Genomic DNA, 144179 nt, shown 5'->3' with positions numbered 1-144179 from the left:
GGCAGAACAGCATGGAAGTTTTTTTTGTGTCTCACATCCATGAAATACAGCCAGACCAATACTAAACCATCCTGCCCACCTAGAAAAGTGATCTGAGGATTAACACAACAATCTGCATGACCTGAGCCACAGAAATCAGCAGGTACACAGCGTGGAGAGGTGAACTGGGGGAGGGAGAAGATTGAAGGGCAGGGAGCCCTTTTTGCACATGGAGAGAGGACTGAGACAGGGTGGGGTGGGGGAGAGAATATGGGAAAAGCACTTCCCCCAAAAAAGCAGCTGGAGAGAAAGTAGAAAAGTGGAAACAGCCATAGGGACTGAAATAAAAAGGGAGAAAGGAGAAAGGAGAGGGTTTAAATTTCATTAAGACTGTATAAACAGGGGGAGCACAGAGTCTGAAATGCCACAGCTCGATACCTGGCAGTGCTTTGGTGAGAAGGGTGAATCCCCAGGAGCAGAGTGAAGTCGAGGGTTCTTCAGGCCACAGGGGAGAGGTGGTTCCCCTGCTGGGAGGACACCTGGGAGAGGCTGTGTGACTCCCCCAAATGCAAAGGCCCCAGTGGACCCAGGAGAACAACCACATTTGCTGGTACTAGAACAAGGTTGCTAGGGGTGCAGCCTGGTGCCAGATGTGTGTTGTGATTTTCCATAATCCCTGAAATGCTGCTGCTACACAATCACGCAAACTTTTTCTGGGGCGGGCTGGCACCCAGTTGCAGTCATGGCATTGGCAGCAGCACAAGCCACGAACATTCCGGGGTGCAGCCACAGCACCTGACCATTGCTCAGTGAGACCCTCCCACAGAGGGGCAGAGCAGGTCAAAGCCACAGTTCCTCAGAAATAAGGGGTCGAAAAAAATAGCTGCGTCCGAGACAAAACTCAGGAGGGAGGTTCTGCCTGGAGCTTGGTTGTGGACTGTGTAAAAGTGGGGAGTGGACAGAAACCAAAGACAAACGACAGGTGCTTGATTGCTTATCAGGGAGAGCAGAGTTCTGATACTAGAGACTGGGTAGTTGGGTGACACCATTATCACCACTCCCGCGAATGTGCATATGCACCTACAAGCACAACAACAATCCAACCAATAAGCTAAGCAGCACCATCTAGTGAAGAATGGAGCAATTACACTAAGTCCCACCCAAGTGGGCCAACCTCGCTCTTAGGACCTTGAGTTGCTCCGCCTGCTTATTTTATGGACTATAAAGCACTTCATAGTTTGATTCCAGGGGAAAACAAAGTCATTTCAGTCATATTTCAGTCTGTTCACTGGTCCATCTATTCAATTTTCTTTTTTTTTCTTTTTCTCTTTTTCGTTTCTTTTCTTTTTTTTCAATAAGGAGACAGAAAGATTTTATTTTTATTAAAAATATTTTTCTTTAATTTTTTTCACTATATTTTTCCTTTTGTGTAATTTTTTTCAAATTCTATTTTACTTCCATCACTTCATTTTATTCTACTTCAGTGTATTCATTTTTTCAAATTTTCAAATGATTTCCTCTTTTTTCCTTTCCCCTTTGTTCTCTAATCTGTCAAAACCCTTCCAACACCCAGACCAAAACACACCTAGAAGTCTAGCATCATTTATTCGATTTTGTGTCTGTGTGATTGCTTCTAATTTTTTAATTTTAATTTTTTTTAATTTTAATTTTTTTAACTTTAACTTTTATTTTTTTTTACCTTATTCATTCCTTTTCTCCCTTCAAAATGACAAAATGAAGGGGGAGCCTGGGTGGCTCAGTCGGTTGAGCGTCCAACTTGGGCTCAGGTCATGATCTCGTGGTCTGTGAGTTAGAGCCCCACATCGGGCTCTGTGCTGACAAGTCAGAGCCTGGAGCCTGCTGCGGATTCTGTGTCTCCCTCTCTCTCTGCCCCTCCCCCACTCATGCTCTGTCTCTCTCCCTGTGTCAAAAATAAATAAACATTAAAAATAAATTTAAAAAAAATTTTTAAAAATGACAAAATGAAGGAATTCACACCAAAAGAAAGAGCAGGAAGAAACGACAGACAGGGACTTACCCAACACAGATACAAGCAAGATGTCTGAACCAGAATTTAGAATCATGATAATAATAATACTACCTGGAGTCGAAAATAGATTAGAACCCCTTGCTGCAGAGATAAAAGAAAGAAAAGCTAGTCAGGATGAAAAAAAAAAATGTTATAACTGAGCTGCCATCTCCAGTGGATGCCACGGCAGCAAGGATGGATGAGACAGAACAATCAGTGATACAGAAGACAAACTTATGGAAAATAATGAAGCACAAAAAAGGAGGGAGACTAAGGCAAAAGAGCCATATTTAAGAATCAGAGAAATCAGTGACTCATTAAAAAGGAACAACATCAGAATCATAGGGGTCCCAGAAATGGAAGAGTGAGAAAAAGGAGTAGAAGGCTGATGTGAGCAAATCATAGCAGAAAACTTTCCTAACCTGGGGAAAGACACAGACATCAAAATCCAGGAAGCACAGAGGAATCCCAGTAGATTCAACAAAAACTGACCATCAACAAGGCATATCATAATCAAATTCACAAAAGACTCAGGCAAGGAAAGAATCATGAAAGCAGCAAGGGAAAAAAAAGTCCTTAACTTACAAGAGAAGACAGATCAGGTTTCCAGCAGATCTATCCACAGAAACTTGGCAGGCCAGAAAGGAGTGGCAGGATATATTCAATGTGCTGAATCAGAAACATATGCAGCCAAGAACTCTTTATCCAGCAAGACTGTCATTCAAACTAGAAGGAGAGATTAAAAGTTTCCCAGACAAACAAAAATTAAAGGAGTTTGTGACCACTAAACCAGCCCTGCAAGAAATGTTTAGGGGGACTCTCTGAGGGGAGAAAGATGAAAAAGTAAATACATACATACATACATACATACATAACAAAAGCGACAGAGACTAGAAAGGACCAGAAACACCACCAGAAACTCCAACTCTACAAGCAACATAATGGCAATAAATTCATATCTTTCAGTACTCACTCTAAATGTCAATGGACTAAATGCTCCAATCAAAAAACATAGGGTAAAAGAATGAATAAGAAAACAAGATCCATCTATCTGCTGTTTACAAGAGACCCACTTTAGACCTAAAGACACCTTCAGATTGAAAGTAAGGAGATGGAGAACCATCTATCATGCTAATGGTCAACAAAAGAAAACCAGAGTAGCCATACTTATATCAGACAATCTAGACTTTAAAATAAAGACTGTGGGGCGCCTGGGTGGCACAGTCGGTTAAGCGTCCGACTTCAGCCAGGTCACGATCTCACGGTCCAGGAGTTCGAGCCCCATGTCAGGCTCTGGGCTGATGGCTCAGAGCCTGGAGCCTGTTTCCGATTCTGTGTCTCCCTCTCTCTCTGCCCCTCCCCCCGTTCATGCTCTGTCTCTCTCTGTCCCAAAAATAAATAAACATTGAAAAAAAAATTAAAAAAAAATAATAATAAATAAATAAATAAAATAAAATAAAGACTGTATCAAGAGATGCAGAAGGGCATTATATCATAATTAAGGGGTCTATCCACCAAGAAGACCTAATAATTGTAAACATGTGTGCTCCAAATGTGGAAGAATGCAAATATATAAACCAATTAATCATATACATACATTATTATCATTGATAATAATACCATAATAGTAGGGGACTTCAACACTCTACTTACAACAATGGACAGATCATCTAATCAAAAAATCAACAAGGAAACAGTGGCTTTGAATGACACACTGGACCAGATGGACTTAACAGATATATTCAGAACATTTCATCCTAGAGCACCAGAATATACATTCTTCTCCAGTGCACATGGAATGTTCTCCAGAATAGACCACATACTGGGACACAAATCAGCCCTCAGCAAGTACAAAAAGATCAATATCATAACATGCATATTTTCAGACCACAATGCTTTGAAACTTGAAATCAACCACAAGAAAAAATTTGGAAAGGTAATACTTGGAGACTGAAAACATCCTACTAAAGAATGAATGGGCTAACCAAGAAGTTAAAGATAAAATTAGAGAGTACATGGAAGCCAATGAAATTGATAACACCACAACCCAAAACCTCTTGGATGCAGCAAAGGTGGTTATAAGAGGAAAGTATATAGCAATCCAGGACTTCTTAAAGAAGGAAGAAAGGTCTCAGATACACAACCTAACCTTACACCTTAAAGAGCTGGAAAAAGAACAGCAAATAAATCCCCAAACCAGCAGAAGACAGGAAATAATAAAGATTAGAGCAGAAATTAATGCTTTGAGGAAAAAAACACACAAAAAACAGTAGAACAAATCAATGAAACCAGAAGCTGGTTCTTTGAAAGAATTAACAAAATTGATAAACCAGTAGCCAGTTTGATCAAAAAGAAAAAGGAAAGGACCCAAATAAATAAAATCAAGAATGAAAGAGGAGAGATCACAACCAACACAGCAGAAACAAAAACAACAATAAAAGAACATTATAAGCAATTATATGCCAATGAAATGGGCAATCTGGAAGAAATGGACAAATACCTAGAAACATATATACTACCAAAACTGAAACAGGAAGAAAAAAAATTTGAACAAACCCATAACCAGTAAAGAAATCGAATGACTAATCAAAAATCTCCCAAAAAACGAGAGTCCAGGGCCAGCTGGCTTTCCAGGGGAATTCTATCAAACATTGAAGGAAGAGTTAACACCTATTCTCTTGAAGCTATTCCAAAATATAGAAATGGAAGGAAAACTTCCAAACTCCTTTTATGAATTCAGCATTACCTTGGTTCCAAAACCAGACAGAGACCCCACTAAAAAGGAGAGCTATAGACCAATTTCCCTGATGAACATGGATGCAAAAATCCTCAACAAGGTATTAGCCAACCGGATCCAACAATACATCAAAAAAATCATTCACCACGACTAAGGGGGATTTATACCTGGGATGCAGGGCTGGTTCAATATCTGCAAAACAATCAATATAACTCATCACATCAATAAAAGAAAGGACAAGAACCATATGATCCTCTCAATAGATGTAGAGAAAGCATTCAACAAAATACAGCATCCTTTCTTGATAAAAACCCTCAAGAAAGTAGGGATAGAAGCATCATACCTTGAGACCATAAAAGCTGTATACAAAAGACCCAATGTTAATATTATCCTCAATAGGGAAAAACTGAGAGTTTTCCCCTAAGGTCAGGAACAAGACAGGTTATGTCCACTCTCACCACTGTTATTCAACATAGTATTGGAAATCTTAGCCTCAGCAATCAGACAACACAAAGAAATAAAAGGCATCCAAATCGGCCAGAAGGAAGTCAAACTTTCACTCTTCGCAGATGACATGATACTCTATATGGAAAACCCAAAAGATTCCACCAGAAAGCTGCTAGAACTGATTCATGAATTCAGCAAAGTTGCAGGATATAAAATCAATGCACAGAAATCAGTTGCATTCCTATACACCAACAGTGATGCAACAGAAAAAGAAATCAAGGAATTGATCCCATTTACAATTGCACCAAAACCACAAAATACCTAGGAATAAATCTAACCAAAGAGGTGAAAAATTTATACACTGAAAACTATAGAAAGCTTATGAAAGAAATTGAAGAAGATACCAAAAAAAAGGAAAAATATTCCATGCTCCTGGATAGGAAGAACAAATGTTGTTAAAATTTCAATACTACAATGAATACTACAGATTGAATACTACTAGATTGCTTTGTAGTATACTGGATTGCTTTGTAATACTACAATGCAATCTACATATTCAATGCAATCCCTTTCAAAATAACACCAGCATTTTCCACAGAGCTAGAACAAACAACCCTAAACTTTGTATGGAACCAGAAAAGACCCCAAATAGCCAAAGCAATCTTGAAAAAGAAAACCAAAGCAGGAAGCATCACAATCCCAGACTTCAAGCTGTACTACAAAGCTGTAATCATCAAGACAGTATGGTACTGGCACAAAAACAGACACTCCGATCAATGGAACAGAATAGAGAACCCAGAAACAGTCCCACAAACATATGGCCAACTAATCTTTGACAAATCAGGAAAGAATATCCAATGGAATAAAGACAGTCTCTTCAGCAAGTGGTGCTGGGGAAACTGGACAGCGACATGCAGGAAAGTGAACCTGGACCATTTTCTTATACCATACACAAAAACAAACTCAAAATGGATGAAAGACCTAAATGTAAGACAGGAAGCCATCAAAATCCTCGAGGAGAAAGCAGGTAAAAACCTCTTTGACCTTGGCCACAGCAACTTCTTACTCAACCCGTCTCCAGAGGCAAGGGAAACAAAAGCAAAAATGAACTATTGGGACCTCATCAAAATAAAAAGCTTCTGCACAGCGAAGGAAACAATCAGCAAAACTAAAAGGCAACCGATGGAATGGGAGAAGATATCTGCAAATGACATATCAGATAAAAGGTTAGGGGGCGCCTGGGTGGCGCAGTGGGTTAAGCGCCCGACTTCAGCCAGGTCACGATCTCGCGGTCCGTGAGTTCGAGCCCCGTGTCAGGCTCTGGGCTGATGGCTCAGAGCCTGGAGCCTGTTTCCGATTCTGTGTCTCCCTCTCTCTCTGCCCCTCCCCCGTTCATGCTCTGTCTCTCTCTGTCCCAAAAATAAATAAACGTTGAAAAAAAAAATTTTTTTTAAAAGATAAAGGTTAGTATCCAAAAACTATAAAGAACTTATCAAACTCAACACCCAAAAAACAAATAATCCAGTGAAGAAATGGGCAAAAGACATGAATAGACACTTCTCCAAGGAAGACATCCAGATGGCCAACAGACACAGGAAAAAAATGCTCAACATCACTCATCATCAGAGAAATACAAATCAAAACCACAATGGATACCACCTCACACCTTTCAGAATGGCTAACATTAACAACTCAGGCAACAACAGATGTTGGTGAGGATGTGGAGAAAGAGGATCTCTTTTGCACTGTTAGTGGGAATGCAAACTGGGCAGCCACTCTGGAAAACAGTAGGGAGGTTCCTCAAAAAATTAAAAATAGAACTACCCTATGACCCAGCAACTGCACTAGTAGGTATTTATCCAAGGGATACAGGTATGCTGTTTTGAAGGGACATATGCACCCCAATGTTTGTAGCTCACTATCAACAATAGCCAAAGTATGGAAAGAGCCCAAATGTCCATCGATGAATGAGTGGATAAAGAAGATGTGGTGTGTGTGTATGTATGTATATGTGTATATATATATATATATATATATATATATATATATATATACACACACATTATATATACATATAATGGAGTATTACTTGGCAATCAAAAAGAATGAAATCTTGCCATTTGCAACTATGTGGATGGAACTAGAGGGTATTACAGCTAAGCGAAATTAGTCAGAAAGACAAATATCATATGACTTCACTCATATGAGGACTTTAAGACACAGAACAGATGAACACAAGAGAAGGGAAGCAAAAATAGTATAACAACAGGGAGGGGGATGAAACATAATAGACTCTTAAATATGAAGAACAAACAGAGGGTTACTGGAGGGGTTGTGGGAGGGCAGATGGGCTAAATGGGTAAGGGGAATTAAGGAATCTACTCCTGAAATCATTGTTGCACTATATGGTAACTAATTTGGATGTAAATTTTAAAATTTTTAAAAATTAAAAAAAAAATAGTGAAAAAAATCCCTACCCAGAAAAAAAAAGAACTTGAACTTTGAGATTTAAATTAACATATCATATGTGTAAAAAGGAGGCACTTTGGCCCTCTCTCTGCAAAGGACAGCTTAATAAACCTCTATCAAATCTGTAAAACAACAACAACAACAAAAAACCAACTATCACATTGGAGCACACAGCTCTAGAATATATCATATCTGCCTTGAATAAATCCTTCATGGAAGGTGGTGGCCAGAGCGTCTACAAAGAGAGAAAGCTGAGACTTCATTAAGGTGCCAAACAAGTTGTGGCACCTGGTTGGCTCAGCCAAGTGTCAGACTTTGGCTCAGGTCATGATTTCACGATTTGTTGAGTTCAAGCCCCACATCAGGCTCTGTGCTGATGGCTCATAGCCTAGAGTCTGCTTCACATCCTGTGTCACCCTCTCTCTCTGCCCCTCCACTGCTCACACTGTGTCTCCCTCTCCTTCAAAAATAAATAAACATTAAAATAATTTTAAGTATTTAAAAGGTGCCAAACAAATTGTACAAGCTGTGTTTATGGCACCTTGCTACCAAATATTTGTTTTATAGACTGAAAAGAAGTAAAAATAAAACCACTCCAACCAGATCTGTCCAGACCCTTTTCCTTCCCCTGTTTTTATTTTTTTATTTTATTTTTAAACAGAGGATCTGAAGTAGGCTCTGTGCTGACATTAGCAAGCCCACTACAGGGACTCAAACTCATGAACCATGAGATCATGACCTGAGCCAAAGTCGGGTGCTCAGCCAACTGAGCCACCCAGGCGCCCTTCTTCCCCTGTTTTTAGAAAGGGGCTCACTATTTATGTACCTGTTTCCATCCAGCCACATGCTACACCATAATCAGAATCTTGCAGAGAAGTTTTCTTACACAAAGAAAAATGGAACAAAAGAACAAGAGCATAGGATTTGGGGATCTGTTAGACCTATTACTGAGAGATGAATCCTCATCTTGCTTTTCTCTCATATTCATAATTTTTTCAGTTTGCATTTTATCTATTCATTATCTAGTCTTGCAAAAAGTCTGGACCCCAAAACAATAAAACTATGATCTGGCCTTTCATCTTTTATCAAAATAATCCTTCAGTATATTCAAATAACTACACCAGACAACTATAGGTATCAAACAGTGTCTAGATTGAGATTCTGACTCCTCCAGGAATAGAAACTGATGATTGGATATATTTGCAACAGTCATTCGGGAATTCTGAAACAACTAAGTATTCTAACGTGGGAAAGGAGGAAAGCCAATGGAATGAATCATGTCTAGATCGGAATTATGGCAATCCTCATATTGTGAATGAGGCAAAACTAAGGTCTAAAAAGGTTAAATGACTCGTCCAGGACCGGAAAATCACATCTGTAAAATGGACTTGAACTTGGGTCTTCTAACCCCATATCCAGTGTTGCTGATGCTTCTATCTTTAGGCATATTATGGAAACAAGAGAATTTATCTTTATGATTGGTTTTTAGAATGTGTCCTTCCTTCCATCCTTGATAACTGGACTGATATCACCAAATGACCTCATTTTAGAAATGGAATTATCATAACACCCAAACTATGAAAGGAGTACTTTATTGATTTTATTAAAACTAATCTATGAAAAAGTAATTTTTTAAAAAGATTTCTTCTTAATGTTTTTATTTATTTTATTTTTTTTTAAGTATTTTAACATTTATTTATTTTTGGGACAGAGAGAGACAGAGCATGAACGGGGGAGGGGCAGAGAGAGAGGGAGACACAGAATCAGAAACAGGCTCCAGGCTCTGAGCCATCAGCCCAGAGCCCGACGTGGGGCTCGAACTCACGGACCGCGAGATCGTGACCTGGCTGAAGTCGGACGCTTAACTGACTGCGCCACCCAGGCGCCCCTGTTTTTATTTATTTTTGAAAGAGAGAGTGCAAATGGGAGAGGAGCAGAGAGAGAGGGAGACACAGAATCAAAAGCAGGCTCTGAGCTCTAAGCAGTCAGCACAGAGCCCGAATCAGGGCTCGAACTCAGTGCGGAGCCCAACGCGGGGCTTGAACTCATGAACTGTGAGACCACGACCTGAGCTGAAGTCAAATGCTTAACCGACTGAGCCACCTAGGCACTCCTGAAAAAGTAGTTTTTAAATCCTAGCTAGTGCTAGGTTTCAAACTTTGGTCTATGCCAAAATCACTTGTGCCATTTATTTGAAACACAGTGGGACATGGGCACCTCCTGCCCCCATTCTGACTCCGAATGTGTATGGCAGAACCCAGTCATCTTTTTTTTTTCTTAGTTAACAAAAACATTTATATGATTCTGATGCAGGCTAAATTTGATAATTATTATTCATACAGAGCATAGGAGACAAAGAGCAGTGAGTTGGAAGGAAACCAAGAGAGTGTTGAGTCATAGAAACCAGAAGAAGGTGCTTCAAAAAGTGAAGTGGAAGTTGAGAGAGAGAGAAGAGATAAAATGTGAACTGACACTAAAAACAAAGGCAACAAGAGCAAAAAGAAACAAGTGGGGCTGTATCAAACAAAAAAGCTTCTGCAGAGCAAAATAAAAAATGAACAAAATGAAGAGGCAACCTAAGGAATGGGAGAAAATATCTGCAAATCATATTTCTGATAAGGGGGTAATATCTAAAATATATAAGAAACTCAGACAACTTTTTTTTAAAATCTGATTAAAAATGGGCAAAGGACTTAAATAGATATTTTTCCAAAGAAGACATACAAATAGCCAACAGGTACATGAAAAGGTGCGCAACATGACTCATCCTCAGGATAATGCAAATCAGAACCACAGTGAGATAGCACCTCACCTGTTAGCATGACTACTATCAAAAAGACAACAGATAACAAATGTTGGGGAGGATGTGGAGAAAAGGAAACTCTCATGCACTTTGGTGGGAATGTAAACTGGTGCAATCACTGTGGAAAACAGTATCTAGGCTCCTCAAAAAAATTAAAAATAGAACTACCATATAACCCAGTAATCCTACTGCTGGGTATGTGTCCAAAGGAAATGAAACCAATATCTTGAAGAGATACATCTGCACCCCCATGTTCACTGCAATATTATTCACAACAGCCAAGGCATGGAAACAACCTATGTGTCCTTCAACAGGTGAATGGTCAAATAAAATGTGGTGTATGTATACAATGGGATATTAGTCAGCTATTAAAAAAAAAAGGAAAAGAAGAAAATCCTGCCATTTGTGACAACATGAATGAAGCCCGAGGGCATTCTGCTAAGTTAAAGAAGCCAGAGAAAGACAAATAAAGTATGATATCACTTATGTGTGGAATCTAAAAACGTTGAACTCATAGAAGCAAAGAGTAGATTTCATGATTGCCAAGGCTGGGTGGGGGAAATGTGAGACATTGGTCAAAGTGTATAAATTTCCAGTTATAAGAGGAATACATTTTGGAGATTTAATGTACCTCATGGTGACCATAATTAACAACACCATATTGTATACTTGAAATTGGCAAAGAGATTAGATCTTAAATATTCTTAACACATACACACAAAACTCTATGAGGTGATAGATGTTGTTAACTAACTTTATCGTGGTAATATTTTCACAATATATACATATATCAAATCATCATGTAAACTTATACAATGTTATATGTCAATTATATCTCAAAAAAGCAGAGGTAAAAAGAATTTTAAAAGAATGATGAACAACCTTTCAGATCCTTAAAAACAAACAAACAAACAAACAAACAAACAAACAAAAAACAGATCTAGGGCTCAGGAGCCAGGTCTAAATTCAGACTAATATCCCTTCCCCTGGATAGACTATTTAACCTCTCCTGCCTCAATTTCATCTACTGCACAGGAGTAACAATAAAAGAGTTGCTGTAATAATTAAAAGTATAAATACTGAGGGTCTGTCACAGAGTAAGTGGCCATTGCTTCTACATTCCCAGCCTTAGAACACCTTGCTTACTATGTTGTTGGAGTTGACAAAAATGGATGGATGGATGGATGGATGGATGGATGGATGGATGGATGGATGAATACTGGGAATAGTCCAGTAGAGAAGAGTCTAAAATGTTGTTGTATACAGTAAATCCCAATTTACAATCACAGGATTACAAACAAGGCTCCCCCAGAGACATTTTCTTCTCTTGGCTTCTGGATTCTACCCTCTCTTGCCTCCTCTCCTACCTCACTGCCTGCACTTTCTCAGTCTCTTTTGAGCTCCTCCTTTGCTCAACCTCCAAATGTCAGAATTTCCCAGGTATTCGTCTTAAGAAACTTGTTCTTCTTTATTTATATGCTAGTTGGTTTCATTGTGTTCTGTGGCTTTAAATAGCAGTCAGGGGATCCATGAACTGGACGGGGAAAATATCCTATTTTCACTAATCCCTAATTGAAATTTAACATTTTTTTAATTCATGAATAAAGGAGCTGAGCACAGCAGTGTTACAATAACTGTGAATTTGTCACCAATAGAAATCACAAACATTTTCATATTACATTAGAGTTGTTCCAGATATCAAAGATATCACTTACTTTTTTAGTACCTTAAATTATGGTCATTAATTTCTCAGACCTTGGGTTGTTAATTTAACACATCATCCTACTAGATCTGTTATTTAATGTATTAATACAGGAGCACATTATATTACTGTATCATATTTTTTAAAAACTTGTTTGTATTTTAATATGGTTTCCTGTGTAATCTTACGCATTTTATTTTACACATTTAAAAACATCATTCTGATAAAAAGTCTAGTGGCTTCACTAGACTGCCAAAGGGGTCCAACAGCATAAAAAAAGTGAATCACTCTTGATTTAAGTAATAATCTTAAATTTCAATCTTCAGCTCTAACTTCGCACTAGTTGCAGCCTCATAAATTCAGTTGCCTCCTTGACCCCTTCACAATGGGCATCCAGTAGGCATCTCAATATGAGGACCAGGAAAAAACACTAGCTCCTCTCCCAGTCTCCCCCTCACATCGCCGGAAGTTCAGGACCACCTGCAGAACAGCACCTGAAAGTCTCTAGTCAATAAGCTTCAGGAAAAAATAACAAGCCAGATGTCCCCCAGAAAAGGCAAATTGACTTTTTACTTTTGAAAGGAGCACAAAAGTATTAGAATTGCTAGGGTGAGCCTCTACAGAGAATTTCCAGAACCAGAAACTTCCCTTAGTAATTACTAGGGATGAATGTCTACCCAGAGTCGAAAATTCATACTGCCCATCCTTTTGAGGTCTACCCTCAGGTGGGGCAATTCAGGATGTGTGGGGCAGACGGGAGGGTGAAAACAAACAGATCCTTTAAAATGGGCTTATCCACACCCAGCCAGCAGGACTCATAAAAGGCATTCTCAGAGGGTAGAAGTCATTATCACAGGTGAGCTGGGGAGCAAACCTGGCATCTGGCCTTCCAGGCAGACCCACCGGCGAGGAGGCTCCAGAAAGTGTAAAGACCTTCTGTGGCTCCAGTGGTGATACAGAGAACAGAACTTCCTTCCCTGAAATGGTTTTCTTTGTGTAACTCAACAAGTGTGTGATGGCTCATATTCTAAATCAGCCTCATGACCTTCTTTGCATGTTTATCCTTAAAGGTCAGCCTGGTTTGGGATTAATTGTTGACTATGGGCTCATTGAACAAATATTTCTTCAGGGAAGGGAAACTGACATTTACTGAGCATGTGCTCCACTCCAGGCCCTATGTTGGGGGTTTTTAATGTGTGGTATCATGTAATCCTCAATGAAATGACAGAGCTCTTGGGATTAATCCTGGACCATTGTCTCCTGTTCACTCGACGTGTCTACCTGCTGTGAATCCATGTTTCCATCTCCAGCTTGGCATCTAAGGGCAAGCCCGAACTAACTCAAACTTCCTTCTCTACTTCTCTGCTCAGATCCCCTGCGAGAACCCTAAATATTCCCAGGACTCTCCATGTCCTGCCCGGGCCACCTCATCAAACTGCTAATCTCTAAGATTAGTTATCTAAGTAAAAGATTTCCAGATGACCTTTAAAGGCTCCATATTTTTTCCACATTCGCACTACCCTTTGCCCCTGTCACCAAAATTGCTGGCCTCACAAAATCTTTCCGATTGGTATCCCAGCTTCCAGTCTGTCCCCTTCACCAGATCCATTCTCCTTCACTCAAAACCTCCCAGAATGACTCAGAACCATACTGCTTAGAGGTTTTAAGGGGACACCTCAGACTCTGGCTTTATTTTCTGCCGCTCTAGACACAAAGGCCTCGAAGGTTCCGGATTCCATCCTGTGTCAGGATCTTTATCTCCTCCACATCCATAGATATACAACATGAGACTAATCTTGAAAGTTTTTGCAATTTAATGTCATTTGTTTTTAGGCTCTGATATTCATTGTAGCTTTCAGCCTAGTTACAAAGACATTTTAATTTGGAAACCCTATTTAAAAACCCTAAAATGGGGTTTAAAATAAACCTTGATTTATATTTCTTTTTTTTTTAATGTTTATTTATTTTGAGAGAGAGAGCAGGGGAGGGGCAGAGATACAGGGAAAGAGAGAGAATCCCAACCAGGCTCCAAGTGCTGTCAGCATAGAGAGACTCGATCTCACAAACCGTGAGATCATAACCTGAGCCAAAATCAAGAGTCAGACACTTAACCCACTGAGCCACCCAGGCGCCCCTTGATTTATATTTCACACACATGCCTTCAAATACACCCACAAATGGGATCACAGTCCAAATACTGTTCTTCAACTTACTTTTTGCAGAATCCTTTTATGGTCTTTACAGATGTGCTTTATTCTTTCTGTAGCTTACTCTCTCCTGGTAGGAGTGTACCATAATTCACCATTTCCCCTATTAGCTGTTCTAATGTTTTTTCTTTTATTAATACTACGGTGCACATCTCTGTACATGTGTCCCTGAGAACTTAAGTATTTCTGTAAGATTCCACAAGTGGAATGCTGGAAAGTATATGAAAAGCGCATTTTAAATGTCCATCTGTTATTGGTCTAGCTGCCCTAACCTCAAGTATTAGAGAGCATGTGGTCCATTGTGCTTTGTAACCCGAGAAGAAAACTTTGGAACAAAAACGGCCAGGCAGAACTGGAGATCAAAACAGAGCTCGGAGGAGCCATTTGGAAAGCCCCCTGGTGGCGGAGGGACGGTTCGCCCTGAGAGAGACAACGTGAAGAGGAGCAGCGCCCTCCAGGGTCTGGAGGGGAAGAGGAGCTCTGCAGGGAATGAAGAGAACCCAGCCAAGAGCCGCGTCAGCAGAGGAGCCAGGAGCGGGAGAAGTTAAGAACAACACCTGACAAAAGACGCTTCCAAGTGGCCAGGAGGGTTTTCGGTAGAGTGGTCTCGTCTGAATTCTTCCCAAGGATGTGTCTGAGATCGCCAACGCAGAAACGGGTACGGTTTACTGGCTGTTTACCCCTCCAGCCCTCTCAGCCAGCCCGGAGACAGACAGGTCAGGACCCCCCCATCCATCACACAGCTGGTGAGAGCCTGAAGCCTCTTCTGAACCACAGTGTTCCCTCAACACAGGATGCCGCGTGTGTCCCCTGAACTAACTCAGAAGATCCCAACTCCAAAAGTGTTGAGTTGGCTATAGTCTTCCCCACCCTCTAGCAAGGGTGTAAGGTGGTATCCAGGACTTCCAGAGCGTTTCCACTTGCGGCTCGGGTCCCGCCCATCCCGGCCACCCACACAGACCACGCCCACCGGGCACACCCTCTCTGGGCCACGCCCACAACCTGCAGGGCTGAGGGGAGAGGAAAGTAATAGAACCGGCCTCAGGGTTATTGCGAGGATTACAGGTGTTAATATATGCGGTGAGCTTACGAGAACCCTGTTCATAGATGAACCAAAGCTGGAGGTGGTGGATACCGGGGACTGGAGGGAAAGGCAGCGTGGTGCAGGCGCTCAGAGCACAGACTCTGGATCATGTCTGTCTGGGTTTGAATCCCGCTCTAACAGAGAACAAGCAAGCAATCTAACCCGCCTGTACTTCAGCTGCCATGAAATGGGATAATGAACAGCACCGCCGACTATTGTAAGGATCCAGTAGGCGGTGGCATTTAGAGCCATGCCTGGCACACAGCACCACGAAAGTGTTTGCGGTCACCCGCCATTCTGTCTCCAGCTGTTAGGAGTGCCTGACGGGCTAGTGTCTGAGGGCACCCTACTTACTCAAAGGCATGATGAATTAATCATCTTTATACGACTTATTAGAAAATGTCTTCTTTTTGGTTCCTTATTTCGCACATTCATTCAAAAAATGTATTGAATTCTTTATGATGCTAAGTAAAATAAAACAGAGAAAGACAAATGCCATATGCTTTCACTTATATGTGGACTCTAAAAAATGAAACAAATACATCAACAAACAAAAAGCAGAAACAGACCCATACATACAGAAAACAAACGAGTAGTTGCCAGAGTTGGGGAGGGGTGGGGATGGGCAAAATGCCTGAAGGAGAGTAGGAGATGCAGGCTTCCAGTTGTTGAAAAAAGAAAAAATAAATAAAGTACTGAATTCTTAACAATAGAAAGGTATTACCTTGTTTGCCTGTTGTTAAGAATTCTTTCTTCACTGATGGAGAACTTCTGGAGTTTTCCTCCTAGTTAGTGCTGTGCTCTAAGGAAGATCTGGGTAGAAAACCACTTTGCTATCTTGTTTAATCCAGGAGATTAAACAAGCAACAAGGGATTCCAACATGTAACAAATAAATAAATCTCAATATGTAACAGTGTAATGGATGATACAGATGAAATTAAATGAGTGAATACCACCTGTGAATTGTAAATTTTGCCACACACCCCCTTCACTCCCTTTTAGCTTGGGACAATGTGGATGCCCAGACCTCTGCATTTCAGCTCTCTTTTTGATCCTTCTATTAATCTTGCTTCAGTTCTTTATACGTAGAGCCAGAGTGCTGCCCTATGTAAATCATTTAAGGATGTAGAGCCTCACTCCAGTATAAAAGGAAAATGCAGTATAAGAGGGGTGTGAAACTTGGAGTGGGTACCTAGGTAGGCCTACCTGGGAAGTGGGCAGATCCCAGGATCCTGGCTTAATTCACCTGGGAAAGCCAGGATGTATAACAGAAGACACATCCCTTGAAGGGGAGGCTTCAAAGGTGGGGGGGGGAACTTTGCCTGGATTGGATATAGAAAATGAAGGAGGAGGTAAGAAGATGGAGGTGATGTTCCCGACAGAAATTCCATGTGCAAAGCAGAGTAGGAAAGCTTAGCATGTTCTGGAGGCCACAAGGAGTTCAGCATTGCTGACCAAATCATGCTGGAGAATGGAAGATGATGGAAAGTGGTAGGCAAGGGCCAAGGCCTTCCTTAGCTGGCTCAAGTGTCTTTTTCTGTGAGCAATGGCAAGACCCTGAAGAATATTGGATATGAGAATGACAGGAATGAATGTCCATGTATGAAATACTTCTTGGGCAGCCACGTGAAGATAACTAGACAAATGAGAGGCAAGATGTTGGCAAAGAAACTCTGGCTATGGTTTAGGTGAGTATCTGAACTGGGCAGGTGCTGAAGAGTGGAAAGAAAACAGGGGACAGAGAGGGAAAACTGGTGATTGGTTGGGTATGAGATGTGAGAGCAAATTAACAAGCTAAACTCTCCCTCCAGGCTCTGACTTGGGAAGCAGGGTGAATGGCAATGCCAGGCACAGGTGAAAAAAAATAGGAACCCGAACCTGTTTGGGGGGTTGATTTCCGTTTTAGTCACATTGTTGGAGGTGCCTGTGGGATCATCAGGTGGAGATGTCCAAGGGGCAGTTTCCTAATATAGGTGTGGAGCGCCTGCCACCTGCAAATTTGGGTTCCACCTGTGTCCTTCCCTCATTTCCTCCCTCCCCACCCCACTTCTTATCGATTCCTAAGAATGATGAGAGTTCGAGACCCTTTCCCCAGGAAAACACATCAGTCAGACACATGCAGAAGAGACACCTGTTCTCTGCCTGTGCTTCCCCTTGACTCACAAAACTATCAGCTCACAACACTGCTGACACCAGATCTGGGGGCTTTTCCCCCACACCAAGCAATCCTGTGACACCAGCTGGGTGTCCTACAATTTAACTCAATTCTGACACCATCTACCTGGAGATAGTGTCAGATCCCACAGGTGAAGGGCTCAGTCCCACAAGACTGCCCCCCACAGACACACCTCAGATGACAGTCACAGGTCCAGTTTGTCATCTGTGCTTCTGACCAATAGACTCTAAACCAGAGGTTTCCACGACCCCCTCCCCAGGTTCAATTAATTTGCCAGAAGGTTCACAGAACTCGGGAAAACAGTTTACTTACTATTTGCCAGTTAATTAGGAAATGATATGATAATAGATACAGGTGAACATCCAGAAAGAAGAGAGGCATACAGCAAGGTATGTGGGAAGGGGTGCAATGCTTCCACGCCCTCCCCATGCACACCACTCTCCGTGTATGTCTATGTGTACACCAACCCAGAAGCCTTCTGAACCCCATAATATTGGTGTTTTTATGGAGGCATGATCTTATGCAGGACTGATGAATTACTCCATTTCCAGCCCCTCTCCCTCTCCGGAGAATGGGAGTTGGAGATGAAAATCCCAAGCTTCTAATCATGGCAGGTCTTTCTGGTGACTGGCCCCATCCAGGAGCCATCCAGGAGCCCACCCAGAGTCACCTCCATAGAACAAAAGATGGTCCTAGTGCCCTTATCACTTAGAGATTTACACAGGTTTCAAGAGCTCTGTGCCAAGAATAGGAACAAAGACCAGATGCATTTTTATTTTCATTTTTATCACAGCATGCATGCAAATGTTTGGATGATTTCAGGAGATACCATGCATTGATCTCATCTAAGAAACTGAGTCACACACCGATGGCAGAGTAAAAGGAACCCAGCCCTAGGGACACCCCAAGGGTGGGTAGGGGAAGGGGAGTCACAAACGCAACTAAGAGGGAGTGGTGAGGGAGGAGGACCGAGGGAAGGGTGGCCAAAGTGCAGGGCAACTGGGCCAGGGAGGGCAGAGAGCCAGTATCAGGCCGGGGAGGGCCAAGGCTTCACGGATTTGCAAGGAGAAGTCGCTGGTGACATTGGTAAAGATTCTGTAATGTGATGAGGCACAAAGAACTAAGAAGTGACCTGCAGATGAAGTGGGTTTAGTGAGTGTAGACTCTTCTCTCAGCTGGCGTCTGATTAGATCTGAGGTCAGTATTCACAGAACGGCACAGAGCACCCTGCACACTAACTGCTTCCACCGGCAACACATGACCGGTAACCAATGTTAATTTCAACAGTTCAAGCCTCTTAGGAAATGAAAGTCAGGTTTAAAGTGAGAATGCTTTGAAGAAATAGTGAGGAAACAGAGAGCAGTGAGTGGAGAAGAAAAACAAAAGGTACAAAGAGATATGAGTCACAGAGGGAATTATGACTCAGTCTATGTGCATTCATGAGTATTTTCCCTCTAAAGACTAAAAGCTGAGCTCTTTGCTTTCCTATTCTAAATGTGAAATCAGAAATGAATAAACATGCTTGGAGGTGTCATTGAACTTCAGAGACAATATACAAATAAGATGTAATTTCCTCTCAGCAAAGATAGTAGAAATGCATTTGGTTTACAAACTAATTGAAGGAGGAAAAAACAGCTTCAAGATACACACTTATTTAGAGGCACCTGGGTGGCTCAGTAGGTTAAGCATCTGACTTTGACTCAGGTCACGATCTCAGGGTTCATGAGCTCAAGCCCCGAATTGGGCTCTGTGCTGACAGCTCAGATCCTGGAGTTGGCTTGGGCTTCTCTCTCTCCCTCTCTCTCTCTGCCCCTCCCCTGCTCACACTCTGTCTCTCTCTCTCTCTCAAAAATAAATAAAAACATTAAAAAAAATTTGAAGATACACACTCATTTAAATAATCCACATCTGTAGTGAGGCTAATCCACTAATCATCCTTGCATACGTAGATGGCAAGGGTGATTACTGAAAGATGGATAAGGGCAGCAAGGAAACAATGAAAGAAAGAAAGAAAGAAAGAAAGAAAGAAAGAAAGAAAGAAAGAAAGAAAGAAAGAAAGAAAGAAAGAAAGAAAGAAAGAAAGAAAGAAAGAAAGAAAGAAAGAAAGAAAGAGAAAGAAAGAAAGAAAGAAAGAAAGAAAGAAAGAAAGAAAGAAAGAGAAAGAAAGAGAAAGAAAGAAAGAAAGAGAAAGAAAGAAAGAAAGAGAAAGAAAGAAAGAAAGAGAAAGAAAGAAAGAAAGAAAGAAAGAAAGAAAGAAAGAAGAAAGAAAGAAAAGAAAAAGAGAAAAAAGAGGAAGGAAGGAAGGAAGGAAACTTACTGCATAGAAAGGTGTGAAAAAGCCTGTGTCTTGCTTCCTAGAATTCAAGCTTCCCCCATATAAATTATTAATTCTTCCTAGAACCGCAAGGAAGGGCTCTTTTTTTTTCTGGGATGTCACTGAGGGAATCATGTGAACACTGTGCACATCCACACAGCAGGTCTCCCCTGTACTCCTTCTTGCTCATGGTCTCACAGTACACTCCACACATGGGCCCACGTTGAGGGAGTCTTGGGAACACAGCAGAACTCCTTTGATCAAGACTGCAAGATTTCTTTGCAATTATAAAATCCTATGAATCTTTTGTTGATTAATTTATAATGACTTATAACTATATTCTTTTTAAAAAATTTTTAATGTTTATTTTTGAGAAAGAGAGGAAGAGGGAATGAGAGTGTGCATGCGCAAGCAGGCAAGGGGCAGAGAGGGAGGGAGACAGAAGATCTGAAGCAGACTCCGATCTGACAGCGCAGAGCCAGCCCCATGCAGGGCTCCAACTCACAAACCCTGAGATCGAGACCTGAGCCCAAGTCAGACGCTTAACCGACTGAGCCACGGAGGGGCCCCTACTTATAACTACATTCTTAATTCTAGGAACAATAACAGCTAACACTTCAATAGCCCTTAGTTATGTGCCAAGCATTCATCCGGGCACTTTCCGTATAACCTCAGCCCAATCTTTATAACATGAAAAAAGAGAGACTGGCTGAGTCACTGGCCAAGGTCACACAGCTAATAAGTAACAGAACTGGAACTGAACCCAGGTAATCTGTTCTTAACCACTACCTCCTGTTCTAATCTATATGCTTACCACACAGAAAGTGCAAAAGTAAAATAATAAACACCCATGTTCCCACCAGCCAGAACTGGCTACTAACATTTAAGCCAGTTGGTACTATAACATTCCTTTTCTAAAGAATCCAAACAGTGGGGTGCCTGGGTGGCTCAGTCGGTTAAACGTCCAACTTTGGCGCAGGTCATGATCTCACAGTTTGTGAGTTCAAGCCTTGAACTGGGCTCTGTGCTGACAGCTCAGAGCCTGGAGCCTCCTTCGGATTCTGTGTGTCCCTCTCTCTCTCTCTGCCCCTCCCCCACTCATGCTGTCTCTCTCTCTCATAAATAAGCAAACAAACAAAAATAGAAAGGAAGGAAGAAAGGAAGAATTGAACACACAAACAATTCTGTTGTCAAGGACCCCTTGGCCACGGACCCATCCTTCCTTCTCGTGCTCTGCACTTATTGCCACAAATTTAATTCATATTCTTCCAATCTGATTGGTAGTGGTGCCACGGGCACTTACGGGTGAAATGGTCCCCTTTATTTTCACCTGACTGCTGCCTGTCTATTGCTTAAAGACCACTACACTGCAACCCCTCCCACTCAAAACTCCTGCACTTGGGATTGCATTTGAACCAACCAAAAATGAGAGCCATTCTTGAAGCAAAGTTTGAGATCGAACTGAAGTACAAGGACTGATAGATAAGGCTCCATCTGGAAAACAGCTTTTAATGCTGAGGCAGATTGTGTGGTAGAACATTCTGGTGGGACAGGGGAAAAGCAAGGAGTCCTTCTACAGATGTTTAAAGAGCTGGACTCCCGTCTCTGCCCTGAAGGCTGCCCGCCACAGACTTCCCCATGTCAGGCAACTGTGACTCCATTCAGGAGCTCAGGCAAAATTTTCTGCATGACCTTTCAGCTCTTTGTCTCAAAGTCCATGTCCCACAGTTCAGGTCAGAGATCTTTCTTTGTTTTGCTCGCTGATGACTGCCAGGGGTCTAGAATGGTGAGTAACTCATGATAAGTTCTGAGTAAATATTCGTTAGGGAGTTGGAGATGCCAAAGGGAACAGCAGGGAAAGCCCAAGTCTTCAAGGCAGACGGCCCGAGTTGGGTTGTTTGGGCAAAACCCAACCTGCTTTGCGGTGTGACACGTATTACACATACTTACATCAGGCCTCACCCACACTCTTAAACAGCTCTGTTGTTTCCCTGACTCAAAACAGTCTTGGGTGGAGACAAGTGAATATACCCATTTGACAGGCTGCAGACAAAAGCCTCATATGTGATAAGAGCAATCAATACCCATGCTAATAACTTAGTAAGATTTGTGAACAATTAAGATAATATACGCAAAGGATTACCTATACGCCAGGTACCGCTGTAGGTGTGGGGATGTATGAGCCAGCAAAATAAAGATCTCTGCCTTCATGGAGGTTACAGTGTAGTAGGGGAAGCAGGCAATCAATGTAGTCCTTGTACTGTTGTATAAGGGGATAAGGGCAAGGGAATTTTTATTCTGGAATAAGAATTATCATTAAACATTTAAAGGATTTTTCTAATGTTTATTTTATTATTGAAAGAGAGAGACACAGTGCGAGTCGGGGAGGGGCAGAGAGAGAGGGAGACACAGAATCCGAAGCAGGCTCCAAGCTGAGAGCACAGAGCCCGATGCGGGGCTCAAACCCACGAACTGTGAGATCATGACCCGAGCTGAAGTCAGACGACCAACCAACTGAGCCACCCAAGCGCCCCAAATTTAAAGAATTTAGTAAACAAATATTTGTTCACTCAATCCTGGAAGGGATAGAATCAAGGCAGCCCTCAGTTTTATTTTGGAAATTTTAAGAAAAGTAAGGTCAGTGTGCTGTCCCCTGAGTGGGGGAAACATTACATTTTATCTTATATACGTTGTCCCCTGGGTCCTGCTGAATAATACCTTCCTACCAGGTTTGCGTCATCTTTCTCCCTCACATGCCACACGCTCGACACATCGTCCACTCTGCCCACCTCTTTTCTAGGCTCATGATGAGGAAACTGAGTGACTCACTCAGGTTCTGCAGGTGGGTTAGTGATGAAAGAATATGGAGCCTGGGTTCTGACACATTCATAGGTTCTCAAAGTATCCCCTGCTAGAAGTCTAGAATCTCATGGGCTGGACTGGGTTGGGTGAAGGGAGAGGGGAGGTACATAGGTACATAGGTACATATGGCTACAGTATTCATTTATTCAGGAAATAATTATTTACAATAATAATAAAGCTAATTTATTGAGTGTTGTAGGGTCCAGCCCTAGTCCAACAATTCCACAAATATCCTTTTTTTTAAGTGTATTTATTTAATTTGAGAGAGAGGGAGAGAGATAGAGCACATGTGCCAGCAGGGGATGGGCAGAGAGAGAGAGGGAGAGAATCTCAAGCAGGCTCCGCCCTGTCAGCACAGAGCCCTATGCAGGGGTTGAACTCAAAAACCATGAGATCATGACCTGAGCCGAAATCAAGAGTTGGATGCTTAACTGACTGATCCACCCAGGCACTCCTTCACAAATATTCTTATTAGATCTTCACAAAACCCTATGAAGTCTAGGAAACTGAGGCTCTGAGATGTTGCATAAATTGCTCAAGATCCCAACCCAGAAGTGAGAGCATCAGGAGGAAAACCAGGCAGTCTCATTTCAGAGCTCTTGAGAAAAAAAGAAACCGTATGCAAATGCAAATGCAAAAAAATGCAAAAAAAAATACATATGCAAAAAGAGAAGTGATAATACACACTTCATACTATCCCACATCAAAGGCTCATAATAGCTGGCAGACCCACTTAAAAAAGTGATAGACCTATTTGCATCAAAACTGGCCTGAGCTCGGGGCACCTGGGTGGCTCAGTCAGTTAGGTGTCTGACTTCGACTCAGGTCATGATCTCATGGTTCATGTGCTGACAGCTCAGAGCCTGGAGCTTGCTTCAGATTCTGTGTCTCCCTCTCTCTGACCCTCTCCTGCTCATGCTCTGTCTCTCTCTGCCTCTCAAAAATAAATAAACATTGATTTAAAAAAAACTGGCCTGAGCTCTATTCTGCTACTTCATGGTCCCCTGTGCCACTATGTCACCTGCACGTCGAGACTTTGGCTCCATACAATGTCCAGCACTTCACCAACTATCCACCAAATAATTTAATGCCAACTGATTATCCTTACTCAAGGAGTCTCCAAATCACACCTTTTGAATCTTACCATTCCTCTTATATATGATGCCTGCATTGTTATGTAAAGTATAGCTCAACTGGGCATTTGGTTACTTACCTTGAAATGCAATTCTTACCAGACAATATAAAGCCTTCCTTTTCCCCTTAACTACTTTCACAGTAAGGAATTAATCCCGCTTAAGTCACAGCAAATATGAGAGGTGTTTTCTAGAGTTTTCTTTTTAAAGAATCATTATGGACTCATGAATTTTCATGTATTTGATGTCTTTCCACTATAAACATTGCTCTTTTTGGTGTTAAAATCACCTTGACTTGACTTTTTTGGAACCCTTTGCAGATCACTCCTTTAGCCACACCATCAGCCAGGCTTAAAAGCTTCCTTGTTTCCAGCACAAGTTTTAGGTGCACCTGTCAGGTTCCTTTCAGGGGGATAACATAAGGAGTCAAGATCCAGGCCTTCAGAGCTGCTATATAGCTCCTCTCTGCTGCCCCCAGGCTGGGTGCCCGGACAGGGGATTCTATAGTGCAAAAGACGGTCTGAGTCCTCAACTAGAGGTGGGCTACCTAGAGGACTCAGAGGTCTAAGACAGCCCACTGGGGAGCTGAGGACCCAGCAATGTGAAAGAACCAGTCCAAGTTCAGGTGAAAATGCTCCGAGACCAGAACAGAGTCCAGAGGGCCTGGAAGATTTGTAAGCAAGGATGAGAATAGAACAAGGACGAGTCAAGGCCCAGGCGTTTCTGCCCTGTTCCTCCACCAGCGGAAAACAGTGGTGAACAATATCTCAGTGTGTGCAATCCTCAGAAGAGGAAGCAGGGAATAGGATTACTTTTGTTTCAGTTTAGTCATTAAAATCTGCACCAAATGAATGAGTAAAAGTTACCTGGAATTTCTGATAAGTTCTGGATCCTGCTAATGAATGTTAACAAAGCACATGATAAGTAACAGACTAAAGTTAACAGAAAAACTCAGAAACTGAGGTTTTCTCGCCTGAGTTTACATAGTTCTGGCGATTTGTGATTGTGATGGTTTCAATGCATATGTAGAATATAGTCCTTTTCTGCTCATACGTTGTTTCTAGCACAGCAGGTCAAATAGAATAAAATATCAATATTTCACAGTGTCCCCAAATAATAATACAACTTCCGATGTTCTACTACCTGGTTTAAGAGCTCCAATACTATCTCAAGCTTCGCCAATACATGAAATAATTGGGTAGTGATAGGTATGGCTGAAAATGTAATTGAGCTCAAGATGTGATTTAAACATTTACTTTTACACTGAGAGAAAATGTTAGAACAACTTGCATTTGGGCTACCCCCTTAAGTTCTTTAAATTCAATGCCACCAATTTGAAATTTAATGTCACTGTTGGCATTTCTAGAATTATGAGCCATACTACTTGACCAAGTAATGACAAATATTACCATTTCAGGGATACGTTATGTAAGAGGAAACCCCATACCAAAAATCTTAACCTCCATTAATAACTGAATTTTTGATGTTGTCATTAATATGTCTATCCCAACTCTGAACTAGAATGATAAAATTTGCATGGAATCTGCATTTAACCACATAGGAAGAAATATGCAGGATAATGTATAGATTCAAAGTCTTAAAATATATAGATCAGGGCTTCTAGGTGTGGTGAGCAGCTAGTCAGTAGCTGAACATGTCAAGTCTCCTTGGTGTTTCCTTATTTTTTTTTAGTAATCTCTACCCACAACGTGGGGCCCAAACTCATGACCTGGAGATCAAGTGTGGTATGCTCTGCTGACTGAGCCAGCCAGGCACCCCATCCTGTAGCTGAATATGCCAGGCAGCACTGAACTCCAACCACCGGCTGCAGCACTGAAGACTTCCTCAAAGTGGGATGTGAGACCTTTTACTCAGAATAGCCTCAGTGTTATGTGGATGTCCAACCCATTTCACAAGAGAAGATTGCAATAAGAGAGGCCTCATCAGCCAGTGTGGTCAACATCAGCTGAAGGGCAGCCTACTTGCACTCTTGCCTTTTCCTCAACCTCAAAAGTACCTACCAATGCATCCAAGGGCAAGGTCCTCACCAACCTGCTTAGCATGCAACCAAGTACAAGGTCCACACTAACCTGACTACCATGCCTCCAAGTGCAAGGTCCACACCATACCCCACATCACAGTCTTACTGAATGTCTCACAACAGAGCCCTGAGGCCAGCATGGTCCACCTACACTACAAATGGATCCCTGAGGAAGACAGCTATGTGGCTGACATTAGTTCTCACTTTTAAGAAGCATAGACTTCACTGGACAGTGTTTGGGGAAAGGGAGGCAAGGTTCTTGTCCATTGCAATGCCAAGATCTCCTGTTCACCCAACTCTGCATGGGTAATCTCCTGAAGACCAAGTAACTTGCCTGAAGGAGGCCTTACATTATATCAAGCAGAGAAGTATGATCTTACCCAACTTTGGCCTCATGGGCCAGGTCCTGCAGTATGAATCTGGGATCCTGCCTTCCACAGCCACCCCAGGCTCCCTCCAGCCAAGGGGAAAGAGCTGGCTCTTCATTTACAGACCGTTTGCAGTCACTGAGCCCTGACGTGCAGAGTTCCTACCGCACACACCCTACCTTGGTGCTCCACCAGTGCCCACCCACTCAATGGGAGTCCATGGGCACAGACACATCCTGCTAAAGCTAGGATGGGGGGACCAGCCCAGCCTCAAGAGCAACTGTGGTTTTCTTTCTCACTCATGTACATTTCATACCTGTGCAATACTAAAGACCTCACTCTGTTCCCCTGCCCCAGTGGGAAAGTGAGCAGTCACCAGGCTTGCAGTCAAACTTCAGACTAACCTCAGGGATAGGTCCTCAAGGCTGAAGGAAGGGCCAAATCGCTATAAGAGCACAGTGAGCACTGACTCCTGTTCTTCCAGCCCCCTGCATTCTCAGGGCTGCCCAATCTCTGCACCTAAAGTTACCTTCTCACTCCAAGCATAAGGTAGCAAATACCTGCAGCAACAGGGAAGAAAGCAGTTGCTAGACCGGGAGAAAAAAACAGTCACAAGAACAATTCATTCTGAAGGAAGCATAATTTCAATGTTAGTTTTTAAATTTGGCAGCCTCGGTATCAGTCTCTGTTGCTTCAGGACATAACATGATCACCATCCAAGAAAGTAATCCTACAGGGTTTATAGGGACATCATATATATGCTGATTTGACCCCTCAAATTTTTTGAGATTCCCTCTTGAGTCCAACAGAGGCAGTTGGTTGAAGTAGCAAGACATTGACATGCCGAGTTTCCTTTTCCTTAGAGGCTCTTTCCTGATCTTGAACTTTGGCATAATTCTTATGCACATTTGGGCATTTCTCTTTGCACGACTCCTCAAAGACACTCTTGTGTCATTTGAAAAGCATTCTTCAGACCATAGACCGAAAACGATCCCTTTGAGGTGGCGGCGGTGGATGCCAAGAGCAAAAGGGTACCTACTGTGTATTCCGGGTCAGTGGTGTTGAAGACAGAAATGACAGGTTTCCCCAGCTTATGGTCCTGATGTGCTTGTCCCATCTCCTGTGACACACTTGCTTTCTTCCCTGCCCCTGGGGGTCATCTTCAAGCTACTGACTCCGGCACTCACAGATCTCACAGTGTGGTGCTACTTTTTTGTCTGTGGGCTATTTCTCCAGGGGAAAAGGCAGTCATTTCCTAAAATCCATATGAATGGGAAGAAAAGCACTGTTATTGGTTTTTGTTTTCCATATGCAAAATAAAACTAGTAAAAGAGGAAATATATATATATATATATACATATATATATAATTAACCATTTCACTGTCTACATACATAACTGAGGCTAAATTTATACATTTGTATGTATGAATAATTCATAAAACATCTATTTTTATAACTTTTTACTACTCATCTCAAACTTACAGAAAAGTTGCAAGAATAACAAAAACTCCCATAACTTAATCAGATTCAGCATTAACACATTGTCTAATTTGCTTTTTTAAATTTTCTCATATACTCATATACATTTACCGGTCATTGGTTTTTTTCCTAAGCCCATTCAGGAATAAATTACAGACATTATGCCCTTCTATTCCTAAAGACCCAATGTCTACCTAAAGACATTCTCTTACATGACACAATATAGTTATGAAGATGAAGAAATTTAACACTGACACATGCTGTGACCAAAATTCAAACATGGTCAATTTGTCCCTGTATTGTCCTTTCTAACACTGGTCTAGGACCCCCTCTAGGATGATATGTTGCATTTATTCACCCTGTATCTTTGGTATCCTATAATGTGAAATGGCCTCTCTGCCTTCGTTGCCTCCCAAGACCTTAACAATTTTTAAAAATACAGGCCAGTTATTTTGTAAAATATCCTGTGATTGATTATAACATCCTTATTATTAGATTCAAGTTATACATTTGGGGCAGAAGTATCACAGAAGTGATGTGATCGGTCTTCTGTGCAGCCTATCAGGAGGCACGTGATGTAGCTTTGTCCCATTCTTCTTTTTTTTTTTTTTTTTTTTTTTTTGCTTTGTCCCATTCTTGATGACCATTTGGTTAAGATGGCATCTTTCAGGTGTCACAATTATTAAATTTCAACATTATAAATGCTCTTCTCATCAAAATTTTCCAGCTAGGTTTAACACCTGTTCATGATTCTTGCCATCATGGTTACAAAATGATAAAGAAAACACTTTTGAGTGTTTTCTTTTCCAGAAATTGCAATGTTCCCCCCCCCCCCCCCATAACAGCCTTGTTTAGCTAACCATCCCAAACCACCCACCATTCCCTCATGAACTGTGTCTTGTTTTCTCATCTGTGAAAAGGGACAGTGAGTGTTTCCCACAAGAGAATGACCAGCACTGTGGCCCTTAGAGAGTGATACCTAAGTGTTCAAACCTTGGGCTGGGTCCATGGACCTTTAAATCACACAAGATCAACTCACCTGATCACATCAAAAGAATGCAGCTGGCACTACCGCCAACCACTCTTATGGGTGAGAACTGGGGAAATTTTACACACAGACCCAGCCCAGTATGAAGCTTTTCTGCAGACCACTCACACAGCTGTCTTTCTCTGAACAAACAGAATAAAGGGGAAGATATTTATCTCTGGAAATCTCAAGACTCAAGAATCCTAGACTCAAGAATGGGCTTCCTGGAGAGCCGTTGGTCATCCACAAGGGCTACATTGCCATTACCATAACCCAGGCAAAAATCACTGCTTCTTCGTCACTCTCTTAGTTAACCTTATTTAACCACTTACCCTACTAGACACTTAGCAGGCTCTAGAGGTCCACTCTGAGTTGCTTTCTGGGAAGCGACTGGCAAGTTTTCCTTGGAATCTTGAGAATGTACACTCTTACTCTCTAATGTGAACCACTTTCCACAGCAGGCCTGTTGTAAGATAGATAGAACTATAAACCTCATTTTTTAGGTAACCACAGACGTTTAGAGAGATTACTGGTAAGTAACTTGCCTGAACTTCTAGCTAGTTAGTATTAGTAAGAGTCAAAGCCTTGATTGGAAGCTGAACTGAGTCCGGAGTCTGCACTCTATTTTTTTTTAATGTTGTATTATTATTATTTTGAGAGACAGAGAGACACAGAGCACAAGTGGGGAGGGGAAGAGAGAGAGACACACACACAGAATCCAAAGCAGGCTCCAGGCTCTGAGCTGTCAGCACAGAGCCTGATGCAGAGCTCGAAGTCATGAGCCATGAGATCATGACCTCAGCCAAAGTCAGATGCTTAACCGACTGAGCCACCCAGGCACACCCAGAGTCTGTACCCTTAACTCCTATGTTATACTAGTCCAAAATAAACTCATAGATTGTTCTTGGCGGGGCCAGAAGCAGGGTGAGCTGAGCAAGGTGCCTAGGATGCCAAATTTAAGAAGGCTGTCACTACTCTCAGGTGCTGATCCTACACTTGCAAGGCACTGAGAGGAGTGCCTTGTTAAACTTTGTACCCTAGGCTCTTTGTTTACCTCACCCCCCTCCCAGCCCTGGTTCTTGGGGAGAGCTGGCCAGTGTGAACTCATCTCGCTAACAACTCATTGTGCAACTCACAAGTATCTCTGGGCTACACGGAATGTAAAGATTTCAGTTTTCTTCCTTTGAGCAATGGACAAGCTATTTAGCCTTGAGCTTATTCTGTCCCAGAGCACTGAAGAGAGAGCAGGGACTAAGATGGCTAAAGCCCTCCCATAGCTTGTAGCCCAAACATTCATTTCCAGTGGAATCAATATGGCAGGCCAATACTTGGGCCTTCTAACAAATCTCCTCAACTAAGCATTGGCACATTTTTTGAGGATTTCAAAGTACACAGACGGATGAAACTCTGCTATCATGACAACTGTATCATTTTTCCATTTTATTCACTTTTTTGCATTTAGCATGGTTGTGGTTTGCTTTCCCCACTGATAGAATGAGTACTTTTGGGTATTAACTCAGTTGTGCTTCCCCTGAGTTTTATTTCTTTACAGAACTTAGAACTCTCAATAGAGGCATGGGCTCAAATTAGACTTTGCCACTTATTAATGTTCTTGGAAAAATCAATTTGTGTCCCTGAGCCTCAGGTGTTTCATCTGTGAAATGGGGATGTTAATACCTCATTTGCAGAGTTGTTCTGAAGACAAAATGGAAAAAACATAAGTACTTAAAAGGCACATGGCAGTGCTCCACAGACACTAGTTCTCTCCCTTTCTTTATTGGTCTGCGCTTGGGCCAAGGTCATCCTTCCCAGGATTTTAACTAAAGTGGTACAGACATGGGCACCTGGCTCAGGAGACCATGTGACTCTGATCTTGGGGTCATGAGTTTGAGCCCCTCGTTGGGCATAGAGGTTAGTTAAAAAAATAAAAATAGGGTGCCTGGTTGGGTGACTCAATCAGTTGAGCCTCCTACTTTTGGCTCAGGTCATGATCTCATGCTTCGTGAGTTCAAGCCCCACATGGGCTCGCTACTGTCAGTAGCCCACTTCAGATCCTCTGTCCCCCTCTCGGTGTGCCTCTCCCCCATTCATGCTCTCTATGTCTCTCTTCCTGTCTCTCTTTCTCTCAAGAATAAACATTAAAAAATAAAATACAAATACAAATATAAATTAAAAAATAAAGTGATATAGACAGCCAAACAATCTTAAGTCACAGGTATTACTCAGGTTGCATATCTTCTGACCGATCTCTGACTACTATAAATGCTATGGCTGGCCTCTTCTAGTACCCTGAACAGTGGGAGTGTTGAAAAGCAAAAGGGATTTTTTTGTTGGAAAACGTCCCGAAGTATTTCTAATCTCAAATATACATTATTGTTTTGGGTTTTTTTCTCATGAATGATCTGAATAGTTAGAGTTGGTTAATTAGGTTAAGCTTTGTAAGCATCCCAGGATTACATTTTTGGTTTATTAAACTATAAAATGTATAAACAAATGTTAATCTGTAATACATGAAATGTTCCTTGGGGGAGAACAGCAGGGAGCAGATAAAACTCATGCTATAACATATTATACATCATTATTAACATGGGACAAATGTTACACACGATTTTTTTTTCAACGTTTATTTATTTTTGGGACAGAGAGAGACAGAGCATGAACGGGGGAGGGGCAGAGAGAGAGGGAGACACAGAATCGGAAACAGGCTCCAGGCTCTGAGCCATCAGCCCAGAGCCCGACGCGGGGCTCGAACTCACGAACCGTGAGATCGTGACCTGGCTGAAGTCGGACGCTTAACCGACTGCGCCACCCAGGCGCCCCAACACACGATTTTTAACAATTAATTTTACTCCTTTTGGAAGCACTGTCACCAAAAGAGTGACCTTAGTATAGAATTTCATGCACAAGGCAAGATACATTGTCATGTATTTCATTTTCTTTTTACTTTCATTTTTTTTTAATTTTTAAAAAATATTTATTCATTTTTGAGAGAGAGAGACAGAGCATGAGCAGAGGAGGGGCGAAGAGAGTGGGAGAATCAGAATCTGAAGCAGGCTCCAGGCTCTGAGCTGTCAGCATAGAGCCCAACGTAAGGCTCGAAACGCACAGACTGTGAGATCATGACCTGAGCTGAAGTCGGACACTTAACCAACTGAGCCACCCAGGCACCCCATTTTACTTTCATATTTTTAATAAATTTGGAGGAGCTTGAGGTTATTTTCATTTGCTTTTCTTGAATGAGCTTGTCCACACAACCCATGGGTTTTCAGTCTTCAGAAGCCAACTCTTGGGGAATGGAATATAGAAATTATTTGATTAAAAATCCCAGTAATTTGGTCGCTACACAATGATTTCAAAGTTTAAAATTGAGCTTGAGGGACACTACGAAAACAGCTGAGACTCAGAAGAGTTAAGGTATCATTCCTTTGGCCTTTGGCACAACTTATTCCTTACAAATAATGATTCTGCATGACTAGGGAATGATTTAAAATGTAGTCTTGTAAAGTTGAAAGGGTCCTTCACCTCATTTTCTGATCATGATTTCTATGTCCAAATTGGGAAAAATGAGCCATCACTTCTACCAAGGTAGCAATCATTTTAAGCGATAGCCCCATAACTCAAGTTAATTCTTAGGCTGCAAAGAAAGTCTGAATTTTCATTAGTTCTTAAAGATCTAAACTATAGGTTTCAGATAGATAGCATTTTAAGTCCAAACTTCCCTGTAACTGACCATCATTTTTATGTTTTAGCATCACAGTTGTATGTATAATTTATTCTAAGTAGGTCTCCATGTTTCCTTTTCACTGGTGTAGATGGAGTATGGAAGGGGCAGGTCACTGTGTCTTTTAATCAACACTATACAGTGGTCTTGCTTGCACAGTGACGTGTTCTCAAATACTCTTGCACTCTTCAAACTAACGGGCTTAACAGCCTAGGGACAGAGAAAACACTCGTTTGTGCATTTTAAAAGGTTCATAAAAGCGTATCGGCAGGAATTTCAGGTATTTGAGCCAAGCTTCTGCACTTATAACCGTAAGTGACAATAAACGGGTGTTTTTTTTCCCCCCTCCAGAGAGTAAAAATCTTCTGTAAACCTGAACCAGATTGAGTCTTTGAGTTCATGACAGTTCTTGATATCTAACTGCAGCAACTGGCTTTTTCCAACAACTTTACAATGAAAGTTTCCCATATCGGGGCACCTGGATGGCTCAGTCGGATAAGCATCCAACCTCAGCTCAGGTCATGATCTTGCAGTCCATGGGTCCGAGACCCACATCAGGCTCTGTGCTGACAGCTCGGAGCCTGGAGCCTGCTTCAGATTCTCTGTCTCCCTCTATCTCTGCCCTTCCCCTGCTCTCTCTCCCTTTCTCTCAAAAATAAATAAACATTAAAAAAGAATTTTTAAAGAAAGCTTCCCATATTATCTACTTTCTGTTTATCTGCACCCCTCTTGATCACTTCCAATGGGACTTTTTGCATTGGGTTACATGGCAACAACTTATTATGGCATATCACAATTATGGGGGAGAACTGGTAAAAATTCCTAAGTCTCCATTTATCAGTGAGAATCATTAAAGAAGGAAAGCATAAAGAAAGCTCCGATGGTGTTGATAAATGGTGAGGACTTCGACCAGGGTTCCACAAGCACACAGTGAGAAGTCAGAGATCACCTTTTCCATGCTGCCAATATGGTGGGGATTTGGGGAGAGACTGACCTGCCCACCAGTCTGGTGGGGGTGCTATGCCTTCCTATGTAGGGTGCAATATATCACCTGCTCAACGACAGGTGTACCTGGCCTCAGGGAGAAAGCCTGTCCCTAAAGCACATGCCCACTACTGTTCAGAGATCATTGTGCCTTTTCTTTTTAACGTTTTAAGATAAGCATTACCTTATCACAATTTTATTATGTGCCAGGCACCATTCCATGTGTTTTTAAGTCTATTATCCCATTTTTGTCATCTCAGTAATATACAGTGTGAAACAGAACTATTATGTCCATTTTATAGATGAGGTATTGAGGCACAGAGAACACAGTACCTTGCCCAAATTCAACGTGGTTAGTAAGTCAGGGATCCACACAGATTTTCTGTAAAGAGCCAGGTAGTGAATATCTTGGGCTTCCAGCCATGCAGTCTCTGTAACAATCACCCAGCTCTACTCTTGTGGGGCAACAGCAGCCATAAATGATACACAAGGGGATGGGCATGTTCGTGTTCCAACAAAATTTTATTTCTGGGGCTTGCAATTTGCATGTGTTGTATAGTTTGCATGTGTCATGAAATATTTGTTCTTTTGAATTTTCCCAACCACTTAAAAATCTAAAAGCCATTCTTAGCTCTTGGGCTTTATGTTTAAAAATACGTCACTGGCGGGGCACCTGGTGGTTCAGTCGATTAAGCGTCCGACTTCGGCTCAGGTCATGATCTCCTGGTTCATGAGTTCTGGCCCCGCTGTGCCGGGGCTCTGTGCTGACAGCTCAGAGCCTGAAGCCTGCTACGGATTCTGTGTCTGCCTCTGCCTCTGCCCTCCCCCCGCTTGTGCTCTGTCTCTGTCTCTGTCTCTCTCTCTCTCTCAAAAAATAAATATTAAAAAAAATTTTTTTAAATAAAAACTAAAAATAAACAGCTGGCTGGGTTTAGCTCTTGAGCTGTGGTAAGTTGTAGAGCCAGGATTTGAACCCAGGCAATGTGGTTCCAGTGAGCTTTTAATTATTATATAGTCTATATCATGATAATAATAATAAATCATGGTCTTTATAGAAAACTCAGCAAAGAAAGAGCAAATAAAAACCAGGCATAAAAACCACAACCCAGAAATAATCATAATTACATTTGGTATTTTCTTCTATTCTTTTATCTACTGTATGCAGTATTCCATTTATTAATTCTAGCTTTTCACTTATCATTAGCATTTTTCACATTTCCTCAGAGGCCACACAACTATATTCATTTTAAATGTACTAGGGGAAACTGCTATTTGAAAGAATCTTATAGCTAATAATTTCCTAAAGTGAAGAATCCTTTTATTAAGTGAGCAGTTGGTCACGTTCCATTTATCTGCTGCATATTTGCATTTCTAGGAATTGGTTTTTTAAAAGCAAACCGATCTGTAGACAGGGATGTAGTAAAAAGACTTTGACTTCTCACTTAGCCAAATGACCCTGAGCAAATTGTTGACTTTACTTTATCACATCTCAGTTTTTGCTTGTCCTGAAGATAAACCAAAACAACCGTACACAAAGTACTGAGCACGGACCTAGCAGAGAATAGTGGTCAATTGGTAGCAGCCAGCCCTTATGTTCCTTGCCACCCCACACCATTCCTAGTCCCCAATACCACCCACAGGAAGTAGATTATTTGACTCGTGACTGTTGAGAAAGTGTCTTTTTCTGCTCTGTGTACTGAGTTTTCCAAAGTAAAAATGGGCCAGCAATCCTAAACGCGAAGATTAATGAGGTGGGTGGACCTGAACTGGAGGCCACACCCCACCCACCTATCACTCCTGCTCCGCCCCACAGATTCTTAACTTTTCAAATGTAAGCCGTGCCCAGGTTCCTACAACAGCAGGTGGCATTCTGACATCAGCAGAGGCTGATGTTCCTTCAGGTACGGAGGAAACTCTAGACCAGACACCTGAAAAGAATTCAGAGCCCAACCAATGCCATGAGCAGCGAAGACTTCGTGGAGCTGAAGAGTAGGACGGCCGCCAGGGCGGAGGGCTACAGCAACACTGGCTTCCAGGTGAGCGGAAGTTTTATCTTGTGTTTGAAACCAAGTAAATGGACACAGTGCTCATTTCTCGCAACCTTGGCGAATTCCCAGACAAAACCAGTGGGGTTCTTGGAACACAATAAGTTTTTCATGACACTCTTTAAACCTATGATTTTTTCCTTTTGGGCTGACAAACCTGAAAAGTCTCTTTTAGTACAACTTGTTTTGATCCCTAACTTGCCCTGTCACTTAGAAACAAGATTGTCTTCTCAGGCTTTTGTTTCAGGTTCACAAGCCCTGCCAATATTTTCCAAAGAGCTGGTAAGAAGGAAAGAATGGAGAGACTCCAGATCCTGGATGTAGGGAGCACTTCAGGCTTTCTTTCTCTTACACCACCTCCCAAAGCACCTGTCAGATGGGAGCCTGGGTGCCCGCCCCAGTGCAGCCGGGTTATGCAAACCAGTCTCATGTCATCAACCAAAACTCACTGAGTGATTAATGCTGCTTAACTTGGAACTGGGTGCTGCAGAGGCCTAGAAAGAGTCCTGTCACAGGGAAACACCAGCCTGTTCTGACTGGCTCTGGGATGAGAGTTTTTCAGGGATGTCCCTAGCTGTGCTTCCTTTCCTAAGCTGACTTGGGAGCCCACACAAACAGGTGTCAGCAATCTGTTGGGATTCAGAATCACCAAAAAGGCAAAACAAACTTTTAGGCACTAACAAAGGAGGGAACAAGGAAGGTAAAAGAGCTTTGGCACAAGTCCTAAATCTTTTACCCACATGTGACTGTAACTTCCTTGAGCTTCAGTTCAGTTGTCTACACAGTGGTCACACTGAACTTCATCTCATAGATCATAAGTGTAAGGGAGGAGAAGTCTTTTCCTCTACCCTCTTGGATTCAGCACCTGAGATCTGCAAATTAAACTGAGAAATGGCAGATTAACCAGAGAAAGCTATACAAATTTTATTAATATTCTTCATTTTATATTCATGCAGCCTCACAGAAAATAAATGAAAAATTCAAAGAAACATTAAGACTCAGGGTCTTATGTACCATTTTAACAAAGGACAAAAAATGGTGGAGCAGTGATTAGACCAAAAAAAGAGAGGTTAAGCTCTTAGGGCCAAGAAATTATGGAAAAGTGATGAGGAAAGACATGGGGGCAGCTAATGGGAGATAAGGTTTGGCAGTGAGGTTTATGCAATCTTAGCACCATCTCTGTTTCCAGTGACAAGTGTTGTTCTCCTCTGCCTGTTATGGGACATCTACACAAGAGAAAGTTCGTCCCTGCTCTAGACAGAGAGAGGAAAAATGAAGAGCTCTTTTTGTGTTTGTTTTTTCTCAGTTGCCTTCAGCTCAAGATAATTCTCATGCCAAAGTGGTAGATTGGGGGGCAGCATGTCCTGATTCCCCTCATAAGGGTTAAATGAGAAAAAAGCATAAAGCAGAGGGCCTTTTATGGCTCAAAAGAATAGAAGGGCTAGAATGGAATAGAGTCAAAGTGAGTATGACAGCAAGACAAAGATGTCTGCAAGGGAGGCGGGTCCACGTCACCAGCAACTGGTAGCCCAGTCAGTGAGGAGGACACACATCCACCAAAGATAGTCCTCTTTTCTATCCCTCATTCTCTTCCATGAAAAGAAAAGGAAAAGAAAGGAAAGGAAAGGAAAGGAAAGGAAAGGAAAGGAAAGGAAAGGAAAGGAAAGGGAAAAGAAAAGAAAAGAAAAGGAAAAGAAAAGAAAAGAAAAGAAAAGAAAAGAAAAGAAAAGAAAAGAAAAGAAAAGAAAAGAAGAGAAAAGGAAAGAAAAAAGTACCTCTAGGTCTCAGGGTGCAGAACACGGCATCTCAAACCCAGCAGAATACCACATACCACCACCAACGAGCAGAAACAAGGTTATTTCTTCCAATGCCTGCTGCTTGACAAGAATTTCCAGAGACACATATTTACTCAGCAAAACCATTAACTGCCCCCTAGATAAGACCACTGCTGGAAAGGGATACCAATTCAAGAAGGAATAATACACTATTCTTGCCCTCCAGGAACAAGGCAGGCAGAAACCAATAAGCAATTACGTGTGATGTAAAACAAAAACAAAAAACAATGCTGGAAGTTGGCACCAAGTACATTATAAATAAATAAGCAGGTGGAGCTGGGTTGACTGGGGAGTCTCTGAGGTGGGCAGGGATTTCCTGGTTGAACAGGGAGGGGTGTCAGTAGAGCACTGCAAGCAAAGAGAAGTGTCTGCACAGGCCCAGGGGCCTGAAAGAATATGTATGCTGGGGATAGAGGAGATGAGGAGCAGGGGCTCCAGGGAAGGTACAGGGGACAGGCTGGCCCCAGATCACGGGGCCTCCAAATGGCTAAGGCATCAGGAAAGAATAGATCAGAATTCACACTATCAAGGGGTGCCTGGGTGGTTCAGTCGGTTAAGCATCGGGCTCTTGATCTCAGCTCAGGTCTTGATCCCAGGGTCGTGAGTTGAAGCCCAAGATGGGCATGGGGCCCAACACGGAACCTACTTAAAAAAAAATAATAAAAAGAATTTACACTATCAAATTATTGATACCCCCATTGAAGGTGGACAAAATGGAAAGAGATTTATGTGTGGTTGGGACACCATTTAGGAGGTTGGTATGATAATCAGATTGTAGCTTAGAGGTGGTAACAACCAGCACTGGACAGAAGTACCAATACTCGTAGGAGGCCCCTTGGCCATGCAATTAGCATTGAGTCAGGGTGAGTTAAGAGCTGCTCTGGCAATGCATATTTCCATTTTCTCCTCTCTAAAGTAGGATAATAATACCATATCCTGGTGTTGAGAGAATTAAGTGAGTTAATACATTTTTTTAAGTATGTAATATATGTTTTAAAAAACTACTGTTCGTTCAGGCTGCTATGACAAAATACCACAGACTGAGTGGCTTATAAACAGAAATTTGTTTCTCATTATTCTGGAGCCTGGAAATCCAAGATTGTGACACCAGCAGAACAGTGTCTGGCAAGGGCACACTTCCTCATGGACAGCCATCTTCTTGCTGGGTCCTCACATGGCAGAAGGTGCAAGGGACATCTCTGGAGTCTCTTTTATAAGGGCACTGATCCCATTCATGAGGGCTCTGCCCTCATGACCTAATCACCTCAAAGGCCCCACCACCTAATACTGTCACATTGTGCATCAGATTTTCCAAACAGGAATTTGGCAGGGGGTGGGAGGGTAGGTAAGGGGACACATTCAGACCATAGCAAGTGCCTAGCATGCAGTGTGAACATAAATAATAGTATGTCTCAGTGCTGGGGCAGATTAAAGAGAGTCAACATTTCTAGCCTGAGATCTCAACTTAGAAGTGATTTTCTTTATGTAGACTGGAAAGACAGAAATAGGGCTGGAGCAAGGAAGACCATGAGTTCATTTTGAGGTTGTTGGTTGAAATTAGGGTGATTTCATACCCCTAGAAGAAAATGGAGAGGAGGCAGGAAGCTCTAGGGATAAAGGCACCTGGAGTCTAGAAGGGAACATCATGCATTTGGGGGCTGATCACACAACAGTGAGCCAGTGGCATGGATGACACCAGGAGGAAGGAAACCCAGGAAGCCCCGGTACTTCAGGAGCTGGAAAGTTAGAGCAGTCAGAGGTTGGAGCAGAGAGGCCACAAGGAGAAAGGGGAGCAGCACCAGGAGAGGGAAGGGTCTGGGGAAGCCAAGGGAAAAGAGAACTACAAGGTTAGCAGCAAAGACAGTTCATGTGATTTTTCAGCCAGGAGGTCACTGGTGACCAGGGGTGGGATGGGGGGCAGTTTGTGTGATGAGTGGGAGCGGGGAAACTGGGGAAAATGAAGTCAGAGAGGAAGTTCCCCTGGTGGAGAGAAGAGCAGGGAAGAGAGGCTCAGAAGAGGCAAGATTGGGGCTGCAGGCAGGGGGCTTTTTTATTTTTTAAAAATTCATTGTGAAATATAACATGCAGAAAAACACACAAAGCCAACTAGACAGCTTATTATAAAGTGCCATCCAGATCAAGAAATAGGACATTGCCATCCCTCAGCTCTGACACACCAATCCTGCACGTCTGTCACCACTGCCCCTGCCCACAGGGGTGACAATGACCCCAACCTTATGGTAATTACTACCCTGCTTTGCTTTATACCTTAACGTATAGTTACGAATCCCCAAGCACTGTTTTTGCCTATTTTTGAACTTTATATAAATAGAAAGTTACAGGAAAATTCTTTGCTTATTTCAAAACATTTATATAGAACTAGGCAAGACAAATCATTTTGTACCTGACTTCTTTTGCTCAGTTTTGTATTGTTGAGACTCAGCCATACTGTTGCATGTAAGTGGAGTTCATCCAATTTCACTGATATACAGTGTTCTCCATAAACATTACACAATTTATCTGTTTTCCTGTTGGTGGACATTTGTGCCATTATCCTTGGAGCTTTTAGGAGCTTCTAGAAACAAATGCAACTATGAATACTCTTAGACATGTCTCCTGGCGCATATGTAACAAATTTATTTGGGGTTACATTTAGGAGTGGAATTGCTAGGTCATGGAGAATGCATATACATTTTCAACTTCAGTAATAATGCCAAACTGGTTTCTTAAGTGGTTTTGCTAATTTATATTTCCATCCACAGAGTGTGAGTGCCTATTACTCTATAGCCTCACCAATAGTTATCTGGCTTCTTAATTTCAGTGATTCTGGTAGATGTGTAGTGAGTAGTGTAACATTGAGGTTTCATTTTAATTTTCCTATGTTATTGGCCACTAGATGCCAACTTTGTGAAATGCTTGTTCATGTCTCTTGCCCATTTTCTCTACTGGATTCTGTCTTTTTCCTACTGATTTGAAAGAGTTCTTTAAATGTTCTGAATATAAGCCCTTTTCCAATTATATGGTTTACAAATGCCTTCAACCACTGAAACTGTCTTTCACTCTTTAATATTTAGATGCACAAAAGCTAATTATTTGGGATCCATTTATCAGGTGTGTCTGTTTTATATATCCTGTTTAAGACATCTTTTTCTACTCTGCAAGATCATAAGGATACCCTCCCATATTTTCCAAAAGCTTGTTATTTTCCTTCTACATTGAGGACTCTACTCTCCGTGAAGTTAGTTTTTATGCATAGTGTGAGGCAGGCATCAAGTTTTTGTTTTTGGGGGTGCCTAGCTGGCTCACTCAGTAGTGCATGTGACTCTTGATCTTGGAGTTATGAGTTCAAGCCCCACACTGGGTATAGAGATTACTTAAAAAAATGAAATCTTTAAAAGCAAAAAAAAGTTTGTTTTCTCTACGTGGGTATCCAATTATTTCAGTGTTGCTTTAAAAAATATATATTTTCCCCACTTGACAAATACCACATTTATCGAGTGTCCATATTTAGGGTAAGTCTTTATAGAATAGGACAACCAAAAGATTTTTGCAAAGTCAAAGGAAGAAGGATCCGGAGAAGAGGAAAAGAGGAAAGCAAGAGAGTCCAAATAAAGCTCAGAATTTCTAAGGGTGAAAATTCAGGCAATTTTTGAAAGAATACTTTTACTAAATGATGTTTCTTAGAATCCCAAATGAAGTTTCCTTCTGCCTATGAGTAAGTATCGATTCTACCAATGTGGCCCTCAGAGCCACAGAACCCATGCTCACTCTTAAGCCAGCTGGGTGTGGACCCACTTACGAAAGTTCAAGACAGGACTAGATGGGAAATACGTCTCCACTCTGCACACACACACAGAGAAAAGCTGACCTATTCCAGGAAATGCCTAGTGAGTCAGTGGTGTTTAAAGAGTTTGTTAAATGGAGGTCAAAATTTGGGAGGTCATTTAAGTCCGAGAATGTTTGGCCTAATAATTTGAATAGAGAAATTCAAGGTTGGTGGCGATTATGCAAAGTAAAGAGGAAGAGCATTGTTTCTCTCTAATCCCCTGAGGGAGGTCAACATGAATCACACCAGGTGGATGAGGGGTTTCCACTAATTCAGGACAAGTTTGGCTACAACTATCTAGATGTGTTTCTTCCACAGGTGAGTTAAAACACAGAAAACACATGACAATAATTGTCATGTCATGTCATGTCATGTCATGTCATGTCATGTCATGAAGAAGGTTAAAAAAAAATTCTCTCCTCTATCCTCAAATCAGGTCATACCTAGACTTATTTCTAACAGCCTAGATGACTAAGAACTCAAGGCACTTCCATGACATCTTAGAGGGGAAAGATTTAGGGATTTGGTTTCTTCCACAGTCCCTGAATTTATTATTTTTCACGGTGTCTTAACTTAAAATGAAGGTGGTGGCACCAACTGACCCATCTCATCTAGACATTGTTGATGTTGATGAGAAGCTGGCCCTGGACGCGAGCTGAACTGTCATGTGTCAAACTGAAAAAAAAATCAGAAGTGGGATTATTTGGACTTTTATAGAGAACAGATTATTGTGAGCAGGAGCACCAAGTTTCTATCATGCTACAGAAGTTTAGAACTGTGTCTTCAGATTGTAGATTTAGGCAGATGTAGTATATGATTTTCACTCAAAGCCGGGATCTAGATTTGGAGGCATCTAATTCTACTCCACACGTGGGCAAAGGTATTTGACCCAGAAGACACTTACAGCCTTGGCGTGCCCAATTGTTCCTTCTTTTTTCTGGAAAGGAAAAAAAGTTAAAAAAGAAAGAAAGAAAGAAAAGAAAAAGATGACATGCATGCCTTGTGTCTTCTGGAAGTAAATAAAGACAAGTTTCTTAGGAAAACACTATGAGTCACACGGTTAGAGAGCCTCCTGTGGGTGTTCAGGAACAAAGTAGATGATTACCAGGAATGGTTCGGTTGAGAAACAGGGAAATGTAACTGAAGACTTCTCAATGTTCCTTTCAGTCCCCTAGTTCTGTGATTTCAAGGCTTTGCTTGCTTTTCCTCCAAGAGCCAAAACCCATTGACATAAAGCATGACATTTATTGACTCAACGAAAATTTATTGACAGTGTGCCAGGCATTATGCAAAAAGCAGGAAATAGCTACCATTTGGTTAAAATCAGTTCACAATGGCAAATCAGCACAACACAGTTTATAAAAAGTGTTACTCATGACACAAGATGGTGGTCTCATCTAGACAGGGAGTTGGGGAATATTTCCCAAATGTTCCCAGTGAACACTTCCAGGCTTTAATTCATTAATTCATTCAACAAATATATAGTGAGCACCAACTCAATGGGCACTAGGCATAAGGAAAATAACCAGTAAGACACAAATAATTCCACAAGCTACCATATCAAAAATTACTTTTTTCCATATGGCACTATGTGGAGAAGTCAAGGCCCCAGACGAGAAGGTATGCAACACATGTACAGGGAAACAGAAAAGTAGTAAAGAGAGACAGACAGGAATAGAGGCCAGTTCTGATTCACCTCAAGACTCTTCACTGATTTCAAAATCTTGGTCCCAAGAATCCGAAACCAATGATAAGTTTAGGTTTAAAACTGAATTTCTATTCTCTGCAGATTCGGGAACATTCTACAGTAAACTAGCCAGACAGATGATAAGGGGTTGTAAGCAAAGTAATGGTATAAATTCCTCCATGAAACATGGTCAGAAAATAGCCCATTAATGTGAGGTGAGGCTTTTTGCACCATAAGAAAGTGTCAGTCATAGTTAAACAGAAGCCAGGATAGGTATACCTTCTTCCCTGTGGACTCTCCAGCTGCCTTACTCCCTCCACCTGCTCAACTGTGGGAACATAACATAGTTCCAAACAGCACAATCTATAAAGTTGTGCAGCTGTCCCCCAGTGGGTCCTACTTGCCTCTCAGTGTCCCTCCCTTTGGATTATATCACTTCTTACAACATTTCTAGCTTTTAAAGTTTTTATTTTTCTATTTTCAAATTACTGTGTCCTAGTTTCTCATACACCTGAATCCGTTGCTTCAGAAAACATTTTGCAAGGAGGAAGCTGATTAGAAGGCACTGGCCTAACTTGTGCAGTAGGAGGATTTGAAATGTAAATTACTTAATTAAGGACCAGACCCTTGCAGATAGAGCAGGTGGGAGCAAAGGTCTTGTTACATGGTATGCTGGATCCAGCAAGGAAGGGAAAAAAGAGACAAAGACACACACAAAGCCAACAGAGACATTTCCAGGAGCCAGCAAACATTAGGCTTCCTGTTGACCCAGATGGCTACTTCCTTGTTTCCCTGTAGAACATGAGGTCTTGAGGTCAGAGAAGAGGGAAGAAAGAAGTAAGAGTGGAAGCATTTTGAAAGCACACGTGGAAGAAGACGTGGTCTATCATGGTCCAAGAACTGACTGTACTGCATGTGACTTTGAGCTTGGCTGAAGATAACAAGGGGCCCCTTCTTAAGGAGGAAGTGGAGAGGAAAGAGAGAGGTGAGCTTCTGAGAAAAGTCAGACTGGGAAGGGGTGGGGGTTAGCAGGGCACAGGTTAAAAGTCACATAGTGAATCATTATGAGGAGAGTAAAACATAAATTCTTTGGGTGAAGAGTTGAGGCTTCAGAACCAGACTGCCATTAGGCAGTTACCTAACTTCTGCATCTACTTTCCCATTCAAAAATAGGTCCATAACACCCTGCATCAAAGGAGTAAGGGGAGATTAGTGGAAAGCACTAGCACCTAGCAAATGCTCAAGTATCAGCAACCATTAACCAAACCATTTAGTTGGGGATGCTATTTTGGTGCAGGGGCCAAACCAAAATTTGAAACCCATCTATGAAGTCCACCTCTTTGTATAGTAGATACTGGGATCTACTGATGGATAACTATGGAAGACACCAACAGGCAACTCTGAATTGTTTTAATGGCCGTCAAATGTAAACGTCAAGCCCCTTGGGTTCCTGCCAGACAGAGAGACCTTGGCTCCCTCCCAGCATCTGTGTCTCTTCCAAAGGACTTTTATAAAGTTATTTTTCAAATACTTTGGTTCATTATGATCCATCTCTTACTTACTCAAATGCATCTCAAAAAAAATTTTATGGGCTCTATCCATGTATTTATAATTAATTTATATTTATTTAGTCAGTGCTCTTTGGGAAAAGGTGCTTGATGAACAAGGTGATTTTAGGAGTCGCTAAGAAGCAATGTTTTTCCAAACATAAGCAAATTCAAATGTCCATGGTGCATGTATCCTCTTTCATGCCTCACTATTAACTATTGTGGCATGAAACAGTCTGGTAAGTCTGATAATGGTCTGATGAGACCAATACTTAGGAAGTGACCATGACTTCCCAAAATAACACAAGAATAAGGCAGGCCCGAGCAAATAAGACTTCATCCTGCAGGTGATTTAGGCTTTGGCATGAAATGCATTTTCATTTAAAAAAAAATCTATAATAACCTTTGATCCCTTTAGGCAGACTGGTGATTTACCTATGAAAAACAAATCAGAGAAGGAAATGAGAATAAGAAGAATTTTAGTTTCAATTGACAGAGTCAAAGAGATTATATCTTTATTTTTTTTCTCAACTATAGGAAGATGTTTTGCTGTTAAGAGCGTTTCTGTTTCCCTCATGCATCTTTGGAATTTCAGACACAGACAAGTTCATTCTAATCAATCTGTAAAAGCATTATAAGGTGCAGGACTTGAACTTTTTAAGTCTTTATCATGACTGTAAGAAAATAATTAATTGTGTTATTATTATGGCTGTCATCTTCTAAATTCCCTGAGAACAGAGACCAGCAACCAGCATAGGAACCATTGCCTAGTCCATAGTAGGTACACAAAAAATATTTGTTAGAGGAGTGAATGAGAATGCCTAAGACAGAGCCCCAAGGAACTATATGTAACATTAAGGGTTGAGTTGAAAGGCTGATATGGTACAGGAAATAGAGAAGAAGTCTGGGTGACAAGAGGAAACTAGCAATGTGTGATATCACAAGTTGGACAAGAGTGTTTTAAGGAGGAAACAATCCCTTGTGAATGATGAAAACTGGATTTAAGCACATGAAAGCCATCAAAGACTTGGGCAAGGGTGATTTCCATGGAGTGGTAGGAATGGAATACATATTGGAATGAGTGGGAGACAAAATGTGGCAAGAAAATGGAACTAGTGCCTTTATCTGGGCTGCTATAACAAAATACCACAAGCTGGGAAGCTTATAAACAACAAACATTTATTTCTCACAGTTCTGAAGGCTAGAAGTCCAAGATCAAGGCACCAGCATGGGCTCATTCTAGTGAGGCCCCTCTTCCCAGTTCATAACCAATGCCTTCTCACAGTGTCCTCATATGGTAGAAGGGGTCAGGGATCTCTGTGAGACCTCATTTCTAAGGGCACTACTCCCATTCATGAAGGCTTCACCCTCATGACTTAAACACCATCTCCTAGCCCCGACAGGCATCATCTCCTAATACCATCATCTTTGGAGGTTAGAATTTCAACATGGTGAATTTTAGGGGCACACAAACATTGACCATAGCAGCCAGCAAGTGCAGATGGAAGACTGGTTTTTAGTAGAAGGAGAAAGGATGCTTATCTATAAATTGATAGAGATGCAAATACCAGAGAAGCAAGGGTTAAGTATGGCAGTGTGTGAGGAAGTGCAGAGCACTGTGCCTGGCCCAGTAAGGAAGGAGTCCAGGCATTGTTATATTATTGCTCTAAGAACAGCTTGTCCGGGCTGAAATCACACATTTACCAAACACAAATTATCAACACAAATATCAAAGCTACAATAAGAGTGAAAGGCAACCAGGCAGGAGGTGAGTGGTGTCTTGGAATGTACAGTTCTATCTTTATATGACTTTTAGGTAGCTTCAGCTCTGGAAATACTGCATGTAAAAAAAGAAATTAAAAATATACATAATGCATTTGTAGAAATTTAACTCCACTGTTGTGGTGATGACCTGGTTAGGATGGTGATGAGCACAGCACTCCATTACCAAGGCATGTTTCCCTCTTTATTAATTAGTAAGTAATCTGTTGGTGGGGGGTAGGGGGGCGGGATGACATTTAAGGCTATGTGAATATCCAGGTTCCCAACACATTTCACCCAATGGTTTTCGCATCCATGGATGACCCTTTCCTGAATCAACTAGTACTAGGGAATTGCAAAATGGGGGTTTTCATTTCTTCAATATTCCTTCCCTGACATTCTTCTGAAAAGAATAGACTTATCTTTGATCATATTTGTCTATCTGGATTAACATTCCCTTTCCTTTATTAAATATTTTATAATCAATTACCAACATTTTTTGCTTCTTGCAACATTATATAATGAAGATTTTTAAACATATAGGAAAGTTGAAGTGATTTCATAGCGAACACCTATATATCCGCCAACTACAGTCCATAATTAATATTTTACCATACTTGCTTTCTCATGTATTTTTTTCATCTACCCTATAACCCCCCATTAGTCCATCTTATTTTTTGACACATGTAAGTTGCAGACATTATTCATATTTTCCACTTTTTAGTGCTCAACTTGTCCTAAACTTGGCCAGTGATCACAGAATGCTTTTTGATAAGGATTCAATTTATTTATTACATACAACCATTCTAGACAATATATGAAGTAAACATTTGTAGTATATAAAATTGTGGCCATGTTTTATCATATTAATGCTTTTAACAGATGGCCAGAATTAGAAGTGAGGCCAAGCGTTGGCCTTCATGGTACCTGTATCTTACAGCCTTAAGTGGCTCCACCCAGTGGACATTTCATGCAGCAACTGCTAGTGTCTGGCCTACATGAACGTGTCTGGTCTGACACCAGAATTACATTGGAAGCTAATCTGCGTTTCATCTTCTAAACATAACCCAAGACTCTAATGAATTCTGATAGAAAAACGACTACTTTTAGAAAAGCATATGACATCAGCCCCGGTTAAGCAGGATACTTAAACATCATTCATTTGCTGCTTATTTCAAAGCAAAGCTTATTTCAAGCCTTTATTCCTGGCTATTATTTGATTTCCCCCACTGGTAGATTTTCTGGACGATAATAGGGACAGACCCAGAAGTAAAACCAAGATACCCAAGTGCAAGTAAGAATAAAGGTCCATATTCTCCCAGATGTACTTATGGTTGCTTCATAACTAAGAGATCCACAAGGTGGAAGATGAGTGGGGATGCCTTCTCCGTGGTTCTGACAGAGAAGAATATGCTCCATCACACAGACCAAGAGGAGGTAGAACCGCTTGTTTGAAATGAATGCGAAAGGTGCGAAAGAACCGTCACTACATTGAGTTAATATATACAAGTAGAAAAAAAGAATTGATATCTGTTTCAAATATCTCCAAATATAATTTACATCCATGGCATTGCAATTAAGGCAGTCATTCACACTTGCCACAGGACCTTGTTGGGTTTTTTTTCTTGTTTTTTAAAGTGTTGAAAAAGATGTATATACACTATCACAAATTAATTTTAATACTTTAATAACTAGATTTCATTAAAGTATTTCCTTTTTAATATTATATTTAATTAATATAATAAAGGAGTCCACAGGCTCCATCAACTGTCCTGCTTTGGGACACTTCTGAGAAGCTGCATGTAGCTTCAATCACAGTGGCAGAATTCAACCAGAGCCACAGGGAGGTCAGAAATGTACCTCTATTCTGTGAAATCTCAGGCCCAGCTAAAATTCAGAGCCCTATATTTAAAGGAAATAGAGAAAGATAGATATCAGGGACACCTAGCAGTCTTGGCCACAATATATTTTCTATTGGAGTTATATAATTCAATAGATGCTAATCAGATTCATATTATTTATTGTCATCTTGGTCTTCCTTATTCTTACTTTTGCCCATTTGATCTGTCATAGACTGAAAGAGTTCTATCAACCTCTTTCGAAATGTGTTTCTAGATATTTCTTCCTTGGTTCCCTTTACATTAATCTACACCATTTGTACACAGATAGCCAGGCTTCTCAGAGCATTAGATTGTACTCTGACCATTGTTTCTTTTGGAACACCTGAATTGCTTTTTTTAATCCTGTATTCAGCCTTGGTCAATTACAATCCTGACCACTCCACGTTTTATCTTTCTGAGTCCCTGAGTCATTTCCAGGACAGAATCTCCTCAGTTTATGATGGGATTATGTCCCAATAAATCCCCATAAATTGAAAATATTGTATGTCATGAACGCATTTAATACACCTCATCCACCAAACATAGCTTAGCCTACCTTAAATGTGCTCAGAATCCTTATGTTAGCCCAGAGTTGGGCAAAATCATCTAATACGAAGCCTATTTTATAACAAAGTGTTGAATATCTCCTGTAATGCATTGGATACTGTGAAGTGAGAAACAGTGGTTGAATGGGCACAGAATTGATTGTGGACGCTAGTGATCTCATGGCTGACTAGGCAATGCCCAGCATCACGTGTGAGGATCATACTGCATATTGCTAGCCCCAGAGGAGGTCAAAATTTAAAGTTCAATGTACAGTTTGTACTGTAGTAAATGCATGTCTCTTACGCACCATCATAAAACTCAAAGACATCAGAAGGTGTCTGTGTGTGGTTACGTGTCCTTATTACCCCCTCTGACTCCATCGAATCCATTGATCTGCCAGATGGGTGTATTTGTTCTTAGCTCCTCTCATCATATTTTATGTTGTGCTTTGTAAAAAATCTTTTCACATATGGTTTGCATATTCTTTATTTTTGTTCATTTTCTTCTGAAGATGTATTTTTTTTGTTGTTATCTTAATGGTTCCTTTTATAATGAGCTTAAGATTATAAGTAATCACAAAATTAGTATATTTTTCTAATTTCTGGGGGTTTTTTCCTTCTCTTCTACCACTTGATTTTAGCGGAATATATATATTTTAGCATTTACCTTTCCAAAACACTGCTGCTTATAATGTCGTTCAGCTCTCAGAAATTAAAAGATAAGAAGATTGGCCTGTTCACCCTATCTTCTACCTTTTCTTTTATTTTCTTTCTTCAGCTAAGTGTTCTGAGTATCTTTTCTACACTGTGAGGGGTTAAAATGTATATAATTTCTTCTGGAATCTTAATCCCTGGATTAAGGTTTTAATTCATTAAATAGATTCACAACATACTGTCACTCCTTTTGCCATAATTTTTCATTAATCTTTTGTTTGGCTGAAGTTTCTCCCCTAGACGTTTCTCTAAGAAAACCGTGGAAGCCATTTCTAGGAGTACTTGCAGGCTTAAATTTATTTTTATAAATCTCATCATTCTAAACCTTCCCCTAATTTTTCTCATTTGGGTACAGAGCCCTGCTTTTCCCTACTTTCCTGTACTCAGGGGTTTCACTAGCTCCTGGTTCACAAAGATCACAAAGGGAGAATGTTATCAATGTTTTGTGGTCCTGCTTCCTTGCACCCAATTCAAAGCTCCCTTCAGATCATTCAGAAGTGACAGAGAATTATGCCAGGGAAATGTGATGACAAACTACAGGCTGAGCAGGCATTTCCCCTCTCGCTGTACTGCTGCTCCTTAATCCAGTCCATAAATCCACACAGGCTGGTGAGAAAAACAGGAACATCTCAGGAAGGAATGCTCTAGCTAGTGCCCATGAACTACATTAAGGATTCTGTAAACCAGAGACTTGAGGCACAAGGCTACCTGAGCCAAAAGGGTCACATGCCATACAATAAGATCAAAGACTTCTGGAATACCACCTTTGAAAATGCCATCATTCCAAGGCAAAGCCCATGCAATTTAGAGGGAACATTATAGAGTAAATGGCCTTAAAATGTTTGACATTAAGTAAAACATAAATAAATAAAGGGGGAGCTATATTCCCAAACAATGCGAAGAGATTAGATTCATGAAACAGATGTTGACTTTTATATGCCAAATTTCAACCATAGAGAGCAAAGTGACTATAAATGCCCCAGAGAAGCAAGTAGGTAGCAAACTCAACAGTAAAACTAATATAAAAGTCAATTGACAAAAGTCAATTGCCATATATGGCACTAGGTAGGTAATGAATGTTACACTCTTATATGGTGATGAATATGGCTTCAAGACATTAAGCTTGGAGTTGAACCCAGAAATGGCGATGGAACCCAAGCCTTTATCACAATGCAGCACCAATTAGTATAGATAATTTGTCAATATTCCTGAAAGCAGTCGTCTTCAGGTTTTTGGTGAGCCGCTTCCTATGATCTATTTATGTTGCATTTTGGAATTTTAAGTTACTATTTGAAACACTTGCTCCAGCTAGTCCCATTCCATGTTCATAGAAATGGAGACAGAAAAGTTAAATCAGTCACTTGAAACTCAAAAAAAAAAAAAATTGGAGGTGTATTTCTGGTACCTTCATTCAGGCATCTCAGGCATAGAATATTAGAACATACAGTAACCTTCTTGGAGAAGTAGAGAAAGCAGTCCCATACCATTTTGTCTCTACTTAGTTGTAGAGACACAATTATAGCTTCACTATAATAAGCCTGTAGGAATATCTTTCCACTGAAAAACAGTCACCAAGCACTTCTGTGCTGCCATTGTGTTATATACATGGTATTCGGCAGAGAACAGGGGACAGAGAATCCGGCTTCTCAGCTTAAAGTCCAATGGGTATAATATAGATTTTTACATATTTACACAGTTCCAAGTTTTCCAAATGACATCCATAGCAATATTTTAAGGCATCACTCCTCAGAAAGTATCACATTGACTGTTTCTTAGGAAGATTGCTTTAAAGATGTACAGATATGGGGAGATAGGTAGGATGGATGGATAGATGATAGGTAGGTAGATAGATAGGCACACACACATACACACATAACAAAATAAGCAAATCTGATCACCAACCTAAATCTGTTCTGATAGTATAAAGCCTTCCAACCAAGGTATTTTAGCAAACACTTTACAAAAATTGCTGTGAAGTGTCAAGCTCTAGAACCAGTTAAGGCTCTTCATAGTGGGGTGCCTGGGTGGCTCAGTAGGTTAAGCATCCAACTCTTGATTTCAGCTCAGATCATGATCTCACAGAGCCCTGAGTCAGGCTCTGTGCTGACGAGTGCAGAGCCTGCTTGTGATTCTCTCTTTCTCTCTCTCTCTCTGCACCCCAACTCAAAATAAATAAATAAACTTAAAAATATATATATCTTCCTAGTGACTCCTCAGGGTCCTTATCAACATCATATTTGCCTGATGAGCCATTACCATCTGTCATTAACCAACATGATGTGTGTCCCACTAGAACTCAGGATGAAAGTCTCTCCAGGGATGAAGGTGTCTGTTCTTGCCCCAGGCTCAAGCCCATCAGTGCCCCCCTCAGCAAGACCAATCATGCTGTCAGAGCACACCAGGCCAGAGTAGTTTCTGGAAAGAAGGTTGAAGAAAGTCTCCCCTGGCAGTGATGTTCAGTCTGCAGCAGAGAAATCCCCGCCACAAAAACTGAGAAATGGAAGCCACGTTGTGCAATCAGGGCCACAGTGGGAGGGAGAGACCAAGTAAGCAAAGCAGACACGGTTGCAAGAGAAAGCGTCAGACTAATCACGGAGACAGACATGTCCACAAATGCAGAAGTGCCCACTTGCATATTTAAAGAATAACATCTACTTAAAACCAGTCTATAGGGTGAGAGGCCCACTATCCTGGGTTGGGAAATGACCACCAAAGCCTAAATATAGTTTAAAAGTGGCCACGAGCATTTCAGGAATCTTTCAGCACCTCTGTCAAGTCTACCTGGTCTTTTCTTTTCTTTTCTTTTCTTTTCTTTTTTTTTTTTTTTTTTGAGTATACACAATGTTACACAATGATACACAATGTTACATTAGTTTCAGGTATACAAGTTTCTATATTATGCTATGCTCACAATTGTAACTACCATCTGTCACCATTCAATGCTATTATACTACCATTGACTATATGCTGTACCATTTATGCACATGACTTATTCATTCCATAACTGGAAGCCTGCGTCTCCCATTCCTCTTCACCCATTTTGCCCAACCCCCGACTCCGGTCCCCTCTGGCAACCATCAGTTTGTTCTCTGTATTTATGGGTTTGATTCTGCTTTTTGTTTATTTACTTATTCATTTGTTTTGTTTTTTAGAGTCCACATATAGTGAAATCATACAGTGTTTCTCTTTCTCTGTCTGGCTTATCTCACTTAGCATACTACCCTGTAGGTCCATTCATGTTGTCCCAAATGGCATGATCTCATCCCTTTTATGGCTGCATAATATTCTGTTGGCTATAGATATAGATGACGTCTTCCTTATCCATTTGTCTATCGATGGATCTTAGATTGCTTCCATGTCTTGACTATTGTAAATAATGCTGCAATAAACATAAGGGTGCATATATCTTTTTGAGTTAGTGTTTTTGTTTTCTTCAGATAAATATCCAGAAGTGGAATTGCTAGATCTTAAGATAGTTCTGCTTTTAATTTTTTGAGGAACTTCTATTTTTCATAGTGGCTGCACCAACTTATATTTCCACCAACAGTGCACAAGGATTCCTTTTTCTCCACATCCTCACCAACACTTGTTATTTCTTATCTTTTCATTCTAGCCATTCTGACTGCTCTTTTGATATCTAGAGTTCAAATCAGGACTTCTTCGTGGAAGGGTACTTTCATCTATAGGTACACCACTATCTCTCTTTTTTTTTTAATATGAAATTTATTGTCAAATTGGTTTCCATACAACACCCAGTGCTCATCCCAACAGGTCCCCCCCTCAATACCCATCACCCACCCTCCCCTACCTCCCACTCCCCATCAACCCTCAGTTTGTTCTGTTTTTAAGAGTCTCTTATCCTTTGGCTCCCTCCCTCTCTAACCTCTTTTTTTTTTTCTTCCCCTCCCCCATGGACTTCTGTTAAGTTTCTCAGGATCCACATAAGAGTGAAAACATATGGTATCTGTCTTTCTCTGTATGACTTATTTCACTTAGCATCACACTCTCCTGTTCCATCCGCATTGCTACAAAAGGCCATATTTCATTCTTTCTCATTGCCGTGTAGTATTCCATTGTGTATATAAACCACAATTTCTTTATCCATTCATCAGTTGATGGACATTTAGACTCTTTCCATAATTTGGCTATTGTTGAGAGTGCTGCTATAAACATTGGGGTACAAGTGCCCCTATGCATCAGCACTCCTGTATCCCTTGGGTAAATTCCTAGCAGTGCTATTGCTGCATCATAGGGGAGATCTATTTTTAATTTTTTGAGGAACCTCCACACCATTTTCCAGAGTGGCTGCACCAGTTTGCATTCCCACCAACAGTGCAAGAGGGTTCCCATTTCTCCACATCCTCTCCAGCATCTATAGTCTCCTGATTTGTTCACTCTGACTGGCGTGAGGTGATATCTGAGTGTGGTTTTGATTTGTATTTCCCTGATGAGGAGTGACATTGATCATCTTTTCATGTGCCTGTTGGCCATCTGGATGTCTTCTTTAGAGAAGTGTCTATTCATGTTTTCTGCCCATTTCTTCACTGGATTATTTGTTTTTCGGGTGTGGAGTTTGATGAGTTCTTTATAGATTTTGGATACTAGCCTTTTGTCTGATATGTCATTTGCAAATATCTTTTCCCATTCCATCGGTTGCCTTTTAGTTTTGTTTATTGTTTCCTTTGCAGTGCAGAAGCTTTTTATCTTCATGAGGTCCCAGTAGTTCATTTTTGCTTTTAATTCCCTTGCCTTTGGGGATGTGTCAAGTAAGAAATTGCTGCAGCTGAGGTCAGAGAGGTTTTTTCCTGCTTTCTCCTCTAGGGTTTACCACTATCTCTTTAGACATTCCCAAGACCAAAGGGTCCTGCCCTGAGGTCTAAACTCTACAGGCATGATAGTCTGGGGTTGGATGGTCTGAGTTCAGATCCCATCTTGGCTATCCTGGTTATATAACCTGAGTCATGCAATGCACTTACGTTTGCCTTAGTTTCTTCATCTGTAAAAATGGAGATCATTGGATCACAGGACTTCAAAGAGTTTAACTTTGTGTCGTGTACCTACTATGTATTATATCAATCCAGGTGCAAATAAAAGCAAAACCAAAAGTAACAAGGGATAAGCTTGTATCCTGCAGATAAAGGTCGGGAAGTAGGTAGTATAGAGCTGGAGTGGAAGCACTACTCTGGGTTTTAGGAACCCAAGAGCCCTACAACTCACTCACTGCTCTAACATCCCCAGGATGGGGCTCTTGTGTTCATGTTCATGGCCTGGCTGGAGCCATCCACACACAAGGCAGCATGATGTAGGAAAAAATGTAAGGGACAAAGAGCACCTGCCAGCCATCTCTTAAGGCATATTCCTGAGCTGCCCCACTCAGGGCACCACATCTATTTGTACTTCATTGGCCAGAATCTAATTATAAGTGGAAATGTCACCATTTTTCTGGGTGGCTACATGTTCAGCTATAATTTTATAGAAGGGAAATACCTTAAGTAGATGGGGAGGAAATGGTTTCAGTGATTTCTCATGTTTTAGAGGTTGAATGGTTTAGAAACTGAAAGGAATAAATAAATAAATAAATAAATAAATAAATAAATAAATAAATAATTTTAAACACCTCTGTCCATCTGTATTCACTGCACCACCCACTGTGGACCTATAGTTGTTCGAACAGCATGGAAAGTTCAGGATGGAACCCCGGGCTCAAGGATCTGCCATTCAGAGCATCTCAAGCCAGAACGGAGTACACCCAACTAACACTAACAAGAGAAATTACATGGCATGCTGTAAGCTGCTTACAAATACTCATACACAACACCACAATATTGTCACCCATTCAGTGGAGTGACAAGCTTGCATTTAGAACACAATATTCATTGTAGTTCAGTGTACTAAGATATCTAGTAATCTATACTAATGTATCTAGTAATCTAAATTGCTAAGTAGATGGTCAAAAACAACAGGCCAAGAAGTAATTATGGACCGACCACCCATTCAGGCCCTATGACTCCAATTTGACAAGAAGCAATAAGACAAAGCAAAGCAATGTCTTAAGGATTATTTTTCTAGCTCCAATCAACACCCACAACACCCCCATCGTTTCTGTTGGAAATCCTCAAATGATAGACATTGTTCTTCCTGAAAACGTTAAAAAGCCAAGGCGCACACTCTACCAGAGGTAAAACAATCCATTACATGTTACAGAATACGTCCACAGGTGCCCTTCTCAACACTTACATCTACTCTACCCCACCCCCAAACACAACACACACACACACACACACACACACACACACACACACACACACACCACTTCCTATTTCATCCTTGAGTTCCACAAGTTTCAGATCCCGCCACCAGGTGGCAGGAGTAATCAAGAATTAGCAGGAATTACCAAGAAGGTCCCAGAAAATGTCACGATTCTGGAAGGGATCATAAGAACACTGAGTCAAAACTGTGGTATAGATGGGTAAACTGAGGCTGCAAAGCATCACACATGGAATTAGGGACCCCAAGGACCAACACCCTCTGTTACCTGTGCCCTGTATTTCCACCAACTTACACTGGGTTTTATAGCAAAACCTTGGATTGTGAGTAGCTTTTTTCGTGGGTGTTCCACAAATGAGCAAATATTTCTAATAAATTTTACCTTGATAAACGAGTGATGTCTTGCAATAAAAGTAGTATGTGATGCCAAACGTCACATGATCACAACTGAGCCAATGGTTCTTGAAATTTGCTTTGATATACAACTGCTTTGGATTACAAGCATGTTTCCAGAAAGAATTATGCTCACAAACCAAGGTTTTGCTGTACTTGTAACTTTTCAGCTTTATTTATGTATTCATTTTTATTTTAAAATTTTCAGCATCCATGAAAGTGAGAATAGTAAAATGAGTCCCTGAGTGCCCACCAGCCCACCCCAATCAGCAAGCTTTGTCATCTTTCCATACCATACCCAGAGCCCCCTACTATATTTTTTACCAAATACTCAGATGTATTATGCCATACCAGTTAATGCAACATCAAAATTTCTGTGGCTCATTCATTCAACAACTAATCATTAGCAACAGCAACTAATGATGTGTGGGAGGCACTGTGCTAAAGTAAGATATGCAGCTGTGACACAAAAAGGCACTGTGGCAACCAGGCTTTTATGCATAAATCACATGTACGCTGCAAGTTAGATTTTATCCACATTTTATACACTCTTGTATTTTAATAGGTGGAAAATGCAACACGAGTTGGAATTGTAATTTTTATAGATCCTTGGGGCCAGACAGATCTAAAGTTAATATCAAAGTCATACACTTGTTCTTCTTTCAAAGACAAGGTCACAGCCGACAGGCCAAGCAGGATACATTTCCTGAAAAGCTATGGGGACCTACCTGACACGGTTTATCTACCTTGTTGCCTTACGTGGAATGAATTACCTTATGAAGGCAAGTTGGGATGAGATGGGAGAAAGATTGGACCCCCTCAAAACAGGTAAAAGAGCAATGAGCCAGGGGGTGTCAGTCATATGTCAAAACAGCAGCTCAGGGATAAGGACACTCCTCCAAGAGAACAGCTGACTCCCATCCAAAATTTAAAATCAAGACAGCTTGACAAAAGAAGGCATTTTCTGATTCTCATTACTAGGAGAGATTCCTTTAAGCTAAACAAAACACATTTTAGCATTTCAAAAATCTAACATCTAAGAAGAAAACTACATGGCCTACATTTTTCTTTATTTTATAAGTTGGAAACCTGTGGTATGTGAAGCCCCCAGCCTCTTCTCTGCTTATTATAAAGTTACATGACTTAGATGGAGGCACCTGGTCCTCCTTTCTCTCTTCCTCAAGCTGGACCACATCATTCCTTCCATCAGAACAGAACAGAGATCATCTGTTTCTTTATAAGCCTGAGATCCACTGGTCCTTTCTTTTTTCAGCTGACTCATCTAAACACCTCCTCTTTGCTGTCCCATCCCTCAAAATTCTTTTGGTACCATTTTATAAAAAGAACATTTGAGTTTCTTGATTCTGAAATTGTATTTTTGCAATCTGTACTTTTTCCTTAGAATGAAGATGACTTCGATGAAAAACAGAACACATCAGGAAACAACAACTCACTAAGGTGTAGAGCTGTGCAAAACACCCAGCAGGTAGGGTGGCGATGGTTGAGTGAATCTATTACCATAGTAACTGCTGTGCAACAGGGACGGACAGCTGTGGGGACAGAATGCGTGTGCTCAGCTGGCACTCGGAGGAATGAATTAACTGGTAATTAGAATGTGTAAGGCAGAGTCGTGAAGAAAACACACGTGCTCAAACAAAGAGATTTTGTGTTTGTACACCTGTCCCCAGAGTTTTCTGCTGGAGAGAGTACATAGGCTTTCTCGGACACGTCACTATTACAGATGCCAAACTCCCATCGCAAAGCAAAAAGCACTGGCTTAAGCCAAAGCATCTCGATTTTAAAGTAAGTGAGGCAGATGAAGAAGGTTCTAAGATGTGGTTCTAACACTATCCATCGAGTTCCTCACTGATGCCTAAGCTTACAGCAGGCTGAGGCACTCTGTCGCAAGGCTACTTTTATTTCTTTTATATATTGAATTCTGGGTAGGCTCTCATTTGGAGAAAGGCTTCTGTTGCTAAAAATCAAGCAGATTATTCATGTAGATCATCCTTTTTTGGGTAATTCTGGGTGCCTAATATCAAGCCATCTATTGGAGGGAGTTATTCTCATGATAAAAAGAATAACTTGTTTAAAGTAGAATATGTGGGAAATTATTGTGGCAAAATTTGGAAGACAGAAAAAGTGACCTGTATAATTCCAGGAAAAAATCAGTGCCTAACATCTTAAAATGTGGCCTTTTAGTGCAAATATACACTGCCATGCACATGTCACTTATACTGGGATCATGCTATCCATATTCTTACTGTCTATTTTACTTAATATATTATAAAAAAGTGTCCATTTCCCTATTTATGCAACAAAACAAGAGAAAACAATACTTCTGTCCATATAAAACCTGCACATAGAAGTTTATAGTAACATTATTCACAATTGCCAAAACTTGGAAGCAGTCAAGATGTTCTTCAGCAGGTGAATAGATAAATGAACTGTGGTTCATCCAGACAATGGAATATTCTTCAGCACTAAAAAGATATGATGAACCCCCAAGCCATGAAAAGACATGGAGGAACATTAAATATGTATTACTCATTAAAAGAGACAGTCTGAAATGACTACATACTGTATGATCCCAAATATATGACAAAGGAAAAGGGAAGACTGTGGAGACAGTAAAAAGACCAGTGTTTACCAAGAGGAGAGGGTGGGATACATGGGCAAAGCACAGAGGATTTGGGGGGCAGTGAAACTACTCTATATGATACTATTATGGTGGATACATGTCATTATGCATTTGTCCAAACCCATACGATGGACAACACCAAGAGGGATCCCTAATGTAAACTATACATTTTGGGTGATAATGTGTCACTGTAGGTTCATCAACTGCAACAAGAGGCAGTGATCATGGGGGAGGCTATGCATGAGTGGGGGCACAGGTGTATGGGGAACTTCTCCTTATCATTCAATTTTGCTGTGAACCTGAAACTGCTCTTTAAAAAAATGAAGTCTTTTTTTATTGTTTCACAAAACAATCAAAAACAAAAAAATTTAGATAATTTACTGTTATACACAAGAACATAAAGACTGAGGAGGATCCGCCACATTGGGCACCAATGGTCCTTGGGTGATCTTGGCAGAGGCCATCTCAATAGAAGCCTGATCACAATGGACTGAGTGAGTAGGATGTGAGGGTCACTAAAAGTAAAGGCAACTCTCTCCAGCAGTTTGGCTGTGAAGAGAAGGAGGGAGGGTAGATGTCCTATGACCATGGGGTCAAGGAGATTTTGTTGTTGTTGTTTTCAGTTTGTTTTAAAGATGAGGACGGGTGCTCACTGTGGCAGCACACATATAAAATTGGAATGACAGGAAGAAGACCGGCAGGCCCCTGCACAAGGATGACATGCAAATTCATGAAGCTCCCATATTTTTAACACACACAAACACACACACACACACACAAATCCCACAAAAAAAAAAACTAAAAAATGGGCAGAAGACATGAACAGACATTTCTCTAAAGACACAGATGGCCAATGAACATATGAAAAGACACTCAACATCACTCACCATCAGGGAAATGCAAATAAAACCACAATGAGATATCACCTCACACCTGTCAGAATGGCTAAAATTAAAAACACAAAAAACAACAAGTGTTGGCGAGGATGTGGAGATAAAGGAACCCTCATGCACTGTTGGTAGGAATGGAAACTGGTGCAGCCACTCTGGAAAACAGTATGGAGTCTCCTCAAACACTTAAAAATAGAATTACCATATGATCCAGTAATTACACTACTGGGTATTTGCCCAAAGAATATGAAAACACTAAATCAAAGGGATACATACATCTCTATGTTTATTGCAGCATTATTTACAAAGCCAAACTATGGAAGCAGCCCACGTGTCCACTGATAGAAGAATGGTTGAAGAAGAGGTGAGATAGATAGATACACAGATACATAGATAGATAATGGAATATTACTCAGCCATAAAAAGAATGAAATCTTGTCATTTGCAGCAACATGGATGGATCTAGAGAGTATAATGCCAACTGAAATAAGTCAGCCAGAGAAAGACAAATACCATATGATTTCACTCACATGTGAAATTTAGCAAGCAAAAGAAATGAACAAGGAAAAAAAGAGACAAGCCAAAAAACATGCTCTTAACTATAGAGAACTGGTAGTTACCAGAGGGGAGGTGGGTGAGGCATGGGTGAAATAGGTGAAGGGAATTAAGACTACACTTATCATGATGAGCACTGGAATTGTTGAATCACTATATTATACACCTGAAATTAATATAACACTGTGTGTTAATTATACTGGAATTACGATTTTTGAAAAAGAAAAAATCTTTACCAATCTGATAGGTAAACATTAATTAAACAAACAAATAAAGATGGGAATGGGTGTGGGAATAAAAGAGAATAGTTAATGCCAGGCATTCCATTGATAGTAGGTAACTGGAGACAATTTCACTGTAAGAAAATAATAATCATGATTATTTAAGTCAAATAATTGTCAAACTTTAACTACTGGCTAAGCTAGGTGTTAGATGGGAATGAAATGAATAAGGCTTATCTCTACCCCTATCCTCAGCAGCTGCAGCTTGGACCCCACTGGTCTCTCCTTCTGTTATCCTTCACCAGAAAATGAAGTTAGTCTAAATGTAAAGTATAATGGAGTTTGGCAGCAAAGGACTCTATGATCTTTGAGAATCCTTTCAGCTCAGAGATATGCTTGTGACTTATTTCGAGGAATTCTCTTACAGTCCAGATCAATCAATGGCCACCTGGGCTATGACAGAAAATAAAAGCTGAGATATGACTTTATCTGTCTTACAGCACATTGAAACCACTCTGCATTTGCATACTTCTTTGCCACTTTCCCTCACCATTGCTTATGGTAGCTGGACCTATTTGAGATATTATTGCAAAGTGGCGGAAGGCAGGAAATCCTCTATGCTATCCTGAGAACAGGACGGGTCATGGATATTTAAAAGTTCAAACGGTGGGGGACGGGGGTGGCACCGGGTGGTTCAGTCGGTTAAGTGTCCAACTTTGGCTCTGGTCATGATCTCGCAGCTCGTGAGTTCAAGCCCCATGTCGGGCTCTGTGCTGGCAACTTGGAGCCTGGAGCCTGCTTTAGATTCTGTGTCTCCCTCTCTTTCTCTCTCTCTCTCTGCCCCTCCCCCCCTCGCACTCTGTCTCTCTCTCTCTGTTTCTCAAAAATAAATAAACATTGAAAAAAAAATTTTTTGAGTTCAAACAGTATCTAGAAAGATAGCCCAGGTATATACTTCATTAATTAGAGCAAGGGTTAGCTAACAAAGGGAAATACTTCCCTTTAGCCCAACTGATAGGACCCTAGCTCCCAAGGGAAAGTTAATCAGCTCTTGATGGTACTAGGCTAGTGGTCACATCTGCAGGCCAAGCTTTGGGCTGTCAGGAAAATAAAGCCAGCCTTGGTCTCAGCCCTTTGGGAAACAGGGTTGACAGAGTTTAAAAGGAGATTTATACAGCCTCTGATATAAACTTCATTTAGCACCTGCCTGAGAACAGAGCAGGGGTTGAATGATTACAGTAGAGAAAGGAGCAAAAAGCATAGATATGAGCCTATTCCCTAAAGGAAAGAAGAAAATACCAACAGCTCCTTTGGAAGAAAAAGGAGAGAGAAGTGTGATCCTGTAGGTTTTGTGTAAAGGGAAAAATGCGCAAGTAGATAATAGGAGCTATCTTCTTGCATAATAATTTTAAAAGACCTTTAGAAAGTCCTTTGCCAATGAAAAAGAATGAAATCATGCCATTTGCAGCAACGTGAATGGAACTGGAAGATATTATGCTGAGTGAAATAAGTCAGAGAAAGACAGATATCATGTTTTCACTCATGTGGATCTTGAGAAATTTAACAGAAGACCATGGGGGAAGGGAAAGGAAAAAAATAGTTACAGAGAGGGAGGGAGGCAAACCATAAGAGACTCTTAAATACAGAGAACAGACTGAGGGTTGATAGGGCTGGGGGGTTGGGGGATAGGGGAAAATGGGTGATGGGAATTGAGAAGGGCACTTGTTGGGTTGAACACTAGGTGTTGTTATGGAAGCGATGAACCATGGGAATCTGCCCAAAACCAAGAGCACACTTTACACACTGTATGTTAGCCAATTTGACAATAAATTATATTAAAATAAATAAATATTTAAAAATTAAAAAAATAAAATGTAGTCCATAAAAAAAGTCCTTTGCCAAAATTCTAAGCAAAAAGAGATCAGGGTTCATTATGCCCAGAATTCTCATTATTCCATCTCTGCTGCAATGTTTCATTTCCAGGACGAAGAGCAGGTCACCATTGAGCAGGATTCTTTAAGAAACAAAGAAGATGTGGAGGATGATCCAGAGGCACATCAAAAAGGGTACAGGTTTAAACGGAAAAGTAACCATACTGACCTCCTTTTTGGTTTTGCCACTTTGTTTTATCTTCATCTAATTTTAAACATTTATTATTATTTATTGGATATTACCACCACTACCACCCATTTCCCTTCCCCACTACCCACCCAACACCATTTCCAGAAAAATTAATGGATCTCTATGATAATCACCATGGTAAATTCAAACTGCTAATGTCCTGGGAACCCAATATCCAGGACAGTCTTCTAATTAAAGGCATAAATTACTAACTAATTGCTCCAGTCCATGCAAAAGTAGTTAATTCATCTTCTCAGTGTCAATCAATAAGCAATTGATTTCTCAAAACCCAATCCACATTAAGTCCCAACAAACTTGCTCTGACTGTAGTATCCTGAAGGTATTCCAATACCTCAAGGTATTCCAAGTGCCCATGAGGTAAGAGAGGCAAATTATTTTTATTTTTTTTGACCAGGAAAATGAAGCTCAGAAAAGTGACTTACTCAAGGTTAGCTAGAGAGGAACAAAGATAACTTAATGTCAGCTTCTGATTCCTAGCCCAAGATTGTCTGGTACTCTGTCATAACACCCAAGTATTTATCAAGTTTCTAAATTCCTATTTAAATTTTGTTTAAATTTCTATGTCTCTGAGGAACTTTATTTTTATGCATCAGAAGATATCTCTGGAGTTGGTCAGAATTAAGATTAAAAGCTCTTGTCACATTTACATCATCAAAAATATTTACTACCTCAGAAACCTGAGCTTTGTTCCATCTTTCATTATGCTTTACGGACCTCTGACTCCAGGGGCTGAGTAATTCTTTTGGGTGGTCAGGTTTCACTACTGTTAATGGGATGGAAGCAATCACCAAGAGGCTGGGAGTTGCCTAGCCATGATAACCAAATGGCCGAAGCCTCTATTTCTAGCTACTTTATTTTATGCAGTGTGAGTTGTCATGGACCACACATATTCCCTGCAATTAAAGAATCTGATCAATCCAACCCAAAGTATATGAATGTGTCCAATGAAATGTCGCCCTCCACCGCTGCCACTTTGAAACACTATCAGAAACTGAAGATGATGCATCATCAACCTTTCCTAAATTAGACGATGAAAATTTAGTCTTTACTGAACTTTGATTCCCTCAATATCTTCTGGATCAGTGTTTCCAATTCTCAGTACATGTATTCACACACATACACAACACCAAAGTTTTCATGAAATAAGACATCATTACTGTGAGTGATATGCTCTTATCAGTCCTATTCTTTCTTATTAAAGATGGGTGTCAGGGCATCTGGGTGGCTCAGTCAGTTAAGCGTCTGACTCTTGATCTCTGCTCAGGTCATGATCTCATGGCTCATGGATTCAAGCCCTGTGTTGGGCTCTGCACTGTCAGTGTGGAGAATCCCTGCTTGGTATTCTCTCTCTCTCTCTCTCTCTCTCTCTCTCTCACTCTCGCTCTCGCTCCGCCCTCCCCTCTCTGCCCCTGCTCCTCCCTTTCTCTCTCAAAATAAATAAATAAACTTTAAAAAATAATAAAAGCTGTACATCTATTTAAAAAATAAAATAAGGGGCACCTGGGTGGCTCAGTTGGTTAAGCGGCCGACTTCGGCTCAGGTCATGATCTCCCAGTCCGTGAGTTCAAGCCCCACGTCAGGCTCTGTGCTGACAGCTCAGAGCCTGGAGCCTATTTCAGATTCTGTGTCTCCCTCTCTCTCTTCCCCTCCCCTGTTCATGCTCTGTCTCTCTCTGTCTCAAAAATAAATGAATGTTTAAAAAAATTTTTAAAAACAAAAAATAAAATAAAATAAAGATGAGTGTCACACACTGTGCCTTCGCAACCCACTAATGGGTCCTAACCCACAGCTGTAGCATGCTATTCCAAATAAGCAACACACACTCCCACTTCATTTATCTAGTAATGCAACAAATGCCCATCAAGCACACTAATGTCCAAGGTCCTAGTGCCATTGGGCTCACATCTGCTCTCCAGGAAGTTAGCCAGTCAAGCCTTTATCACAAAATGAAATCAAAGGAGACAGTAGGAGTAAAGCACAGAGGAATGACTCTGTTCAAGGAGATGCAAGAAGGTGTTGTAGGAGCAAGGGGCTTGGGCTGTGCCCTGAAACTTGCACAGGGGCCAAGACTTGGACATGGACGCACAGCTGCTGCAAAATGGACAAGTGGAGGCATTAGCAAGTGAGTCCTTTGGAATCCCAGAGATGAGGAATCTCCTACATAGGACTAGAAGTGACCTAGAAGTGGCAATGATTGTGTGAATAAATTCCTTCCTCCATTGGGAGAAGAGGTCTCTGTTAGAAGGGGCAGTGAGAAAAGAGACAAATGTATGAAGCCAGACCTCAGGAGAGGCACGGAGGGAACCAGGAGAACCCTGGGAGAAGCAGAGCATGGTCATTGTGGGTATGGGCCTGGGCCCCTCCAAAGTCACTTGCTGATGGCCACCATCCACCCAGCACAAGTGCCCAGATCCCCATATTGCTCACTCACTACCCACCACCCCCTAACAAGGCTCTGGACAGGAACAAAGATGTGCCAACAATGCCAGAACTTTTGAGAAAGCTACCTTACAACTTGCTGGCTAATAGCTCTGAAATCCACAAAATCCTCCTTTATATTTCAAGCACCCAGTGAAATCTGTCAGTCTCCCACTAAAAAACATGGTGAGCCAGGACAGGGAACCACCAACTTACTCAAACTTTGTGAGGCCAAAAGGGATGACAATTCCTTAAATCAACGTTTCATATCCGTGGCTTAAAAGCTATCAGAGGCCCACATAGTCCTGTGAGAAACAGTCTTCTCCTACCATTTATTTCCAGCTTTTGGTTAGTTATCCATCTCCCCCGCTCTGTTTTCAGAAGCATGTTTTCTGCATCTCTGTAAGCCCTCAGGGCTTGGCACATCCACGAAGCAAACACTGATCCAAGCTATGGCTGATTATAGTCTAAAAGGATATGAGTATCCCATTTCTATTTTGTAGGACATCCACTTCATCCATCTGTTCGTTTGCTTGCTTGATTTACAAAGCCTCATCTAGCTTAGTATGTCAGTTTATTTCATGTTTTTGATGTTACCTTCTGCCTGCCTTTTTGCTCTTGTGTTGTTACAGGTATCTGGAAAGGAAGTATGATACAGTTTGTGATTTTTATAAGAAACACAAAACCACCCTTCAGTACATCCTCTGGGGCATCTTAATAGTAGGTAAATAACAAAAGGGGGGTGGATGCCAGTGTCTTTGTTTGAGAATATTCCAAATAGTAGCTTTCTATAGAAAAAAAATAAATCTTTCTGTTCCCCCTGGACCTTGGTGAATCCAGAGAAGTTAATCCAGAAGCTCCTGAGTGGTGGGTCTCAACTGTGGTTGCCTATGCAGATTGTTTCCCTGTTTGGTTTATGTAGCTAGCATCTAATTAGGTTCCCTACTCTTACAGCCTTGGTTGTTGTGATATGGATTTAAGGGCTAGTTCATGCAAATCCAGAAAACAGAAAACTAGAAAACATGGTGATAAACACAAGATGGGGACCTAATCACAGGGGACAATATAAGCAATTAATACTTCATGCAAATGCAATGTGAGCAGGAGCCTAGGGTCATGCAGGTCACCCCTCCTGCCTGAAAGCAAGACCACACTATCTTCATAGATGAGCAGGTCCCCTATTTTTACTCCCTCCAAAGCAAAGAGTTCTGCAGCCCATTTTGAATAACACCCCTGTCTATAAAATGTGAACCGTTGCACCCAAGTCCATAGACATTAACCCAAGACTCTTGCACCTCCAAGGTCAGTGGCTTTGTTGGTGCTCAGATATCTGAAACAAGGAAAAGCAGGGTTTAAAGCTTCCTCTACACTGGGCCAGGTAGTATTTTAGGCTTTTCAGGCCATGCGGTGAAAGCCACACAACTCTGTCCTTCTAAAACAAAAGTAAACAGACAGGCGTGATGGTGTTTCCATGTAATTTTATTTGTAGATTCAGACACAAGTATACAAACACAACTGTACTTGCAACCTACAAAGATAAGTGGTAGGCCCGATTTAACCTGCAGACCATGTTGGCTGACCTTTCTAGGACACCCTGTTCTTATCCTAGAATCTCCTCTTCAAAAGCAGCCACCTTGGTAATTATCCCTCACCCCTTTCTTTAGAGATTCTTTGGAACTCAGAGATGGTTGGAAGGCCTATTTTCCCACTGAAGCGTAGGCCAAATCTGAGCTGCAAACCAGGAGAATCAATACCTTTTTGCCAGTGGTTGTTTCAACACCTAGCCTTTCTCTGATAGAAACTCCCCTGCTGAGTCTGAATACCCAAAAATAGGAGTTAGTACTGAGAGACCCAACAATCAAGCATCAAGATTCAAGAACTTGAGGTTCTATGAGAAAACAGACCTAGCACTCTGTCCTTCCTGCATTCATGGTGAGACTGTTAGGGAATTACTGTGAAAAAAACAAAATCCTAAAAATATATAGTACAGATAATTACATGAGTCAATAGCCCTATCAAGAGCAATCCTGCATTCAATGGTTTCTTGATTGAACCTCTCCTTGGCTGAGCCCCATCAGTGCTAGAGGCTGGTCTGCACCTGGTATTGGTGATGCCCCCTGTCTGTGCTTGCTTTCTCGACAGGTTACCTGGCAATGGTGATTGCAGCTTGTGCGCTGAACTTTCATAGAGCCCTTCCCCTTTTCGTGATCACCGTGGCTGTCATCTTCTTTGTTGTCTGGGATTACTTTATGGCCAAATATGAGCATCGAATCAATGAGTGCCTATCTCCTGGCAAAAGGCTCCTAAACAGCCATTGGTTCTGGATGAAGTGGTAAACTCACTCTGTTCCCTTGTTGCATTTGAGAGAAATGTTAGTCTTTTCCAACACTGTTTCCAAAAACGTGTTCTGAAATTGGTCCCTCATTTATAGGCTATTGAAACTAGAAATAACCTGGGGAATAATCTGCTATAATACCTTCATTTTACAAACAGGAAATCAAAGCCTAGATAGGGCAATGACTTGTTCAAGATATGTTCAAATGTCCCTGCAAACTGCTTTAATTCCAAGTGCCACTAAATGATAAAATATTGTCCAAAAGAAAGGACAGTTCTTACTTGGGGAGGTGGCTTTCTGATCTGGGCCTGAAGCTGGCCTCTTTGAAAGTAAGACCCTGTGAATATAAAAGTTGACTCTTTCCTATAAGACCCCATATCCATATCCGATGAGTGACTGCTCAGAGCTTTTCTTTCAGCCTTTTTCTATGGGACCTCCTCTTCCTCCAGGTGACCCTAGTGGATTAGACACAAGACAGGTTCTCCCCAGAATGGCACTCAAGGGATGTACCTGGAAAGTTCACATATCCTTGACCTAACAACGTAGGATTGTTCAATCCCAACACAGCACACTTTCTGGCTCTGCCATCCAAGCTGTGAGTCAAACTTGTCATGCCCACTAGATCCGCCAAGGAGTCATAACCCTTCCTGAAGTCTAACTTACTCTGTGAGGCTCAGCTGGAGTCCTCCAACTTCAGAGAGCACATTTCAAGTTCTCCCTTAAAGGGCAGAAGGTTACATCTCTCCCATCTCCCAAAATGGACATGAGAACTCACAGAAGATCTCCCAAAGAAACCACTAGACTTCCCTCTCTAAACACCCTTTCTCATCTCTGGCCCCTTTGTATGATCCTGAACAAATGAAGAGCCCAAGAGTTTTTGAATGTGCTTAATCCAGTGCTTAATTTTTGGCTATCTGCTTTGATAGCCACAACCAAAGAGGGTTTGTGCCATGTCTAGAAGCATAACTTCCTGGTGCCAGGGTGTTACTCTTAATAAATTTTTTGTTTATTAGTTTAAGTCTGATTTTAAGATTTTCAAATTAGCAGCGCAAACGATGCTGATGCCCCCTTTCCAATTTTCTTAGGGTGATTTGGAGCTTACTGATTCTGGGTGTTATATTCTGGCTCATCTTGGACACCGCCAAACTGGGCCAACAGCAGCTGGTGTCCTTTGGTGGGCTCATAATGTACATTATCCTGGTATTTATATTTTCCAAGCACCCAACCAAAGTAAGTATGAAATCAATCTTTTTCAGCTTTTTCCCTCTTTTTTTCCCTCATGTCTAAATTGCTCAAAATAATGAGTGTGAGAGAATTTCACTGTTACTCAATATTAGTCTTACCTTGTTATGCTCTTTTAAGTGGCTAGGGCACCTTCCTTCCTGAACTTGCTTAGTACTAGTACTCTCTCATTTTTCATTCTCAGTAATTTTCCAGTTACATCACCAGTGAGGGGTTCTCTCCTGTCAAGTCTAATTTCTACTCATGTCCTCCACCTCCCTCCATCAAACACGCTAAGAAAATTCATCTGTTTTGATCCCGATTTCCCCAGACCAGTAAATAATCTAATATTCTACCATTGGATTCTGTAGTTTATCATATTTCCACTTGCAATTTAGGTTATTTTACTGCAAAAATCTGTCCTTAAACAGACCAGATTTGTTCCCACTGAATTCAATCCCTATCCTCATTCTGACAGCCTGTAACCCGTTAAATGGGCAAGAATTTGGAGACATCCAGGCTTTCACACATGACTCAGAATGGCAAACTCCGGAAGACTTTACTGGCTGAAAGGTTGGCCCAAGAAGAAGGTTACGTAATAAGATCCAAAGTCCTTGCCCTGCTAGGGTCAGCATCGCTGCTGATTGGTCTGCCTCCAGTTCTTCAGTTCTCGGCAGCCCACTCGTCTGCACCAGAAATGAAGGCAGATGATTGTCCATTACTGCTGTACTCCCTGGGTCTGCATTAGAGTTAATTGGTTCCTTTTACAGTGAAATGAGAGCCCCTCAACAGGGAGGAATTTCACTTAATTCACTTACAAATTGTCAGATGAACAAACCTTGGGCACACAGAGAAGTCATGCTCTGCCTTTCCATTTTCCAGACAGGGGAAATAATTATATGTCTCTCACATTTATAGCACAACTAAGAGGGCCAGATCCTTCCTTCCTCCTTTGATTGTCCTTCTAAGACTACTCTTTGTGTCTAAGTCATTTTGTCGTGATATAATGATAATTGCATACCTTCCGGAGACTGAAGTCTTCGAACTCAGGATTGGGATGATGGAATGCAGCACCAAGATCTGGGGCCGTGATTCTCTGCTCACAAGTGCTTTGGCCTCTCAAAGATGGATCACAGGCCATGTGTGAGAAGCTTCCAAGGAAATAGTAATCCTCTGGGTGTTTATGCTGAGCTTAGCCATTCATTTTCTAGTGACACCTATCTCTTCATCTTTCTGCATAGGTTTACTGGAGGCCTGTCTTTTGGGGAATTGGGTTACAGTTTCTTCTTGGGCTCTTAATCCTAAGGACTGAACCTGGATTTATGGCTTTCGATTGGTTGGGTAAACAAGTTCAAGTAAGTTGGGTTTAAATGAACACCTTGCTTGTAAATTCTTTTTTAACATTTGGATATAATCCTCAAGACATGTCAGAAATAGGTTTATTTGTCTGCATTAGTTGACCCACATTTTTGTGTAGAATATGTTAATCTGTCTAGTTTATTAATATTACAGTTGTCCCTCGCCCAATCATCCACTACATCACTCCCCATCCTGATTGCCCCTTCATCCTGGCCCAGGGGTGTCACACTTCTAAGATGGTTCCACAAATAGAGAAACAAGCTTTCTTTGCATGGAGTGATAGCTAGTGCCACCTATGTCCCATCTATGACTTGCTGGAACAAATTGCCACACCTGGTTCCTTTGAGTATCCTGGAGTCAGATTAAATGTCACAAGTGACAGGAAATCTGTATGCAGGTATAGTTCAAAAATACACTTCCTAGAACACCTGGGTGGCTCAGTTACGTAAGCATCCGACTCTAGGTTTCGGCTCAGGTCATGATCTCACAGTTCATGAGTTTGAGCCCCGCGTCAGGCTCTATCTCAACAACACAGAGCCTGCTTGGGATTCTGTCTCCCTCTCTCTCTCTGCCCCCCATCCTGCTGGCGCTCTCTCTCTCTCTCTCTCTCTCTCTCTCTCTCTCTCTCTCTCAAAAACAAATATATAAACATTTTATTTTTTTTAATTTTTTTAATGTTAATTTATTTTTGAGACAGAAAGAGACAGACTGTGAGCAGGGGAGGGGCAGAGAGAGAGGGAGACAGAATCCAAAGCAGGCTCTAGGCTCTGCACTGTCAGCACAGAGCCCAATGTGGGGCTCAAACACACGAACCACGAGATCATGACCGGAGCCAAAGTCGGATGCTTAACCGACTGAGCCACCCAGGCGCCCCTTTTACTTTATTTTATTTTTTAAACATTAAAAAAAAATACACTTCCATGCCATCCACTGGAGGGGGAGAAAGGTTGTAAAAATTTACTTTCCACCTCTATCTAGCAAGTTTGCTGGGCTCCCCTTCTGCAGAGCCTGGGAGGTCCTGTGGACTGTAACCACCAATTCCATGGTTGTAATGATCATGTGCTCTTTTCCTTTCTTTAACTCAGACCTTCTTGGAGTATACTAATGCTGGGGCTGAATTTGTCTTTGGTGAGACATATGCAGACCACTTCTTTGCATTTAAGGTAAAGCTAAACCCCTTTTCTAAGTATTACTTCCTTGTCAGTAGCTTCTCAATCTTTGTAGATGTTCCAATAGAATCTGACCCGAAACCAGATATATACCTGCTGGGCATGTCCTACATGGATAGCACATCACCACCTTTTTCGATTTATCTGATTTTATCTGAAGTCAGTGGATTGTAAACATTTTACTTTGTTACTATAGCACTGAGGGAAACATCTAGAAATATACAAAAACTTTTGAGGGGGCTCATAGCATTGCCTGAGATACTTTTGAGAAATCATATGGGGTAACAGCATCTGAAGCATCAGGAAAAAGAACATTTGGTACCTGGCAATGAACAGGCATATGGCCACTGATAGCTTCCAGGCCAGGGATCAGACACAGCCTTGTGCTCCGGAACCCCGTTTCCCAAAAAGAGACAGTTGCTCACTCGTATCAACCTCTGTTTTTCCAGAGCCATCTCCGTGCTAAACCTTTTGTGTCTTTCCTTCAGTACTGCAAGCCTGGAGGCTGGGCCTTCTCCCAACCAAAGGAGGGACATTATTCTCCAAGGGAAAGGCAACCTGGCCTCCCAGTGCTCCCACAAGCCCCAGGAAGCTCACTGTCCCCAGCGAAGCCCCTACAAATACTTGTTGACGAGTCAGAAAGATAAATTTGGCTTTGCCTTCAGCATTCTTTGTTGTGGTGTTATTGTTCCTACACATCTAAATTGTTTTCTCACTTAGGGTCTCTAAGTTTACCTCCAAACTACCCCATCTTCAGTTAGGCCAACTTTTATGCTGAATCTTTTTTTTTTAATTGCTGAGTTTTGTTTTTTTTTTTAATGCTGATTTGACGCTTTGGTTGCTAAGATGACAAAGCCATCTCCCAAAGGCCAAGTGTTTACAAACTGAGACAGAAATATGCTCATATCATGAATTGAACCCAGAATTGGAAAAAGAAAGTCACAAGGAAGGCATACCTTGATGCCCAGACTACACCAGTGTCTTTAGACTTTACCTACCCACCCACGCACCCACCACCTCCCTCTCCCCCACAGAGGTGGCCTCTGTCCTCCCAGCCAAAGCAGAATCCCTGTGGGAACATTCAAGAGATAAGCTCCTTGAATTCCCTGAAGCTTTCAGGAAGGCACTGCTTGCCCATTAAAGCCAATAAAAGCACAGAAGTGACTGAGCTCTGCATAATGGCACAAAATGTCTTTTGATATATATTATTAATAAATTTTTCTAGATCAGATCCTGTACAAATTGTCCTCAGTCATTCTGTGCCTCTGGTGGCAGTATGTCCCTGGCCATTTAGCTGGGGAACAGAGGAGAAGGGTTACAGAGGGGTAGGAGTGTGGGGGGACCCAGCCCACAGCTCTGTGTGTTCTCTGCAGGGTGGAAACTGCCCACTGTAGAAACAGGCTATCTTGAAGGCACCCAAAGAGCTTCAGGGAAATAGGGCTCAGAAAAAGACGCTTGTGGTATCACGCAATAAACTATTTCCAAAGTTTATTTTTTAGCGGTTCAAAAACTCCATGAGTACAATAATTATTCTCTTCAGAGCTAAGTGAATGAATGCTTACCCTACGGGAGGCAGTTTGGGTAAGCACCCACCATGCTGTATCTGGTCTGTGCAACTTCTACAAATAAAGATCTGAGGCTGCTCACACTCTGTTTCGACCAGGATTCTCTGCTAATGAGGCTATTTAATATCAGAACTTCAAGAATACCTGCCAGTGGCCCTCAGTGTGTGGATCTAGTTATTACAAACTACCCCCTCATCGAACTTCATTCCTTCTCTGAGAAACTGAAGTAACAGCAGCTCATCATTGCCAAGAAACAAACAAACAAACAAACAAACAAACAAAGTCATGCTTCCTATAAAATATCCTCAAGCTGATCCAGAGCAAATTCAAATAAAAGATTGTAGATGTGGAAGCTGCCTGAGAAAAGTGTCATTTAGTTCAAGAGGAGTGAACTAAATGTGTCATTTAGTTCATTCAAATGTCATTTAGTTCATTTAGTCAAAAGTTCAAGAGGAGTTTCGAGTAGTTTTATGATGTTTCCAGGTGGGGCAGGGTTGGGGAGAGGGAGGCAGAAAAGAGACCTGATCTGAAACTTAACTAACACAACTGAGGCAACATCAACCCTGGATTGCTCTCAGACCCCCATCTCACCCCCAGGTCCTGCCAATCGTGGTTTTCTTCAGCACGGTCATGTCCATGCTCTACTACCTCGGGTTGATGCAGTGGATCATCAGAAAGGTACTGGGTCTTAAAGGGACTGGCTGCTTCTTTCAGGGACAAAGTCTTAGATGCCTTTTATCCAGGATTTTCCAAAGTGCCTTTCTCTTTGTGCCAAAATCCACCACCACCACCCCTCCACCCCAAGGTATTAGACCCAAACCAAAAAATCTTACATGTAGCCACAGAGGGAATTTTATCTTGGGGATTTCTAATGGGGCTTTGACTTGCAGCCAGTGGTTACCGGCTATCTTCATAAAACCTCAGTAATTACTTCTTTAGCCAAATAATTGACTCCAGCAGAGCTGACACCTGTGGAGAGAACAGCATCCTTCCTTCGTCCTGGCTGTCTACCCTGTGCCTTACACAGAATCCCTGCTTATCCTCAGGACGTTGCAAAAGTGGAGACTCCTGGTCTAGGAGTGGCTACAGGATCAAAGCAAGAAGAGAGAAGCTACTTTTTGTTTCTGAGGAAGTTTTATAAGCACACACACACACCCACACACACACACACAAGGCCTGAAAATTTCACCTCATTTCTGCCACCCCAGCGTCAGTTCTACACTTGTGTTAAATTGCAACAGGAGGAAATTTGCAAGTTAGTTCAAATGCACACACACAAACGGGGCAGTGCATACAGACTTTGGGCACAGCCATTGCCCTCCTTTGATCCTTGTAAATAAATAAAAGAGAGGGAGGTAAGAAGGGAGAGAGAGAGAGAGAGAGAGAGAGAGAGAGAGAGAGAGAGAGAAAGCAACAGAACACCAGCAGAATCCAGAATGTCAGCAAGAGTGTGCCAGGACCCGTGATTTTCTGATTGCTGACCTGAACACGCAGCATTATTGTGCTCATGTCTAAGCAGAAAGGAAGGAGAGAATGCAACAGGAAGTTTCCATCCTGAGGTGGGCACCACAGTCTCTAGTTGGAAGGGCCAATAGAGAAGCAGGACCATAAACCATGTTCATTTGAGAGTTAAGTAGAAAGGGCCAAACCTCATTCCACTACTTATTAGCTGGGTGATCTTAGACAAAACAACTAAACTGTTCTATGCCTCAGATTCCTTTTCTATAAAATGGCCATAATTATAGGACCTCCGTCAAAGGGGTATTATGATAATTAAATGCATTACATGGATCAAGAGCTTAAAACAGTGCTTGGAATGCAGTAAAGCCTGTCAAGAATGTAAGCAATTATTAAAATTTATTATTCTCATACAGTGTTTCAGTACAGATTTGTTTCTATAGTGAATGTATAAATTCAAGGCAAATACAATGACTCAGACTTACCACTCAAATAGGAGGATTTTATGGGCCTACTCTGTAAACTCTAGATAAGATATACTCACATTTAGCACCATCACTGGCCTGCCAACAATTGTTGAAGGCATTTTCCTCCAAAGATTTTCATCCCTACTTTGAAGTTTTGTGTATACAAACAACTCTTCACTGACTTTGTCCCTTATCTCTTTTCAGGTTGGATGGGTAATGCTAGTTACTATGGGATCATCTCCTATTGAATCTGTAGTTGCCGCTGGCAACATATTTGTTGGACAGGTAAGTTGTAATCTCAAAACAAAACAAAACACCTGTTGAAATGGATACTCTTACCAGAAATTAGAGTAAGAAATATAATATTATAAATATACTGGTGTTATTTTTTTTTTTATGTGTCAGCAGAAGGGTGTCAAAATAAGGAGCCCTCAGCATTGACAATGTCCAGATTCCAGCGAGAAAAAAGAGTGTACGAGAATGATCCCTTCCAAGTGTCCTAGTGCACTAGTGTAAAATTTGGGTTCTTGAAAGTGTATGGAGAAGAAAGACGGAAAATCATTTTATCGAATTAGCAAAGCACTGGGCTCCTCCCGTTCTCAACCAATCTTTTCTGAATTAATTGAATTGTTGAGGTCTCTGATCCACCCTTCAGAGGCTAACAGGTCACCCACTCCTGTGGAGTTCACCACTTATTCTGAAGCTGCAAACATGTAACAGGGAGCCTCACATTCTGTGGTATAATGCTTGTGGTAATGAAAGACACCAAGAAAGACTTTTTACCAATAACCCTGCAGCCGTATAAATACTTGAGTTTATTCTCAGCTTGTCTGAACTGGCCAACAGTCTGTCTTGGCTGGGCCTGAAGAAAAATGCTGATGAGCAAAAGCATTCTCATCCTTCTGATCCATCACATGGAGAAGTGTTTTGCCTGAAGCCCATTTAAGCAAGGAAGTATGCTGCTAGGGGGTGTCCTTCAAAACAGCAGCATTCCTATGGGGAGAATAAGTAAGATATGGTAATCATCCTCAATGCTCAGGGTATGTGGCTTTGGGAAAAATGGAATCGCACACCCAGGAACCAAAGTATGAATGCTTGCCAGCACAGCTACCCAAGGAAATTGGATTTGAAGCAAAAAGCAAGTCACCCAGAGAAGCGCATGGCTCCAAGTCGGAGGCTTAGAATTGTTCCAGGCAGGCTGAGCCTTATTAGTAAGCCCAGCATGCTAGCCTGGAGTATAGTCTTTAGGGCAGGGCCCAGACTTCCTTCCCTAGGAGTTGAAATTATTATAATTATAGTCATAAAATCTCTCAGGACTAATTAGAACACCATCTTGACTTGATTACTCCTACCTGCGGGGTCAGAGGACTCATGTACTGAGTTTCTATTTAGTCCATGAAGTGAAGCTCAATACGTTCAATCTTACAGAACAATTACAAATAATGAGGGGAAAATTGTAAAATTGCACACATGCTTCTGTGGTGCTCAATGTTATACTTAATATGCTAAAAGTACAGCTATTATTTATGGAGAGCCCTACATTGTGGGCTGTCTGTCCTCCTTAATGAGATTCAAGCCTTTACAACTACACCCTCTCTAATTCCTTTCCACCCATGGGGAAGAGTGGGGCCTCTGAATTTCAACTAGGAAAGCGCCTGTGGGCACCTGCCCTTGCTATTGCTCGTATTTTTTTATACTTGTGTCTCTACTTCCCTGTGGTTTAAGCAAAGAGGTTTATGGTCTGTCATAATGAAGCTGGAAGATGGGAGATCACAGTGACTTGGAAATCACCAGTTCAGAAGAGCAGGGCACAGTTACTTGGGCAATAGTGTTCCAACCTTAGAAAAATGTACCTGGCCATCAGACTCCAATCCTAGGTTGGTGGGGGCCGTATATGAATTGGCCTTGCAAACTTTGCAAACCTCACACATAACTCTATATGCACACTGACAGAGTTCAATGACCCAGACATCGATGGTATGGGTTCTCAAATGAGCATGCCTCAGAACCACCTGGAAGGCTTGTTCACACACGATTGCTCGTCCCATTCTCAGCGTTGCTGAAGCGACTGAGTCTGAGAATTTGCATGTCTGACAAGTTCCCAGGTGATGTTGATGGAGCTGGTCTGTGGTTCACTCTTAGAAATACTGCTTTAGAAAATGGAATCTTGAGTAGATTGGAACACCTTCCTAAGATTTAAAAGGGGACGTTTAACCTGGTCTCACTTTGTTCCAGACGGAGTCTCCACTGCTGGTCCGACCCTACTTACCACACATCACCAAGTCTGAACTCCATGCAATCATGACCGCTGGGTTCTCTACCATTGCTGGAAGTGTGTTAGGTGCATACATTTCTTTCGGGGTAAGAATGTTTGAAGATAAATTTATGGAAAATTCAACCTCTTCTTTCTTTGCTGCTGTTGTTTCTGTGTTTTCTCTACCACTGCTGCTGGATAAGGAGGCCAAAAGAGTGTCCTTTTTGCTGAATATTTGCTCGTGGTTGCTTTGGCATTTGAACGGAGAGACCCTGAGGAGCTTTGTGGCTTCACTTTCAAAACCCTGCCACCTAAACGTGCATTATATCCGAATGTGGCAGAATGAAATCATATTATGAGCTTATTTTGGCTGAACATTCAAATATGTAAAAACAACAACAACAACAAAAAACCCTATTACTGTCTCTAGTAAAGGCAGTGTAGACCAGAGGTCAGCAAGGTATGGCCCCTGGGACAAACTCGATTGCTCCCTTTTTTGGTAACTAAAGTTTGACAGGAAACCAGCTACTTCTCTTCACTTCTCTTTGGCAGCTTTCATGCTACAGAGCTGAGTAGCTGTGGCCTGAAAAAGCCAAAAGTGTTTACTCTCTGGCCCTTCATAGAGAAAGTTTTCTGACCTGTGGCTAGTGCAGTGGGTCTCAAACCTTTCTGCACATTAGAACCATCTGATGCCCAGGCCCATACCACAGAGTAATTAAACCAGAATCTCTTAATATATATTAATATATCAATATATTAATTAATATAATTAATATTCATATAATAATTAATATATTAATAATTAATTAATATAATTATTAATATATTATATTATTGACAGCCAGTTTGCGAGCTGGTGGTCTGTGGCATAGGGCTGCAGAACACAACTGATGCATGTGTCCCAAGCACAGAGCTTATAAGCCATGTGGCTTATAAGTGGAGAAATGGAAGAACATGCAGCTTTGTGACCCAGGTGACTTATACTTCTTATAAGGTAGATGGGCTTTTTTTCCTCCATTTCATCCAGGCCTCAGAGAGCCAACCAACAGGGACAGGGAAGAGAAAAAGGGTGAAAGTGATCTTAGAATAGCAGTTCTACTGAATCCCTGGATGGTCCACTCTGCCACAACCGTAGGAATGCTGCCAGCAAAAATGTGCAGGATGGAATAGGAGCGGGGAGGGATGTATGGATTCTAGAATTCTGAAAATACGAGGAAGAGAATGCAAAAACAAAATAACTTACAGATTAAAGGGACTCTGGATAAATGAATCTGGTATAAAGGCACCAAGGATTTCAGGAAAGCAAAAGGAAGACAGAGAGGGATCTATCCATGCCTGCATCCCCAGATATTTCCCCTATCTGCATTGATGATGTAGTGAAATATGGGCTTTAGGGACTATTTAAACATTCAAAAGGTCAACAGAGAGGTAGAGGAATCTTCTTTGGAAGTTCTTACAACACAGGATTAATTCTATTCTGAAATGATTGGATTTCGGTTTTATGCTTCTCCCCAAAGGATGTGGTCAATTAACACAAATTCCTCCCTTCCCCCTCTGACTCTCCAAGGTCATGCCGACTTTGCTCACTGAGTGTTTCCAAGCCTCCAAAGAAACCCTTTACTGGCATAAGCTCAATTCCTGCCCTTCTCTTCTCTTGTAAGCCTTTCGGGCCATTTTCATTCTGAACACAACAGAAAGACTACACCTCAGTTGGTCTCCTTTCTCCTGAAATCACAGGTTTCAGCCTCCCACCTGTTAACTGCTTCAGTCATGTCCGCACCTGCATCATTGGCTGTGGCTAAACTCTTTTGGCCTGAGAGAGAAACACCTAAAATAACCCTCCAGAACGCCATGAAAATGGAAAGTGGGTAAGTGGGATGCATTCATCTACTTAATACAAGCTGGGGAGTTGGGGGTGGGGGGAAGGGGGTCCAAATTCAAAATACAGCAAAAAGTTGCTAATCGGAGAGCACAGCGAATTATGGTATCAAAGTGAACTTAATTTCCCAGTGACTATTAGACTTCACTAGACTTCCACAAAAATCTCTTTTTAATTCTTGAAAAACTTCCCAAATATTTGAATGTCAATACATTTCCTTAACTGTGCAATGTAGATATTTCATTTTAAATATATATGTTTATTGAGCCCAGACTTAAGACCATTGGAAAGACATGGGACAACCATTTCTGGAAGTTTCTTATATAACAAGGAGAATTAAGGTGTGGTATAAGTATCTTTAACCCCTCTTCAATTCATTCTCTTTTGCCCTGTGCAAAAGAAAGAAAAAGGGGTGAAAAAGACAAAGGGATTTAGGATAGTCAAAAGAATTTAATTAAATGACAGAATCCACCAATGAACATGTTGCTGAGATTCATTCCTTGTCTGTATGTAGGGACAGTCAGAACCATGAGTGACAAGCAAGTTGTCAAAGAATACACATAGTGAATATGTGTGATTCCACTTATAAAGTTAGCAAATGTGTAAATATACACAGCATATTATTTAGGCATAAAATGATGTAGGAAAAATAAAAAGAAGGGGAATGATGAGCAATTTCTAGGGAGCCAGGTACCTCTGAGATTAAAGGGAAGAGAATGAGATTAAGGAAGCAGAGGCACTCAAACGTGATGGTGATATTCCATTTCTTACATGAGGTCATGGATATTCAGGCCTTCCTCGAATTATTAGTTCTTATACTGTGAATATTTTATAAATATTTTCTAGTAGCTACCTTCATACAATTTTTAAATCTACAATATTTTTATCTTTTCACAGATTTTTAACTATAAATCCTCCCCCCATTAACAGAGTAGTATAACAGTTAGACACCCATATACCCATCACCTACATTCAGCAATTATAAATGCCATCATGATTTCATGGAATTTAGAAGAGTATTTTGACCCAGGCATGAGCCTGAGAGTTTGTCCAAACAAGTGAGCTCTGATCGTGCCATTTCTACACCTGTGATGTCCGTCCGCTGACAACACCTGGGTAATTCTGGAATTGCTATTTTTTAATAAAGTGATTCAAGGAACCTCCTAGAAGCCGCAACGCAGGGAGCATCCTCATCCATCTCCCTAGTGGCAAACATAGCTGTGAACTTGATTGCCTTCCTGGCCCTGTTGTCTTTTTTGAATGCAGCCCTGTCCTGGTTTGGAAACATGTTTGACTACCCACAACTGAGTTTTGAGGTATAATTCTATCATGTCTCTTCTCCATTTTGTTTCTGCCTATATTTGTTTAAAAATAAAATAGGTTTGTGAATTGCCTTCCCTAACAACCTATAGTATACTCTTACATAAGGCACATGCCTGTCATGTATCTGCCACCCCCTATCACCCTCCTTCCCCCAACATACAGCCATTCTCTCCTGACCTCATTCCAGGAATCCAGGTTACCAATGCCGACCTTGACTCCTAATGGATAGAGATAGGTCAGACAATGTGAAGGGATTTCTGTGCTTAAAGGAGACACAGCGGCAGGGGTGGGGGATCTTATCACAAGCGTGAGGCAAAATAACCAGAAACAAATCACCATTCTAATAAAATATCTATTTTGGGGTTTTATAGATAATATGCTCCTACATCTTCATGCCCTTTTCCTTCATGATGGGAGTGGACTGGCAAGACAGCTTTATGGTTGCCAAGCTCATAGGCTATAAGACATTTTTCAATGAATTTGTGGCTTATGAACACCTCTCAAAATTGATCAACTTAAGAAAAGAGGCTGGACCCAAATTTGTGAATGGTGTGCAGCAATATATGTCAGTAAGTAACTGCTTTGATTTCTCAATACTTCTTCATCACATACATACACTCGTCAAACAGTACTAGTGCTTCTGTGTATCAAGATAGGCACTTGGGGATACAACAGAGGACAAAACAGTCTCTGATCTCATGGGCTCATAGTGAACATAGTACTTCATAATTTTCAATGGCGTTGAACTAATCCGTGTGTGTGTGTGTGTGTGTGTGTGTGTGTGTGTGTGTAGAGAAACACAGCTAATCCTTACGACTGTGATCATTTACTTTTGAGAGCTGTGGATCCAAACATAGAGTCATATGAACTGGGACTGGAATCAATCAATCAACAAATATTTGCCATATGCCTCCTATCTGCAATGCAGCTATGCACTGAGGGAAGGAGTACTAAGGCATCTGCCCTCATGGGCTCATAGTCTAATCATCTTGAAAGTCTCTTCCTTCCAGCTTTTGAAATTCTATGAACTCTGAGGAACTGCCCAAATGCAAGACAGTCCCTGGACATCTTAAAGAAGTAGTGAGACACAAGTGGATGAGGGAAGAGAAAATCTTGGGAAGTGGTCTGAACTTTGGAGACAAACATCCTGTAATGGTGTCAGGACTTCAGGTCAATAGGCTGTAAGGAGATGGTCATGTCCACTTGGCCTTGGAAGGGCTAAGGGAACTCAGGGGAAGCCATTACTTAGGTCATATTATATAGCCACATCTCCAATGTTTACTTTCCTGAAGAACAGAATTGTCACACACGTGGAAAGTCTTAGGGAAATGGTGGACATTTCTGACCACCGCCGTTACTCATTGAAACAAGCCACTTGTGGGGCACCTGGCTGGCTCAGTCGGTTGAGCGTCCAACTTTGGCTCAGGTCAGGATCTCATGGTTTGTGGGTTCGAGCCCTGATACATGCCCTGTGCTGACAGCTCAGAGCCTGGAGCCTGTTTTGGATTCTGTGTCTCCCACTCTCGCTCTGCCTCTCTCTCTCAAAGATAAGTAAACATTAGAAAACAAAATTAAAATTTTAAAAAGCCACTTGTAATTAAGGTTCTAGGCCTGTATTCAGCTTTAAAAGGAAAGAGGAGGAAAATCATGCTGCCCAAGGCTCTGAAATCGCCTGCCACTGGACAACACTACCATCTTCCCAGCAAAGGACCAAACATGCAAATTTACTCACATATACTACACAAATGGAACTGCCTACTCCAGGGGAGTACTGATCTGTGTTTTATGGTCCAGGTCGTTTGACCCACACATCGGATACAGTGGCTCTGTAGGTCTCCTGTTTTTCAATGTCTGTTCTTCAACTGGCCATGCAGTGCAGCTTGGCAGAATGTCTTCATTGTTTGGATGCCGCCACAAACCAGTGTGCTTCCGTGCCAAAAGTAAACAATAGGCTAAATTAAGTGAATTGCTTTCCATCCCCAACTGTCAGTTGCCAGGAGAAAGTAGTTTTGTTCATGAGCTGAGCAAGCTCACAATCCCAGCAGTACTGAGCGGGCTTGTGAACAGTTATTAAGAGAACAGAGACACAACAGTAGAGCTGATTTGGGTTGAGGGTGAGCCCCCACCAGAGTCCGACCCACAGGAGAGATCTGGAGACAGGAATTCAGTAGCTTCTGCTACTGTCGAGTCATAATGGCAAAAGCATTTTGTTTTTTCCCATTTCTTATTTCCGGTCGACAAAATGGGGATGAGTCCCTGCAGTTTTTGTTTACCAACCAACAAGCAGTGGGGATGTCACAGCATCTCCTGGAAAAGGCAACACATGACTGAAGCGTAAGATCTGGGTCCCTGAAGAAAACCCAGTGTTGTCCAGGTCAGAATATGTACGTAGCATGTCATCTGCAAAATGAGCTCTTCCTTACCCCATCGTCTTTTCTTTCCCAAAATAAAAGTAATACTTTGTGGCATAAAAACAGACACTCAGATCAGTGGAACAGAATAGAGAACCCAGAAATGGACCCACAGACATATGACTAATCTTTGACAAAGCAGGAAAGAATATCCAATGGAATAAAGACAGTCTCTTCAGCAAGTGGTGCTGGGAAAACTGGACAGCGACATGCAGAAAAATGAACCTGGACCACTTTCTTATACCATGCACATAAATAAACACAAAATGGATGAAAGACCTAAATGTAAGACAGGAAGCCATCAAAATCCTCGAGGAGAAAGCAGGCAAAAGCCTCTTTGACCTTGGCCCCACAGCAACTTCTTACTCAACCCGTCTCCAGAGGCAAGGGAAACAAAAGCAAAAATGAACTATTAGCACCTCATCAAAATAAAAACCTTCTGCACAGCAAAGGAAACAATCAGCAAAACTAAAAGGCAAATGATGGAATGGGAGAAGATATCTGCAAATGACATATCAGATAAAGGGTTAGTATCCAAAACCTATAAAGAACTTACCAAACTCAACACCCAAAAAATAAATAATCCAGTGAAGAAATGGGCAAAAGACATGAATAGACACTTCTCCAAAGAAGACATCCAGATGGACAACCGACACATGAAAAAATGCTCAACATCACTCATCATCAGGGAAATACAAATCAAAACCACAATGAGCTACCCCCTCACACCTGTCAGAATGGCTAACATTAACAACTTTGCACTGCTGGTGGGAATGCAAACTGGTGCAGCCACTCTGGAAAACAGTATGGAGGTTCCTCAAAAAAGTAAAAATAGAACTACCCTACGACCCAGCAACTGCACTAGTAGGTATTTATCCAAGGGATACAGGTATGCTGTTTTGAAGGGACACATGCACCCCAATGTTTGTAGCTCACTATCAACAATAGCCAAAGTATGGAAAGAGCCCATCCATAGATGAATGAACGGCTAAAGAAGATGTGGTATATATATACAATGGAGTATTGCTTGGCAATCAAAAACAATGAAATCTTGCCATTTGTAACTACATGGATGGAACTAGAGGGTATTATGCTAAGCGAAATTAGTCAGAGAAAGACAAATATCATATGACTTCACTCATATGATGAATTTAAGATACAAAACAGACAAACACAAGGGAAGGAAAGCAAAAATAATATAAAAACAGGGAGGGGGATAAAACATAAGAGACTCTTAAATACGGAGAGCAAACAGAGGGTTGCTGGAGGGGTTGTGGGAGAGGGGATGGGCTAAATGGGTAAGAAGCATTAAGGAAATCATTGTTGCATTATATGCTAACTAACTTGGATGTAAATTTTAAAAAAATGTTTAAGTAATACTTTGTATATTTATTTGTCTACACTTAATTTATACATACCATCATACAGAATTCAAAAGGCACAAAAAGGTGAAAAGGAAAAGGAAGTCACCCCCCTATATCTCTGCCACTCAGCTCTTCTCCCTGTAACCATAATGCTCATTGTTCTTAAACTTGCTCTTTGCACATAATAACCTATCTCAGATCCCTTTCCCCATCAGTGTCTGTGAAATAGTAGTCTATGGTATGAACACACCATTATTTAATTTAACCAGTCCCTTGTTGATGGACACTGTTATCCATTTTCTGCCACTGGAAGTAATGCAATGACTGTCCTTGCACGTATGGTATCTCTGCTCATGTGCAAGAACTGCATGATGCATTATTATTTTCCCAGTGCAGCTCTTCCTATCACGTAATCTTGCACATTTATGGGGGAAGGCAAAGTGGAATCGTTTCAGCCTCCTTTTCCTCTTATTTTAAAACCTTACATGGCCACATCTGTGTATCCCCTTCCCACAGATCCCCAAAAAGAGGAAAGAGGAATCTCAAGCACTTTGTGCCATCTTCCTCCCCACAGTCTCTTAATAAGCCTGCCTGTTTTTGAAGCTTATTGAACTAAATGAAAAGCACTAGAGAGAGCAGGGAATGACAATGAGCTTTTCCGGAAACAGCGGACTGCTCAAATACTTGAAATATTTTTTCCTGCCTGCAATATGCACACTGATTGAAAATTTCAACAAAGGCATTCTCAGAAACCACGAAAGAGAAGAGGGTCCTTATAATCAACAAAAAATTTACCATGACCACTTGAGTCTTGAATGTGAGCTTTAAAAAATCCAGTTAGTTGGGGAGGTAGGGGGTGGAGGATAAAAAGGCACCACTACTTTTGAATGTAGTATTTTCCCGGTCTGTTCTTTAAACCAAATCATAGATTTTTCAGGATTTTGGAAAAGAAAATAATTGCCTCAGTTGTGTGGGTGCCTTTGCCAGATTGGGTGACCTTCTGGTGGACCATAGAGTCCACTGAATCTTCTGAGTGTCCTATGGTCAGTCCCTCAACCTGAGAAAGAATGATCTGTCCTGAGCAGCACCTCCTGGCTATCAGAATAGAGCCAGAGGGCTATGTTCACGCTTCTATGAATTTACCTTCCATCTTCCTACTGCCCTGTGAAAGGACTCATTCATTCTCCTACTTCTAAAGGGGCACCTAATATTCCTATGGGATGGTTAGAGCTGGGGACCAAAGAAAGGCAAGCACACTACCACAGCCAGCATGAAAGGAACTCCTAAGATATCTGTGAGTTTCCATTTTATTAATATAATTCCTTTTCACAGAAGTATAATTCACATACCAAAAAAGGCCCTTTTTTGGTGTATATACAAGTTTGGATCAATGTATCATCTGTGTAACCACAACCACAATGAACATATAGAACATTGCTATCACAGCTAGGAATTTTCTCTCCTGGCAAGTTGCAGTCAAAAATACCCCCACCCACCTCCTCATTCCCAGACAGCCTGATCCTTCTTTCACTCTCAATTACTTGTACTAAATTACTCTCAATTGCTTGTAAAATTTCATACAAATGGACTCGCTTCATCTTGTTTCACGCATCCATTATTTTCCTTCCTACCACAGAGTAGTATTCTGTCTTAGGGATATCCATAATTTGTTGATCCACTTGCCTGTTGAAGGACATTTGGGTTGCTTCCAGCTTGAAGCTGCTATGAATACAGCTGCCATAAACACTCACGTACAATCTTCTTGTGGACATATGTTTTTATTTCTCCTGGGAAAATTCCAAAGAGTGTTATTGCTGGGTCATACAGGCTATGCCTATTAACTTGATAGAAACTGCCAAGTATGTTTGTATTTTATAAACAGGCTGTGTCCTGTTACATTCCCACCAACAATGTACAAGATTTCCAATTGTTCCACATCCCCATCAACACTTGGTATTGTCCGATTTTTTTAGCCATTTTAGTGGTATCTTATTGTTTTGATTTGCATTTCCCTGGTGACTAATGATGTCAAATATCTTCTCGTGCTTTTTGACCATTTACATGTCTTTTGTGAAATCTCCTTAACTGTTTTTTATCAGGTGCTTGTCTTCTCATTAAATTATAACAGCTTGGGGTACCAGGGTGGCTCAGCTGGTTGAATGTCCGACTCTTGATCTTGGCTCAGGTCACGATCTCAAGGTTCATGAGTTCAAGCCCCATATTGGACTCTGTGCTGACAGGACAGAGCCTGCTTGGAATTCTCTCTCTCTCTCTCTCTCTCTCTCTCTCTCTCTCTCTCTCAAAATAAATAAATAAATAAATAAATAAATAAATAAATAAATAAATAAATAAATAAAAACAGCTCTTTATACATTCTAAGTAAGTCCTTTGTCTCACAAATGTAATGTGAGTATTTTCTGGGGCCAACTTTATATCTTCAGTAGCTAGCACTGTGCCTGGCACATTATAGCAGGTGGCCAGGTCATACTGAACATTAGAAGTTTTCATCAGGGACACCTCGATGGCTCAGTCACTTAAGCTTCCGACTTCGGCTCAAGTCATGATCTCACATTTCACCACTTCTAGCCCTGCATTGGGCTCCATGCTGATAGTGCGTGGTCTGCTTGAGATCCTCTCTCTCTTTCTCTGACCCTTCTGTGCTCTCTTGCTCGCTCTCTCTCTCTCTCAAACTAAATAAACTTAAAAAAAAAGTTATCATTGGGCAGAAAGTAGTGTTTGTAGAGGCCAAGACTACCAATTCCAACTCCTTTATAGAGAGTCTCTGAATCCACACAGCCCCTTTCTCTCTCTCAAAATTCAAGGGGAAATGGAAAAAAAGAGTCTACAAACCAACAGGTGTTTGACATCACACACTGCACATTTACTCGCCAATATTGATTTCATAGTCAGAAAAGGAAGCCTAGTTAGGATATCAGATTTACTAAGCTGGGTCACACCATCTTTACATCTATATGTTTATGCTTATTTACAGATTCGTTCTGAGACAATTGCCACTTATGCTCTCTGTGGCTTTGCTAATTTCGGTTCCCTAGGAATAGTGATCGGCGGACTCAGTAAGTGAAAAGAATATACTTCAACAATGTATGTAACATAAACATACTTTCAATATCCATCTTGCTCTGTAACATTATTTGTGTCAGGGGAAAAAAGGCCCTGGGACAGGAATAAATCCTTTGGGGTCCATTTTTCATCCCTGCTCTGCAATATAGTTTTCCCATGTATATCCAAGCCAACCTCAGGAAGAATTTGTCCAAATGTACAAGTTCTTCTCCACCCAGGGGTGAGATAGGTTCCACTTTGTATGCCAATTGCAGTAGATTTCTAATGGCCAGGTGAGGAAGGGTTCTGAGGCCCAATGAAAGTGGGAAAATGCTGTGAATAGTTAGTGATGTCTGCACAGAAGTAGATGGTGACGATGAGTTGCAGATCTTTGGATCTTTCCTTGAAATTTGTTTGGCCTTGCATGCCCTCCATATACTGTGGTGAAATTTAGGATAAAATTTAGGACTTGTTTCCTCTGTAGAAAATGGAAGAGTCTGGGGTGCCTGGGTGGCTCAGTTAGTTGAGTGTCCAACTCTTGATTTCGGCTCAGGTCATGATCTCACGGTTTGTGAGTTTGAGGCCTGTGTAGGGCTCTGCACTGACAGCCCAGAGACTGGTTGGGATTCTCTCCCTCCTTCTCTCTCTGCATCCCCCTTCCTCTCTATCTCACTCTCTCTCTCTCTCTCTCTCTCTCTCTCAAAAATAAATAAGTAAACTTAAAAAAAAAAAAAAGAAAATGGAAGCTTCTTGGCCTTCTGGTATGAACAAGTTTCTTCCCTTCCTCCCATGTCAGAGAACTTCTCTGGACATGCAGCTAGTTCATCACTAAGCTCTTGAATCTTGATTTTCCCAGCTAATTTGGAAAAAAAGAAAAGTCACTGACCTGACATGCCTAGCCTCAGAACAGTTCTCAGAGGCTGGGAATTTGGAATTCTAATTAACGATCTCAACATTAATCTCATATTTTCATGTTCCCCAGCATCCATGGCTCCTTCCAGAAAGCATGATATCGCCTCAGGGGCAGTGAGAGCTCTGATCGCTGGGACCGTCGCCTGCTTCATGACAGCCTGCATTGCAGGTACCACCTGCCATCCTCTGTGTCCTATCTCCCCAAATCCACAGAATGGCAGCTTTGGGGGGGGGGGAGCATGCCTCCAACCCAAATGTGCAGCATATGCCACCGCAGAAAGCTGAGAGGCAGAGCTGCTGTTGAGCATATTGCCAAGTGAAATGTGCAGAGCATGGTGGAGAAGCTAAGAACAGAAGGAAGGCTCGGTAACATTAATTAATAAAATAAATGGCACTTTTCCACTTCCAGGGATGCTCTCCAGCACCCCAGCAGACATCAACTGCCATCTCATTTTGGAGAATGCCTTCAATTCCAGTTCGCCTGCAAACACCACTGAGGTGGTATCTTGTTGTCAAAGTCTATTGAACAGGTAGTGTATTCTTGGTTATAACTTCTGCCATTATTAATAGACATATTAGGCCTAAAGATGCAATCCACTTCTTTTTATAACTTTATAACTGTTTAAAAATGAGAACTTGTGCAGCAATTCTAAACCACCTTTCATTTTGACTTTTTTTTATTTTTTTTAAATTTTTTTTAACGTTTATTTATTTTTGAGACAGAGAGAGACAGAGCATAAACAGGGGAGGGGCAGAGAGAGAGGGAGACACAGAATTGGAAACAGGCTCCAGGCTCCGAGCCATCAGCCCAGAGCCTGACGCGGGGCTCGAACTCACGGACCGTGAGATCGTGACCTGAGCCGAGGTCGGACGCTTAACCAACTGAGCCACCCAGGCGCCCCTCATTTTGACATTTTTCAGCTAAGACTAGGATCTCTAATACTAGCTAGTGCTGCACAAGCATTTCTTATGCCCCAGCTTTCCGATAGGCACTTTGTATGAATTCTCTCACTTAAACCTCGAAACCACAGCATAAGTTAGGAACTATTGCTCTTTTTAGTGTTTGATAAAATTGGGGCTGGAGAAGGCTCTGCCACTTTCCCAAGCAAAATGAATGCAAGCACAACCAAGATACAAAATTTAGGTTTTTCTGCCCACAGAGCCCATGCCCTTGACTAGCTAGCTGGTACTGCCTCTCTTTCAAGGGGATCAAGCCGTGCAGGCTGTCCTGACGACATGGTGACAGTGATGATGTTGGGCTACAGTACATGACGGACCACCAGTGACCCTTACTGGCCACTCTCACCCTCTATAGTTTCTATCTGCAAAATCAATATCCCTACCCTAGGTGCCCTTCTTAAGGTGCAGGTATTTTATGAGGATTGATTCTTTGTTTATTCTGGAAGACAGAGGGGGAATCCTTGAGGCCAAACAGGATTTCAGAGTCAAAAACTAATTGTCTGGTGCCTCTGTCCTTAATCCACCCTAACCTGAATGTGAGGGAAGAAATCAGCTTCCTGCCCTTTGCTACTTTTAATGTGTCATCTTCTGCTCATCTACTGTCTCTGTCTTCAAAGACTCAACTAACTGTTTTATTCAACTTTCCACCAGCACTATTGTCAATGGTCCTGGTGACGTCATCCCAGGAGGAAACCACACCTTGACTTCTTTAAAGGGCTGCTGCACATTGCTGACTCCACCAACACTGAACTGCAGTTGGATCCCTAATGCATTTTGAGTTCAGCTACTTCTCCAACAGAACTCTAGGTACAGTTGCTGAATTTTCTACTTTGGGGAGGAAAAGAAAAACTGTTCTTCGCAGATGGAAATTCCCATCATGGAATCAGCTTTCATTGGAAAGAAGAAAAATAGGAATGAACACTGCAGATCTCCAGCATCATCCCCCTCTCCAGCCCTCCCTTCCCCAAACCCTTCCCCACTGACAACCACTATGATATCTCAAGATGTGTCTCCAGTCCCAGAGATGTTTTCTGACCCTAGAATTTTATGATAGTTTGACCAGAATACAGATATAAATGGTTGCTCATGACAACGGGACTATGGCTCAGCCACACCCAGAGTGGCTCACTTCTCAAACATCTCAGGGGAGGTCACTGCATTCACCTGGACCTTGAATCTCACATGGAGAATCGTTTATCACCCAGTCATTGCCTGCCCTAGGGAGGTCCTACAGAAATCAAGAGTGCACCAGGATTACATTTAGACCGTTCTCAAACCAGGTTTTAAATCCCATGTGCTTAGTTAGACCAGTCAGCTTACCCCCAAACTATGGTGTAATAACAAATAAGCCAAAAACCGTGGTGACTTACAAGTTTATTTTTCCCCTCACACCATATGCTTATGGAGGGTCGATTTGGGCTCTATTTCATGTTGTCTTCACTTCCAGAACCCAGGCTAAAGGAGCAGCCACTATGTGGGGTATACTGGGACAGGGGGGAAAGGTGGCCCTTAAATTTTCTGCTAGGGAGAACGCTTCACTTCTACTACCTTCCATTACCTGAAGTTAATCATATGACAAGCACAATGTCAATGGTTATGGATGAATTATCCTGTCCTCGGGAGGGATAGTGAGTATTTTGAAGAAACAACATGATATACTATGTGGATGCATGATTTCCATGTTTCCCTTCAATGTGTCAACATGTTATAGAGTGTAACTGAAAGCCTACTCATGCATAAATTTGGTTATGTTACTAGTGACAACACTGGAAAATGGCACTACTTTTCATTCAAAAGGCCACTTAAGGACCATTTGAGAAGAGGAATAATTCCTGGTTATTGAAACCCTTCCACCAATACTTCCATTAACCAGGAAAGAATCAGCATCAAAGTTGCTTACTGAGTATCAAAGAAGAACCTTAATGGGTTCTGAGATTTGATATGTGTCAGAAGAAGAATCCAGAGTCAATGGCAGGGTTCTCTTTAATGAAATGCTCATTGCCAATTCTCTTAATAGCTCAAAGACCACATTATGTGAGGAAACACAAATACCAATGACTGAGCCAAAAGGTGATTCACAAGTAAGAAAAAATGCGGGAAAAGGTTTGGGAATACCTGAAGTAATTTATTTTATTTATGCTTTCTTTCTTTCTTGTTCATGCACAATTTTTTGAAATATATATGTAAATACCTTGGGGCGTGTGTGTGTGTGTGTGTGTGTGTGTGTGTGTGTGTGGCGGTGGTGGTAAAGATGAAATTAAATACCCAAAGGATTCTTAAATTTTTTTTAATGTTTATTTATTTTTGACAGAGAAAGAGAGAGAGTGTGAGGGGGGCAGGGGACAGAGAGAGAGGGAGATACAGAATCTGAAGCAGGCTCCAGGCTCCAAGACCTGAGAGAAAGTCATACACTTAACCTACTGAACCACCCAGGTGCCCTGAAAAGACCCTTTATCTCAAGTATAATATACTAGGATATTTCTAACTATTGATCATTTGTATCAAATTATTCTTGGAACTCATGTGCCCTTGCAAAATTTAGACTTTATTTTAGGAAAACATATTTGCATGACTTTTCCCTCTGCTCTCTGTGTTTTTTGTGTCACCCTTCATAAAAGCCCGTGATGTAGTACGTCAAGGGTGCCAGTTATTCATATGTTGGTTCTCTCTGGTCTACTATGACTATTGTTTTTCTAACTTTTTTTCCTCATTTTAATTCTTTATATTTTCCTATGTTGTTTTATTCCTGACACTCTCTTCTTATTCCTTCTCAAAGAGATTTGCTGTTTCTAGCGTGCCTCTCTGGCCAACTAATTTGCAAAGTCCACCTGTTGCCATTATCATTCTTTGGATGTTGATGGCTCTTCTCCACACTCTTTTATTTCAAGGAAAACTTAATCCTCACTGTCCTGTTTTTTCAAGTCTTCTTTTTTCAAGTGCAGAATGTAATACCCATTTGTAATAAAAAGGGACAAATACACACAGACCTTTCTTCAAACACACATAAGAGTGTTGAGGAGTTGTTGCTTCTACATAGCTAGAATGAGTCTACTTACATATCACTTTCAACTTCTTTTCACTTGTCAATATACCTTGGACATTCCTACCAAGTTATTATATATAGTTCTAGCTCTAGCCTTCCCTTCCCACGTGTGTGTGTGTGTGTGTGTGTGTGTGTGTGTGTGTGGTGTCTGTGAGAAAGAGAGAGAGTTAAATATCTTTTCTTTCTCCTTCCCTCCTCTTCCCTGTCTCTGGCCTACCACACATAGGTAACCCTAGTTAGATAATCTGATATATACCTTTCTGTACTTTCCTTTCACGTTCAGGTCATATTTTATAAACATATCTATCATTGAGGATTTTACCATACTGGAGCTACTCACATTTCTCTATAGTTTACTTTTCTTCTATAATAATATTTTGTGAATATTCAAGTCCACTGGCAAAACTTTAATAATTTTTTTCAAAGGCATCATAATACTCCATGACATATTATGTATCTGCATTAACCACTCCGTTCAGGACAAGGATCCACTTTGGGGGTTTGGTTTTGTTTGAGGACTACTTTGAATCGTATCTGCCCACTTACTTTGCATTTTAGTGATTTTATTCTATAGCAGTGCTATCTGACAGAAGTATAATGGAAGTCACATGTGATATAAAATTTTCTAGTGACCACTTTAAAAATGTACAAAGAAACTGGTAAGATTAATTTTAATAATGTATTTGACCCAATATATCCATGATATTATCATTTTAATGAATTATTTTATATTCTTTTTATTGAACTAAGCCTTTAAAATCTAGTATATATTTTATACCTAGAGCATACACTAAGACACTATATTTTTATTGGCAATACTCGGTCTGTATTTGGATTCCATAAAATTTACAGTTGAAAAGGAAATGCATACACCCAAATTGTTCCAAACACACTCAAAAGCTTTCCAATAACTGAAATGAGTATCAGTTGTTAAAGTAAAAATTTAGTTCCTCAGTTCCACATATGAAATAGTTCCACAATTCAATTATTAGTAGCTACCATATTAGACAGTGCAATTCTATAAGATGGTTTTCTAGGTCCACTAAAGTGCCACATATATTTGGTGTTAGTATATGTTGCCAGATTGCTTCTTGGAGAAATATGTTGTCTTGACTTTTACCTGCTTTGTGATATAATCTTTCCAATGTGTTTTATTCATCTACCTCTGTGTGTAGGTGTGATATTTCTTGTCAAATGCTACATGTTCACATAAATCTCATGTGGATTTCTTTTTTAATACTTTCCATCCTTGAACTGAGGAGGGCATATTATTCCTGCGTCATATGAGAAAGAATAGTAAGGGTACAGACAAGACGAACGAGTTGGTGACCACTTTGGACTTGTTGCATCCAGAAACCTTATCAATCCCCTGTCCATGTTGAATGGCTTGAGACTGGTTGAAAGTTTCCCTCCTCACAGTGAAACCACTTCATGGAATTTTTGGTACATGGTGATGTCTCCACTTTTCTTTGGCAAACATAAAAGCTAGAGGGCTGTTTGTTCCTCCTGGTTTGTCCTACACTGACCTACCATAGTCCTCTAAGATGGCAAAGTTGGGACATTTGTATGCTTTCTATATGTTCATTCAATTGTTGTCTGAGGTCACTCAATGCTGACAGCATGTTGCTGTGAATCTATGCACCCCAAGCTTCTTTAAGGACAAGGCTGTGACATCTATTTTGAAGAATTTTACACTCTGTCTAGTCTGCCCATGAAATTTGAAGTCCCCAGACTTCTCTCTGTGTCTATCTTGACACCAATACAGCTTTCACTAATCTGAAAGCCCTTTTTTTCAAATGTTTTTATTTATATTTGAGGAGAGAGAGACACAGAGAGAGAGAGAGAGAGAGAGAGAGAGAGAGAGAGCGCAAGTGGGGGAGGGGCAGAGAGAGAGGGAGACAGAATCCAAAGCAGGCTCCAGGCCCTGAGCTGACAGCACAAAGCCCTATGTGGGGCTTGAACTCATGAGCGGTGAGATCATGACCTAAGCCAAAGCTGGACGCTTAACCAACTGAGCCATCCAGGCACCCCTGAAAGCCCTTTTTTAAACACAGTATTGTGGGTCCAGCTATGAGTATTTCCTACTTTTAATGAAAATGAAAGTTTGCTTTTCTGCTGCTTATTCTCATTTTCCGTCGGTTTGCAAAAGGAGAGGGAACCAGAAATGGCATTTCTCTCACCAATCCAGAAACTATGGTTCCAAACAAATTCTCTGGGCCTGCAGAGGCCTTACAGTCCCAGCAAAGAATAAATTGTAGCCATGGGGTATGGAGAATTTTCTTTGATTTTTTTTTTTATATTCCATTGGTAAAATCAGTATATCCAAGCAGTGAAGTCTGAGTGAGAAGGTCTCCGTAACTACCCAGATTACTAACATGCATTCATTTTGCAAATGCTCCCAACTCATTGCTTTATATTTCTGTAGTTTAATGAGGCTGGTAGGCCACTGTGAAGGGCTTAAGGTGTACACTTGCCCAGTGAGACTGACTTCCAATTACAGAACAATTCCCAAATCAGCCCTGCTTGTAAAGGAGGTATTGACGGACACAGTGTGCCAGGAACTACCCTAAGTGTACTGGAGGCCGGGAAGGGGAGGCAATCATTCACATTTTAAACAGGCAGGAGCACAGGACTTAAGAAATGTCTGGAACAGGTGCACCATATGGTGCTAATGAACCATATGGTCCTGAGAAAAGCTACTTTTTTACAACCTGTTACTTAATTTTGAAAAATGTTTTAAGCTCAGGCAGGAAGGAAAGTATACACTTAGCCCTTCTTTTCCTGGACCTTAAGACAGCATAAGTTTATGATAATTATGTTTCCTTTTATACTACAAGGCAATGTGATTGACCTCTGGATGTAGAGTGATTAATTTCAACCTCAGTCATTAGTGGACTACTTAGCATTTTCATTTCAAGGGACTCTAGAAAGTAAACAATGAATCTGCACCAAGCCAGCCCCTTTTACACATTATGCCTTTTGCAAAATGGGAGGACAAGTTTCTAATAGTGGGGATACAGCCTGTAATCACAGAACAGAGAAAATCATTTAAATGACAACCTCTTAATATAGTCCTCTGGCAATGGGCAACCAGCCACTTTACCACTTTACCATGAGAAACCAAGATTAGGGAAAAACCTATGACTTGCAAGCTATGTTAATATGCAGGATCAGCCCTACATCTTCCATGTGCTGGGCAGGCTTCCAGTAATTTCCATAAAATAAGAGGATTGTAGACTCCTAGGTCATTCAGAAATGTTTTCATCTCCTCTAGCCACCCCCTACCCCAGTCACATTAGAGTCACCAAACCCGTAGATTATAATGGCTAAGAGGAGAGTTGGGGGCAGTATTCCTTGGTCTAATCTAAGTCCCTTCAACTGCAGACTATCCACCTCATTCCATAATTGTTTGCCCATATGTCTGTCTGACCACTAGACTATCAATTCCTATGTGTATCTCCAATACCTAGCACCTAGCATCTAGCAGACATTCAATAAATATCTTCTCATGCATTGAATAAACAACGACAAAGGTCAGCCAAATGGCTGACTTTCACATAAGCAGGAACAGTTAATTGGATCACTTTTAAAAACTTTTAAAAATCTCATCAAAAATTCATACTCGTGATAAAAACTGCAAATGGTATGCAAGTGTATAACTGAGAGACTGGAAACTTTCTTCCAACTTCTATGTAGTCCCCATAGTTAGCCACAGTTAACACTTTGGTGTCATGGCTAATTTTTCTCTTTATGATAAACTACAGTAAGTTATAACAAACTGGATGAGTCTTCTTTCAAGCTCAATGCCTGAATCACTTTCATATTCCATCTGTTGGCAACATCAGGCACGTCTTGTTTGCTTGTCTTGTAACACTGTATGGTACGATGATTAGCAAGCCAAGTTCAGGAGCCTGGCCTTCCTGATAACCTGCAAGGCCAGTCTACTATTTACTAATGTTTCCTATGTTGAAGCTAAATGGAATCGTTAAAAGCATCCTAATCCCCGCTTCAAAAAAAATTTTTTTTAGCAAATTTTAAAAAATCCTAATCCCCAATGTAAATAGGTGTATTTTAAACAGCCAGATTCCTTGTGCTTAAATGAGCAACTGTTCTGCTATTGGATTTGGAAAAGCTCTTATAGAAAATGGAAAACATGGGGCGCCTGGGTGGCGCAGTCGGTTAAGCATCCGACTTCAGCCAGGTCACGATCTCGTGGTCCGTGAGTTCGAGCCCTGCGTCGGGCTCTGGGCTGATGGCTCAGAGCCTGGAGCCTGTTTCCAATTCTGTGTCTCCCTCTCTCTCTGCCCCTCCCCCATTCATGCTCTGTCTCTCTCTGTCCCAAAAATAAACAAACGTTGAAAAAAAATTTTTTTTTTAAAAAAAAGAAAATGGAAAACAACAAGCCAGTTGCTGCTGCTGCTGACAGGGGTGGGAGGGAGTATGTTTCAGCAGCTAAGAATCCACCTCTGGAGCTGAACTGCCAGGGTTCAAACCCTGGCCCCGGACACTAGTTCCATTACCTTAGAAATTCCAATGACCTCTCTATGCCTCATTTTCCCCATCTGTAAAATCAAAATAAACCTATCTCCTCCCCCATATTTTTTATGAGAAGTAAATGAGCTAAGTCATGTAAAGCACTTAGAAGAATGCCTCCCTGAGAAAGCCTATAAAATACACTCCTTTTCATCATTGAAGTATAATATATATATGGTAAATGCACAGATTCTAAGTGTACAGTTTGATGAGTTTTGACAAACGGATGCACCCGTATGGCTATCATCCCACATCCCAAGATGTGGCTCCATCATCCCAAGATGGAGCATGTTTCCATGATTTCAGAAAGTTCCCTGGGAATCTACCCGCTCCTCCCAGAAAAGCCGGATTTTCTTTTCCCCCTCCCAAGATTGGTTCAGATAAACAGCTCAGATGGAACTTCATATAAATGGAATCACACAGCAAATGGCTGCTTGTCTCTCGCTTCAGCATAAGGTATTTTAGCTTTATCGAGTGGGCCACTCTTTTATTGTTGTCATTACATCGTATGAATGTACCACTATTTATCTGTCCATTCTGCTCCTGATGGACACTTAGGTTGTTTTCAGTTTTTGCAGAATACACATTTTTGGAAAAAAAAAAAAAAGCTTCGGTTTGCCACACATTCTTAGGTGTTTCAAAAGACTTTAAGCTTAAGAAATATAAATTGGAATGTGAAGAAGGCATTGTTTAGCCACATGGGGGTTGGTTTGCTCCTTATCGCCCTTTCTCTCCCTCATAATCTTGCTGAGTCTCTTTATTTATATGTTGTTCTTCACGGGGATTTTCAAGATGGTTGGCTTCAGGTCACAGACTGGAAGATCAGTGACGATGGAGCCTCGGAAGGGAATAACAGGGAAGCTAGAGGACCAAGAGTGACCTCTTGGCTGAAGAAAGTGTTGGTTTGCTTGAGGCTACACTACATAATGGTACTTTCACCGTGCTGCATTTTGAGAAAATTCACTCGGCTTTTCTAAGTCTCAAATAAAAGTAAAATTTACATTAGCATTTGACCTCATAGAACTATAGTGCTGGAATATGAATTAAAAATACAAATGAGGGGCTCACTCGGTTAAGCATCTGACTCTTGATTTCAGCTCAAGTCATGATCTTATAGTTTGCGAGTTCAAGCCCCATGTGGGGTTCTGCACTGACAGCCCACAGCCGGCCTGGGATTCTCTCTCTCTCACTCTATCTGCCCCTCCCCTGCCTGTGCGCGCTCTCTCTCTCTCTCTCTCTCTCTCTCTCTCTCTCTCTCTCTATCTCTCCCTGGTTCTCTCAAAAATAAACTTAAAAATTTTTAATAAATAAAAAAAGTATATGTATATGTATATGTATATGTATATGTATATGTATATATGTGGGTATATATATGAACTGTAAAAATACCTCATATCTTGAAAGTACGGTAGGAAAGCCTGATGAGCATGCAAGGTGAACTCTGATCATACCATAGCAGATTCTGGCTCCAGCAGCTTGCAAGTTACAGAAGCATCCATCAGCTGACATATTTGTTACTTAGGAGCTATAATAAATTTAATCCCATTGATGGGAAAGGTTGGCCAGCTCTTAAAAGAACTTGTGCAAAACAAAGACTCTATTTCTCATTAGAATTCACCCATCAAAATACAATCTGACCTTTCTGAGAAGGACATCACAAAGAGTTAAGAATTATTTGCTCTCTTTGACCATCCATTCATCAATGTCTGGCCATGGAAGCAGGTTATCCAGAAAGTGAAGGTTTCTGTGTCTACTTGGACCAAACAGAACCAAATGGAAGGAAACAATATGTTCTTGGGGACTCAGGAGAGGTCCTCCTGTGGCAATCTGACTTGATTATTGTTTCCATAGCAACGGACTCCAAGGTTCTCAAACAGGCACCATGTGCTCCCAGGAAGCTGCAGCTGGACACTCAAGAAAGTTCTTTCTCAAAAGCTACTGGAGATTTCAGAAAGAATTCAATCAAATTCCACCTGAAATTGGCAGGGGGCTTGCCATCTAGATGACCTGAAAATGAAATAAATTTCTTAAATGTTTTCTCCTCCCACTTAACAGGAATACCAGGAATATGCTTGAGGTGGGGGTGGGTGGATATATTCAGGTTAGAAGTTTTTACAAGTGTCTCTGCTCAGGTGGATGGCACAGACATTTTCCAGACATCAGTAGCAAGGAACAGGGCAGAGATCCAGAGAGTTTCCCCAGCAGCTGGCCAGGACCCACAAGGGCCTGGAAGGACAAAAAGAGATTCAGGTTCTGGAGGTGGGTTCCTGCATCAGACACTGCAACTGAACCAGAAAAGGCATTCACAGACATTTTTGCATCTATTCCTTCTCAAAACATCTTTTATTAGATGCTTTATTGCAAAAGCAATCATATTTGTTTTAGAAAAATATTCATAAAATATTCATAAAAAATAAAAACTTTACCCATATCACAAAAATATAACAAGTGCTAATAATCCGTGGTGTTTAGACATTCTGTGTGTGTGTGTGTGTGTGTGTGTGTAATACTTTTGAAATGAGATCACTATTGTGATTTATTTTGAAGACAGCTTTTCTCCCCTTAATATATCATGAACACTTTTGAATGTTAACTTTTCTTCTACCTCGTCATTTTTAAATAGCTGCAAGGCATTCCATTATACGACTGTACCATAATTTAATCTATCTCCCATGATTGGCCATAGTGGATGTTGCCCATGTTTCATGATTAGTAACACATTTGCAATGAACATTCTTGTAGTCAAATCTTGGCACAAATTCACAGTGACTGCCTCTCAAGACATACAGAAATGCTACAGACACATAGAGACTTATCTCCCAAAAGAATGCTTCTCATCTTCTGCTAAGCCTCAAGACAAGGCCAAATGATCAATCTTTGATTGGAGAACAAATTTTCCATACAAAGCTAGTCTACCTGTAATCAAAACCTCAGATTATGCTAGCAATCGAGAAGGTAGTTGAAACATGAAAGCAAGCCTGGGCTTGTCGGGATTTCATACATTGATCACTGATACCCACTTTGTAAAAACCCTTGGTGTATGACATACCAGGTTATCTTTATCTGATTAAAGATGAATTTTCCAGTTCCAAATGTGGAACTGAAAGTCATTTCTCTATTTCTTCAGTGGGCTTCTATAAATGCCAACACAGACTAATCGAGTATGAATAAAACAAAAGTAAGTGTGAACGCTAACTCCCAACAATCTTTAGGCCTGCGTCCAGGAGGAAAGAAGTCTTCATCTAGAAAAAATCAAAAAGTATGGCTGTCACCACTACAGGTGGGCACAGGTATGCTGATGGTGAGGGAGAAGGGTGAGCACTGCATGAGTCCCTGAGGATCTAGGTCTGTTCACCCAGGTAGGGGAGGACCAGCAATTTCACCAGCAAAAGCAGGACCAGAATTGTGTGTTCTGTCTACTCAAGGTGCCCAGGAGAGCACCTCCTGGATTCTCCATTGCTGGGAGAGGGGTCAACTCCCTGTACTCGTGATTCACAAATGACAGCATACTATGCACACTGTTCTGTACCTAGCTCTTTCTTACTTAATAATATATTCTAAGGGGACACCTGGGTGGCTCAGTCAGTTGAACATCCAGTTCTTGATTTCAGCTCAGGTCACCATCTCACAGTTCACGGGATCAAGCCTCGCGTCAGGCTCTGTGCTAACACTGGAGCCTGCTTGGAATCTCTCTCTGTCTCTCTCTGCCCCTACCCCATTCAAGCACTCTCTCTCTCTCTCAAAATAAATAAATACACTTTAAAAACCCTTTAAAAATTAAAAATATATATTCTAGGGCACTTTCTAAATTACTACATACAGATGTCATTCTTTTGTACATATCATATGGATTTACTATAATTTATTCAGTAGTCTTCTATTTATGTTGTATCCCATCTTTTGCAAGAAAAAAAAGCTGCAGTAAATAGCATCTACATGTGTCACTTAACACAGCATACTCATAGGAGAAATCTCTAGAAATGGAATTGCTGAAACTTGCACATACATTTAAAATTCTGGGGGAGGAGCCAAGATGGCAGAACAGCATGGAAGTTTTTTGTGTGCCTCCCATCCATGAAATACAACCAAATCAACACTAAACTATCCCGCACACCTAGAAAACTGACCTGAGGATTAACACAACAATCTGCACAAGCTGAACCACAGAACTCAGCAGGTACTCAGTGAGGAGAGGTGAACTGGGGGAGAGACAAGCCACGGAGGGCAGGGAGCTGTTTTTGCAAGAGGAGAGAGGACTGAGACGGGCAGGGGAAGAATACGGGAAAGGCACCCCCCCTCAAAGTAGCTGGAGAGAAAGTGGAAAAGTGGAACCGCCGCAGGGACTGAACTAAAAAGGGAGAAAAGAGAAAGGAGAGGGTTTAAGTTCCATTAAGACTGTATAAACAGGGGGAGCACAGAGTCTGAAATGCTGCAGCTCAGTACCTGGCAGTGTTCTGGTGGGAAGGGTGAATCCCCAGGAGCAGAGTGGAGTCCGGGGTTCTTCAGGCCACACGGGGAGAGGCAGTTCCCCTGATGAAAGGACACCTGGTAGAGGATGTGTGGATCCCCCAAAGGCAAGGCCCCAGTGGACCTGGGAGAACAACCACATTCACTGGTGCTGGAACAAGGTCCTTAAGGGTGAAGCCTGGTGTCAGATGTGTGTTGTGATTTTCCATAATCCCTGAAACGCTTCTGCCACACAGTCACGCGAACTTTTTCTGGGGCAGGCTGGCGCCCAGCCACAATCACTAGGCATCGGCAGCAGCATGGTCCTGCAATGTTCCTGGGTGTGGCCAGCACCTGGCCATTGCTCAGTGAGATCCTCCCACAGAGGGGCAGAACAGGTCAAAGCCGCAGTCCCCCAGAAGTGAGGGGTCGGGAAAAACAGCCACATTTGAGATAAAACTCAGGAGGGAGGTGCTGCCTGGGGCTTGGTCACAGATTGTGTAAAGGCGGGGAGTGTACAGAAGCTGAGGAAAAAGGACGGGTGCACGATTGCTGATCAGGGAGAGCCGAGTTCTGATGCTAGAGACTGGGTAGCCGGGTGACACCATTTTCACCACTCCCTCGCATGCGCATACGCACCTACAAGCCACAACAATCTGCCCCAGTAGGCTAGCAGTGCCATCTAGTGGAGAAAGGAGATGTTACACTAAGCCCTGCCCAACTGGGCTAACCTTGCTTTTCAGCAACACAAGTCGCTCCACCTTCTTAGTTCACGGACTGTAAAGCAATTCATAGTTTAACTTCTAGGGGAAAGTGAAGTAATTTCAATCATATCTCAGTCTGTTCACCAGTCCATCTATTCAATTTTATTTTTTTCTTTTTTCTCTTTTTCATTTCTTTTCTTTTTCTTGAATACAGAGAGAGAAAAAAATTTTTATTTTCAATTTTTATTAAAAATATTTTTCTTTAGTTTTTTTCTACTATATTTTATACCTTTGTGTAAATTTTTTCAAATTCTATTTTACTTCCATCATTTCATTTTATTCTACTTCAGTGTACTCATTTTTCAAATTTTCAAATGATTTCCTTTTTTTTTCTTTCTTTCCCCTTTTTTCTCTAATCTATCAAGCCCCTTTGAACACCCAGACCAAAACACACCTAGGATTAGGTTCATTTATTTAATTTGTATGTGTGTGTTGCTTTTAATTTTTTAATTTTAATTTTTTTAATTTTAATAGTTTTACCTCATTAATTCCTTTTCTCCCTTCAAAGTGACTAAATAAAGGAATTCACCCCAAAAGAAATAGCAGGAAGAAACAACAGCCAGGGACTTAACCAACACAGATACAAGCAAGACGTCTGAACCAGAATTTAGAATCACAACAATAAGAATACTACCTGGAGTCAAAACTAGATTAGAATCCCTTTCTGCGGAGATAAAAGAAGTAAAAGCTAGTCAGGATTAAATAAAAAATGCTATAACTGAGCTGCAACCTCCAATGGGTGCCACAGCGGCAAGGATGGATGAGACAGAACAATCAAGATATAGAGGACAAACTTATGGAGAATAATAAAGCAGAAAAAAAGAGGGAGACTAAGGCAAAAGAGCCATATTTAAGAATCAGAGATATCAGTGACTCATTAAAAAGGAACAACATCAGAATCATAGGGGTCCCAGAAATGGAAGAGTGAGAAAAAGGAGTAGAAGGCTGATGTGAGCAAACATAGCAGAAAACTTTCCTAACCTGGGGAAAGACACAGACATCAAAATCCAGGAAGCACAGAGGAATCCCAGTAGATTCAACAAAAACTGACCATCAACAAGGCATATCATAATCAAATTCACAAAAGACTCAGGCAAGGAAAGAATCATGAAAGCAGCAAGGGAAAAAAAAGTCCTTAACTTACAAGGGAAGACAGATCAGGTTTCCAGCAGATCTATCCACAGAAACTTGGCAGGCCAGAAAGGAGTGGCAGGATATATTCAATGTGCTGAATCAGAAACATATGCAGCCAAGAACTCTTTATCCAGCAAGACTGTCATTCAAACTAGAAGGAGAGATTAAAAGTTTCCCAGACAAACAAAAATTAAAGGAGTTTGTGACCACTAAACCAGCCCTGCAAGAAATGTTTAGGGGGACTCTCTGAGGGGAGAAAGATGAAAAAGTAAATACATACATACATACATACATACATACATACATACATACATAACAAAAGCGACAGAGACTAGAAAGGACCAGAAACACCACCAGAAACTCCAACTCTACAAGCAACATAATGGCAATACATTCATATCTTTCAGTATTCACTCTAAATGTCAATGGTCTAAATGCTCCAATCAAAAGACATAGGGTAACAGAATGGATAAGAAAACAAGATCCATCTATCTGCTGTTTACAAGAGACCCACTTTAGACCTAAAGACACCTTCAGATTGAAAATAAGGAGATGGAGAACCATCTATTATGCTAATGATCAACAAAAGAAAGCCAGACTAGCCATACTTATATCAGACAATCTAGACTTTAAAATAAAGACTGTATCAAGAGATGCAGAAGGGCATTATATCATAATTAAGGGGTCTATACACCAAGAAGACCTAACAATTGTAAACATGTATGCTCCAAATGTGGAAGAATGCAAATATATAAATCAATGAATCACATACATAAAGAAACTCATTGATAATAATACCATAATAGTAGGGGACTTCAACACCCCACTTATGGACAGATCATCTAATCAAAAAATCAACAAGGAAACAGTGGCTTTGAATGACACACTGGACCAGATGGACTTAACAGATATATTCAAAACATTTCATCCTAAAGCACCAGAATATACATTCTTTTCCAGTGCACATGGAACGTTCTCCAGAATAGATCACATACTGGGACACAAATCAGCCCTCAGCAAGTACAAAAAGATCAAGATCATAACATGCATCTTTTCAGACCACAACGCTATGAAACTTGAAATCAACCACAAGAAAAAATTTGGAAAGGTAACAAATACTTGGAGACTGAAGAACATCCTACTAAAGAATGAATGGACTAACCAAGCAGTTAAAGAAGAAATTAAAAAGTATATGGAAGTCAATGAAAATGATAACACCACAACCCAAAACCTGTGGGACGCAGCAAAGGTGGTCATAAGAGGAATGTATATAGCAATCCAGGTCTTCCTAAAGAAGGAAGAAAGATCTCAGATACACAACCTAACCTTACACCTTAAGGAGCTGGAAAAAGAACAGCAAATAAAACCCAAAAGAGCAGAAGACAGGAAATAACAAAGATTACAGCAGAAATTAATGCTATCAAAACCAAAAAACAGTAGAACAAATCAATGAAACCAGAAGCTGGTTCTTTGAAAGAATTAACAAAATTGATAAATCAGCAGCCAGTTTGATCAAAAAGAAAAAGGAAAGGACTCAAATAAATAAAATCAAGAATGAAAGAGGAGAGATCACAACCAACACAGCAGAAACAAAAACAACAATAAAAGAACATTATAAGCAATTATATGCCAATAAAATGGGCAATCTGGAGGAAATGGACAAATACCTAGAAACATATACACTACCAAAACTGAAACAGGAAGAAATAGAAAATTTTAACAGACCCATAACCAGTAAAGAAATCAAATTAGTAATCAAAAATCTCCCAAAAAAACAAGAGTCAGAGCCAGATGGATTTCCAGGGCAATCGTACCAAACATTGAAGGAAGAGTTAACACCTATTCTCTTGAAGCTGTTTCCAAAAATAGAAATGGAAGGAAAACTTCCAAACTCTTTCTATGAAGCCAGCATTACCTTGATTCCAAAACCAGACAGAGACCCCACTAAAAAGGAGAACTATAGACCAATTTCCCTGATGAACATGGATGCAAAAATCCTCAACAAGGTATTAGCCAAACGGATCCAACAATACATTAAAAAAATTATTCACCATGACCAAGTGGGATTTATACCTGGGATGCAGGGCTGGTTCAATATCCGCAAAACACTCAATATAATTCATCGTATCAATAAAAGAAAGGACAAGAACCATATGATCCTCTCAGTAGATGCAGAGAAAGCATTTGACAAAATACAACATCGTTTCTTAATAAAAACCCTCAAGAAACTAGGGAAAGAAGCATCATACCTTGAGATCATAAAAGCCATATATGAAACCCCAACGCTAATATCATCCTCAATGGGGAAAAACTGAGAGCTTCCCCCTAAGGTCAGAAATAAGACAGGGATGTCCACTCTCACCACTGTTATTCAACATAGTATTGGAAATCTTAGCCTCAGCAATCAGACAACACAAAGAAATAAAAGGCATCCAAATAAGCCAGGAGGAGGTCAAACTTTCACTCTTTGCAGATGACATGATATTCTATATGGAAAACCCAAAAGATTCCACCAAAAGCTGCTAAAACTGATTCATGAATTCAGCAAAGTTGCAGGATATAAACTCAATGCACAGAAATCGGTTGCATTCCTATACACCAACAATGAAGCAACAGAGAAATGAAGGAATCGATCCCATTTACAGTTGCACCAAAACCCATAAAATACCTAGGAATAAATCTAACCAAAGAGATGAAAAATCTACACACTGAAAACTATAGAAAGCTTATGAAAGAAATTGAAGAAGACACCAACAAATGGAAAAATATTCCATGCTCCTGGATGGGAAGAACAAATATTGTTAAAATTTCAATACTACCCAAAGCAATCTACATACTCGATGCAATCCCTATCAAAATAATATCAGCATTCTTCACAGAGCTAGAAAACACAATCCTAAAATTTGTATGGAACCAGAAAAGACCCCAAATAGCCAAAGCAATCTTGAAAAAGAAAACCAAAGCAGGAGGCATCACAATCCCAGACTTCAAACTGTACTACAAAGCTGTAATCATCAAGACAGTATGGTACTGGCACAAAAACAGAAACTCCGATCAATGGAACAGAATAGAGAACCCAGAAATGGACCCAGAGACATATGGCCAGCTAATCTTTGACAAATCAGGAAAGAATATCCAATGGAATAAAGACAGTCTCTTCAGCAAGTGGTGCTGGGAAAACTGGACAGCGACATGCAGAAAAATGAACCTGGACCATTTTCTTACACCATACACAAAAATAAACTCAAAATGGATGAAAGACCTAAATGTAAGACAGGAAGCCATCAAAATCCTCAAGGAGAAAGCAGGTAAAAACCTCTTTGACCTTGGCCACAGAAACTTCTTACTCAACCCGTCTCCAGAGGCAAGGGAAACAAAAGCAAAAATGAACTATTGGGACCTCATCAAAATAAAAAGCTTCTGCACAGCGAAGGAAACAATCCGCAAAACTAAAAGGCAACCGATGGAATGGGAGAAGATATCTGCAAACGACATACCAGATAAAGGGTTAGTAACCAAAAATCTATAAAGAACTTATCAAACTCAACACCCAAAAAACAAATAATCCAGTGAAGAAATGGGCAAAAGACATGAATAGACACTTCTCCAAAGAAGACATCCAGATGGCCAACAGACACAGGAAAAAAATGCTCAACATCACTCATCATCAGGAAAATACAAATCAAAACCACAATGAGCTACCCCCTCACACCTGTCAGAATGTCTAAAATTAACAACTCAGGCAACAACAGATGTTGGTGAGGATGCAGAGAGAGAGGATCTCTTTTGCACTGCTGGTGGGAATGCAAGCTGGTGCAGCCACTCTGGAAACAGTATGGAGGTTCCTCAAAAAATTACAAATAGAGGGGTGCGTGGGTGGCTCAGTTGGTTGAGCGACCGACTTCGGCTCAGGTTATGATCTCACAGTTTGTGAGTTCGAACCCCGCGTCGGGCTCTGTGCTGACAGCTCAGAGCCTGGAGCCTGCTTCTGATTCTGTGTCTCCCTCTCTCTCTGCCCCTCCCTGACTCACGCTCTGTCTCTCTCAAAAACAAAATAAAATAAAATAAAATAAAATAAAATAAAATAAAATAAAATAAAATAAAATAAAATAAAATAAAATAAAATAAACATAAACATAAAAAAAATTACAAGGGCGCCTGGGTAGCTCAGTCAGTTAAGCGTCTGACTTCAGCTCAGGTCATGATCTCACAGTTAGTGAGTTCAAGCCCCGCATCAGGTTCCATGCTCACAGCTTGAAGCCTGGAGCCTGCTTCGGATTCTGTGTCTCCCTCTCTCTCTGCTACTCCCCTGCTTGCACTCTGTCTCTGTCTCTCTCTCTCAAAAATAAATAAACATTAAAAAAAAAATTTTTTTAATTGGAAATAGAACTACCCCACGACCCAGCAATTGTGCTACTAGTTATTTATCCAAGGGATACAGGTATGCTGTTTTGAAAGGACGCATGCACCCCAATGTTTACAGCAGTACTATCAACAATAGCCAAAGTATGGAAAGAGCCCAAATGTCCATTGATGGATGAATGGATAAAGAAGATGTGGTATATATATACAATGGAGTATTAATCAGCAATCAAAAAGAATGAAATCTTGCCATTTGTAACTACGTGGATGGAACTAGAGGGAATAATGCTAAGCGAAATTAGAGAAAGACAAATATCATATGACTTCACTCATATTAGGACTTTAAGACACAGAATAGATGAACACAAGGGAAGGGAAGCAAAAATAATATAAAAACAGGGAGGGGAGCAAAACATAAGAGACTCTTAAATATGGAGAACAAACAGAGGGTTACTGGAGAGGTGGTGGGAAGGGGGATGGACTAAATGGGTAAGGGGCATTAAGGAATCTACCCCTGAAATCATTGTTGCACTGTATGCTAATTTGGATGTAAATTTTAAAAATAAAATTTAAATTATAAAAAATTAAAAATTAAAAAACAAATTAGAAAAATGATATTCTGTAAGATACTGGGGCACCTGGGTGGCTCAGTCAGTTGAGCATCTGACTTTGGCTCAGGCCACAATCTCATAGTTCATAGGTTCGAACCCACATCGGGCTTTGTGTTGACAGTTCAGGGCCTGGAGCCTGCTTCAGATCTGTGTCTCCCTCCCCTCCCCTGCTTGTTCTGTCTCTCTCTGTCTCTCAGAAATAAATAAACGTAATTTTTTTTTTTTAATTCTGGAAGATACTGACAAAATGCCCTCTTTTGGAGATTAGCCTGATCGATAGTCTCACCAGCCAAACACAATGCACCATTTTATTAAACTTTTGAATTTTTGCAGAATGCAAAGAAAAGGGCAACTCAGTGTTGTTTTAATTTACATTTCTCTTGTTAAATGAGGCTGAGTTTCTTTCTGAGTGTTTAAGAGCCATTTGCATTTCTTCTAGAAATGGTCCATTCTTATCCTTCATCCATTTCTCTGTTGGTTAAGTTTCTTTTCCTCAGACATTTGTAGGTGCTTTTTATCTATCAGAGGGCATAACCCTCGTCTGTGATATGAATTGCAAATATTTCCCCAATATTGTCATTCGTATTTTTACTTTTTTGTGGTACTTTTTTGCCATGTAAAACCTTGTCCCAGGGTGCCTGTTTAGCTCAGTCAGAGGAGCATGTGACTCTTGATCTCAGGTTGTGAGTTTGAGCCCTATTCTGGGCTTAGAGATTATTTTTAAAAATGTTCATTTTTGGGGTGCCTGGGTGGCTCAGTCAGTTAAGTGTCCGACTTCAGCTCAGGTCGTGATCTCACGGTTCATGAGTTCGAGCCCCACATCGGGCTCTCTGCTGTCAGCACAGAGCCTGGAGACTGCTTCAGATCCTCTGCCTCCCTCTCTCTCTGCCCTTCCCCCACTTGTTCTCTCTCTCTCTCTCTCTGTCTCTCTCTCTCTCTCTCCTCTTTCTCTTTCTTTCAAAATAAATAAACTTTAAAAATTACAATAAAATTACATTAAAAATGTTCATATTCTCCATTTATTTGAGATGTCACTTTTATCACATAACGAATCTCCATGTATTGAGGTATACATGGACTTTCTGTTCAGTTCCATTGACCTATCTATTCCAGTGAGGATCAATTGATGCTACCCCTAACGATGCCACTTTAGTATAAGGACTGTTTTGAACTGAAAGCAATTAGGTCTCTGCCCTCTTCCTTGGTCTCTAAAAGCAGGGCATTAATTTCCATTTGTAAAGGTATCTCTCTCTCTGTCTCTCTGTGTCTCTCTCACCAGAAGAGGAGCACGACTCAATCACTGAAGGTGGCTCTTACCAATGGGGAAGGCACCCACTTAAGTCTGTGTAACAAATCTTACTGAATACTGGTTTTCGTCTATTAGTTCCCTGTATATTTACCTTCCCACAATTAACTGCCCCTAGAACTACATTTTACTGCCAATTCACTTCCCACAATCTACCACCTTCCTTTGTCTACTTCTTTCACAATTGATGGCTCTTTGTTAAAATGGTATAATCCCAGGTCTAGCCACTTTCTGGCTTTTCACTTCTTTCTTCTGAATCCCCCCTCTGCATGGGAAGTTAGCTGTTTCTCTTGTTAGTCTATCTTTTATAAGTTTATTCATGGTCTCTGGCCACAGAACCTAACAGGGCAAAGGAAAAGATCTTTCCCTCCCTTACAATCTCGAAAATGGAGATTGTGCTATTCCCCCCTAGAATTAGCCTTAAGAATTAAATGAATGTGGAATGTTTTGCCCATAGAAGAACTCGATGATTTCAGCAATGATAATGAGGGAAGAAAAATACTGCCTACTTCACTCTCATGCAAAGAAAGGCAGATATCCAGAGGGCTTGTACATAACAGTAGTCTAAAACTTTTCCATTGTACTCTGTCCTAAAGGCTCCTTTACATGTGGAAAACGATATTATCAATGACCTTGTTACTAGGTTTGAGATGATCTTAGTGAATTTTTCACTGATTCAGTTAAAAGGGCTGTTATTCCTCCTGGAATAACCGGCCTGCCAATGCAGAATGTCGGAGAAGACCAGATTTGAACTCTAGCTCAAATTCTAGTTCAGCCACTTGGAGCCATGACTCCATTTCCTGTCACTAAGAGGGATACTTTACCTCCTTCTCATCCTGACAAATAATGAGATGGTAATATAAGAAAAGTAGCTAGCACTGTGCTTACTACACATGTTCAACACTGGTAGTTTTCATCACCACGCTCTTGTTGTAATCGTTAAAGATGGTGGCTTTGGGTGGATGAGGACAAATGAAGGGAGTGGAATAAGACCAGAGCTGAAAGAAAAGAAAGGAGGAAGTAATAATCATAATATTAAAATCCAAGCTATCCCCCAAAATAAGAGGTGTTGATTATGGGAAAATTTGCTGTATGTTTAAAAAAGTTTGTATGTTAAAATGTTGGGAAAAACACAAGGCTACCATCCCTCTCTCCTTTTTTTTTTAATTTCTATTTATTTATTTTGAGAGAGAACATGAGTGGAGAAGGGGCAGATTGAAAGAGAGAGAGAGAGAGAGAGAGAGAGAGAGAGAGAGCTCCAAGCAGGTTCTGTGCTGTCAGCACCTACAAACCTACAAACCGAACCGTGAGATCATGACCTGAGCCGAAATCAAGAGTTGACACTTCACTGAGCCACCTAGCTGCCCCATCCCTCTCTCCTTCTAGTCCTGCTTTTACCATAACCCCCTACAAACACTCAACGGCAAAGGATGGTTGATTTTCCTTGTGTCTGGATATTTCACATAGTGAAAAACTTATAATTCCCTCCCGGCCTAAATTTCAAGCTGTCTTTATGAGTGTGATGTGCTCCCTTCCTCCAAGACTCATACTTCCTATTTCCTGTGGTTCCAGCTGACAGCTCCAATTTACACGCATCTGCCACCAATAGCTCATGTCTGCAAATCCCCCACCCCCCGCCCCCCGCACCCTATCTCTGTCAGGTCCCCAATTCCTAGAGTCCAAAGAACTTTGCACCCAGGAAACTGCAGAGAGGAAGAAGTCAGGGCGTGGGACAGACACCCTGTTGCCAGAGCACTTGGAGTGCCAAAATCAACAGCAGCTTCCTCCTGTTGCTATGACACAGGTGACCCTAGAGAGTTGCCAGCTTGGAATCTGACAGACACAGATCAGTGTGTGCTGGTTGCCATGGTGAGGAGGGACTTAAGAGTGCTTTCTCCAAGCCCATTGGTGCCTGGCCTGTCAGGTGCCCAGGGCTGCAAGCCAGTGCTATAGGCCCCTCATCAAATCATTAACATTTAGGCAGGAGTTCAGTTGAGCTCAACCATCTGAGGGTCCTGCTTCACAAAAGAGACTGTGGGTGGGGAGAACTGCTGGTCCCTTTAGATACCTACAAAATTAAGTATTTAAAGCAAACTGCATTTTTAAATGGCTTGTTTTTCAAAGGAAAGTGTAATTACTCCATTTAGAAATGTTTAACTTCTAGACAATCAGCATCCTCTAGCCCAGTATTTGTGAAAATGCTGTCCCCAAGCTATGGACTCAGAATCTCTGGGGGTGGGTCGCAGGTATCTGCACTTTTAACAAAGTCCCTAAGGTCCTGAGCACATTGAAGTTTGAAAGATACTGCTGTAGTGTAGCTGTATAAATTTGAAATTGCCTGACAAGATGGAAATCCTAGCCAGCAGCATCCAAAATGTTTTTTCACTCTTCTGAATCCTTCTGTCATGTTTTTCATCCCTCTTGCACCCCAAGAGCCATGCTGTTTGAAAGATATCTGTCTACCAAACAAGCTGCACGTATTAAATAATTCTCCTCTCTTTTTTTTTAATCAAAGATTTATATAACCCCGAATCTGACTGGCAGAGAGAACCATCTTAAGCTATTACGTTGATAGAAATTAAAAATTCACTTCAAATCAAAGAAAATGTATCCTCCTTTACAGCCTCAGCATGGGTGAATCTATATGGCTCATGAAGCTTTCAGAGATCAAAAGAATAACCTGCTCACCTGTGTGACCTCTGTCAACACTTAGTGATCTGAGCATCCCAAGATAGGATTCACAGAAACTGTTCAGGAACTCCATGGCATCAGAGCCCGTTCTGAGAGTCTGACACCTGTCACACAGAAACAGTAACAAGATCTGCCCTCCTACTAAGGAATGTAATCTTATGTAATTCCTTCATTTACTTATAACCACCCCTGCCCCAGTATGGAGACAATTTAAATTAATTCACAAAGATCCATTACATAATCTAAATTGCAAATAGATCTACTTAGCACACAGCCTGTTACTTCTTTCCCAAATACCTCATGTCTCCCCTTCCTCATTTTTAACTAAAATACATGGCTAAGGACATTTCCCAGCTGTCTTTACAGCTTGCTGAAGTAATGAACTAAGGTCTGGTCGATTGGACATAAAAGGAAGTTGTGCATGTAACTTCCAGGAAGTATCTTTTTTTTTAAGGTTTATTTATTTATTTTGAGAGAGAGAGAGAGAGAGAGAGAGAGAGAGGTTTATTTATTTATTTTGAGAGAGAGAGAGAGAGAGAGAGAGATAAAGCATGTGCAGTGCAGAGAAGGGAAAGAGAGAGAAGGAGAGAGAGAATCCCAAGCAGGCTCCACACTGTCAGGGCAGACCCCAATGTGGGGCTCAAGACCATGAACCATAAGATCATGAGCTGAAATCAAGAGTCGGACATTTAAACACACTGAACCACCCCGGTGCCCCTGGAAGTATCTTTTAAAGGGAGGATTGGTTGTGTCCCTTTTCTCTTCTATTCTCCTTCCTGCTGCCTGGATGCAGACGTGATGGTAAGAGCCGAGGCAGCTGTATTGTACCATGAGTTGGAAGCTGTGTGTTGAGGGTGGCAGAGAAACACATTAGTATTCTGGTTTCCTGATGATCATGGAGTTGCCATTCCAAACTTGGACCACCTACCCAGAATTTTACCGAAGAGAAAATGAAGCTTCTATCTTGGTTAAGTCACTGGCATTTTGGGTTTTCCATTCCTCAGAACCAAACCTAATTTTTACTACTAGTGTAAACTGAGGTGGAAGAGCAAGGAGTGGGGAGTAAAAACATACTAAGAATCAGAAATAAACTTAATACAAAAATATATATCATAAAGTTTTTATATTTGCTCTGAATGAGTTGCAAATTTAGCTTCGGGCTTATAGTGGTTAATGTGACAGTAAAACTTTTGAGGACACAATTCTGTGTCATAAGGTTTCTTTTTTTAATTGTCCAGGAGAAACACCCCCTGTTCCTGCATGAACTGCATGAACAAATTAATTTATCCTAAGATTCTTCATAAAGAGGATATCCATCATGTAATGTAATTAACAACATTGCAACAACTTCCTTATGGAAGAAACGATGTGTTTCATGACGTTCTTCAATATAGACTGGGAGAATAGACATGTAGATAATTTGAAATCACCCTGTGTACAGGTTTATGTAGTATACTAGAGTTCCCATCCCTCACAAACATTAGCTAGGTAGAACTTAGAGAAGTAACTTCTGGGATGTTAAGAAGGCCAAGTTCTTATACACTTAGCCCATATCCAAGTTGTCTACTGCCATCACCATCACCATCAATGAGAAATAGACAAAACTGACATGTCCTCCCTTTCGCATACCCCATTCAACTTTTAATTTTATGATTTATTTTGTCCTTCAATATACCCTTGAAGTTATATAAGTTTAAATTCTATAGATTATGTAAAACCTATTAAAAATTCTGTGTGTGTGTGTGTGTGTGTGTGTGTGTGTGTGTGTCCTGGGGAGGAATTCAATGTGCATTTTTTTTCTACTTCTAGTCCCTGTAGATCTCTGAATATACAATATAGGTAGATAATAAGATTCAGCTATGCAAGATACTCACATACCCATAAAACATAGGCACCAAAAACATAGATATTTCACTTGTGGGTCATGGTGTCCCAACTGTGAATACGAAGTGGTGAATGTCAGCAATGTGTATCTACTAAAGGAAACCAAAACGGTTGCCAACGTACCATTCCTTTGCCGGGGGAAGCAAGGAACTCCCCCCCGAAGCCACAGGGATACGTTTTCAAAATCTCTGATGGGTCCTCATGTCTGCTCCATCGATTCTACAGCCTATCAAGCAGGATCCTGCCTTCCAAAGACTTGCTAGTCAACCCGGGCCTTTTTCTGCATTTATCCTGTTGAAGGAATGATTTGTGAGAACAGTGTGTGGGTATGTAAGTGGTGAATATGTGCTACCTGAGCCAGACGCTTATATACTTTGCATCCAGTGTGGTCCCTTTATACTCTATGGCTAGGTTTAGTTAGTGTATGCTTCCTGATAGCCTTCTCTAACGTTGGCTTAGAGAAAAGAAGGACACATTGCTTTTTGTTTGTTGGGTTTTACTCCGAGCATCACTCATTTTCATGCTACACATACTGCACTTACACTGGTAAAGCAGACTGATGGGTGTATATGTGCAGGATACCAAGTAAGTCCCACTGACACAGAACACAAAACGATGTCCTCCTTATCCTTTAGAGAGAATGACTACACATCTTTTATTCCTTCCTTTATTTTACATTAACTATCCAGTTCACCTAGCAACAGGCCAAAACCTCAGAACTTTATCACACGGTTCTAGTTGTTACCCCCAGTGGTCCAAAGCCAGCCTTTCATTTATATATTGAATTTACAAACAAATTCATTTCCCACAAATGGAATCTCTAATTAGGATCGGCTTCATCTGAAACCATGCAGCAAATGAGAAAAGGAGAGGATTAGAGAACAGCATTAATAGCAACTGCAAACAACTCTTTAATCAATGTGCCTATTTCTCTCCAAGAAGTCACTTTTCTCTTCCATTTAGGAAATAGACAGTCTTTGCCTGCAGTTAGCAATAACCTCAACAGCGTGCATAATAATAGTAATAATGATAATTTTTTAAAATGTCAACCAACATCTGGGGAAGTCTTTTTTCATTACAAAAGTGCTTTCATTTGCATTATCTTTTCTTTTGGTCTTCCATCTGCTTTGTGTGCAGGAAAGTGGGTGTTTTTACTTCGTTTCACAGACACTGGACAGAGGGGTTCAGAGTGGGGACTCATGTTACTTAACTTTGGCTCTCAGTTCTACTTTATGTCACCCGAGTGACCTTGGACAAGTTACTTAGTGTCTCTGAATCTCCATAAAGCTATAAAATGATAAGAATAGTACCTACCACAGACAGATGCTGTGACAGGTGGTCACAGACCTGGGGGAACCCTGGTGAAATGCTGTAGCTGTTAGCTGAGGATGGAGGGTGAGGGGATCTTCCCAAAGGTGGACAGTTTGATCTGCAGAACCAGAACCAAGAAGAATCTGGCCTCTCAACTCCAGATCTGGGACTTACTTGAAGCAAGGATCAATTTAGGAGCAGAACCAAGATCAGAATTTCCAACACTTAACTTCTCTCTCGTTTCTGCCATCCCACCAGCTACATGAGGATTCTTAAAGAATGAAAGGAATATTGGTTCTCTTTGGGGAAGGATGCATTAAAAATATTTGATGATCGGTAAAAGAGTCTATAAATAGTGAACAGAACCCACAGAATTGGGCTTGGAACCCTGAAGCCTGGAAATGCCTGTCATAAATCGCTTCTCCACCGGGGGCTCAGCCTAGAGGAGCCTGCCCTTAGGGAACAATGCACAATGCTCAAGTCCACAGCTGGCCACTAGGTGGCAGGATGTCCCCAGCAAGGATACTCAAGCCCAACCTTCATTCTGGAGCAAATATTTGCTGAAGTCCAAACTTCACAGTGGAGCAAATGGGGCCAGGGCCCTGAGTGATGTCTGACGCCCAAGATGACAGACTGAACTATTCTAACTGGCATTAGTCCTGAACATAAACTAGTGCCCAAATTTCTGCAAATGCCATTCATGTGTCTAAATGCTCCGGTCTGAGTCAAGACATTAAAACAGGCACAACAATCTTCATCCACAAAAAGGAACCTCAAGATGGCCATAAATTTATTCCAGTACAAATGACTACTTCTGTTTCCATGAACCCCAATTTTCAAATGTATAAAGGAATTGAGAAGCTTTAGGTGTCAGAAGCATACTCCAGAATCTCCAGAACCCTCTTATTAAAATATTTTCTTATAAAGATGAAAATATCTCAAAAAGAATAGTCAAATCTAAATGATTTCCATATAACTCAATTACTATATGCATTTTCATACCTGGATTTTCCTACCAACCTATTCCTGAGCTATCTTCTCCCTTACTCCTTACAAAAGTGAATGTGTAAGGATCATAGAATAATTTAGAAAACAACCTGACGACATCCAAGATTTTACATAGACTCGTATTGTTTTAGAGTCAGATGACTCCATCTGGGAGGTTATCTGCTTTTGCACCCTCCATTTCCCAAGAAAGAAACTAGTATCGCCAGAAGTTAATAAATTTGCCCAAGACAACACAGAAGGTCCTTTCAGAACTGAGACCACAACTTCTGTGACTTGATTTTCAAGACAGTTTGGACTAATTTTTATCTTTTATTTAACAGTGTCAAGAAAGTCAAGATTTTTCTTTACCCTATAGGACAGAAAAACACCAATGAGGAAAGCAACAAGGAGAAAAAGTATCAGTCCAGCACATATGTGTGATTAGCAGTTCAGCTGGCTGTGTTAGAAATTCAATAGTGGTTAGGACAGAAACTATCAGAGGAGCATTGTAATTACTACAATAGTAACATCTCCACCACCACCAAAAAAAGAAAAATAATAAATCCTAATAAATGATCCAGGGTGAAGTCTCTCTGGAACCTGAAAAAGAGCCTCTCAGGTCACAGCCACTCAAATGGGATATGAAATTGAATTAAATGCAGACAGGAGGAAAAAAAATGCCTCTCTCTGGACTCTGGAGGAGACCCTGAGCCCTGTCTCACAAGGTGTGACTATAAAGTAATGTGTGTGATTTTAAAAGAAACACAACCAGAGCTTTCTAAGTGAGCCCTGTGTCCTCTAAAGCAGTCACTTTGGGCAGCTGCATTTGTGCCAGGGACGCTGCCGCACCTCAAATATTAACTCTTATTTGGGACTTGCCTTCAGAGACTTAGCGTGTTCTGCAAAATATCTACCATGGCATAAATCTCGGTGGCATGAAGGGAGAGGGTGAACATTTCCAGAGTCAACTTAGGGAAAAGGTGGGTGGTCAGGGCAGAAAATAACATTTGGGGATAAAACGGAGCTGCATATGGTCATGCAAGTTCATTTCCACTGTGGTTCATCTAGTGGAAAAGATTCACCCTCACGGAAGCCTCCAGAAAAAAATCCTTAAGGCTTTACTAATATGTGTGTTCCTGACTTCAAAATAAAGCCTTCTTAAGTCTAGTTCTTAATCATTTTGCATCTATTTATAAGTTACTCTTCTGCCTCCCAACTCACGTTTAAGTTCCTGTAAGCAAAAGGCCACTTATCAGATTGAGTCATATGAAATTGCTGCCTTTTGACCATATTTGACCTACAAAAATCCTATGGTTCAAGCTAACATATCTGTGATCTTAGTATTTTAGCACAGTGGCTAAAGGAATTCAACAGCGCTAATGTTACCTAGCCAATGTGGACAACACCAGCGTATAATGCTGACCCACTTTGCAGGAGGTATACATCACTTTTCTCCCTTGGTAGTTCTTTTTATGCATTTAGAGGTTTTTTTCACTAACTAATTTAAACAGCACATCTTAAGGATGAAAAAAATCTGCCAAGCCCACCAACAAACAGCCTTTCCCAAACAGAGCTGTTCTGTAAGAAATATCAGTCTTATGCTAAGTCATAATGTGCATGTAATAGCCATAATCGAAGGCAGGTTTGTCGACTTGGTACCTCCGGGTCCTAGGACTCAGCTACACAGGGCAGACGATCTGATTTGAACATAATCGATTTTGCTAAGGAACAGAGTGTACCCTTGGCCTTCCCACCTCCCTCCCGCAGGGCAGAGGTAACCCTGCAAATCAGGTTTGAAGCCACTATGCTATAAGCCATCTTTCCCCTCTGGTTCTTCTGTGCCTCATTGCTGCTTGTGTTTTTCCTTATCCTATATTTACCATCAGAGCATGATCAGAGAAGCCACTCTGTTATTCATTCATTTGAGTATTCAAGAGGTATCATCCAGTATCTCTAACCTGCCTGAGACAAAGGACACATTGGTTACAGCATAGACGTTTCTGGCTATTATTTCAGTGTAAAATGTCATTTAACATTTGGGCAGAAAACAGTGTGCCATCCATCTGCCTCTTACAGAACCCTCCTCTTAGGAAAAGCCTTGAGTAAGGAAAAACGTCACTGATAAAACCTGGCCCTGAGCAATTTCCCAGGTGATCAACAAAGCTATCAAGATCCTATGCAGAAGAGGCACTTCCCACGTAGAACCAAGCTTGTCCTGAGCAGAAGCAGGCTGGCCTCATGGCCCAGATGGTGGAGAGCATGCCCTGTGCCTCGATCCCAATGGCCCCCATGTCTCCAAATCCATCAGTAGGAAGTCATTCTGCACTTTCAATTATATTGTGACAAATTTTAAATTGTTCACCTGTGCCTCAAAATGAAACTAGTGGGGGCTACGTGGCTGTAGAATTAGGATCTCTGCTGGGGTCTTCCTGCTAACTCCCAGGCAGGCAGGGACGTGTTCACATGTCCTTTGTGTCAGCCCACAAGCAACTGAGCCAACCTGGCTTCCAGGTCCCTTTTCATTATTTCTGCCTGGAAAGGTGTTTCTTACTTGTTTTTCTTTTTAGCAATCTTTTGTGATTGCAAAAGTAATATCTTTTCAATATTAAAGGTTAGATCATTTTGCAAAATATACATATATCAAACCATCACATTGTATACCTTAAACTTATACAATGCTATAGATCAATTATATCTCAATAAAGCTGGGAGAGGATTAGAAAATATCAAGATTTAAAAAAAAGGAAAACTAAAACATTATGTTCTTATTCCCCAAGATTATCACTGTTAACACCTATGTGTCTATCCTTCCACACTTACTTTATGCACATATATATGTATCACATATATATCATATGTTTACATACTGATATATATAAGCACTCATCTTTCCATGTTTATAAAGTTTCTTCTAATCTAATACCTTTCAGATCCCTGCCCCCCAGCATTGACCCCAAAGTGTGCTGCTTTAGCTAAACCAGCATCTAATCCAAGTCCATGCATTATATCAAGTTGTTATGTTTCCTTACATTTCCTTTCATCTAGAACACTTATCTCTTATTGCACATCACTGAGTTGTTGAAAAGGGCAAGCACTTGTCAAGCTAAAGACCTATCTTCTGGATTCCTCTGGATTTATTTGCCTTGTTGCTTCCTTAGGCTATCTGTCATTAATCTTGTTCTCCCATTCCCATGTTACCTGTAAACTAGAAATTAGATCCAAAGGATTCAATTCAAACATTTCCTGGCTAGAATTCATCAGAGGAGATGTGGGATACTTCATATAGTGCCACATCAGGCGACGCACAACACTTAGTTGCCCACCATCAGTGATGCTGGGATTGCCCACTGGATTAGGGGCTTGATCCATCCAGCCAGGAAGTAACTTTTGAGATGTTACTTTGGTAGATTAGTTTCCAGACTCTAAACCTTTCTAGCCAATGTCTGGATCCCAAAACCATACCATAAGTAGAGAAGAACAGACTGGACTAGTTTGAGACCCACAGCCAGGGAAGGGTAGGTAAATGGGGAAGACTGCATAAAGGCAAGATTTTTGCTTAGTGCTCAGAGCTGGCAGGAGTATTATGGCATTTTATGCTGCCTCCACTGTCCATAGTAATTGATAGACATTGATGAAATATGGCCTCTCGTCACCAGCCCCGGGGCCTTGGGTGACACTACACAAGTGGTAAAGCCAGTACTGGGTGTGGTGTAATTTTTTTCCTAAGGAGTTCTTCAGAGGACATCATCCAGGACTCTGATTTCTCTTTGAACAGTCATTAGTCAAAGTTAAAACATTAGGCTCACACGTGCAAGTTCTTCCAAAACAGGAACTGAATTTAATCCTCCCCAGAGGAGACTGATCTAAGTACCTGCTTCAGCTGCAATCTCACGGGCTGGATATTGTCACAGCCACTCGGCAACAGCAGCCTGTGCCCGTCTCCCCACCTGCCTGCTTTTGTTTCACTCTCCATCCTGGGGACAATAACTGTGACAATGACCCCCATTCAATGAGATTGTTGAACCATGGTTGCTGAGACCACAGCTAGAGAGGGGACATCAAACGGGGCCCTCTCATCTGCATGTATCCCATCAGCACCCACCACCATGGAGAGCAAGGGCAGGGACCCAAATGTGATCTGGTGGTCTTGTTGACCGTGCACAATACATAGTGTCCTGCTTGCTTTTTCAAGATGAAGGTGGCACGATATTTAAGACAGCAGGAAAAACCTGAATTTGTCAGTCCTGTAAGCAAGTACAACTGGAAAGTCCCAGAAGGAAGATGTGCCTGAAGATGTTTCTCTGTGGCCCTGACCAAAACATTCACGCCGTAACTCAGAGCCGAGGTGGCTCCGTCTGCGACTGCCAGGATGGCCTAATTTCCAGAATAATAACAAAGATGTGCAATTAACCTGGATAAGGCAAATTGGCCCAGGATGAGAGAGGGAGAGAAAATAAATACCACATACCCCAGAGGCCACACACACACACACACACACACACACAGCCAGAATTTGGCCTCAAGCAAATATAATAGATGTCAACGGTCTAGTTCAACTGAAACTCTTTGGATATCTCCAAGGAAGCGTCCCCATCTTCCCGACCATATAGAAGGAAGGCTTGCTACGACTTCTGGGGCCACTTGACGAACATCACACCGCAGTGGTCTTCTGAGTGCTCAGAGTTAACCGGGAGTTCTTTGCAGGGTTAGCGGACCCACAGCCTGTGGTCAAATGGAGACTCAGTAATTCTGTCTAAATGATCCAACCAGGTACATTTCCTCCTAATGGGCATCAAGTTGAAAATTAAACGGGGAAAAAAGAGCACAGTATTTAGAAAAATGGGTCCTACAGGCTGTTGTACCTGCTGTGTCAACCCCAGGAAGGCTCCCCTAGTCTCTGCTTTTAGTACAAGCTTGTACAACCAGTTCAGCTAGAAGCGCGCCTGCCGTCCTGCTAACAGCCCTCATTAGCTGCCTCTGACCTGTTGAAAAGCTGAAAATAGAACCTTGAGCCATTTTCTGTGCAGCTCCACTCTTAAAATTCTGTCTTTCTAAATATTAGCAGCAGCCCCGTTATGCCATCGCTTTAAGGTACTTGTCCCTTCCTGCCTTTTTGGACACCCTCGACCACCACATTACTTTTCTTTGGGAAAAAGCTTTTTATGTAAAGGGTGACGTGCGTTTCTTTTTATTTGCTCTTCTCCCTGTGTAGCTAGGGATGCTATTTTTCTTCTTGATGGCTTTTATACTTGGTTAAAATCACCTGGAAAAAATCAATAGGGAAGAATAAAGTATTTCCTTAGTTACCCATTAGCCACAGTAACTAAAGTCCACAGAAACCCATTTCCCACTTCCTATTAAAATTTTAGAAGCATTTAAAATATTCACTTGGATGTTGTGTGTTTTTCTTTTGTATCTCAACTGAGCTGTTTTCCACCCTGAGGTCTCAAGCCTGGCTGATTTTCCTCAGTGGCTTTATTCAAAATAAAATTGTTTTTGACTAATAAGTAAACGCCCAATTCTGTTCATTAAACCAGTGACCTTTGAATTTCTAACATGGTTCTGCTCCTAAGCTGGAGCCAATCCTTGACAACGCTTCAGTGGGTGGGCACATGCACATTAAACTGTCTGCCCCAGGATGTATTTTTCTCCCTGATTTAGAAGGATTCATTATATTAAAGGATAGGCTTGCTACAAATCATAACCAAAATTCACCTCAGCTTGCCTTTCCCAGTTTTTTTTAAATGTTTCCTTATTTTGGAGAGATAGCATAAGTGGGGGGAGGGGAGGGGCAGAGAGAGAGGGAGACTGAGGGTTTGAAGCAGATTCAGTGCTGTCAGCGGTCAGCCCATCACGGGGCTCAATCCCACGACCCATGAGATCATGACCTAAACGAAAGTCTGACACTTAACCCACTGCATCACCCAGGTGCCCCGCCTTTCCCAGTTTTAAAGCTGATCTGAATGGCCACTCTGGCACATCAGTGGGATATAACTGCTCCAGCCCCCCAACATCACTCTCTAGATCCTTATCTTAAAGGGATCTAACCCCAGCCAGACTGAACACATCTTGCAAATCCTGAGAGGCTCTCAAAAATCAGACTTCTCAAGGATCTTACTTAAAACACAGATTTCCAGGCCCCACCTCCCATAGACTCTAATCCAGGAGGTCTTACAGGGGTCTATGAATCTGCATTTTCAAAAACCTCCTGTCCCCACTCCAGGTAAAGTGACCCTGGAACTCACTTTGACAAAACCAGTGACCTCTGAGTCTGTTTGTCTCAAAGGCTTTTGATCAATGCTGTGTTCATTCATTTATTCAACAAATAGTGACTTACCATGGCTAAGATGTCACTGAAGAAGCAGATAGATTTCACATGGGTCCCTACCCTCAAGAAATGTATAGTCTAGTGGGAGAAATGAGACATGAACATACATAACCATCAAAGGGAGTAAGAGATTTGTCATTAGAGAGGAACAGAGTTCAGTGGAAGAAGAGGTAGCATTCAGGGAGGGGACGGGGCTTGGCTTTCTGGAAAGATGACATATGCCTTATACCTGAAATAACACGTAATATTTGGGAACATAGAGGTAGTAAAGAGGAGACATTTGAAACACAGCAGGTGTGAAAGACGGCAGAGTGGAGAGGGATGGCAGCTGTGTGGGGGAGGAGGGTCATTTGATTGACTTCAAGCACGGAGCATAGGAAGGGGTATAGAAGGAAATGAGCTCATAGAAGAGGGATGTGGCCGATCCTGGAGGGCTTTGAATGTCATGGTCACAAGGAAGAGCTTGGGATATACCTGGCAAAGGGGTGGATTATGGGAAGAGTTGTAAAGCAGCCTTAAGCTGCCCAAAGCATGTAGCAACATGGTGGCCCTGGGCATTTGCCCAGTGAGGTGGGAAGAAAGTGTACTGAGCTCTTTTCTGCAAGGATCGCTCAACTCTGAAGACCAGCCAGGAGCCTCATACATTATTCCTCAGGACAAGATGTCCAGTGTAAGCTCTCACCTTGCCTTGCACTAACCTATTAATGTTCAAAAGGAGCTAGGGCTTTTTTGTCAGTGCGTTTTACCACCACCGAGCCTGTAAATGCATCTTGAGATGGAAGGATGAGGAAAAATGTTGAGTGACAGTGTGCCATGCTCTCACACTTTTATCCTCTTGAGACCACCGCTACCTCTCCAGTCACACTGCAACACACACACACACACACACACACACACACACACACACACACACACAGTTAAAACTTAAGGGAGTCTGAGCTATTCTCTGCTGGCAAGCTAAAAATAAAAACACAGTGGTATTGAGATATAGACTTTCCCTGGAACTATTTCCCATATCCAGTTTAATGAATTCATTTTATTTATGTATATAGCACTTTGCAGATTTGCAGGGGTGTTGCAAATTCTCTGATATTGGCCCAGGGAAAAGCTTGGCCATAACCATTAAACGTATCATTCTTTCTGCGGTCAAAATAGTTCTACCTCCAGCACACCACTCCCCACCTCAGATAAGGGCCCTCCACTCAGAGGCCGACTGTCCATCTGCATATCAAAAGATTCTGTGAAAATCCATAATTAGAAGGCTAATGCCTCTAAATGCACTTCAGAATCATCAACAGCATAAATTACATGAGCAAATTATATCAATATATTCAGCTGCCACCCTATTTTTCACCTTCTGTGTTTCTAATCAGAAATACAGAACAACATGTGCGAGAGAGAAATGAATTACAATCAGAAGCAGGGACCCAGAAGAAGCAGATGGACGTTAGGATTACTAGCCCAGGTGATGGGTCATTTCTCCAGGAAATCTAATCAGAGGCGAGAATAACATGTACTTTTTCAGGGAAGGGGGAGGGCAGGAGGGGTTTTTCTGCTTGCTTTGTGACAGCAACACCACCATTAGCAAGTGCAATTTGTCTCCTGTGACCTTTTCGCACATCTAATACTATGAAGGTCCCTTATGCGAGGAGTTAAGACTATAGCGCCTGCAACTCTCCGCTGGCTTTCCTCCGGATGCGGAGGCCATGCCAACAAATGAAAGAGATGTATTAGCCACCTAGTTGTGTAACCCCCCTGTCCGACGCCCTGGGTAACCTGGTAACTGTGGATCATGCTCTGGGAGAGGCCCGGAAGAATGATCTGAATGCTCACGTCCCCTTCTGTATGAAAGCGTACTGACATGGCCTCAGCTCAAGCTTTCCGTATGTTTCTGCCAGACTTTCACTACATTGTGATGTTTCCCCTCAACCTCATGAAGCACTGGCAGAAAATGCAACCTCTCAGTGTAAACCGGATGCAATGAAGATTCAGGAGGTTGCTTCCTGCTCTGCCTCCTTGAAACATGATCATTTGTCATTCCTCTTTCAGTCCTGTCCATGAAGTGTCAGCACAGCCGTGCTGCAATCCTGGGGCAGCCCCAGTGCAGGTGCCAAGGCAGGCGGACCGGAGCGGAATATGGGACTGTAGTTAATACGGTATCGTGTACTTGAAAGTTGTTCTGAGAGCACAGCTTCAATGTTCTCACCATGACGACAACATCAAAATGGTAATTATGTGAAGTTAACTAACCTTATTGTGGTAAACATTTCACAATATATATGTGTATCAGAGCATCGTGCACCTTAAACGTATTCAATGTTGTAGGTCAATTACATCACAATAAAGCTGGAATAAAAAAACTAATTTAAAAAATGGAATGCGGACCCTCAGCAAGTCAATGCTGGCCTCTGCGGAGCTGTGGAAATAGCTGCTGGCCAAGATTGGCAAGACTGGGGCAGTGATAAGGGATCTTTAGCAGGAGATCAATTTGCAGGCTGGTTCCTGCTGGGGGGACATGTAAGACCTGTAAAAAAAAAGGCCCCTTCCCCCTCCCCCACCCCGGGGCACCTGGGATGTCTGCCAAGGCTGCTGGCCCTCACCCACTCCCTCAGGCATAGCATAACTATTCATAGAAGTAACCCTCACATACACACACATACGGGGAGGGGGGACACACAGCCACACATTCACAAACTGCCACTTGCTGGAGATAGAGGGCTGGAAACATGGCTCCTCTGGAGGGATGCTCTGCAGATGCCGCAATCCTGGGGCAAAGGGTCTGGAACTATGCTTCTCAGTATGGTAGCCCCTAGTCATGCATGCTGAGCGCCTGAAATGGGACAAGATCTGAATTGAGATCTGAGCTGGGAGACTTAGTGTGAAAAACAGCAAATGTAAAATATCTCGTTAATAATTTTTATGTGATTGGGGCGCCCGGGTGGTTCAGTCAGTTAAGCATCAGACTTTGGCTCAGGTCATGATCTCCTGGTTTGTGAGTTCAAGCCCCACATGGGGTTCTGTGCTGACAGCTTGGAGCCCCGAGCCTGCTTCAGATTCTGTATCTCCCTCTCTCTCTGGCCCTTCATCGCTCTCTCTCGCTCTCTCTCTCTCTCAAAAATAAACATTAAAAAATGTTTAATGTATGAAAGAATAATTTTTATGTGATTAAATGTTGAAATGAGAATATGTTGAATTGTGTTGGTTTTTTATTGCTAGTGTAACAAATCGCTACTAAATTTAGTAGCTTAAAACAACACCAATTTATTATCCTACAGTCTTGCAGGTCAGAAGTCTGAAATGGGTCTCGCAGAACTACAATCAAGGTATCAGCAGGACTGTCTTCCTCCAGGCTCTAGGGGAAAATCTTGTTTCCTTGCCTTCCCCAGTTTCCAGTGGCTGCCCACATTCTTCATCTCAGGGCCTCCCTTCTGCATCTTCATAGGTATTGGCAATGTTCCACCTGTCTGACCGTTATTATGTAGTGACATCTTCCTCAGACCACAACCAAGAAAGGCTTCCAGCTTTTAAGGATCTGAATGATTAGATCAGGCCCAGATAATCCAGAATAACCCAGAACTGCCTTTCCATCTCTTAATTTAATCATGCCTGCAGAGTACCTTTTCTCATGTAGGGTAACACAGCACAGGTCGCAAAAAACTAGGATGTGGACATCTTTGGAGGGCGTTATTCTGCCCACCACGTGGATATGGTATATTAAATACAATATATTATTAAAATCAGTTTCGCTGGTTTCTTTTCATCTCTCTAATGTGTCTACTAGAAAAATTTTAAATTACATATATGTGACTCCCCTTGCATTTTTATAGGACAGTGCTACTCTAGAGCCTTTTAATCACTGAAGTTCACTACAGAGACCAGTGTAGAGTGCTTAGATTCTCTTGAGGGCATGGGGTACAGCTCTCAGGTGACCTCTACTCCTAGAACACAGCCACATGGCATATACTCAAAGTTGTATGAGTGTCCTGTGCTTAGGGTGACCCTGTGCCCCTGTTTACAGAGCAGTCCTGGCTTATACAAATGCCCCAGCAGAATTATTCCTAGAAGTCCCACTAACTCTCAAAATATCCTGGTATGGACGATACGTTAAATGTGTGCCCTCCTAATGCATCATATGTGAATACGAAGCTCTTCGCCCATCGTCAGTCAAGGGGAACCCCCAATCAGCTTGCTAGCCGTAGTATTGGGTTTGCATTAATCGGCACACCCCACCCCCTGGCCTTTCTCAGTCCTCCCCATGAGCAAGGACTCCATTGGCAAGCACAGCTGACCAGCACATGTACCTGCAGGCCACAGCAGACTGATCAGCTGTCAGCTAATCAGCTTCTGGGCTTTTAGAGTACACTTTGTTGGTGTTCTGTTATCATTACAAAAATAGCACACCTTATACATATAAATCATTACAAGAACCCATAATGTGAAAACGTATGTCTCCTGCAATTCTCCACACATGCCCCCACAGCTACGCACCCTTAACTGTTTGCTGAATACCTCTTCAGGTGTTCTCTTCTCTGGGCCACAGGAGTGGTTGAATAGTCTTGGTTCAGGGAAGAACAAGGGAGAAGTTGGCTCCACTGTTCTTCCACAGGCTCCCCATACCCATTCTGCCTCACAAGGACGGAATGTAGTTCAACCAGTTAAGCTCAATCCTGCAGTAATGGTTAAATCTCCAGTTTCAACTTCCTCTCTCTCTAGTGAAATTCAGGAAGGGTAACTATTGGTGATCAGCTCAAAGTCCCAGTCTGTTTCAAGATGCTTGAGGTGGAGAAGGGAATTCTAGACCTACCTCCTCATGTCTCTGAGGAGCCCTCTAGTATCTGTTCCAGCACTGCTCCTAATGGTGTGTGTGTGCACACATGCACGTGTGTGCATGTTGCACATTTGAAAGGTACAGTCCTCTTTCTGATGGCCACTGCTCCCCTTCTGTGAAGAGGTGACTCTGGAAAGCTGGTGCTGTCTATTGGACAGTTGCTCTCCCAGCTGCGCCCTCCTACACATAACCTATTTTGTGACTACAGGCATCCCTCTTGAGACATATTCCCCTAGTTCTTGGTATTTACATTAATTATACATAATTACTTCAACTGTCAAATAAAATACACAGATGATTCTCAATATTTATGTGATTGCAACCTAAAGGCAAAAAGAAAAAAATCGAAAGAGTAGTGAGAGAAGAAGAAACTAAGGGAATCTTGCACGGATTATCCCCATCATAAACAAGCAAGCCATAGACAACCTGAGGGAGAAGTGACACCCCAGGCCACTCGGGGGCTGTCTGTTGCAGCCCCCAGCTGCTGGCAGGACCAAAACATAAAATAAAATGTATCAGATATGTTAGAAGTGGGAGTCAGGAGAATTACCCAGAGAGAACCAAAAAGAAAAAAAAAATGTACTAAAAGAGGTGGGAGATGAGTGTTCTAGAGAAGTCCAGCTCAGGAAGTTCAACATCCAATGAATAGAAGTTCTAACAAGAGAATGGACCAAGTGGAGAAACGCTGTATGGTAGATGTAAGTTTTTTTCCTTTAGACCTTTTGAAATTTTGCTAAATTTTCTTCGATTAAAATACATTGATTTTCAGGGCACCCGGGTGGCACAGTCAGTTGAGTGTCTGACTTTTGATTTCAGCTTAGGGCATGATCTCATGCTTCATGGGTTCAGGCTCCACCTCGGGTTCTGCCCTGGCAGCGCAGAGCCTGCTTGGGATTCTCTCTCTCCCTCTCTGTCTGCCCCTTCCCTGCTTATACACACTATCTAGCTCCCAAAATAAATAAATTAATTTTAAAAATACATTGATTTTCTAATCAAAAAAAAAGTTTAAGAGAGATTTTTTTAAACAACTTTGGCAATGTATTTGGGTTTTAAAACCAGATTCAGATACTAGTTTGATAAAACCAAAAATTTACTTAGAAACGAAAATACTTAAAAGAGGAAAATTAATTGAGAAATAAGAAGATTGGAAAAGCAAAATGCCCCTGTATTGTATGATAATATTTGATTTTTCTAGGTGACTCAAACCTAACATAACACATTTCAAAAGCATTTATTTCATATGTTTTGTTGTAATGAGACTCTCATCAGATGTTCCTCCAAATGAATGGCCACAGGCTGAGGATTAGAAATCCTTTGTCACCAAGGGCTAGTATCCAAAATCTATAAAGAGCTCACCAAACTCCACCCTCGAAAAACAAATAACCCAGTGAAGAAATGGGCAGAAAACATGAATAGACACTTCTCTAAAGAAGACATCCGGATGGCCAACAGGCACATGAAGAGATGCTCAAAGTCGCTCCTCATCAGGGAAATACAAATCAAAACCACACTCAGATATCACCTCACACCAGTCAGAGTGGCCAAAATGAACAAATCGGGAGACTATAGATTCTGGAGAGGATGTGGAGAAATGGGAACACTCTTGCACTATTGGTGGGAAGGCAAATTGCTGCAGCCACTCTGGAAAACAGTGTGGAGGTTCCCCCCAAAATTAAAAATAGATCTCCCTTATGACACAGCAATAGCACTGCTAGGAATTGGCCCAAGGGATACAGGAGTACTGATGCATAGGGGCACTTGTACCCCAATGTTTATAGCAGCACTCTCAACAACAGCCAAATTATGGAAAGAGCCTAAATGTCCATCAACGGATGAATGGATAAAGAAATTGTGGTTTATATACACAATGGAGTACTACGTGGCAATGAGAAAGAATGAAATATGGCCCTTTGTAGCAACATGGATGGAACTGGAGAGTGTGATGCTAAGTGAAATAAGCCATACAGAGAAAGACAGATACCATATGGTTTCACTCTTATGTGGATCCTGAGAAACTTAACAGAAACCCATGGTGGGGCGGGGGCGGGGGGGGAAGGAAAAAAAAAAGAGGTTAGAGTGGGAGAGAGCCAAAGCATAAAAGACTCTTAAAAACTGAGAACAAACTGAGGGTGGATGGGGGGTGGGAGGGAGGGGAGGGTGGGTGATGGGTATTGAGGAGGGCACCTTTTGGGATGAGCACTGGGTGTTGTATGGAAACAAATTTGACAATAAATTTCATATATTGGGGAAAAAAAGGAGAAACTGCTTATGCAAAAAAAAAAAAAAAAGAAATCCTTTGTCACCTAGAGACTGCTTGGTGTGATGGTAAGTGCTAGAACATAAAATGGAGAGAAGCACAGGGTTGTCTCCTACCCAACGTATAATTCCAAGAAGAAAGGGAAAGAGAAGAGAGTAAAGTGCTAACAAAAGTCCTTTTTCTCTGAAACTGTTCCCCGATGAATGTAAGGAAAGCAACTAAGAGGCCCATAAATGCATGGATCTCCACTTCTAGGCTGGAGGCATGGTGATTACGCAAAGGACTGTGCAGTTTCATGTCAGAAGGTGGCTTGATGGAACCCTCTTCCCTCACTGGTAATTTACTTAAATGCCAAAAACCTTAACTCAGCCTGTCAACAGCTCCATGTAACATTTAACACGCATGACCTCACTTGAGTCTCTGACTCTCTTTAAGTACTTTAAAAACACATTATCATCTCATCTCAATTTACAGCAGGGTCTTAAAGAAATGCCATTTCTCGAAATGAAATGTTACATGAATCACAGCTGCAAAGTGCTGTGACAAAGCCCGCCTGATGGCCTGACACCCCACAGCACACTTAAGGCAAGAAATCTTCTGCTCTCAAAACAAAGAGAAGACATGCCTGTCTATTACAGAAGTCCCGGCATCCAAGAGTGGCCTCGAGGGGGGGGGGGGGGGGGGGGAATTTCTGTTCAAAAACAGAATGCAGATTTCTGGGTCATCTTGAAATGTTTCCCAAATCACCACACAACCACTTGATCCAAGTTTGGGGAAAGCTTTTAGAACGGCCTGGAATCTGAGGTGTCTTCCAAGGCCATGAGACCGCCTAGGATAGAGGGGTATGGCTTAAAATGTCTCTAGAAAGTCTGGCGCAGTACTCAAGAGCACTGACTCTATCTTTATCCTGGGATAAAGTTCTGAAAGATGGCTGACCTGAGCCTGAAGCAGATTCTCCAGCACTTTCAGGCAAGTTACCCAAGAGGTCTTCAATGATAATCTACAGGGTCTCCAGACAAGAGTAGCCTCTGAGGAACCCTGACACTGGAAGGAACTCTGGCACTGGAAGGGATAGAATGTTTCATGGCACAAGGTATAATGACAGACTCTAGAATAACCTGGTGCTTCCTGGAGGCCATGCCTAGCCCCAGAACTTGTCTTCTACAGTCACCACATTCTGACAGGCATTGATCAGAACCTTTCCCTGAGTCCTGCCTGTGTCCTAGATGAAACTCAAATGTCTGCCCAAGGGTTTCGCTCTCCCAGCCATTCTCTACCTCCATCCCATTGCCCATTGTACCACCAGATATACTCCCTAATGCTTCAGCCTCGTGACCCAACTCTCCATTAACCAGCTCCCTCCACCACCATTGAGAGTGCTTTCCAAGCTATGTTTTGCCAAACTACAAAGTAGCTTCCAACTAGACTCCCCTTGATTAGGAAGTGCTTACCTATCCACTCTGTCCCCGGGGCTCCATGCAGGAGGGGTGTGAGTGGTGTCACATGTCTTTTATTGCCTAACTCAAATGCAATCCCTTTTAGGCACCCACTCTTCTGACCTGGTGGGAAGTCCAAGTCTGTCCCTTTTCTTTTCTTTTTTTTTTTAAATATGTTTTGATTTATTTAATTTACATCCAAGTTAGTTAGCTTATAGTGCAACAATGATTTCAGGGGTAGATTCCTTAATGCCCCTTACCCATTTAGCCCATCCCCCCTCCCACAACCCCTCCAGTAACCCTCAGTTTGTTCTCCACATTTATGAGTCTCTTCCGTTTTATCCCCCTTCCTGCTTTTATATTATTTTTGTTTCCCTTCCCTTATGTTCATCTGTTTTGTCTCTTAAAGTCCTCATATGAGTGAAGTCATATGATATTTGCCTTTCTCTGACTGACTAATTTCGCTTAGCATAATGCCCTCCAGTTCCATCCGCGTAGTTGCAAACGGAAAGTCTTTTCTAATTGCACTTTTCTAATTACACTTCCCTTCCCTCCAGTTATCAGGGGCTTACAGAATCCAGAGGTGGTGGAGAAACTCTTGGCACCCGGTTTCCTGCCTGCCCTTGCTCCTTGCAGAGAGCAAGTGGTCTGCCACTTGGCCACTCTCATTGTTCTGCCAAGAAAAGGTTTCCTAAACCAGCGTGTGAAACTTTCCACAGGCCCCCAGGCCCAGCCTGTTCCAGAACACTTCTGGTCTCCCCATGTCCTGCACCCTGGGAGCCAGGCTCAGGGATCTTTGGGATTTGCCACACTTGCCTGAGCTCTGTCCTGTCCAGGCCCTGAAATCCAATCCTAACTTGGGGCCAGCCTGCTTTTCGGACCCTGGGTATACAACACCTTTATTCCTTTGCTTTTCTTTAATTAAGGGGTTTAATTACCAGCCAGAAGGCATTTGTTTATCCCAAGGGGCAGATCCCAGACCCCAGAATTGGAAAAGGTTGTTTATATTTAAGAAAGAGAAGAAAAAGAAGAGAGAATAAGATCAGTGTAGATGCACTACAAGAGCAATTTTTAGATGTCACTTCTATAAAATGGGGTTATTTTGTAATGTGTGTGTTTATTCATCAAATATTTATAAAGCCTGCTATAGGCCCATTAAAATGCTAGACCTACCCCCAAGGTAGGTTTCTGGAAGCATCTAGAGAACAGCCATCAGCGACCACTCCCATCCACCATGAAGAAAGGCTGTTTATTATCACTTAAAGCCACTTATTATTACTTGTCTGTAGGCACATAGCATAAATTTCCACATCTTAAATTATCTGTTAGTTACTTTGCTTTTTACAGAGTATTGTTGATTAGATTTCCTTAGGATAAAGCCCACTCAAAACCAACAATGCATGAGTTTTCATGGACTTGTGGCTATGAAATGTAAAACTTCACTCACATCACTCGATCCCTCTTACAGAATTACAGGTGGCAAGCTGCAAGTCCTCTCATTACATTTTATCAAGAAAGAGCAAAGCTCAGAACAGTTAGTTAATTTCCAAGGAGCAGGCTAACCTACAGGGAAAGGGCCAGGTATCTAACCAATGACGCATCTATATACATAAGCAACCTCCCACCCCCAATTCACAAAAGTATGCTTTGTTACTAGAAACTGAAAGAAAGCCACAAGCACTGAGCTGTTGGAAGAGTGAGGTTGAAAATTCAGGGGTGGTGTCATCAGAGAGATTTAGCATGAAGTTCATAAAGCTTAAGCTTCAGGGCCCTCCACTCGCCCAAGCTCCTTTGGAGGCTTATGATACACAGAAGTAATCCTTCATAGGCATTCCAATTAGGAGACTATAATTTCCCACTTGTTTTAAACTTGTCATCCATTGAATTCTGTTCTCTTGCTTTAAATATTTGAATATTTGTTTGCAAATAAAAATTTGCTGAAATTTTAAAAATTCTTTTCTTTAAATAGTCCCCAAAACTATGTAAGTTCCAAGCAACCTGGCTGGCCCCACGGTTCCATGCTTGCTCAGCAAGAGGAGGGTGGTTACAGGGTACTGAGGCAGAGAGAAGGGGATCTTCACCTCACTCACCCAAAAGGGAAACCCATATGTAAATAGCACTTACAGTTAATTTTAAAAAACACCCATTAATTGACTTCTTACCCATCAAAGAATAGAACAAAGACTACCAGTGCCTAGGGGAAAAAAAAATTGCCATGCAAGGCAACACCCACTAGTGAGTAAAGTAACTGAGGAACTCAGAGAAAGGGAAAAATCAGGGATTTTTAAGTGTAATAAAAGATGCTTCATAGAGGTTGTACCAATTCAAGATTGAGAACTCTTCAGAGATGTGCATTAGCAGTCCATAGGTTTGCATACTGGTTGGTTAAAACGGCCTCATTGTTTATTAATTTGGAAAATCTAGGGGGTGTCTGAGTGGCTCAAGCTGTTAAGCATGGGACTCTTGATTTCAGCTCAGGTCAAGATCTCACAGTTCATAGGATCGAGTCCCTCATCAGGCTCTGTGCTGCTGCTGGAAGTGGAAAATTTTCTTTTAACATGCAATAAACCAGGAACAATAAAGTACTCCACTTAGGGCTAATCCACCTGACAACCTGTGAATGGTAAGTGATTAAATAAACTTCAAATGCTTTCAGCAGTATCTGCACATAGCAAGCACTACCTTGTCATTTTGCTAATATTATTGTAATCATACACATTTTATAGTTGGACAAACTGGGATCCAAAGAGGTCAAGTAACTTTCTCAACATTACCCAACTAGCAGTGATAGAGCTGGATTCCCAGTTCAGGGCTCCCTGACTTCAGAGGTGGTATTCCTTCCCTAGCCGAACCTGCCTTTTTGCACAGAAATACTGACACACAGAAGTCCCTGGATAAATGTCCAGTTTCCTGCATTCTTATGAAAACTATTCTAGAAAGAGCTCTGAGCATACACATTCACTACCACAGAGGGCTCAGGACACCATTTTGGTCTGTGAAAATTAGGAACAGGAAACCTCACTAAAACGAAGTCCAGAGGTTCCAGCAGAGGGAGTTCACACACACTACCATTTGTAGTCAATCACAGACCCAAAAGGAAGAGACAGACTTGACCTTATGAAGACTTCACCTTGCATGTGGATAGTACTCCACCTACTATTCCAGCTGGAGGAAGAGAAGCTTTTCTTATACCCTTGGACAACAGCTCAGCCAATGAGAAGCTGCCACACTTCAAACTCCTAGTTTATGCCAATTAACCTTTAGTTTATAACAGCCTACCCAACTTACCCCTTTTCTCCTTAAAAAAGCATACTTCTCCTCTGTTCCCAGGACTTGCCTGTGGTTTCAGCACAGCTTCTTTGTCCCAGATGGCAATTCTCCTGTATTCTCCAATAAACCCACCTTTTCTTGGTAAAATAACTGGCAGTTTCTGTGTTGAAGGTTAACAGTACTTGGGCCGTAGTGGGATGCAGAAGAGACCCCTGAGGGCTCCAGGGCTGGTAAGTAAACAGGGGTGTTACCCACAGTTCTATATGGGCTCACTTCTTTCTCGCCAATGCTGGGGTTTGAGGGTAAGCTTTCTCCTGAATTTCACACCCCACCGCTTTGTTTCTGAGCTCTAGGCTTTATTTGGGATCTATTTTAAGGTCTTGGTTTTTCTTATCTCTGAGAATAATCATTTGGCCTTTGGTTCGATTCTGTTGGAATCTGTTCTGTTGGAACTGTGTCAGCTGGAATTGTATAAGCCTTCAGTCCAACTTCTTTCAGGATCAAATTGTTCCTATTGGAATTGTGCTAGCCTTCCGTGCAAGTTCTGTTTGGGACTGGACTGTTCTTCCTAGAACTATGCTGGTCTTTGGTCTGATTCCTTCTGGAACCAGGCTGTTCCTGAAAAAAAACACTAAGAAATGGCATCCCAGTCATCAGAATGCATTGAGGGTGCCTTCCCTACTGGAACTCTAGCCAGTTTTATGCTTAAAACTGATGGTCCCTCCACTATGCATTTATAAATAAATGGACTGACTTAACCAGAAGTAATTTAAAACTTCAATGGCCATTATGGGGAAATTTCAATCCTCCCAAATTTAATTTTCTCAAAGCCGAATTGGACAATCATGGTTTTAAAATTGACAAAACTGAATGGGAGTCCTATCTTAACTGGTATTTTGAAGCTTCCAAACGCTATCAGGAATTTAAATTGGCTCTCCTCACTACAGTTTATAAACTAAACAAGGTAAACAAACAATTTAAAAAGGGGAGGGGGTAGCTTCAAGACCTTGTCTTCCCCTCCCCCACCTTCTTTGTCTGCTGACAGGTGGCAGCCATCTTGTGCTTTGCCTTGGGTGCCATCTTCCTCTGCTCTCTCTTCTCCTTCCTCATCTCCTCTACTCCTTCATTCCAGTCCTTTTACAGAACCTTGATTTTCCTCAGAAGCTCCCTCCACACCCAACTCTCCTGAATCTGTTAAAACCTGCCCCTTTAAAGTTAAATCTTCCGAGGATCCAAACAGAACCCAAGTTTCTTATGTTCCCAGGACTAAGGCTGAATTGGGGGCCATAGTTAAAGAGCTTCCTGAAATGACTGAGGGGCCCCCATCAGTTTGCTGAAGAATTTAACATGGTTATTCAAACTTACCAAGCTGTTTTCTCAGATTTATAGCAATTGGTCCACATCCTCATCACTGAGGGCCAGGCCAAACATTGGATGAAAGTTGCCCAATGGGAAAATCTTGAACAGGATTTAGAGAAACAGACCTCTGAGTTTTGGCAAGATGCTAGAAAACTCGCTGGAAATTTCCATGGATCAATTATAATGGCTTTTCCTAAGCCTGCTGATTGGAACAAAATTCAGGCTTGTACACAAAAGCCTGATGAATCTGTTCATGATTATTACAATTGACTCTAAATTGTCCTTAAAGAAAATTCTGGTCTTCCTTTAGATATTGAATCCACCTGAGTAACATTTAACTCTATGTTTATTCATGGACTTATCCAGGATCTTTCCCTGGATAGTAGAAGGACCAGGATAGGATGGGAAATTATGTCCACTACAGATTTAATTAACCTGGCACACCAGCCTGCTCACATCCTAGAGGAGTGACCTAGAGGAGGGACTGCTAAAATGTTCAGTGCTCAACTCTAGCAAATGAAGGCCCCTAAACAAAACCGGAAGCCTAGTTTCTGTTGTTGTTACAAGGAACCAAGACATTGGAAAGAAGGTCGTTATAAATTTAAGCACTTCAGATACCTTCAGCCCTCTGACTAACTTTGCCATGTCCTCCTAATTCCCAATGACAAGGCTCTGAGGAACTACAGGGACTCTTCCCAATCCTCCCTCTTAATCGGCTTGGAGAAACTATACTCCAGATTAGGAATGAATCTCGTTATGTCTTTATTAACACCGCAGCTACACTCTCAGTGCTTAACCCCACTACTATAAAGCAAACCCTGCCTTAGAGTATTAAATAGTTCAAACAGTAGGGTGTTCCTGTCTCTGTACCTATTCTCTTTTGTCTAGGTCCTTTAAGAGATACTCATCCTCTTCTCCTTAGTTTCACTGCCCCTATTCATTTACTGGGCTGAGATTTCTCAGAAAAATATCCTGCTGGAATTTCTTTCTCCCAAAAGGGAAAATAACTCTAGAATTTGACAGTAGTAACCAAAATAGTGAACAAGGGGAAATAAATGACGCTTTGTCATCTTTTCTATGCTCTGTCTCTGATGGCCTTAGCTGAGTTGGGGGGTAGTCATTATTTATTCCTATTGGATCAACTCTCCCTAGAATTAATCAGTACCCTATAGATAAAGAATTCTTTCAAGGCATCAAGCCCATACTAGGAGATTATAAGGCTCAAGGCCTCATTATCCTCTGCACTAGTTCCTATAACACCCCGTTTTACCAGCAAAAAACAAAAACCAATAAAACCAACAGCCTAGGATGGAGATTTGTCCAGGACCTCTGAGAACTAAATAACATTGTGATCCCTCAGCACCCTGTCATTCCCAACCATCATCCACTACTGACATCCATTCCCAGTGAAAGCAAAGTTTTCACTGTACATGACCTATATAGTATTGCTTCTTGTCCTTTTGGCTGAGATCAAGTGTAAATGACCTATCTAGTACATTTTTGTAGTATTCTAGTTGATAAGGATAGCCAATATCTTTTTGCCTTCACTTGGGAAGAACGTCAATACACTTGGACAGTAATGCCCACAGAGTCTTTCCTATTTCTCACAAGCCCTAAAGTCTGATTTGGATAATATAAAGTTTTCTTCAGGCTCTACTTTGTTGCAATTCATAGGCAATTTGCTTCTCTGCTCCTCTTCTCAAACCTCTTCACAGGAACACAGCATCCCCCTGTTAAAACATTTGGCTTTAAAGGGACATAAAGTCTCCAAAGAAAAACTACTGTTTGCTCAAACTCAGATTCAATATTTAGGGCATCTGTCTCATAACAAGGACTAGATTTGGATCCAGGTAGACTTCAAGGCATCCTGAATTGCCCAAAACCTAAAACTAAATGCCAATTAAGAAGCTTTCATAGACTGGCTAACTATTGTCAAAATTGGGTTCCAGACTTCTTTCTATGGCTCAGCCTCTCTATGTTTTACTAAAAAAACGATAAACCTAACTCTATTATTTGGAAAGAGTGGGATGACATAGTCTTTGAGACTTTTTTTTTATTTTCTTAAGTTTATTTAGTTTGGGGGGGGGGGGGCGTGGGCAGGGGAGAGGCAGTGAGAGAGGGAGAAAGAGAAATCCCAAGCAAGCTCCTCGCTGTCAGCACAGAACCCGATGTGGGGCTCAAACTCATGAACCATGAGATCATGACCTGAACTGAACCCAAGACTTAGATGTTTAACCAACTGAGCCACCCAGGTGCCCCATACTTGAGAATTTAAAGGAAAGTCTAACATAACCCCTTGCCCTTGGACATACTAATTATCAACTTCCCTTTTTCCTCTTTGCATGTGAGAGGGCAGGTAATGCCCTGTTAGCTCCCTGAAATACAGGGGATCCTCATTGCCCCATAGTGTATTATAGCCAACACCTAGACCTGTGGCTCAGGGGTATCCCCTGGGCCTCAGAGTCATTCCTGCCACTGCCCTCTTAGTTAAGACCACTGAAGAAATAGTCATGGGGTCCCCTTAACCATCCTTGCACCCCATGTGGTAGACACTCACCTAAATTTTCATGACACTCAACCCTTTTCAGCCAGTTCCTCACCTCCTGTGAACTTCTCCTGTTAACTTCTCATATAATTCTTCCTTGTTGCAATAGCCTTAACCCTGCTGCCCTTCTCCCTACTTCACGAGTGAAACCCCTCATAACTGCTTAACACTGAGAGATCACCTTTTGACTCACCACGACAATTTACAAGAAACTCCTCCAGGGGTGCCTGGTGGCTCAGTCAGTTAAGCTTCTGACTTAGGCTCAGATCAGGATCTCACGGTTCGTGAGTTCGAGCCCAGCATTGGGCTCTGTGCTAACAGCTCAGAGCCTGGAACCTGTTTTGGATTCTGTGTCTCCATCTCTCTTGCCCTCCCCTGCTCACACTCTGTCTCTCTCTCTCTCAAAAATAAACATTAAAAATAGAAGAAGAAAAAAGAAAGAAACTCCTCTAACCAATGAAGACTTTTCATGGTTTACTGCTGCTCCTTATTTAAAGGATAAAATTGGTCAATTTCATGTTGGGCAGACTACTGCAACTCCCTTTGAAGTCACTGAGGCAGCAACTTTACCTTTGGCTACTTCAGCCCAATAGGCTGAATTATACAGACTTCCTCAAGCTTATGTGTTAGCCCAGGGCAAAACTGCAAATACTTATACTGATAGTCAATGTGCTTTTGGGGTAGCTCATGATTTTGGAATGTTATGGAAACAACAAGATCTCCCTACCTCCAAAAGGGATATGATTAAAAAGGGCTCCTGTGTCTAAAATGTATTAGATGCCATACATTGCTGTGGCTCTAGCTATTACTAAGGTTCCTGGGCATTCCAGGATTAATAGCCACACCTCTGTCCCGTCCCAAAGAGTTTTTCTTCCAAATAACAATTTAGAAAAATTGACCAGAGATACCCAACAACTGGCCCTAGAAAAGGAGAAACAATATTGGAAATCTAATAATTATTGGATTGATAAGAAGAGCAAACTCTGATTTGGACCAAATAACAATCTGACCTTACCAGAAATTCTAAAATTCCCACTACTTACAAGTACATGCATTAAACCATTGGTCTGCTGACAAGTGATAGTGTTCATGAACCAGTATTGGTGGGGAAATACCAAGAAGGCTGTAAAAAGTGTCTACCTTGCTTATCTCATTTGTCCAAAATACAATCCTGGGAAACCTGTCCATACCACCCCACCCCTGGGCATTTTAAATTGCCCAATGGACCATTTGACATTTGGCAAATGGATTTCATGCAGCAGCTCCCCCCGTCTTATGGATATAAGTATGTTTTAATCATAGTTTGTAAGTTTTCTCGCTGGACCAAAGCTTTCCCTCAAAGAGAGGCCAATGCCTCTTCCGTAGCTAAAATTCTGTTTGAAAAGATTATCCCTACCTTGGGAACCCCTCTTAAACTATATCAGAGAAACCATTTTACTGGTCAGGTGCTTCACAAGTCCATGCTGTTTGGCTAGTTTTACAGCACTTTCACTATGAATGACATCCTCAATCCTCAGGGTTGGTCAAATGCACTAAGGGCATTATTAAGACTCAATTGGAAAAACTCCTAGAGATTCTCCAAATACCTTGGCTGAAGGCATTGCCATTTGTCCCTCTAAATCTCAGATTTAGTCCCTCACTCCCTGAGGAACTCACAGGCTCTCATTCTTGGGGATGGTCACAGGACATCCAATGCATTCGGTTGTTGCCTCTTTTGACCCACAGTTGACAAAAAGAGATATATCTCAATATTGTAAGGGCCCAGTTGCTTCTACTAAAAATAACCATGCTTTTGTAGAGCAATCTTTCCACAGTGTGCTCCCAGGGGACAATGGCCTTAAGCATCACACTTCATTAACTGGAGATTTTTTCTATTGGAAAAGATACCTCTAGAAAGACTCTCTTCAACCTTGCTGGAAAGGCCCTTATAAGGTACTGCTAACCAACCATTGTGCCACCAAACTCCAGGAAATAGACTTTTGGAGTCACATGACACATCCTTTAGATGTGCACCAAACACTGGCTGGACCTGCGCACCATCTGATAACCTGAGAGTAAGATTCCCCAGAGTTAAAACAACATCTGGGGAGACAGCTTTCCAAGATGTCCAGACCAGGCCTGTATACCTTTTCTCACTTTTACTTCTACCTGTCTTTGGAAAGAAAATTCCCTTTATCTGCATTTTCCCAATCTCTTGCAAAAGGGGAAACCTCCTTTGATTATGATCTTTTCAGAACCAGCCTCATTATGATCTCGTGAGCATTTCTGAAGGGTTTAGAAGTTTTGGAATTCACAAAAGTCTTTCTTTTATCCAAACTATTAACTGACTCTGAATTCTTATCCAAAGTCATGGTTTCCGAATTTATAACTTGACAGACTGTATTATTTGATAACGTTTATTCTTTTGAGCTAACAATATTTTTTTCTTTAATACATCTTTGAAGTTTGCTATTCTTGGAAAAAAGCTCATTAACTACTGCTTCATGTTTGTACTTGTACTGGATCTTCCCCAAGGCACTCAGTTATTTCATTCAGTGTAATCTCACGGCATCTCACCACATTAAGAGGAGACTTCCAGGAGACATACATGCCTCTGGATTTGCCTTCATAGGGAGAAACCTTTCTTCCCTAAGTTCAAATAAGTGCCAATAAGTATTTTCAGACCAAGGGTCCTAGCTTAAAACCAACATACACTTTAGAATTGTCATGTTGCTTTTGATTCTGTACTTGTCTGTCAGTCGTTTGCAGAAAGGATGCACCCAGCAAAATGATGCTGGCTCAGTGCTCACAATCTTGAGAAGATATAGACTTCAGATGGGACACACCTGAGAGTTCTCCCTTCTGGCCCTCCCCGTTACTCAAATATGGCACAAGTGGTTTCCAACTGCTATGCACTTTCCCTCCGACGTGAAACAAGACAACAAGGAAAGGTCCTTCTTGGTACTGAGAGACAAAACCATTAAATATAAAGAACCCGACTACAGGGGTGCCTGGGTGGCTCAGTCAGTTAAGTATCTGACTCTTGATTTCGGCTGAGGTAATGATCTCACGCTTCGTGAGTTCGAGCCCCAGGTTGGGCTCTGTGCTGACAGTGCAGAGCCTGCTTGGGATTCTCTCTCCCTCTCTCTCTGCCCCTCCCCCGGTTGTTCTCTCTCTCTCAAAATTAATAACAAAATAAACTTTAAAAAAAGAGAGAACCTGACTATTGATCAGTGATGCTTTCAAGGAAAGATCTTGATCAAAACGGGGAGTTGTGAAAAATCAGTAACAGGAAACATCACTAAAATGGAGTCAGGACATTTTGACAGAGGAAGTTCTTATGCTTTACCACTCATAGTCAATTGGAGACCCAACAGGAAGAGACAAATTTGACCTTACACAGACTTGAGCTTGCATGTGGATACTATTCTACTATTTCAGCTGGAGGGAGAGACACTTTCCTTATCCCCCCTAGGCAACAGCTCAGCCAATGAGAAGCCTCTATTTTTTGAAATCCCAGTTTACTCCAATGGACTTTTAGTCAGTGGAAGAACTGAGACTTGAACCCAGCACTCTATTTGAAAAACACAAGATGAAAACAGTAAAAAGTAGTTCTGCTTCATGAAGCAAATAATCAACTTACAGACTCCACCAACACAAAGTAATTCAAGCTGATCATAAGTTAAAATAAATGAAAGAATAAGTCACTTTGGAGACAACAGGATATATAGGATTGAATGGACACTAAAATATCTGGAGATCATATTCCTAAAACCTACACTGATATTAAAGAAGGACATCTTTTATGCCTCCATTGTACATTTTTTTAGGCAATAAGTTGACTAATTTCAGCCAACAGGAAAATAACTGTTTTATTTAGAACCATCTTGGGTTTTGCCTTTCTCTAACAAAGGGCTTTTAGCTGTTTTGAGAGATGATCATCCATGGACATCTAATGATTCTGCACATCTTATGATCAAGACATCGATCATCTTTGTTCTGGACTGTCTTTTCAGGGATGACTGTCTAGTGAACAGCCTTAGAAGACAGAGACAGTACCCTCCTCTGGAGCAAAGGGCAGACATGCTTACTGCCCATTATAAAAGGTTTATGTTCCCTAAATTCAGGGTTCCTCTCTTGCAATCCAAACACTGCACGTGCAGACATCTATCTGGGCTCATCTGTGCCACCCTCATGGGACTTGGGACCAAGGGGCACTAATGCAATATGCTGCTAATTCTGCTTTCTGTGCTATGAGTAGTGATGTCCTTTATCACTAATCCAGGAGACTTGTGTCTTCTGCCACTATCCATAACACTGTGGCAGGCTAACTTGTTAGGTTGCAAGGAGGGTAAAGTCTCAGACCCTTTACAAATTTGATACTCTTTCTTTTTGTGTTGGAAATGAGGCCAGATGAACAATAAAAGAACAGAGATTTTCAGCTGGAAAGAATGTTTACATTCATTAATGGGAATAATGAACCCCAGAAAGTGTTAACCTCCCGTTTTAGGGTCTGACAAACTTGCAAGTACTTCCCTTTAGGGACTGACAAACTTGCAAGTACTTCCCTTCTCTGGGATAAGCTGTACCTCAACCTCAATTCTTTCAAATCCAATAGGGCTGAAATCTCAGAACACTAAAAATGGAGACCAACAGAGGAGGTTCTACCAAGAAGCCCATTAAGGTTAAGCTCTGGTGGTCTCACTGTCCAGGTCTTTCCAAGGCCTACAGGAGCTCTAACAATGTGTTCACATGGTCATGTGTTCTGTAAAGTTTGCAAAAATAAGATTTTAAACCTCCATTGGTCAATTCCACTGTCGACTTTTCTTCCATCATTCGTCCCTTCACATAGAGTGGTTTTGTAGTGGCCATGGGTATTTTGGAATACCAATAAAGGAAAGTGGGTGATACATGTAGCTTGAGTTTAGTCTGGGACATGGCTACATATTTCATAGTCACCTCTGTTCCTAAATAGGGATGGCTTCCAGGAATATTCCTACTGCCCCCTGTGCCAACACCAAACATCATGGTATGAATTCCCCGGCCAGAGGCTGGATTAGAAAATGGAAGGGCCCCACAGCACTTGGCACTGCAAAGATAAGGATAAAAGAGAAAAAAAGAAGGACTGAAATTCATTCCTCCAGAACCAGTCAGTGGGAAATTCTTCCAATCATCAGAAGTGTAAAACTGGGGGGGGGGGGGGGGGTAGAGAGGAGAAGAAGAAGAAGAAGAAGAAGAAGAAGAAGAAGAAGAAGAAGAAGAAGAAGGAGGAGGAGAAGGAGGAGGAGAAGAAGAAGAGGAGGAAAAAGAAAAGGGAGGGGGAGGGGGAGGGGAAAGGGAAAGGAAAGGGGAAGTGGAAGGAGAAGGAGGAGAAGGAGAAGGAAGAGAAGGAGGAGGAGAAGGAGAAGGAGAAAAATGTAAGCAGAGGACTCCTGGTCAAAATTCCTCTAATCAGGAATACTTGGTACAAGAGATATGATAATAAACCTACCATACAATTTTTTCACGTCTTTGGAAATTTTGCAAAATGAAATTTATCAGAATTCCTGTGTGTATAGGGCACAAATAGTAGTATAAACAGTTGCTGTGTGTGGTCTCATGTTTTATGCATCCCAAGGTGTCAGATTGCATCTTAGCACATCAGATGCATCATATCCTGACAAAGTCTGGTGGTTCCTGATGAGACAGCACATAATATTGCCAGCAATGCTCAGAAATGGCCTGGAAAAGACAACAACCTGTGCTCCTGTGACAAAATCCCTATACATATTTACCAATAGGTCAACAGATGTAATTTAAGTGTACTTTGATTACCTGACTATATAACACAATTCAACTTGGTGACAATTTCAAAATGCATACAGATTGTGTATATGCACCTTATTTTCAGATTAATTTTATGCACTGTTTTCAGAATTTCTGATTGTACCAAAATAAATATGATTAGGAAGGAACTATCCTGATAGAAGCCATGACTGTAAATCAAAAAGTGAAAATTAGCAGAACTTCAAAGTGTCAGAAGCTGTCTTGCTATTAGAAGATAATGGAACCTAAAACTTTTGAGGGTCAAAATCATAAAGATAGAAGGAAAAAAGAATCACAATAACCAATCAAGTGTAGATGAAATTCAAATAGAAAAGCTGAAGATGATTAGACAATTAGGACACTCTAGTACAGGAAAGAAAAGGAAAAATGGACAGTATGGAAAATGCAGTTTGTGCAGACAATGAGCAAGCTTGAGACACAAAGCTGCTTCATTTTAATGATTTGGTGACTTTGCTACATGTCCTTTACGTGTTCTTTTTTATTTAGCCGTAAACATTGGGGGAAAGTATTCTACAGATTTGTCAGGCACACAATTAACAGCCTGTTATGTTTTTTTCTGCACTTTGTGAACTTTCTGATGTTTGCTTTTTAAAATTTGTAGGTTGTTGTGA

At 41.4% G+C, this 144179-nt stretch overlaps 1 protein-coding gene, 1 long non-coding RNA gene, 1 other non-coding gene and 1 pseudogene across 3 annotated transcripts; 3 read left to right on the top strand and 1 right to left on the bottom strand.

Moving 5' to 3' along the window:
* Positions 1-26032: 26032 nt before the first annotated feature.
* Positions 26033-26595, top strand: LOC101082525 (annotated as a pseudogene).
* An 8752-nt stretch (positions 26596-35347) lies between these two features.
* SLC28A3 (solute carrier family 28 member 3) lies at positions 35348-90860 on the top strand. The gene is made up of 18 exons (XM_003995451.4): positions 35348-35600; positions 57467-57550; positions 62355-62437; positions 65564-65655; positions 67074-67263; positions 68352-68496; positions 69729-69842; positions 70932-71009; positions 73178-73258; positions 74710-74790; positions 76741-76866; positions 78497-78627; positions 79786-79954; positions 80333-80530; positions 86729-86810; positions 87779-87877; positions 88118-88238; positions 89320-90860. The coding sequence occupies exons 1-18, from the start codon at positions 35523-35525 to the stop codon at positions 89444-89446; spliced, it is 2079 nt and encodes a 692-aa protein (XP_003995500.2). The 5' UTR covers positions 35348-35522; the 3' UTR covers positions 89447-90860.
* LOC111557648 lies at positions 59351-59455 on the top strand. Its single transcript, XR_002737883.2, has one exon. It is a non-coding gene; the product is annotated as a U6 spliceosomal RNA (small nuclear RNA).
* On the bottom strand, positions 71808-99924 carry LOC123381579. The gene is made up of 2 exons (XR_006588751.1): positions 97634-99924; positions 71808-75498 (listed from the first exon to the last, which is right to left on the bottom strand). It is a non-coding gene; the product is annotated as an uncharacterized LOC123381579 (long non-coding RNA).
* Positions 99925-144179: the final 44255 nt, after the last annotated feature.

Source organism: Felis catus, chromosome D4 (assembly GCF_018350175.1).
Source record: "Felis catus isolate Fca126 chromosome D4, F.catus_Fca126_mat1.0, whole genome shotgun sequence".
NCBI classification, from domain to species: Eukaryota; Metazoa; Chordata; class Mammalia; order Carnivora; family Felidae; genus Felis; species Felis catus.
This window is presented reverse-complemented; position numbering and strand designations above follow the sequence as displayed.

Excerpts from the sequence above, each read along its gene's own strand:
- SLC28A3 (XM_003995451.4), top strand. The coding sequence starts at position 35,523 with ATGAGCAGCGAAGACTTCGTGGAGCTGAAGAGTAGGACGGCCGCCAGG. Across the intron at positions 35,601-57,466 it reads ACAGCAACACTGGCTTCCAG|AATGAAGATGACTTCGATGA; the intron begins GTGAGCGGAAGT and ends CTTTTTCCTTAG. Across the intron at positions 69,843-70,931 it reads GGTTGGGTAAACAAGTTCAA|ACCTTCTTGGAGTATACTAA; the intron begins GTAAGTTGGGTT and ends TCTTTAACTCAG.